This window comes from Argopecten irradians, chromosome 5 (assembly GCF_041381155.1).
Source record: "Argopecten irradians isolate NY chromosome 5, Ai_NY, whole genome shotgun sequence".
Lineage (NCBI taxonomy): Eukaryota > Metazoa > Mollusca > Bivalvia > Pectinida > Pectinidae > Argopecten > Argopecten irradians.
The window spans coordinates 38,212,432-38,338,020 of record NC_091138.1 but is presented as its reverse complement, the minus strand read 5'-3'; the positions used below and the strand labels follow the sequence as shown (position 1 = coordinate 38,338,020).

Genomic DNA, 125,589 nt, shown 5'->3' with positions numbered 1-125,589 from the left:
TCGTTAAAACTGACGCCGTTGCTAGTAACATCGCCCCTGAATGGCTGATGATTTCATAGAAAGTATATACTCTCAAGAAATTAGGAATTTACTTCGGAGATTTTGCCCTCATTATTGATATCTTGATTAGATCTCTGTTCTTACGATACATATGTAGATATACTATACAAGTAAGAGTGTTTTAATTGGTTGAAGGCCCACAACCTTTCCGGAGTAAAACATCAAGGTTTCTTTAAAACATTAATAATTAATTTTATCTTTCTTTCTGGCTTTCTGACTGGCCTATTCATTTTTTTCATTCCACGATGAAAAAAGAATCCGAGAATGGCGCGGAAACCCGACGTTATCGTGACGTCACAATAGAAAAATTGACGTTGCGTATTGATTTGGAAAAAAATTATCCCTTGGAAAAAATCAATGGAATCGTTGAAGTCACTATTTTTTTCAATTTCATCGGGTTATGAAATAAATTTTGTTTGCAAACAAAATTTCTTTCATACTCCGATGAACTTAAAAAAATGGTGACTTCAATGCTTAAATAACATCAGAAAATATGGTAAGGACATGGTAAATATAACTTATATTATAGAGTTCATTTTATGAATACACAATATATACGATATATATTTGTGACTTTGTCATACTGACTGAGAAAAGGGAAGTAACTCTTATATTAGAATACAATAATGTCATAGACATCAATCAATGTTCATATATATATACTAAACTAGCAGTTTAGGTCCCAATGAAAAGACAATAAAGAAAGTCAATGTATCTGCAGTGATATTGCTAAAATGTCCGTTTTAAATTCAAAAATTGACGAATGTGTTTACTTTTCCTCTTTAACCACTGTTTATCCGGCTGATTAGCGTGTATTCTGTTGTTTCAATTAAACAAAAATTCGAGTAGTGATAACGTAAATTTCGGAAATAAATTTCAGAAATACTTGTAACGTTTTGCACATTTTACCAAGTAAGCCAAACAACATGTATACCTATTTGAAAATATTGAATAAGATAAATACAGGTAGTTTGAGGCTTTATCCCTGGGGAACGCCAAGAGGACACAGAAGAAAACCAGACACTTACTTGATATCTTATGTTTTTAAACTTTTAAAATATATATATATATATACATTTACGTGTATATACATGAATCTCCATTTTATTCCACAATCCTACCTAATAACAAAACCTTCCATAGTTTTGCTCATATATTTTACCATACCGATTCCTAGTTTTGATTATTTCTAGAATACTACTGAAGACACCAATTAACTTTTTTTTATATATAACGGATGATGAATGTCTTTATATAGATGAAATAAAGCCTGACCGGTCATGTAGCATCTCAGCGTTTACAATATAAATCGCGGACGAGTCATGAATCTTATCAGCATATGGTCTTCAAGCCCCAAATTTATGAAACAGTCTGATTTTGAAGACAATCTTAAGTTTAGACTAAGTTAACCAATCACAGATGATGTTACTAAAAGTATTTTAATGCGAGATAGGATAAGATTTTTTCATAATTCTGGAGCTGGATCTCTTTACCAGATTTAAGCTGTTTCAAAAGAAAACAACGTTTATAAATGCACAGCTAAATAAAATACAACGAAAGGATATGTTTTACAGTTTAATATCGATAACGTTTGTTGCATGAACAGGTAACAATCCATAACAGTAAATATAATACATGTTTAACAATAAGAAAAAGCACTAGTTAATGTCATTTACATAATAAACAAGTCATCCAATCAAACAACCTCCGCGTAACTGCCAGTTTATAATTACAGGAGAAGTTCATGAAAACAGTTCCATAATCCAAACACATATAAAATATAGACCACACTTTTTAGTCCCGAACACACACACTCAGTCCATATATCATCTCGTCGTCAAAAGAATCCAGGTCACTAGTGGAGGTGAAGGTCGAATACACATCACTGTTGTCACCATAGTAACGTGGTCTCTTGGCTGAAAGTCGCTGGTCAGTCTCTCCGGACATCTTTCTCTTTCTGTAGACACTCGATGACCCCTGATGTGCACTAAGGAAGAGAGAGTCTGTGGTCGATGATTGTGTCGATGAGGAGTCCGGGCTCGGTATAGTCTGGTCGATGATGTAAGAATCGCACAACACATCCTCCCACGTCTCCTCGTCAGAGGTGAAGGTCGACGTTACCAGGTCCAAATACTGGCCGTAACCGCTGTCTGCTGGGCTGACCGTGTCCGACATCGTCAACAAGTCATCCGTGAAACCGAGTACATCATCTGTAGCAGAGAAAGAAATGTTTTAGAAATAATATAAAAAATCAAATCATTTCCGAGATGTGTGAACGTAAAGCGATGATATTTTGTAGGAGAAAATTATTTTTATCAAAACTATTTTATTGTTAATACAGACAGAATTATGTTTAAGTAAATAACCGTTAAATACAACGCTTGTCATGTTATGTTAGTGAGGTCAATTCAGCAATAGAAGGTATTATATCAGAGACATTTACACAGATTTCCTCAACATGATATATATATCTAGCAAAACGTCTAAAATTGGTGTAAGGATCAGAGGAAACTCGGTCTTATCAACATATTCAGGAGCTTTATCACATATTCTTATTCGTCAACATATATATTCTTATTCGTCATAAACAAATGTTTTCCCTAAGTCTATTAAACTTACCGACAAATGATGAAAGTCCGTCCTCAGAAGCCTCAATGTCGGAGCAGAGTTCCTGAATCATGTCCTGAAGCTCGTCCTCACTGGTGCTGTATTCCTGTAGGATAGTCTTGAGCTCGTCCTCGGGAGACGGGTATTCATGGTAACAAGGACAGGATTCATGGTCGGGGAGGTGAAGCATCAGGGCAGGCTGAGATCTGGTCCAGGGGTCGTCCCACCCAGGGAACCGGGTCATGTCCAACTCATACTCAATGCTACAGTCAATGTACAGTGGCTGACAGGGGTCCATCGTCAAGTTCTAAAAATATTGTATCTGTTGTGGTAATTGGTAGTGGAAATATCAGATAGTAGTGGTAATGTTTATCCTTGCTGGTAATGTATTACGATGCTTCCTAATTCAATGATGACGATTGTCAAAAGTCACCATCAATTTATGCACGCATATGAAGTTGAAGAGTACCATGCTCTCTTCCCATTGGTCAACATCAGCTGGGAGGGCGGTCCGGAGTTTGGCTTCTTCTCGTTAGTTGTAGCGTGTACTCAAATGTGGTCATGTTTGGACAGTAGTGACAAGTGATTACGGAAGCTATTCGACATAAAAGACCGGTGACGTCACAATGGTCACTGTGATCGGGGTCTTATGGCAATTAACACCCTAATTACCAAGTAAGCCGCGCGCGCTTCACGTGGTCTCAAGATACACAGGTAGGTGATGAAGTGGTAATTGGATCGCGATCAACACGTATTAACAAAACACAAAATAAACTGTGACATATGGTTTATTACAATTTCAGTTGAAGTGTCACTTGACAAATAAAACCCGATATCGTTATGCTAATGATTTGGTTTTAGACCTGATTAAAAGTTGTATGTAAAATCTTTCGTTCAAATATGATTTTAACGTGTGAAATAAGATAACATCGTATAAACAATAAAATAAACATAATTTATAAGAGTCAAAATGTGAATTTGCATAAAGCATCAATGTACATATATGTAACTGTACGAAATATTAAAATGTTAATTCTTACGAGACACATATACAATTGTCATGTAGTTACAAGTATAATATGCATATTCAGTAAATGTATCTAATAAGTTTAAGAATTGAAAATTCATTTTTTTACTAGGAATTAAAATGATAAGTCCTAGTGCTTCTTCAATGCATTAAAAAAGAACATGTGGAGAAAAGTTTCTCTTAAACTCTAGAAAAATTTAAACATAAGCAGAAACTTAATTAAGTAGATTAAAAAAAAATAATAAAAAAAAATAAAAAAACCGCTGTCACACATTGTCACGTGTATAAACATTATGATACGAAGTTCCACTTCTAGTTCATTATTTTTTCATTTGCTTGGATTAACTGATGGAATTTGGTTTAACCAACGGTCTAACTATTCTACGTACCGTAACATCTGCACGCTCTAATATTGGTTTATCATAGGAAAATGTTATTGCAATGTTGCCTTTTAATATACATGCTTTTGTGTTCATCAACTAGAAATGTTTAATCTTTCAAAAGCGTTTCCCCTGGATTTCTAGGATGTCATTGCTCCATGAACCACAGGCATGAAGCAGCTACATCTTCACATAAATAAAAAAAAAATTAAAAATATTCTAGATTGTATGTCAACAATTAAATAAGACATTATAGACAACATGCTATGTCTATACCAGTCCTCCCTATGAATCCAGTTAATAGTTATACATTATTATACATTGTAAATAAAACTATTATTGTTCGATTTTTAATTTCATTTTAACAGATTTATTACATGAAATTACATATAAAAGGATTAGATAAAAGGTTTAGCATTTATAAATTTTCATTAAAACTTAATTTCTAATATAGATAATTAATATAATTATTTAATATTCAAATGAGCAGTGAAAGAAATGACAAAAAAATCTATGAAGAGAAGCAAAGAGGATTTTATATAGTTTATCATAGAAAAGAGAACTAAACAAAAAAGGATATTTTTAAAGGGAGAAAAAAGAGAGAGAAATAATAATAAGATAATTACGTATGTATAATTATATATAGCTGTGTTATTTAAAGATGCTCCACCGCCGACAGAGCATACATGATATTCATAATTTGAACAATAATTAGTGTTCAATCTTGTATACATAACTCTAATTAACACAAAACATGATATAGACTAATTTATTTTGCCTTTGGGTCATGCACAATCAGTACTTCATTCCATATAGGATATAGTGCCACGGATTTTTTTCGGGATGCATTTAATTGTTTTTTATATTTTTAACTTGAAGTAAAATTAGAAGCTCAAACTTTTCAACGGTGGTAATGGTGTAAAGTAATTAACTTTTGTAACTGAAGAAAAATACTAAATCGTCTGCTGCTGTTTTTTATAGTGAAACAATACCATTTGTCAGTGGTGAAGCATCTTTAAATAATTTAGCATTTATCTGAAATGCATTAGTTTATCTTTTATAAAAGCTAGAAAAACAAATGGGCCAAGAATGCATCCTTGTGGTACAACCTCAGTAATAGTTTAATAATTAGATGTGTGTTCTTCAATGAAAAAAATTAACTTTGATTCCGTATTTTAAAAGTTTACTTTATGATTCTTTATATGTCATACCATATTTAAACTTTGTTTATGTCACAAAATACCAATCTAATGTCATTACCTTCATCAATAAAAAACTTTATTATAAAGGGGTAGTCTCTCTGTTAGATCCATTTTCTTTATAAAACAAGATGATAACCCATTTGATGATAATTAGTATGATTTTATATCTCTGTTTATAGGCAATAAAATCTGATCTCAAACATTTAATTCTTGAAAATTTTGAATAAAAACGCGGAATGCATTCTCGACGTTATGAGCATTGTATACCTAAAATAAGTTATACATGACTTCGGACAGGACGAGGTTGTTCCAAAGAACAAAAAAAAAACAACAGACAAGTATGATTGAATTAAAATTGGCCATTTATTGATTAAACGACAAATGATTTAAACTTGCTGTTCGCAAGTTGATATTTCAAACAGTAAACAATCATCATCTGATATTCATATCTGGTATAGTAATTAGACCATCAAAGCTTATATTTAACTAATTAATTTTAATTAGTATACAAGTATATTTTAATTAATTAGGTTTAACTAGAGTATAAGTATATAAGTGTTTAGAAAGTAATACTACTAAACGTATGGTTATAAACACCTGTTATATAAGTATGGCCTAGAGAGTTTTGTCCGGAGGGGCTTTTTAAATTGGGAATGTGTTGAAATGTTGACATTAATTTTCAAAATATTTCTATCATAGAATGTGATTAATTAGTGAATCCTTAAAATTTTATATATATATTTAAATTAATCATTAACTCAATATATGATTTTTCCTCAATAAATTGAACCATATTTGAGGATGCAATATTATATATATATAAAAAAAATCATTTAATTTTTTTTCATTATCTTTTTTTGTATGAAGGGGCTTTGTCCTCTTTACCATTAGTATGAAGGGACTTTTGTCCTATGGGGCTTATGTCCTAAAGGGCTTTTGTCCGGGGGGGGGGGGAACTTTTGTCTGTACCCCGCCCCATAAACAAGTTCACATTGGCCATGAATGGTGTGTCCTACACTCTGTCTGGTGTCTGGTTGTGAACATATTGAGAAATTGTTTAAAGACATAACACTTACTTTTAAAAAGTTGGGTTTTTTTATTACCACACTCGGTGTAGACTAGAGCCATGTCTTGGTTCTGTAAATTAGGAGCTAGTCATATGTTTTCTAAAATTAATATCTATATTTGATTTGGTTCTTGGAAATAATAAAAAAACTTTTTAAAAGTTACTGTTAAATATGTCTCTTAACAATATTTCAACATGTTCACAACCGGGTACCAGATAGGTGTGTAGTACAAAAGCCCCCCCCCCCCCTCTCCCCACCCCCGATAAAGCCTCAAGACAAAAGCCCCTCCGGACAAAAGCCCTGTCTTTATAAAATAATGTATTTTTCCTTAATTTTTTTTTAATTTCTCTTTTTAAAATATTTATCCTCTTTATGCCTGGTACATTTTGATGTTATTAGAGAAGAGTGTTAAACATAATTATGGTGTGATCCATTTGTCATTTTTGAGTTATTGATATCAAAGAAAGATAAACAAAACATTAACTCACATGTATAAATAGACATTGGAATGTTATATATACAAGATATTATTTATGTTTTGATATTGTATGGATTATGTAGATAATAAGGAAAGTATGTTTTATTAAAAAATATTTCTTTATCATAAATCATAAAGTATCATTATAAATGTAACAACAAAATAATATTTTTTTTTTCACAATAAATCTTTCAGTTGATTTAAAATCCAGTAAATATCTATATTGTGTCTTATGTTAAACTATATTTGAAAAATAAAATTATTTAAGAGTCAAAAAAATACTATTTTTTAATTAAATATATTTTTTTGAAAAATGAAGGGGCTTTTGTCCTCTATTCCATTAGTATGGAGGGGCTTTGTCCGGGGGGGGAGGGGACTTTTGTCTGTACCCCTACCAGATAATATCTAGTCATTCGAGTACCTTAATAGTATCTAAATGACATACATAATCACCCAGTTCCAAGTTTCAAATCATTTAAATCAGTCATCATCATTATCATCAGTTTCCCATTTCATTGATAAACGTTAAAGTGAATAGTCGGGCAAAGAAAACCAGTCTAAATGCGTTCATTTGACTTCCAAAAGTTCTCACATATTAATATGACGGTCAAGTTCTGCTTAGTTTCCCAGTTCTGACCTTAAAGTAAAGAAAAGTTGAAAGCATTGAAAGCGAAAATTGATTCTCTTAACTTAAAAGAAATTATTCTGTTGTTTTAAAAGTTGTGCATAAATAGATGAATTAACTTAAGCATGCTAGCAGTTATACATTTTACTCTTTAATTTGCAAACATATTACCAAGTATTTATAAGTGAATCTCACTTATAAATCCTTGATATTAAAATAAATGAGTTTCATAAATCCTTTTTATTACATTTATAAGTGAGCCTCGTAAAATCTTTGACACTAAATTTATAAGAAAATGAAGTTCGATTTCAATATCGTCATACTTATTGTAAAATGAACAGATACTCTGATTGGTAAGCATTTTGCTTTTATCTTTCCTTTTCTACATGTTCCCCCATCATTTCATCTAAAATCCCAAGAAATAATATCACATTACATCTAGAGGAATTTCCTGTCTTATTAAAACATGTTTGTGTAAATAAGGAATTCCGGAAATCTTATTCCTTAGTTCTTTCATCAAATGATTCAAAAATTGTAAATTGTAGACCTGATTAAGAGCCGTAAAGAAAAATACCATTAGAAAAAATTCATATCTGACATAAAACCCAAATTAAATAGAATATACATGTAATAAGAACCCGTGTGATATTTGCATTTAGATTTAGAAGAAGGAACACAGATTAATCAAGCCTTTTGGTTGTAATACGTACATGTATACTAAATGGATAAAGTCCGGCGTGACGTAATAATACACTTTTTAACCTAAATTTTATTCTTCTATAATTATTTGACATATGCCCGACTTTATAAAAGAAGGAATAAAATCGACAGTTGTTTATCCGACTTCAATGCAATAAAAACAAACCTAGTCGTGTAGTTTTCAATCCCCTAATGTCATATTATTTATTAATTGTAAGCTATATCCGATAATCCTACCAGATGTCAAAATATGTTACGTGTTTGTTAAGCACAAGTTGATGGCGATACAATTACCAAACTTCAACACCTACCTGTGTATACTGTCACTGTGTGGGGCGCGCGGCTTACTGGTCGGTAATTAGGGTGTTAATTGCCATAAGACCCCGATCACTGTGGCCATTGTGACGTCACAGGCCTTTTATGTTGTCGATTAGTTTCCGTAACCACTTGTCACTACTGTCCAAACATGACCACATTTGAGTACACGCTACAACTAACGAGAAGAAGCCAAACTCCGGACCGCCCTCCCAGCTGATGTTGACCAATGGGAAGAGAGCATTTAGTACTCTACAACTTGAGGTGTGGGCATAAATTGATGGTGACTAGCATCGTGATACATTACCAGCAAGGATTTACATTACCCCTACCATTTGATATTACCACTACCGAAAAACCTTACCACAACAGATATAGAACCACCACCCAATAATTGACGATGGATCCCTGCCAGCCACTGTACGTAGACTGTAGCATTGAGTACGATTTGGACATGACCCGGTTCCCTGGGTGGGACGACCCCTTTGCCAGATCTCAGCCTTCCCTTATGCTTCACCTCCCCGACCAGGAATCCTGTCCTTGTTACCATGGATACCCGTCTCCGGAGGACGAGCTTCAGACTATCCTACAGGAATACAGCACCAGTGAAGACGAGCTCCAGGACATGATTCAGGAACTCTGCTCCGACATTGAGGCTTCTGAGGACGGACTTTCATCATTTGTCGGTAGGTTTAATAAATTAAATGGGAAATCATTTGTTAATGATTAAAATTGTGTAAAATTATATAAATGTTTTCAGGGTTTGACATCTTAAATAGCCCATTTTTACATTCAATTTTATTTTGACAGATTACTTTACCACGACAATTGTTTTGAACATGAACATATATTTCATTTATATTATATATATCCGATCGCATATGAATACATTTCCAAAAATTATTAATGCATTTATATTATATAGGACATGAAATTATAATGGTTTTATTATTTATTATTTCTAAAACATTTCTTTCTCTGCTACAGATGATATACTCGGTTTCACTGATGACTTGTTGACGATGTCGGACACGGTCAGCCCAGCAGACAGCGGTTACGGCCAGTCTCTGGACCTGGTAACGTCGACCTTCACCTCTGACGAGGAGACGTGGGAGGATTTTTTGTGCGATTCCTACAACGTCGACCAGATGACACCGAGCCCGGAGTCCTCATCGACACAATCATCGAACACCGGTTCTCTCTTTCTCAGTACACACCAAGGGTCATCGCGTTTCTACAGGAAGAGGAAGATGTCTGGAGAGACTGACCTGCGACCTTCAGCCAAGAGACCTCGTTACTATAGTGAAGACCTCATCAGTAATGCGTATTCGACCTTCACCTCCAATAGTGACATTGATTCTTTAGAGGACGAGATGAGATACGAACTCAGTGTGTGTGTTCGCGACTGACAATCCTTTGTGTTGTTTATATAATATATATACGTACTATGGAATTTTGCAACTCAACGTCTTTCCGAAATTATGGAACGGTTACCTCGAATTTCTGTTACCGGAAAGTGTTATCGTGGTGGAATTATCATTTAAATTACATTACCTAGTGCTTTATTTATTGTTACACATGTCTTATTTCGTCTGTTATGAGTTATTATTTGTTATTGCAACAAACGTTATTAAATTGTTAAGAACTAATTTTACTTTGTCGTTTTGAGTTCACGTTTGCTGTGGGATTTCATTCTGGGCTCAGGTGTTCAAAAGTTGATTAGCATTAAGTCATAAGTGAAATCTTTATTTGTCGTTTTTTGCAAAACATCTGCTGAGGTCGACCGCATGTTTTGTTTATGAAAAAAATTGTTGACATTTGGTTTCACAACTCTCGTGTTACTTCGAGATTGTCGCGACGATGTTCGGAAGAGTTCGGAATGATTCGGCATCTTTCGAGCTTATTTTTGACGTGTACACGTTAAAAAGATTTTTTACTTCTATAATTAAAAATACTTCCAGTGCTGCAACTTTATAAAAAGTGGTAAAAGTAGAAAGTTTAAACCTCGGACAACGGGGAAAAATGTGTATAACACTTAAACAGTTTTTACTATGACAAAAAGAGCGAAAGTGATAGACCACACAACTTTAATAGTCAATATCATAGATACCCCAAGTCCAGATATACCGGTTTATATATAAATAACAAATATGTATGTGATGCTGCCAAAATCTGGTGAACATCCGACATTATATGTCACTTGGTGCAAACGTAGGTCTCTGAAACAAGATATAAAGGACTTGAACGAATACTATCAACGTGTAATCTCTCCGTTACCCGGCAGACGACCTCGTCCGTCGTCTAAATAGTTACCAGGATTATATGTATCTGTAAGGGTTACTTCCCTTTGTACGATAGCAGGTAAACTTACTTCATTGTAGAAGTTCCTGAAATAGATAAATTCATTTGTTGAAAACTTGGTATCCCTTCATCCGTATAAGCACTACCAGCCATATATATGAAATTTTCAAAGTGCATTAGAACAGCATCGTCTGAACTACATTGTTTTCAAATCCTAGATATTCTAGAAATTTAGATGTACATGCACTATCTAAATTCCTGCTATCACTGTTGTGGCATCCGTGTGCGACAACAGATGGTACAGATATTTTAATTCTTTGATGCACATAGGAAGAATAGAATAGAATTTGGTTTTGAGGTTTGGCGTCTCAATTAAATCTTCAAAAGAAGTCTGAAATTGGTATTTTTTACTCTCGTGAAATAGTTTTACGTTGACTAGTCCAGTGGTAGATATAACGACATTAAAGGTAGGTTTCGCCCAATGAAATATAAAGACTACGGAATTGAAATTTATCCTGTACATAGATATAATCTTCAGATCATTTTCAATGCATACAGCGAACAATATGGGTGGTCAGTTGCCTAGTTTGACCAGGAAAATACTCCTCTAAAAATAGAACGAAGTCAATCTTTACATAGAACATGACGTATTTTTTCCAAAACGAGGAGGCCGCAGCAACAAACAGGAGCGTGCAACAAAAGTCAGATGGCAGTGACAGTTTGCCTGGCATGTTTACATAATGTAGTTAAAAAAAAAAAAAAAAAAAAAATCGAAGTGCGGTGGACTGTTTATACATATCATATGATCTAAAACACTTCATGTTACTTACATACACTCGCTAGCTTAGTACACCAAACATACATGTAGTTAGTCTGCGGCTGTATGTGCGCTGGCGTATGTGCTGAAATTTAACTCACCACGTGCAACGCCGTTACACGAGTCCCAACAGATCCGGGCAAGTTCTACTTGGGATATGGCTTCTGTTTCTTCTATATTCCTACATGTTATCTCTGAATTCAATTTCCTATAGATATCCTATAGGGTGCTACCGATTCCATTATGATTTCCTCCACTTTGTTGCCGATTCAGATATATATTTTTTTTATCTCACACACTTTCGTTCAGCCATTTTGTTTACTTTTAGTGAGTAACAATACGCATGCGCGAAACTTCGACAACACAATCCATCGCAGCTTCATTTGCATACTATTTTGTCTGATGGACACCATAAAAAAATGAAGGATTTCCTTCAATTTTGTATTCAAGACAAATTTGTTCAATCTCAAACGCATACAGAAATTAAATTGAGGTATTTTTAATATATTTTTTCATCTTTTCTTCCGTTTATCGGATTTTACAAAAAAATATTTATTTGGTTGGGCGAAACCTACCTTTAAAAGAAACTTTCAAGTGAAAATGCGAATTAATATAAAATTAAAACAAACAACTATGGACATTTGTATACCGATCTTTAGTTTTATATTGTACAACAATTTATATCCACTGTCTGCAATTTCATAAAACAATGTTGGCGTAAAATGTTTGGCCCTCAACATTGGTATATATATTTACACGTAACGCCGACAGTACACTTTCAGTGTATCTCCCACAACAGTACACTTTCAGTGTATCTCCCAATTCCTAGACTACCACAATATAAATCATTAAGAGTCAAATTACAATAGGTCAACAGGATGAATAATTAAAATGAAATCTATAACATTACACGATCCAGACACACAGACACATGGCTAGTATATAATGTGTACTTTGTAGTGAAGTCACAATACACCTATTCATGCGACAGCTTTTTAAATGGCATTTAGTTCAGTATACCATCAGAAGTCATGAACGGTTATAAATAAAACATGTGTACATATCTTAATTAAAGTCCATTTGGAGAAATCGGATGCTGATCCCAAAAGCGACCTTCTATTAAATTAGCGACACTGTATTCAAAACCAAATTAGTTACATATAACAAGGATTTATAAGTCCTTGCATATAATAAAGAGGAATCAAAATAACCGCTGAGAAAATTTCTAATGCTTTTGAATCTCTTGAGTATGGCAGCAAATGAGTAAATAGAAAAACGACAAACTTACAGAATATGTCAACGAACAATGTTATTAAAACTCCAACGCATTTTGGCATTAATTCAAGAAATATACAAATTCACTTAAACCCCACCTTTGTCACTGTGTGTCTGGTGGCGTATACCGTTATTGCGTCTGAGCAGAATATGGCGAAATATGGCATTAATCAAACACAAATATCGTTCACACATCACGTTCAATTGTAGTTTAGACAAAAGGAACAAATCATACAATGTTCAAGGTTGTTCCACAGAATTCTCACTATCTCGCTCTTGAAAAAATCCGGAATTGGATGACGATTCACGCACTGTAATGGTTCCCCCTCCTGTTGTAGTGACGTCAGTTACCATCACGTGGTCCAACATGGTTTTGACGTCAGAAGGAGGACGCCAATAGTCTCTTTGTTCTACAGGCTGAGAGAAATGGATCGATTTGCCGGCCTCGTGTCGCGATTCCTTCTCAAGAATACTAACACCTTGAAGGTTATCCTTTCTGTCCTTCAGAAACATTCCCGTCTCAATCTTTTTAGCTTTAGGGAATTCCATATCTTTAATTTTCATTTGTCCTTCATGGATTTTCTTGACTTTTGGTTTATTAGTTAATGCTAACAGACTTGAATTCGGCTTTCTAATCACGGTGTTTCGTCCCACACCACGCAACCCCCTACCTAGCCCTCTCCCGCGAGGCATTCTCCCTCTACCAGATAAACCCCGACCCCTCGTGGGAGGGCGGCCAGGCCCCCGTCCCCTACCAGGAGAACGTCCTCGCCCCCTTCCCCGTCCACGAATAACACCAACATTTAGCCTCAGTGTGGGAGGCCCGCCCCTTCCGGCGAGTGGCGGCCGACGACGGGGACGCCCACGAGGCCGTTTAATGGGGATTAGTTGGGGCGGCGGGGGCGAATGAGATCCATCAGGGGGAGAGAACCCATGAGCAGACGACATAGAAGCGAAAGAATCGTTATTTTGCGGCAATTCAGTTCCATCTTTTGATAGAGAAAGATCGCCTTCTTGCATCACAGAGTTGGAAGCACCATCGCTATGGTGGGAGGACATTGGACTCTTTCGGTCCGATATCTTGAACGAGATTTCCTCCGAACTGGAGTCGTCTGTTTCGTCGTCGGTGGCCGGATCCTTATCACTGTCTCCGGCGGAGAATTCGGAACTGTCCTGACGTCTCTGGTCGGAATCGTCCGACTCCTGGAAAAGTAAATAGTCATACATACACAAATTCATCAATATGGTTTACTGCTACATCTACGACTAGCACATTGCGCCGGTGGGGTTTGTTTGTTTGATTCATTAATTAACGTCCTATTACCAGTCAGGGTCATGTAAGGACGGCCTCCCATGTATGCGGTGTGTTGTATGTATGAAGTGTGGGTGTCTGTTTTGGGAGACTGAGGTATATTCGTGTTGTGTCTTCTTATATAGTGAAACTCTTGCCCTTTTTATAGTGCAATATCACTGAAACAAGCCGCCGAAGACACCAAGCAGCACACCCCATGCGGTCAAATTATACAGACAACGGGCGAACCAGTTGTCCCGATCCCGGTATACTGAGCGCTAAGCAGGAGCAGAAACTACCACTTTTATAGACTTTGGTCTCAGCCAGGGGACTGAACCCAGAGCTTACCTTACAGGGGAGAGCGCTCAACAGAAGGCCAAAAGTGAGGCGGTGTCATGGGAGACGCTAGGGATAACAAGGTTAGTTAGCAAGAAGAAATCAAAGTACTGAAAGTACTGAGACTTAAGCCTCAAAAAAGTTACAAATCAAGAATTCTGATTTGCATTGATTATATAAATGATAAATGTCAATGCACAATAGCATATCCATCAATTATTGTCAAATTGCAATGGTAAAGAAATTGTTTATACACCTTTTTTAAAGTTAATTTTCTATTTCCTTCTACTCAATACAAAATGTAATTGAAAGACATTGCAATTTCTAAGATAAAATAATTTGATATCGGTGAACAGCATATCATACACTTCATGTAAATTCCAAGTTGGAAAACTATGAATTCCAGCTAAAAGTGTTGCTTTATAAATGCAAGCACTCTTTTATAAAATATATATTAGTAGCAACTCAAAAAAAGGGATCATTACAGAAGATCACTGGACTGTGAGTCAATGATACATAAATATCACCTTCTCTCTTTCTTTTGAGAAAATGACAACAAAATGTCGTTTGTCGCTCTAAAATTTTGTTATTATGTGTACCTTTTATTAATCATGTCCTTTAAATCCCTTTATGGCAATCTTCAATTTACTCTGACAACATCAATTGGATAGTATCCTATATCTTACTTCTTTGAGCATATACATATTATTTCTTTCATTCCGACATATTTAATCGAAATTGATTGAAAAGCTTTTTTGTATCATTAGCAATCGATCTCCATGAAGCTAGAGCTCATCATGAAATTTGCCTCCCTCCAGTTGGTATTCATATTGACTATGAATGCCAACTGAATGCCAATGCTTAATATCTACAACCGGAACTCACTCGAGGATATCTGTATTTTACACAATATCATAAGCCACCTATATATATTTCAAGTTATTTTATAAATGTTGAAAATATCAAAATACATTTTAATTTTCATGTATACTTTTCAAACCATCATTAGGGAATAAAAGTTTTTTTAGGTATTTTATTTCAATATAAGTATAGAAATGATCATGCCACACATGTATATGGTATATGGATTTCATGATTTTAGTGAGACCCCCAAAGTTGCATCTTTGTTAGGCTAGTGAGATGCAAACAACATATTTCACTTTGAACATTAGTTTACATAAATGTGATTAATTTGTATATTTATTGGAACTAAGAGATGAAAAATAATTATTATACCCAAAAGTATATTTATAGCATTTATTCATATCAGTTTATAGCACATGATGTGTTGTATTATAACTGCAAGAACAGTGTATCCATATAGCTCAGATACAGTACAGGTCAACTGCATTGAAATTAGCATGTCGTAGGTCAACATCAGTTAAATTACATAGTTGAAATGTTACTGGATGTAATCCCTTAGATTCAAACCATACAAAGTACAGCTTAATTAAATCAAACATAAGAAATGAAATTGTAGACCACAATTTGAATTCATGGTCTGACTGTATGTACTTGTTTCACTTCACCATAGATGTAAATATAATAATTTTGGCAGTACTGCCACAAATGATAATATAATTCAAAATAATTTTAGTTTCAAGTTATGCTGATTATATGACACTAAGATACACCATTCTGTTTTTACAATTATTGTTATTATAGTGGAAAAAAAACCTTATAATTTCCTAATGATATGAGTACAGTGGAACTCAGATAATAAGAACTCGTAGGGACCGAGATAAATTTCGAGTGTTCAAATTAAGCGAGTTCTCATGTCTACTGACGATCTCTTTACTTGGTGTACGTATATATTTACTAGTTCCATGTCGTAAAACGATGTGAAACAAGAGATGTCAAAATCGCCAATGGTAGTTGCAAAATTATAGCAATTAAACTGAAATATATATTTTGAAGTGCCGTTCTATGGCAGATTTTGGAAAAAGAAATCAACATCTTCGGCGATCTCGTTGTCCAAAAAACCCCATTTCGAATTATAAGAACATTTTATGTATGATTTTTGTCATTCGGACCAAAAATTCAGTTCTTATTATCTGAGTTCTTCGAGTTTTCTGAATTCGAATTATTCGAGTTCTTAAAACAAAGATAAAGAGGGAATTCGGCCGGGACCGGCAAAGTACTTCGTATTAAGTCGGGTTTTCGAATTATCCGAGTTCGTATCATCCAAGTTCCACTGTAATTCATTATAAAAACATTAAGCTGTTAGGCAGATTTCCATTCCCCAGAAACAGATACTGTGTGTTATAGAAACTTAATTCAAAGCTTTGTGTATCTATCAGCAGTCAAATGTCTTAAATTGTGACCGACTTTGATATAGATTATTTCAAGAATATTCAACTGATCACAGAAAAACCATACTGGGTGTATGTTTTGTTTGACATTCTTTTTAATCAAAATTCTTATAAATAAAAGAAAAGATTTTAAAACAAAGAAAGCAAAAGTCTTATATTCATTAAAAAAACTTTTGACCTACACTCTTGTATTGCTCACTTATATATGTAAGCAAAACCATGCACACAATAGGGCAGCCTTATATTGTCTTTTATCTCAGATCTGTTTGTAAAAACATTATTTAATGACATTAAAAATTCATAAATTTTGCAATCGTAATGGCCGCCATTTTGGAATGGGGTGATTCTAATAAAGGAGTCGGATTTTGGTATATTTTTTCAGAATATCGCTAAAAAAAAAATTTTTCAGGGTGATTATTTCTCTTAAATATTGGTGTAAATTTTAGAAACAAACATTTGTAATTTTTCTTGCATAAATCAAAAGAAAATGAGTCCAGTATGCATTATAAAAAAAAAGTGGAAAAAAAACCCCAAAAGAAATAGACAAAATGTATAATAAAAAGGTGATAAAAAGCATTGAAATAAAAGTATACAATCTATTTATTGGCATTTTTCATCTTCTATATTTAATGTAAGCCTTAATTAACATTTAAAAAATACAAAATGAGCCACCAATGCAAGGCCTATGGTAATAATTAAAGTTAAATAATAATTTGTTAACAAAATATGTTTTATTTATTTTAATTGCATATTATTTTTGCATATTATTGACACAGTGGGGGGGGGGGGGGGGGGGGGGAGGGGGGGGGGGGGGGGGGGGGGGGTAGACTACCTAGACAACGTTTAGCCGCTCTCTATAATGTTAGCTTATATTTATATTGTTGATTTCAGAACACTGAGCAATAAATATTAGAGGATAATCTATTACAAGTAATGATAAAGCTACAATCTGTAGGACTCTCGTTTCATTGATATTTTCGATAACACCCAAACGATAGACATTGTGTAGGTATAATTAAGGAGGGGCCTATAACTATCGCCAATTCAGCAGTAGATAACGTAACAGGACTTTGTACTGTCACCAGCGTGGGGAACACAACACATGGCAGTTGTCACGTAGTAGGAACTTCATTTTTGGTTACTAGACATTATCACAACTAAAGAGCGTAGATGTTGTCCTTGATATATGATATTTATATATCTCTGACGCGTCGCGAAAAATGCCGCGTGCAATGCTACCGCTTTTGAGTCAAAAATCTACCTCTTTTTGCTCACCAAAGGTTAACATGTCTGTTAAATGTACACAGAAAAAAACCCTTAGATATGTAAGTTAGATGGGGGAGTCACCAGTGTGTATAGCACAGAGGGAGTATGGAGGGGGGAGGGGGAGATGTAGTACACAGTTTAGGTCAACAGCATTTAAATTAGAGGAGAGGGGTGAGATGAAGTACACAGTATAGGTCAACGGCATTTAAATTAGCGTGTCGTAGGTCAACATCAGTTAAATTACATAGTTGAAATGTTACTGGAAGTAGTGCCTTAGACTCAAACCGTACAAAGTACGGCTTAAGTCAAAAAGACCGGTGGGGTCACCTGGGATAGCAACGTGGGTCATTTCCCTTCCTTTTGCTGCTAATGGAGTACATATTTTTATAAATCCGACAAATATGTATGTATTGTGCCGGACTTTATACTAACGTTCTTTAAATAGCAAGGGTCATGTAAGTACGGTCTCCAATATATGTGATGTGTTGTGTTTATGAAATGGTTCGTGTTTTGGGAGACTGCGGTATACATGTATTTATGTTGTGTCTTCTTGTATAGTGGAACTGTTGCCTGCCCTTTTTAAAGTGCTACACTAAGCAACATACCTATCACATTATTCGGATAACTGGCAAATCAGTCGTCCCACTCAAGACTCCAGAGTATGAATTTACCATAATTTAATCTTAGATCTCTGTGATATGGTTAGTACGGTGGCTGGGAGCGGACAAGAAATAAATAAAATCATTGCGTTCGAACGAAATAATTATTGCGTGCGAACGAAATATTATTGCGTGGGAACGAAATATTAATGTGTTCGAACCAAATAATTATTGAGTTCAAACGAAATAACTATCAAGCTCATTATTATACATGGATGATATGACAGTAATCATGCCACCGTAGTAATATGATATGGCCTACAACTTATCAAGGATTCATATACGTCCTTGAACTTATGAAACGGCACCTTATCTAAAAAAAAGATGTTTTCCTTATTTTCAACGATTTAAGGTTTTGTTTATTGTATAATACTTTATATATTCAATTAAATAAATATAATTGTATTTATTTATCTTGTACGTACAACATAGTATCTAAACATGTAAATGTGCAAGATACTAATTCCTACGTACAAGATACTAGCTGTACGTACATGATACAACGATGTACGTACAAACGTACAAGATAATAGTTTGTGCATACGTACGTACAAACGTACACGATACAGTAACAATAGATACTAATAAAATACTAAGTTATACGTACAAGATTTGTACGAACATGATAAATAAAATTATTTTTTGGTCCTTATACGCTGCCGGAAATAAAAGCAGTCTATGTGCTTTTATATACTGTATATATATGATGTAATACATCGGGTTATTAAGTTTCAATATTTCCATTTGAATATGTGTTAATTGTGTTACAACGGACATTATTTTGTATCAATACTAAGTCAACTAATTTTAAAAAGTAAAACAATGAACTTCCATGACTTTTCTGCTATTTTAATGCAAATCATTGAAGGCAAATACTGAAATAGAATACAAATCCAAACAATATATGCAATAAACTTTACATTAATGGTTTTAAAGAAAAATATACTATATAAGATATACTTAATTAAGAAGGTTTACACAAAACTACTTTAAATGACCAATAACAAAGAATATTGATATGAAATTGCAGACTGCCACATTTGAAATAGTAAATATTTCGTTTCGTTCGCACGCAATAATATTTCGTCCACATGCAATAATATTTCGTTCCCACGCAAAAATATTTCGTTCCCAGGCAATAATGTTTCGTTCCCACGCAATAATATTTCGTTCCCACACAATAATATTTCGTTCCCACGCAATATTTCGTTCGAACGCAATAGTTTTTCGTTCCCATGCAATAATATTTCGTTCCCACGCAATAGTATTTCGTCCGAACGCAATAGTATTTCGTTCCCACGCAATAATATTTCGTTCCCACGCAATGATATTTCGTTCCCACGCAATAATTTTATTCATTTCATGTCCGCTCCCAGCCACCGTAGGTTAGGCTTGGGTATACCAGTACCTTTTGAGCATACGTTTAGTTGAAACAGGGATCTTTATGGAAAAAGCTTGCAAAGTATTCGCCAGTCAAACATTTGTAATGAAAGCAATCTATCGAAATCTACATCAATACAAAAAGGTGCTAGAATCAATCGTACAGATGTCAAAGTCGGACAATGTGCAGGTCAACCTAATGCAATGTTGGTGATAAAGGGGTTTCGAGACACCAAAACGAGTAGTAAGTACAATTTACCGTCGACTAATCCCACCTTTTGTGACGTCACAAAAACCACATAAAAATATGATGTCTCCATTACCCAAAGGTGGAACTAATCGACGGTAAATCGTATAAGTACTTTACTCAGATCCCTGTGGTATCTATAGAAACACACATATTTGTCGTATTATGAAGACCAAAGCACCATTATACCTGCAATCGCATCTTCTTGGGTTTTGGTCCCCTTCGTCGCACATGGTTTTCTTTCTCATATCTGTCGAGAAGAAAACATAGCCATACATTTCTGACAAACTAATTTTAAATGCTAAATAATATTAATTCTTTAGTATTTCAACACGATCTGGTCTTAACATTCGAATAATCCTCTAACAACACGTTTGAACTTCTCTGTGAACATACATGAAAGTAACAGAAATAATGAAATCAATTATATTTTAAAGATTCGCTCTATCAAAAACAGGAGCAGACGAATTATTTGAAAAGTTTGAGCTTCTAATTTTACTTTACTTCAAGATAAATATATCGAACATAATTGCGTCCTGAAAAAAATCCGTGGTACTATGTTCTTTATGGAATAAAGTATTGATTGCACATACACCAAAAGCAAAATAAATTATTTTATATTATTTTTTGTGTTAATTAGACATACATGTATATATATGCACGAATAAACACCAATTATTGTTCAAATGATGAGTATCGTTAATGCTCTGTCGACAGTGTAGAGATCGATTTCGATAAAAATATATCTACGTACAGGTAAAACTGTCTACATGACCGTATTAATTAATTTCATTAAGTCGTTTTTCTATATTCACACGATTTTAACCATTTTAGGTTTTTTTTCTGTAAGTTATTTCTGCTCTCGCTCGGGTCAAATTTTCACTGAAACATAGAAACCAGAAAACGAATTCCATTCAGTTTTGCCCGGGAGACCAACGAGTAAAGGAATATCGCCATACCAACATATATATTTCTCGCGCCAAACACACGGAAATACAAGTATAAAGTGTAAGCGTCAATATCTACCAACAAAATTAAAGATAGAACTTTGATCACTGGATTGAAAATGTCAACAATACTATGAGGAGGTATAATGACGGGTCATAATTGATTCCGGAGATTAAATATCGATCTCTATAACGGAATGATATTGTTGGACGGCACCATGTTCGCTTCCCGGAATTGCCCAGGAAACACGACGCAATATGCCTCGTTATCTTATCGCTACCGAGAACAAACTAAAAGAAATGTCAAATTATTGTACAGCATCTTAATTTGGTTTCAAACGAAAAGCGAATTCTGGAAGCTACATCGTTCCGCAGGGATCTGAAATTTAGGTACAGATATATATATACAAGCACATTTACATAAAAAGAAAACACAACTTTCCGCCGCTAGGGCGGAAAAAACTGTTTTAAAGTTGTGTTTTCTTTTTATGTATATGGAAACCATCACACGGAAATGGTTCATTTTTACTCATGTACATTTATATATATTTGATGTGTAAATATATTTACTTGTTCTAAATTTATATCTATTTATATTTTTTATTAATTATATATACATTTGATGTGTAAATATATTTCGCGAGATGTGTATATTATATATTTGATATATATACATGTACATATATATATATTTGATGTGTAAATTTAGAACAAGTAATTGAAGTCACAAATTCATTGTGGAAACTGGTTGATGGCATAAAAATAAATGATCAAAATAACAATTGTCCTTATTGTGATAACAATGACTTCGGTGATGAATTTCATTATTTATCAATTCAAAATGCTCACTTTTGACTTTTGAAAGTTAAATTATTTATTAATAAATACTAGTATATGATACCAAATTTATTTAAATTCACAGCTAATGAACAAAACCTTCAGTTTATTTTATCAAAGTTCTGAGTTGAAATGTTATATAACATATCCTCCTTATATATCAATATTATTTGCTGAATATAGTAAATATGTTTCTCTTGGCAATACACGTTACTTTTATAAAGAGATTGATAAAGAAAGTTGAAAGTTGGATCCACCAGATTGTTAATTTACCATTTCTTGATAGTTTTTATTGCGGAAATAAAAATTTGGTAATTAATCATACTTTACATGTTTATAATAGGCAATACCTGTACAGAAACGTAACTAATTCTCTTATCCCTGTGCAGCGTTCTATAGGCAACACTCTCACCTTTCGCGAGACAATTCGGATTCGATTTCCCGATCGAACATAAACCAATCACTTGGGGTTTCCCCGGGAACTCCGGATTCTCCCACATTAGGACAACTCATGTTCCACAATACATGGTATATGCATAAGATTTTACTTCCATTTTGGATAGCTATTTCATTATTTAATGTATTCTTTTACTTCCTTTTGGAAATTATGCAGCCAGAAATAAAAAATAAATTACACTGTTACTGTGTTTTAATCAAGCAGAATTTTAAACATTACGTTCATTTTCATATATAGACAAAAATATATCTCTTTAAAAGTTAGGGTGTCACTATATTTAGTAATGTATAGTGTAACATTTATAATTGTATACCTACTCAACTGAATTAATAAAAAAACACCTCTAAATGAGATTGTTAAAATGAAACATTAATATGTCAGGAATGATTTTCCACCATATCAATGGATAAAATCGTTGACTGAAATCCGTTTATCTCTAATTTATACACGTTAAATAAAATGTGCACACCTTGCCTGGTTTATTACTGGGCGGGTAGTCCAGAAATAGTGAGATTTAGAAACCTGTCTAAATTATCAAAAAAAAAAATTCAATCCACTTTAAGGATTAAAAATGCATATAGATAATACATGGAAAAAAACACAAATGTATGAGGTAAAGAGAAGAATTTAAATGTTAAATTAATAGGTATATATGTAGGGATGTAAAATCAGAAAGATATGTTTCTGGTCGAATTAACTTTACAGCCGTGTGCAATACCGGGTAAAAAACTAAAACTCGTTTATTTTAAAATATAAAATTAAAAATATTACGTATGATTGTTGATTTAATTAAAATTTAAATTATAAAAGGAATTTAACAATTTACCTGTTTACACAAGTTTAATTAGTATTTCTTATATGTATACATGTATGATTCTTAGCTTAGAATCTGCACGTCATAGAGAGATGGGAGACAAATCACTTCACAAGATTATCGGTCTGAAATGCCAGCGGTATTTTCTTTTAACTTTTCAAGAACGTTTCATAAAAAAAATAAATGCCACGTTGTCGAGGGGACTGTCAATTGGATATTTGACAAGATGTCACATTATAAAAGACAAAGCGTCCGTGTGGAATTTCATTGTAATGCTAATTAAATTGTATTCTTCTGTTACTAAATTGAAGCGGCGAGACATTTTGTCGTCATTTAAAGAAAAAAAATATAATTGATAACAAGAAAACAAATTGAGTTTTCTATATAAAACTTCACAAAATATATTGACGTCGAATTTGATATATTTCTAATGCATTTTTGTACTATACCTCGAACGCATAGTTAAGTCAAAAATACACTGTGCGTCTGAAAACAGTATTTAACGACAATTCGGATTACATAATCGTTGTAATAGTAGTGCGTGCAATTTAACACATTAAAATAACCATGCACAAAATACAAGAGTAAGCATATATTTCCTGTATATAACTCTAGAACGACAAACATCCATGAATATATGTTATTATAAAACTTACTGTGAATTGAAAGCTTGGATCAGCCGGGCATCAAGAATGTTTTCCTCTGGCTCCCACGTGTTATACCTAGGAAAGAAAACAAAGAGGTGTATTCAAATCTAGGGCACCTGCCCGGGGGACGGGCGACACGTGACATGCACACAGTGACCGGGTATCGTATATAGAGGTACTTACTTAGGTGACCATCCCTTCCACTTGACGAAGAACTCGACTTTTCCCTGTAAAGTAGAGCATATCATTAAAGCGAGGATAATGTACGGAGGCACGTACAGAAATCACGGAAATCGGGGGCCCCCGGAGATCGAAAATTCCCCTCCCCCACCCACACAGGAGCGCACAAAGACTTACCCTGCGGATACGTTTCTTCTGTATACATTCGGCGGCAAAAACGCGTTCCCCCATTGTCCTTATTTCCATAATATGCCTCCAAACAAGATAAATATTACGATCGAGACATCAGTTCGATCGCCACAACGCTACGGATATAAATACCACATCCCATAATACTCCCGAGTGACGTCAGAAATTAGCATATCTTAGGTCGCAGTGCTCTGCACACAGTTCTGTGTGCTGCGTCGCTCGCTACATGTGTGCTTTAGTTCTAGCCCCGTTATCGCACATTTATCTCAATAAATCTATGGATCACAAAATAATGATGTTCTAATAGAAGAGTTTAAAGATGAACAACATTGGAATACATTGTATAATTATTTCCATTATCGAAGTTCAATTTTCAATAGTACATATTGTATCGAATTGTAACATTATTGTAGATGTTTAAATGTTTTCGACGTTTTGTTCATACGTAATATATATATCTATTATATACATGTATGTATATAAATATATACATACTCGTGATGTAATGAAATATATATATATGTATACTGTAATAAAAAGATATATATTTGAAATGAAATGCATGCATATGACGGGAAAATAAATTGTAAAAGTGCAGTAATTGTACAACATTGAAACTGTAACATAACCCTATGTATTGCAACATTGTTACACATTTTATATTTAGTTTAAACAATATTTTATTGAATAATGATACTGTATAACATACATACCATGAGACAGGGAGGTTGGATTTGGAAAAAAATACAATGTATGCGTACTTATATTGAATCGTCTCCATACTTAGAATATAAGGCATATACTTTACTACAAATTATTTGTGCTAATGTGCAGAGGTAGAGAAAGAAATGGCGCAGTATTCTTCTTAACACATACAAAGCTGAGATTTGTTGAGAAGATAAAAAAAAAGATCATTTAAGTAACACTAATTTATATTTAGATATTTGCGGGTCGTAATAATGAAATACAAGTCACGGAACATGTTTGTGTACAGAACATAACATGATGTGTTTTATATTTTTCAATGCAGTCGAACATTTATTTCGGATATAGGAAGTAAAAAACTGACAAGAAATGAAAAGCTGCAATAAAACCTGAAATGATGTGAAATTAAAAAAAAAAAAAAAAAACTGTGATTAGCTTCCATCTCTACGCCAGTTATATTTACTAACTCCATTCATAAGACCATAGTAGTCCAGAAAAAAATACAAAAAGATAGGTTTAACACTCAAATAATTGCAACCGAATTTCTTTTTTTTGCTTTTTGGGTTAAAAAAGTAGCCAAAAATCGATTGTACGGAAAATCGTTTTTATCAACACCCGAAAATATCAAGAACATAAAGAAAGTCACACTTTTGACTATTTTTGAATTAATTACGATATTGTTATTTTTGCAATACTTGAAATATGAGATCGGGTGTATACTAAGACAAACTTTAGCTTAGTATACATATAAATGATACAATAAATTCTGTCAGCAAATGAAGGTTGAAAACGGCTGAAAACCTTTTTAATTTAACCAGATTTACCATATTTGCTCTTTTTAGATGCAAAATATAAAATAACATAATAATTGATTATAAAATAATGCATTCGTCCAAAAAACCTAGATATAAACCTGTCAAGTTGACTGATCGTACCATTTTGGTTTTTTTTATGTTGAACAAAACATCTATTTTAGTAGCAATATATCATAAAATTGAAAAGCAAATGCTTCCAAATAGTTTATATTCTTTATTGTATAGTTTGTGCGTGTTATTGTGATCATTTGTGGTAAAGAGCAGTATAATTATGCACACATTGTTTAGCAGTAAAAACTACATAACACGTATCTTTGACTGAAGTCCATCTGCAACACATAAAAAGGAATGTTTCGAACATACTTTATTCGGCTGTCATAAGATTTTGCATGCAAATCAATCAGAACAGTGATTATTTGCAGCAATAAAATTGAAAAAATAACTTTTTATTTATTCCATTATCTTATTGAAATTTATGTTATCACCATCTGATTATTTAAGGATTAACCTCTTACTTTGCTTAGTTTATGAAATGATCAACCCAATGGAGCACGAGGTTAATTGCGTGAACGCGAAAAACTGATAATGAAACATTAATCACTTTTTATAAAGAAAGCTTCATTATGGCGGTTATCTGCCAAAGGATTTTGCAATCTGAGGAGTCACAAAACAGATATTCACATTTTTGATATTTCATCTTAGAGACTTAACCAATTTGAGAAGTTTAGCCAAATTGACACTATATGAAGATTTGATCGACCTCACTTTTTATAATTGGGGATATATTGATATAGTTGTCTCTTTTAGGTGAGAATAGCCTACAAAGAAAAGGATGAATTAATAACAATCTTAACACACAAAACGGTATTAACTGAAAAATTCTTACATTAAAATACATATTATTCAATTATGACTAAAAATAGTTTTGAAAAAAGGCAAACTGACCTACTTTGAGCATCTATTTTATCTCAGCGAGTGAAACTAAAATGACTTACTTGTTAATTCTTTAATCAAAAGATTTCACCAAAATAATTATCAATGGTATTGTTGATTACTACAAATCCTTATCTTACAATTCAATAAAAGCTTATTTGGCTGTTACAAGGACATAATTATGCAATTTTTATGTTGTCATAATTTTTCCATGTGTTCATTTCAACTTATGATTTTGGCAATATGGGCTGTCCTTATAACGTTCTTGCCATTCAGTAATTTTCTAGTATCTCATGATGACCATTTAAGTTTATATTTGGCTTCAAAGTTGGCCAATACAGCAAATATCCCTATTTTTGTAGGTAAAAAAACCCCACGTTTTACCAAAGTATAATCTATGGCGACTTTTTTTCTTGTATGAAACAAAGTCAGATTTGGATGAAAATCGAGGAAAAAAATTGTTGCAATTATTTTTGGGTAAAGCCATTTCTTTACTGACTATAATACAAGTCACCGTAGTGATATCAACAACAAAGTTGTGAGATTCTAAAGTAACTATCTTTTACCAGATTACAGACGTACTTTCAATCAAAAACAAATCAAAATGCAAAGCATTATTGCAAGACGATTGTTGTTAAACCTTTCAATCAAGAAATCTTAAACTATTCCGTATGACAAAACAGCACATGCACTTAGCTGATAATAGTTCAAACTTAATAATAACTAAAAGAAATCTAGTAAGTTAATGATTAACTTGAATGGATTTTTTATTTTATGGAGATATAACACAAAATTTGAGTGTTTTCTAAATAAACCACTCAGATTTTTGTGTTATATCTCTATAACATAAAAAAAATCTTCTCAAGTTAATCCTTATGATTTAATTTACTGAAAATAATCTCTTTAAAATTTTTAGCATATTTTATTTATTCATTCGAATAAAATTGGATAAGTTATAAAACTTAATAATTCTCTCTTCCATACATTATTATATTATATAGTAGAAAATGGCAACGTGCAATGAAATATTTAATATAAATATAGACATAACAAACTAACAGTATTGCACTCTGATAAATAATGTAGTATGTATACACTATCACTATATCATAATGTTAAGATCAGTACCAACATAGTGAAGTCATCACTTAAACTAATTATATCTAGTACAGGTACATAAGGTAAAGAAGAAGAAACATTGACAGAAGTTAAAGATGCTCCACCGCTGACAAATGGTATTTTTTCACTATCAAAAACTCGAGCAGACGATTTAGTATTTTTCTTCAGTTACAAAAGTTACTTACTTTACACCATTACCACCATTGAAAAGTTTGAGCTTCTAATTTTACTTCAAGTTAAAAATATGAAAAATAATTAATTGCATCCCGAAAAAAATCCGTACCACTATGTCCTATATGAAATGAACTACTGAATGCGCATGTACCAAAGGCAAAATAAATTATTTTATATTATTTTTTGTGTTAATTAGACTATTATATACACGATTAAACACCAATTATTGTTCAAATGATGAATATCATTTTTGGTCTGTCGGCGATGGAGCATCTTTAACTACCCGATATAAATTTCAAATTTAGTACATTTAATTCGTTGCATTTATGGAAAACAATTGGTATTCTTTTTATTCTTGGATAAGAAATCGTATGTTTTTATTGTCATCCTAAACCAGGTTAATGGAACCATTCAATAGAACATTTCACTCAATGATGATATGATATCTACACAATTCTATAAAAAGACTGTTACGACACTAGGCAATGAAATTGATTTCTACAAAGAAATCTATACAGAAAATGTAACGTGTGTGGGTTACAACATTTTAACTCTATTATAATTTGCCGTTCGGAGTTCCTCAGTTGACTCAAAATGCTATTGCCGTCTATATTATTTCTGATTGCTTTTTCAAGCTACTTAAATTTCATTATAAGACGGTGTGTAATTAATTTAAACGCTGGACCGCCTGTTTCTACAACTATATAACCAGATTCTTCAAAAATTGGCATGTTTTTCACAGTTGGCAATATGCTGACAAGCTGATGTCATAATGATATGCAGTTACACATCAGATTTGTATGCGAAGTAAGACAGTAATTTCAATAAAACATACACATGTATTATGTGAAATGATTTCACATAATAATTATAAATGTATTAATGAAAACGTTCTTCCATAGAATTTAGCATTTAAAATGTACGAAATGATACGAGAGGAATGATACACATACCTATGTATAATGTATAAAAGCACATGATCATTAACCTATGGTTGATGATTCCAAGCTTATAAACTCGGAAAAGTCATAAAGAAAATGGAAACAGGATATAAGTACAGCTGAATACAATAACACTTAACATTGATAATCCAATAAAACATCGTCGAGTTATCTTCAATCAATCTGGTCAGTCGACGTCACAGGAAGTGATATCGATAATTATTTTTCACGGATTTTGAATGGCTGTACTGAAATGTCTATATTCAGTACAACTCTTGTCATTTTTCTGCCTACCTGAAATCCTAGAATAAATCGTTAAGTACAATCTTCTGTGACTTTGGTTGACCGCATACTCGGGCCCCTTTCTCCCTGGCACCTGTGTATACTCACTCCTACCACTTCCTCTCAATCAGATCACAGAGTTGATGGTCCCGGATAGATACTTGAGTTACTCTATATTGAAGACCGTTTGTTTCCTTGTGTCAGATGAGATATACATTTCAAAGAGAAACATGAAACAAATTCTTTTAATGAAAATGCACTAGTGTAAAATTCGATAAAGTCGGAATGAAAAGATAAGTGATTGGAGTTACCAGTTAATTGATCTACAGTCACCAAAAACGAAAAACACGAGCATGTATCTTTGATTTATGGACGTTTGATCAAGGAATTCGTAATATCGCATTTTATTAAAGATTTCACGTATACATAATATAACTTTCATTAATCTATTTGAGACAATAGTTAAACTAATATTATATTCAATGAAGATATGTAAAATGCAAGAAAACATAAACATGTTTGAATAAGATGATTCGGAAACTTCTACTGATACATAATCCTTCTCGTCATGTAATGAAACTAGCTGACAGTACATGTGTAATCTTTTCTTTGTGACATTGAACTTATTTGTCAATCGTATGTGAATAAATTAGAAAAAAATATTGATTCCTTTTTAATTATAATAAATCCTGATTAAGAATAGCACGAAATTCTTTATGGAAAAGGATGGAACATTGGAATTTTAGTTCTAATTTCTGATTATATGAAATTGTTTATATTAATTAATCTTCTGTTACTAATCTAATATATCGAGACAAAACTAGTAATTCATTTTGTTTTTCACAATCACATTACTGTTTACCAGAGTCTGAATTGTCGGCCCTGCAGGTAGGGCGTTAGAATTGTACCTGCTGCCACCATTGCATAATCGTAAAGGCGACTAAATTTAGGATATTATGTTTTCTCTTCTTCCTAACTGACTTTGTTCTCCTAATATCTCTTGAAACCGCCTCAATTTTGGCCTTTTGTTGGGCGTTCGCCTATGCGAGGTAGGTTCTGGGTTATGTCCCCTGGCCGAAACACGCGAAGACACACTAATGTCTATAAAAGTGGTAGTTTTCACTCCTGCTTAGCTTCAGCATGCATGGAGTGGGACGACTGGTTCGCCCGTTGTCAGTATAATGGGTGTGTTACTTGGCGTCTTCGGCTGCATGCTTCAGTGATATAGTACTATAAAAAGGGCAACAGTTCCACTATACAAGAAGACACAACACGAACATACCACAGTCTCCCAAAACACGCTCCCCACACTTCACATACGTTACACACTGCCTACATGGGAGGCTGTCCTTACATGATCATAGGTGTTAATAGGACGTTAATAATCCAAACAAACAAACAAAGTCTGAATTGTTTGGTATTATTCAGCGTGTGCTTATTTCTAATATATTCCATAATTTTTTGGTCATACCTTTTTCTGAATATATACACAATGTTTAATTATAGTGTACATTTAATTGTTGAGAGCCGTTAATTATAGTGTGTGTTAATCACAATCACATGTGATCTGTACATATAATTAATAGAACGTGTCATGAACACATTCTCAGAAAAAGGATGCGTTTTCATACTTAACAGAGATTGCTAACTTTTTTCTGGCATTTTTGCTCCATACATGGAGTAAGGGTACGGATTGACGCAATAATACCGGAAATATTATTTCGGTCTTTTTTGGAGTCAGTGTTATTCTTTAGGTTTTCACAATTTAGTCAAATTTTGGCATTTGGAACGTTTTTATAACAAATGTTTCTTTAATGTTTGTGGTTAAGACAATGCTCGGATAGGAATGAAAAAGGAAGGGATTTAATAACAATAGTCAAGTCATTACTAGGGATGCTAATTTATAAAAAAAAATAAGAAGTAATTTTACTACTTTCGTTCAAAATTGCAGTACATTCAGCGTTGATGTCACTAATTTCAAATGAATCGGATATGAAAAAAATGTTTGCAAACTGGAAATATTTTTCTATTACGTACGTTACAAAGTTAAATAGTTTGTACAATGAAAAACGTCCCCCTCAAATTAACACATAATTACATCAATGTCTCTGTGGTGATGTCAAAATTGAATAGTTTAATATACTATGAAAGAAGTCCCCTCATCTTACATCAATGTTTAATTGTGACGTCACGTTAACGTTGATTTTTTTGCGTCATCCTACGATTTTCTTCTTTTTATTAAGATATGATAGAAAACAAATTATCCAGTAACAATGCTACAATTAGCATAACAAACAGCGAAAATAAATAAATAATAATAATAAATAATGAAGGTTCATATCAAATAACAATTGATTAAGAAATTGACCATGATATTGGATGGTCAAAGAGAAAATGCGTTATGATTAAACTTTAGTAGGATTATATTCAAGTCAATCGATCATCTAAGTTGGATTAAACTGATCTAACAAAACATTGTCATTGGCTAAGGTATTTTATAGTTTTATTCAGAATCAGTATTAAGCTGTATTCGATTGTAGACTATTCACTTAACCCATCAAAAGATATTGACTAATTTTTTCATAAGAATTTGAATTTATTTATATTAACACAATTAATGTGGTATATCCTTATTAATAATGGTTCAAATAATACTTTTGCCTGCTTACTGATAGAAGAGATTCTTCTTAACTTTTTAGTCTCCTATTATTCAGTAATAGATAATTTTGCACGAAATGATACAGTTTGGTTCGATACGTTTAACGTCTTATAAACAGCCAGGTCCAATTAAGGACATATTGTATTTTGATGGTGGAGGGAAGCCAGAGTTCCCGGAGAAAAACCACCGACAACTGTCATTATCTGGCAACTGCCTCACATGTGATTCGAACAAATACAGTATATCATTCAAGCTATATAATTATATTATATACTTGACTGTATCGTTTTTTGAAATCATAAATTATATGCTAACAGATCAGCTTATCTGTATTGACCAGTTCCTATCCAGGATTGACAATGCTTTCTCAAAGATAACAACCAATTTATTTAGCACCTATCTGTTGTTCTGTGTTCGTCATGAAATGAATTTAGACTGATAAGAGAAAGGGTCCCGTCAGTACACATGCATAATTTATTCAACCGGGAAGTGAATGGACAGGTGAGTCAGTACATTGAATAAAAGGCTTTTCGATTGGATAAGCGCATCTAGCACCATTGTTTCATATATGTCATACCAGGTATATGTAATAAAATTGGTTCCCTCGTTTTCCGTAGACATACACTTGTAAGTTGTGAGTTCTCATTTGTATTCAAACTTTGTACAGCAACTTGTAGTATAAGTAATAAACTACTAACATTAACATTTTCACTGCAAACACACTATGTAACCCCTCATCCGGGTTATCGAAAGTGATTATCAAGCTATAAGCTATAAGATAAACTAAGATAAGATATGTTTTATTAAAGTGTCACACATTTTAAATTCCTACATACATCATCATAAACATACATATAAGACAAATTAAAATGTCCAGCCTAAAAATACCTACGAGACACTATGTTTTGCAATAACTAAAAGCACCAGTATTACTATATAAATGGTTTCGAAATCGATGTAAAATAAATAAAGATTAATTTCATAAAACCTTATATAACACAGTTGGTGTTGTTTAGTGTATGAACTGCCATCCGCTTCTTCTGACATCGTTTGCAAGCTGACGACACAATGAATTATTGTCCCAGCGATCACGGAATATGGCTGTTGAAATGGCCGTTTCATCGTTTGGCGATAATACATTTTATTGTTTATTCATAATCGATGCAAATTCTCTCCAGATTTCATTATAACATTCCTATCAAATGTAACTGCAAGCATTGGACTGCAGTAAGTTGACAATTATGGGAGGATGGATGCCAAATGGACAACGACAAATTCAACATGTAGCGATAGCCTGCTGACAGACATTATCTCGTTCACTAGAACATGATTTGTTGTGTCCATACAGTAACCACGAGGATGGATTAACATTTGTCATTGTCAAGTTGGAATTTATCATTCAATAACTGCCATCTAAATGCAGTTCAATACTTAATTAACCAATGAGATTATTTGTAGTTTTGAAATAATTCATAGAAAGATAGATAACAACTTAAACAATGAACTACGATTTACGTGATAGATGTCATAACTTATAAAAAGGAATACATTGTCGAAACGAAATAACATAACGAAACTGAAAACTTCTACATATTAATCTGAAACATGACTTAAAAGTGCATTTTCTAATGAAATTGAAAAAAAAGATGGAGGAAAAGTTTGACAACCCATCTGATTTTTGTATACAATTTATTTGTTGTTTTTTTTACCAAATTATACAATTTGTTTTAAGATACAAAAATTCATACTAGTATATATCCAATGGTTATGAAAGTACACTAAATTTGTTCAAAACGAGAGAAAATCAAGTATTTCAGTTCAAATATAAAAAAGGAGATGATAAGTATAAGAATATATTTTAATACTAGAAATTTTGATTCTATTCTGAATATCGGTCATAGTTAATTAGCTGCAATGTTGCAGCAACACAAACTTTAAAACACATACCTATATCGTCGTAGTATAGTGCATATTCGATATAATTCGTTATAAAAGTGTATATGAATAAAGTAATAAGAAGCGACAAACGCAATATGTCCAACAATAAAATAGAGATCATGGAAATCAATAATTTTATCATAGCAAAAGATTAATTTTGATTTTTAAGTCTCAGTGTTTCTATTATTCGAAGTTTCATCGCTATTAAAAGATAAATAATAGATTAATTCCAAAAATAGGAAATCTGTTACAAAATAGTTGTGAAATTTACTTACATAATTCCTACAATAACGTACCTTCATTCGTGGTATTGAATGAATATCTATTTATATAAATTAAATGTTTTAAAGACACCAATCAAACTTCTTCACGATTTCACGAGAGTGATATGCAGTTAATAATACATAAATCTCAGAAGTATACAAAAACCAAGACAATATCTATCAATTAGTTGTGTTTTGCAATGTAATTATTAACACATTGGTGGATTTTTTTTTGAACATTTATCATACGAAGGGCGCCTGTATTCATAGACAAAGCAATTGCAAATTATTATACTAGTAATTTTCGTGTTGTGAAACACTTTCGAATATCAATAGGAAATTAGGAAGTTCTAGGTGTGGACAGCTGTCCGACATTCTTATAACACCAGATAAAAGGTAAATAAATACAGCTAAAGGTTTGACCTATTAACCATATGTTATCGCCTGCTGACAGACATTATCTCGTTCACTAGAACATGATTTGTTGTGTCCATACAGTAACCACGAGGATGGAATAATTCCCCAACCTGAAGTAACTTACACCTAAGGGATAAAGGTAAGAATATAGTTATTCCTCAAATAAAATGCATTTGAACTTTCTATGCTTGTCAGTCGCTTGTGAAATCGATAAAAACATTAAGCAATAGCATGACAAGGGAAATGTTACAACATGTATGTGAAGTAACAAGAGAGATAAACCTTTAACAAGCCCAAGGGGTAACCAGGGTGCATTCCCATTCCATTGATGTGTTGTTCTTTATGTCGCGGGAGGGAGTTTGATAACATTCATCGAGACACCCACGTGGTTTTTATTGTAAATAAAAATCAACATGGGTTTTCCAGAAAATAAATATATAATATCATGCAGTTTTAATCTTTTACGCCAACAGTAAAAACATTGGGAACACCAGCTGCTGCCTGAAGATGCTGAAGTTTGTTCGCCAAGGCTTTTTTCTTTTTGTCGTAATCAGTGCTGTACTTGCATTTCCTATCAGTGAGAAAGAGGTAGGTGTCTTATATGTCTTATCAATTGGATTGAAATTAGAGGATTACACTGTTTAATAAAACCGTTTTGACTGTTACGAAATAACTGAAATGCGTTCTTATACTCTAATAGCGGGTATATCTTTCCGGTTGCATTGTACTTATCGTTGTACCAGTGACATTGCTTTTATATTATCTTTGAAGCGTAATGACGTTTTATTCAAAATAGAAGTCAATAACATCCTTTAATGATTTAACGATTCCGAAAATAGGTTGAATTGCGAGCATATTAGCGAAATAACTGAAATGCGTTATTATGCTTTTGAATAATATATCATTATTTGAACCATTCAAATTGATATGAAACAGGGAACTTTCAAGCATAAAAAGGCAATCTCCGGCCATAACGTTTCGTAAGTCAATGATTGCCAAATGGTGAATGTTATACTGCAATTATAAAAGGCATACCCTGTAATTGTCACTTATTTGATTTAAATGGTTATCTTGTAAATTATAAAGTTTTCTTAAAACGTCATAAACAATACATAACTCTTATTGATGCTATAGATGCGTTTCTCATCATTGTTTTATATAAAATAACAGTCCGAGAGATAATGATTCTAGTTTGAAGAAGTTATTTATATTAACATTTTCTCACAAAATCATTGTAAGATGTCTTTGTAGATGTTAATGTAGGTTATTTTTCAATTCTATAAATTATGCAATTGTAAAATTGTTGCTGTTTAATGATATAATAGTATAAAAGTGTAGACTGCGTCTTCATTGCATACTGCATGGTGGCTGTTTTTGCTATTTTTTATCTAAGGTTAACTTTTTGCTATTTTCTATGATGATAAGATTTTATTGATATTTTATTAACAAAAATAAATACAATTTTATAAAGTTACCTACACCTTTAAATATGGCGCTGAATGATAGGTATCCCATAGCATATTACGCATTAATGTATTCATAGTGACCAATCCTATAAAGTTTTCTCTTACTGCATGACAAAAAATACAAAGTTTAAGACCCAATATTGTTTTACGATAGTGACGTCTGTTCTATATTGCAACCCTTTATTTGAATGTTATTTTGTATAACGGTACTTGTCGGGGTTAAGTCGACATAGAGTGTATTATAGCTATTGATCTGACCTTTGACCTACATTCCTAGTTCCCAGACAACGACATCCGTGCAGAGCATGATGGAGAAATGACTAGACAAAATAGAGAACAAGGGTCGCTTCCGTTAAGGAACGAAATCATTTGATATGAAATGTACAATGTGTGTTTTATCAACATTCTTTGTTACTTATTGAAACTAAAAAATAAAAAATAGAAATGTTTGAATAAATCTCGAAAAATATAAACTTACTAAGAAACTCGGATAATACGAAATAAATTTTGGGTCCGAATGACAAAAACCATACATAAAACATTTGTATAACTCGAAATGAGATTTTTTTTGGACAACGAGATCGCCGAAAATGCCGATTTCTTTTTCATACATCTGCCGTAGAACGGCTTTTCAAAATATATATCTAGATTTTCTTGTTATAATTTTGCAACTACCATCGGTGATTTTGACATCTCTCTTTTTCGCATCGTTTTACGACATGAAACTAGTCTATATATCCCAAGTAAAGAGATAGTCAGTAGACATGAGAACTCGCTTAATTCGAACACTCGGATAACTCGAAGTTTTATCTCGGTCCCTTCGAGTTCGTATTAACCGAGTATTTAATATACCTTGTATTTACATTCATTAATAATTAATATACTCATTCTTTAATTCTATGGAAGAGTTTGTACGAAGATCCAGCAGTGAATATTCAAAGCCAAAGCTTACTGGAACTAAACATCGGTGGGTATAAAAAGCGGTTACGAAATGCATACCATACAAAACCTATCATTAGAAACGTACATATACCGGGAATATCATAACAGTCTGCAAATACTACTAAAATAATAAAAAGCACATTCATATACAGTGTTCATATATTGGATATTCCTGGCATCTGTAAATATCAAATGCAGTTTGTGGTTATAATTGTAACTTAATAGCTATGGAATATTATAAAAACTTAAATACTTTACAGATGATTTATTGAGCGAGGTCTTCCTGTATTTTAGGTGTTGAAGTTACTGGAGGGATTCTTAGGGAAGGTGACATTTTTATTGAGCAAAAGGTAGGTGCCTAGGTTAGAATATAAGATTATTTCACATACATGTGGACAAGTAGTATTGGAAATTCTACCCAAGGACCACAAAATGCTTCCTATCCATATATGTATGTGAATTTTCCGCTCATACGTCCACGTTGTTATTACTGATATCCTGCTTCACTGATTTTACACGTTACGTATTCTAAGAAAACCGCAACGTTAAATTAGTTTATTGCGGTATTTGTTTATGAATTTGGCGTTCAAGTATTACCGAAAAAAAACAAACATTTTTAGTGAAACCGTGACGCCATGTTGGATGGCAAAGCTTCCTACTTTAATGATATTAATTACATATATTTAAACATATTTATCCGCAGAAATTTTATGTTATAACATTATATTATGGTTTGATATAACCAGTTGTTCCGATTAAGACGTTTTAATGTTTTTCGTTACCACGAAAAAAAACCCCAAAAAACTCAACAATTTTACCTGTTATTTTTTCGAATTGCATTTTCTTTGTGCATATTAAAACATTATTTTTCTTTTAAATGTTTGTTTGGCCTGCACCATCTAAAAATATTATTAATACTCAAATACTGTACGTCATGAAATCTGTTACATGGGTACTTTCCTTGTTGATTTGGGGATTTGAAATAATTTCGTGGGTAGAAATATTTGTGGTTAGTCTTAGTATCAAGATTCGTTTTTCTTTTCCTGGTGCAGTTTTTAGCCATTAAAATATAAAAATTATTACATCTGATGTATTATGTACAATAAAAGTAATTTGAGTTTGTTATATTCTATAGAATCGCCATGCTGTCGCTAACCAGCGCTTAACATGGAGGGGTCGACACGTGCCGTACGAAATAGAGACGGTGTTTGGTAATTATAGAGATTCGGTTTCTCGTTCTTATATACAATAAAGAATGCACAAAAAATGAAACAGGTCTCGTCATCAGAACAGAACAATGTTATTTTAGTTAGTAAATAACATATGCGCCATATGATTCATCTGTCCAAGTTTTATTGAATCGAATTATAACGATGGAAATTATTGATAATCTACTCTGCCGATGTATAGAACTAACCGCTTCACAAGACACATTAATCTTTATCTCAAGAGAAAAATATTGGTTATTTAGAGATGTTTTTCTTACTCAAAGTAATGACAGTCAATGCCTCTTCTTAAAGGTAGACACTCTAAAGGAAAATAAAACAGGTGCGGGTAAAACATTGAATAATAATTGATAATGTTCTTTCTTAACCAGATCAGGACCAAAACAACATTATCACATCTACTATGAAGGACCTACATGATCTTGTCGGGGACGACTGCATTAATTTCATACCGAAGGTAGACAGTGACCATGACTATCTCTATATAAGAACAGGCAATGGGTATGTCGTATGAATGATATGTACATAACATATTTCAATACTTATGACTGTCATTAAGCATAACTAAATGAAAGTCGTAGAAATTGTATTTAAAAGAAACAAATACAGAACCGAAATTGAGACATTATGCATCGAGTTTTTGAAAAAGAAATGATTGATCAAAATTATTATTATTATTTTTTTGGTCTGGACTTGAAAATCCATTTGTCTGTTTAATACTTTTGTCATCACGTTATCAAGGTAACAATGCTGTTACATAATTGACGGTTCGTCAACTGTCACTCAAACGACACGTGGCTATGCTGTGACTGGATAGGTAAACGTGAGCGTGCGACCACGAGGCACGATTCGCGACTACACACCGCCTGGTGATCGATAAAACATTGTTAGGTTCGTTTTGTCAAGCCAGGAGAGATGTTTAATGTTTTTGTTTTGTTTGTACACATACCAGGTGTTACAGCGATGTAGGAAGGAATGGAGGGCGTCAGAATATGACACTAGCCCCTGGTTGTCTATACAGGGGCACAATCATTCATGAACTCATGCATACTTTGGGATTCTGGCACGAGCACACCAGACCTGACAGAGACCAACACATTAATGTACTATGGGACAATATAGCAAATCGTAAGTTAACTAACATGATATATCATATTGACAAAAGTATGGGTTATTCAACAAGCGAAGTTTATAAAAAGAGCATAGATTTTTCACCTAAATGCTATTTACAATGACTATATTTAACTACCCATGAAACCGATACATGCAGTGAAAATGGTAGGAATTGGGAATAGGCAAAGGTTTTGGACTAGAAAAGTCGAAAAACGTAACATACCGTATTTTCAATGCCAAACATAATCATCAAAAGCATTAAATGGTCAAAACAAAACCACAAGTATGGGGCGGATCTACACATTATTCTATTGAATAATTTGAAATTGATTGAAACTACAGTGGACCCCCGATAATCCAGAAAACTCCAAACGAAGATGTCAGTAAACGGATTTCCATAACGTTATTTATACTCACTAGTCCGGAAATTCGGATTCCGAATCAAGAATTCTATGCTGGGGACAGATTGTTGCATATTTTCATTAATAAAATACCAACAAAAGAGTTTAGGCTTTGAACGACGTTGTCCGGAAACAGTCGTATTCTGCTTTCTGGCTAAACATTTAAGACTACAATCCTGTAGAAGCAAGACAATATATTACACCAAGTCTAGACACAATATATATAGAACAGTGATAGCTTTATGCTAATGTGTTTTCACAGAAATGGATCCCAATTTTGTGCGGATGGATGAACGAGACGTTGTACTATTAGATCGTTATGACTACTATTCCATCATGCACTACTCGCCGTACGCCTTCAGTGGTAACAATCTGCCCACGATACAGATTACAGACAGCTCAGTGAACGTCTCCATGGTAGGTCAGCGTCTCAATCCCTCAGATCTCGACATCACCAAAATCAGGAAACTGTATAAGTGTGGTGAGTTGTATAAATACATTAATTCATCTGAAGCCTTATTTTGCCAAAACTTACAAGTACAAGCTACACTATAATAGCAATACCTAAGGTTAGCCATAATCCAAATGCGTTTTTTATCAACTTAAGTTTTGTTTAACTGTTCCATAAAAGCCATTTAACTTTTTGAAGTTTTGCAAGATATCGCCTGTTTAAACAGGTTATGATACCTTAACATTCTGATTTTAGTCCCTTGTCAGTACTCTATCTCTTCTTATGCCATTTATTTTTATCTGTTTATATAACAAATACTGTCTGTTGTAGATCAACAGGAGTGCGAAAACCCGGGTGTTTTAAAAGATGGCGGAATGTCAAAAATAGATCCTTATGTCGGATCCAAAGTAACCTACAAATGCAACGATGGTTTCGTTTTGATTGGTCCCTCTGAGCGGATTTGTACCGACAATGGAACGTGGACGGGCGACACACCCGTCTGTCTGGATCCTACCAAAGGTAATATTCATATCTTCCATACTGACACTTGTACTTGCTTTATCACTTATATGAATATTGCAATTCATATAGGATATTAAATGAGTGTTCATTTCATATACTATTTTATGGAAGAAAGCTTAGAAGTTTTTTTTATATATACTTGCTAGACTTTGCGAGTAAAATTAAACTTTGAGACGAGTTTCATAAAATGAACACAACTACAAAAACGTACAATTCAAGGAACCTCCAGTCGAAATGTATTGCGAAAATTCAGTGGAGACAGCCATTTTGTCCCGCCTTCCAGAAATCCTGACGTCAAGTCATTTTACGATCACTCCCAGGGTTCACTGCGGTCCCCACATTCACCTCTGTCAACGGCTCACGAACTGGACGTCTGTTGACCTTGGGTCACAGAATGTTACGTCATGACGATTGTTTAATAAATTGAGCCCCTATATATATGACGTCATAGTGATTTTTTTGAAACGGCGGACGTCGAATGCAAATCGTGACTATTTACTAACTAATGTATTCGCAAAAGAATCCTTTATTGTTTGGTATGCGTCCGAAATACGTTTTTTAAGAATCTTGAAATTTCGCTGGGCCGTTTACAGAGGTGAAATTGTGGGGACTGCAATGTACCCTGGGAGAGATTTGTCATTTAATTGTTTCGGTCTTGACGTTACAATGAATTTTCAGCCAATGAAAATTGCTCAAGGTCATGTTACACTAGTGACATGTGCAAAAATATGACATGGGCGACATCACTGTATATCAGGCGCATTGTGTGATAAACATATGTATTCTTCCACTTTAGTCGTGTGCAGAACCCTAAACCACCTGTCAACTGTAATTTGAATCGGATACTCGATTAAATGAATGTTGTTTCACTGGCACACTTATAATCCAAGATTTTTGTTATTTTGTTTTTCCGTTTAGGAAATTACCATTATTGTAACTTTGACAACTCGTCAATATGTGGCTGGCAAGGCAATTGGACATGGACCACTTTACCAACACCACTAAAATACACTGGGCCAACGTGGGACCATACCTGGGATAGTAGCATAGGTAACCTTAGCTAGACAACCACACCTAGAATACTGTAAACCTGAATGTTTTCGCGAGTGTCTGATTTCGCGATTTGCAAGAATAAACATTTCTTGTCGTTGTTATTTTCGCATTATACATATTATGTATATATAACTTTTTAATTTTGGTAATAATCAAGTTCAAATATTGACAAAACTGTAACCGTGGTGTAAATTTTCGCGGTTACGTGACCTTCACGTAATTACCGATATTTACCCGCGCGCGTATATTCCAGCGTTTGCAGTGGGGTAGGTCGGTCAAATTAGCAGTGTTTCTCTGTTGTGTTCACAAGGCATTGGATATCTTAACAAAGAGGAGGTCTGAAGGTTATATACTGTCAACCAACTTCATTTTGTGCATTTCAGTAATCGCAAAAATAATCACAGGTAAAATTGGAATCATATGACTTTCAATCCCGAAATTAAAATTGTCACGCGGCATGAAAGCGCAAAACTTATTAACCGCGAAAATAAGTTGGTTTACAGTATTTCAGACCATCATGGAGATGTGTCACGTTAATTAAATTGCATTATTCAAAGGGAAGGGGTACACTTACACATCTGAAAAACCACTGTACGCAACATCAATTAACAGTTTATTTTATCACTGTTCCTGTCATACTCTGAATTGTTTAAAGTGATCCTATATTATCGAGTAGGATTTGATTAAGCAGAAGTAATAAACTTCTGTCTTTATCCAAAACAAACATTAAAGATGCTCCACCGCCGAATGAGTGTAAATGATATTCATCATTTGAACAATAATTGGTGTTTAATCATGTGTATGTATATGTCTAATTAGCACAAGAAATGTAATAAAATAATTTATTTTGCCTTTGGTGTATGCGCAATCAGTAGTTCATTCCACACAGGATATAGTAACATGGAATTTTTTCGGGATGCAATTAATTATTTTTTATATTTTTAATTTAAAGTAAAATTAGAAGCTCAAACTTTTCAATGGTGGTAATGGTGTAAAGTACGTAACTTTTTAAACTGAAGAAAAATACTTAATCGTCTGCTCATGTATTTGATGGTGAAAAAATACCGTTAGTCAGCGGTGGAGCATCTTTAAGTATTTAATTTTGATTTGCTTTTCCAGGTGGTTACGTGTATGCCAGTGGTGTAAAATTGTATAACTCGTCCAAGTCTTTGTCTATAATATCTCCTGCTATACCTATTGATGAAAACGTCGACTATTGTATCACGTAAGACAACTACATACTATTTCTTTGTTAAAGGCCCACTACCTTTCCGAAACGGCTTTTAATTTTCAAAATGGGAATGTAAAACGAGATCGATAATTTTGTAGAGTCGCAAAAGTTAATTACATACCGTAAATACTATACTCATCATTATCTTTTGAAATATTAATTAAAATAAATAAAATGTGAAGTTTCATAACGCGGGTCGTCTCATGTTTCCCGCCGTCGTCCTAAATACCGCGCGGTAGTTGAACATCACTGCGCCAGACGGCAAAACAGAGAAATGAATCTCGGCAGTTATTATACATTACGCAGGAAATCCTGCATTTGTTTGGGTGTTGATACATCATCTTAGGCCATCGATATGTATTTTTCTCATGTTATCAATGTTTTAAATAAACCTTTAAATTTTACTGCGCAAAGGTAGTGGGCTTTAAACTAGATATTCTTTTTTTCTCTTTAAAATTAATTATATGGAACAAGTTTTTGCAATAGATACAAGACATATTATTTGTTTTATGAAAAAACAATCAACAAATTGGCTCTTACGGGCTAGAAAACATGAAGATGAAACAAGAATACATTACCATATATAAAATGAATTGTATTAACTGTTAAACGCAACCGTATGTTTCTTCATAGATAAGAACTATTTCAGATGATCATTGAAACCACACTAAATTTAGGAATATGTTACTTTCCTTATCTCATATTGCCTTGTAGTAAAATTAATTTTTCATAAATCATTGGAATTATATATTGTTCCATATGACAACCATGTGCTCAGATATTTTCCCAAACGAACCAACCTACGAAAGAAAAAATCCTCTAACATTACACGTTTTACAGTATTTGTTATTGGATCATTGATATTTGTTAAAGGTTTACTTCATTAATGTATGGCGAGATGATGGGGAGCCTCAACATCAGTAGTACAGCCTGTGGGGATACTGTTACTCTTCACTCGTGGCATGGCAACCAGGGGGATACATGGAATAGAGTGACGCTACGGGTGAAGCTACCCTGTGCATCTCAAGTTTTCCAGGTAACAAGCACGACATTAAGATGACAGCAGATTGTTCGTCATCAACATAACAGCACGCGTAGGCATATATAAACGAACACTTTGTGTCACAATTTCGAGGTTAGAGCGAAACTGTTACAGGTATAGATTTTTTGAGGTAAAATCAAGTAGCATACATTTATTAACAATGCAACCACAAACATGTTTAATTCCATACCTATAAAATTTGATGATAAAAATGTATTTTGATATATGTATCTGGTTGCAATTATGATAACCATAATGATGCATAATTTAAATTAATAAAGTTATTTTTGTTTAATTACACCAGGCGAAAAGTGACACATAGGCATACAACATATCATTTTCTTTCACGAATAACTATTTTCTTGGTGCAATTTTAACATTTTTTCCCAGAAAATAGCCTGGATTTACTTTTAAAAAGATACAAACGGGATTTGCGTTGAAGAATCATGCATATTTTCCAGAAGTGACAGAAAAATTTTTTTAATGTACGACAAAAAAGATATATTTTGTGTAGGGTGAAAATATTTCTTTTATGTAGGACGGAAATGTTTTTTAATGTAAGACAAAATTTTCTTTTCTTTTACGTGCTCACGTAATATATTACGTGAGCACGTAGGAAGTTTTACGTGAGCACGTTAAAAAAAAATTATTTCACCTACATAAAAAATTTTTTTGTCTTACATTAAAAAAAACATTTTGTCCTACATAAAAAATATTTTCACCAACATAAAAAATATTTCTTGTCTTACGCAAACTGTTTTACGTGAGCACGTAAACGTTTTAACGTAATAATTTCGTGAGCAGTGTCTTACATTAAAAAAAATTTTTGTGTCACCTATTTTTGAAGATCATGCATATTTCCATGTACGGCAGCTGACTTGCAGTCGCGTTTTACCGAATTTATTTCAAAATGGCTCAAATTAAAGCAGTAAAATTGCAATAAAACACCGAGGTATGAGAGAAAAATAATTTTTCATACGTTGACATAAAGGATAGGGATATTCTACTCTCGGGATCACAAAATGTTATAAAACCGCCGGCAAGCCAAGGGTTTTACATTTTAATTGTGACTCTCGGGTAGAATATCCCTATCCTTCATATCTACATACGAGTCTTATGCTATTTACCTTTCATCAAAACGTTTTCTTAATGACAGAATTGTTTACAATTAGATTCGAATATTTACCGATTTTAGCAGGAAACTTAACTATTCAAATATTTTTTTTAACAAAAACGATACATGTTTTCACTAAGTATTGGTATCCTGCCATCATTTCAGATATCATTCGAGGCAGGGAAGAGTATGTCGACGGAGAGCGACATTGCAATCGATGACGTATTGATAGCCGACTGTACCACAATCCAAAGTTTCCTCAACGACCAGGAGTTCAACATGAAGGGAACACGTGAATATCTCTACAATCCATGGCCACCGTCATAACTCCCCGGCCGCGGTTGCTCATCGGAGGAAGGAAACGTCTCAAAAATACTATTTGTAATTCTTGTCTGTGATAAAATAAATCTTGTTCATATTTTACTTTTGTACAGTGTCTTGTATAATAGTAATCATTGAGATCGACAAGATATTTTGATTCATCTGCAATTCATATTAGAGTTGGTAAAAAACTATACTATTTCGAACGAAACCTCCGATGAACAATTAGTCCGGGGACGTAATGTACAATGTACATCTAAAGGCAATGACCTCCTGTCCAGCAATTCTTTTAGTTATCTGAATGTAAATCTTAAGAGGTGTGGCTTACATCAGTCCATTTTGGTCATGACACATGTCTAATTGTCCATATATCATGCAATGCTGACGCTCTGCCGTTTATGCTACCAATGATATACAAAATTATAGACTACTGCATTTTTTAAAAATTATTATGGCTCTATTGTGTATTTGCATATTACAGAGTTATCTGTCCTTGCGGGTAGGTATTAATTGTGACGTCACGTGTTTGCGAGCGTAACGTCATATCTTTCGGAGAAAACGACGTGAATTGCACTCACAAAATAATGACGTAACAATCGATACCTACCCGCAAGGGAGCTAACTTTGTAATATGCAAAGACGGAATAGGCATAGGAGCTGCATGTGACTTAGGTTGTGACAACCGGAAAGTGATTGTAAAAATAAAATTCCAGTCATTGAAATGACGGAATGTAAATAATCTCAGTAAAAGACTCATTTTAATGATTATAAATGCAAAATAAATTTCGAAAAGTGCCAAATTTAGTGTATTCTATTAACCATCGAAATGATATCTAACATTTCTGTAACAATTAAAGTCAATTGAACGAGTATGGTAAAGTGTTCCTCGATATACGTAATGATATTGTTACTTAAGAAGTTTAATATATGGAAATAATTAAACTGACCCCTTTGGTCCCCGAAGAACAGCCCAACAGTTTGAACAATTTGAGATACCCGCTCCATAGGCATGACATACGGGTAGTATGCCACGCTTAGTTTCAGAGAAAAAAATATATGAAATTAGTCAAACGGACCCACTTTTGGCCCTGCCCTTCAGGCCAGTACTTTGCAATGAATAGCCAAATTAGAATAAGGATGTTACTAGTCAAATTTTGGTTAAATTCCTACCAGAGGTTACGAAGACATCGATTGTTGACGCCGGGGTCCTTGGGCAAAAGTTCCACAATTACAAGAAATCACAACACTTCAATACCGCAGCCTCCAAAAACATAGACATTAAACACATAATAGGACGTGTAATCTATTAATTTAGAATATGGTCCAAAAATAAGACTAGGTAAGCTAAATATTTGTATGAAAGATTGTAAATCGTGTCTTTTTTCATGTTATTCGTTTCGGTGTAAAACGGGATATATTACAATTGCACTTATGTAAAAGGCTCAAACCTTTCCGAAGAGAAAATAAGTTTCCTAAAACAATATCATACCAATATACCACATGTATATCGATGACCTAAGATTAGGTTAGAACACTAAACATTTGTTAATCGAAACGCCTCGTTGTTTTCAGATTTCCGTTTTAAAAATTAAAAGCCGTGTCACCAAAATTATAAATGTAGCCGTCATTTTGAAAATGTACGTATCTTATACTTTTTAGAGCCAATCTTATCCCCTTTTCTCCAGTGCGATGACATTTAAAGCAGTGTAATATTTGTTTTGTTAAGGTTAACTAAAATGGAAATCGTACATTTCAGCGTTTAATGGCGTATCTTTTCTTAGTCTTTTCGCATATCAAAGGTGTAAAATGTTAACACCTCCTCCTTCATAATTACTTACTTATATCCATACAGCAAAATACATTCCCCATTTAATTCCACAAAATACCTGTATATGGAAAAAAAGTCAACGCCTACATTTCCATATTTCAAATTATTCGCCTTGACTACTGTAAAAAGATTTTTCGACTAGTATTCACTTGATATGCAATAAACTTTCTAATTTCCGATTCCCCACCAACATTAAATGTTCCAGTTGCCTTGATAGTAGTACTTTGGCCACAGGTTCGCCATACTAATCTTCATATCTTCTTTGTGTTTTGTTCAAAATAACGTCACGCAATGATAGTTTGTACACTCTAGGTTCCACCTATCTTACTGGTAATCATTATTTCTGAAGTTGCATTGCAGTGTACTATTGTTTTATTCCAAGCAGTATTTTGTCTCAAGATTAAATATATTTAGATTACAAAACTGACAATACCATTGTTTTTTTCCGCAGATATTTTTAAAGGTCGGTGGTTTTTCGTGAAAATTACATTCAACGGGGGTCAAGCATTTGATTATATACATACATGTACCAAAGCATCTCCGAGACAAAATATTACTCTAATAAAACGACATGACACTTCATCAAATAATAATCGTTTAAATATACAATGATAGAATACCTATCCAAATGCAAGATTGTAAAACGGAGTTAATCTCCTTGACCATTTATCTTGAAATACTAAAATCATTTTATTTTCACGTATATGTTTCGTGTCATCTTTTTTTCCCTGATGCATAAATACGCGATTTAGGGCACTTACCAACAATCACGCATTCAGATATGTAAACGTTTTTAGTTACATGCTCAACATTTAAGTTCGCGCTCGACATCTCCCGTGAAAACTTGTATCCCGCGAAAATATAGCGGTTTACAGTAAGTAGAACATCTTTATAATTCACATCGATATCTTAAAGTCAGTGATGAAGTGAGCTTGGAACTAATTATAAAAATTGACGTACCATACACCTAGTAATTTGACAGGCTTTAATAGTCAGTCAGACAGACAGACATTCTTTATTTCCTCTTATCATTATGCAAATATGCTACAAATTGTGTGTCGCAATATATATTTTCATCGATCATTATCAAGTTATCGCCATAAGGGAATTATGCTTCATTGAAATTAAGAGTGTATGTTGAATTCCGAACCTGCACCAAACATTATGGAGAAATGTGCCACATTTTACACACAATTTTTAATCAAACTTTGTTGTTTTACAAGGTAGAAATGAGCAATATCAGACGTAGGGTAATTCACAAATGTGTTAATAGGTTAATGAAAAGACTACTAACAATTTCTTTCCAAGCAACAGTACTTTGGTTTTCATTATAACAGGTCGCGAGGTATTCTGGTCTCTTTAATTAAATTCCTAGAAAAACTTAGAATACAATTTATCTGTTTAGCTTAGTTATAAATACTGGTGATGGAGACATTTTTAAAATTAAAGTACACAAAAAGGGCATATGATTAGTTTACTTTAAAACTCTAGCCTTAGATAGTAATTTATAAGTCCAATTTGAATTATCATAACAGAGATTATGTAAGTTGGAAAAGTCACAGCAGAACAGTTACTAATGGCTGTGTTTAAAACATTGTGTAGTGTATTTAATGAAGGCATTTAATGAACCGTATAAAATCAAGTCTGGGTAGGCAAGCAGAACATTAATAGAAGTAGATAATAAACGCGCGCGTTGTAACGTATAATTAACAATTAAAGATGTTGATTGCAATGAAGCTATAATGCAATCTGGTGAGATTGCAATATATTGCAATCTAACAATTCTTTAATTGTTATATTTACATTTTACTTTCTAGTTCAAGGAAAAACATATTTTAAATGCGAGTGAACATTTGAATTTCCCGCTTCAGCCATTTAACCTCAACAGCCATGTTCATTGTGATAAAAAATAGTCCCTATAAAATTGAAAAAATAACAAAATTTCAATGTTTTCCAATAGTTATTGAATTTTTTTTCAATTATCCAGACATTTTAAAGATTTTTTTAATAAGTTTCATAACCAAACTGGTTCATTCAACTACAAAGTCAAATTTCCCGAGCGGACTAACATCGTATCAGTAAACAAGACTCGCGTCCATATATGTAGATATTACTACACCAAGTCTACGCTGCATTTATTGGCTCATAATGCAGATCACGATTATCATTAGAGTAATGGGAGTCGCTGTGGCAAAAATGTAAATATTATGTATTTAAGTAGCAATATGACCCCCTCCGTGTGATTTTTTATATAATTACCTGTTTGATCCCATATAAAATCTAACAAAAGCTCACATGAAATGCAATGACTTTCCAGGTCGGACCTCACGAGAAAAATTATAATCTTGCATGAGGAATAAGTATCCCATCTTCATTTATGATATTGACAAAGATACACTGAAACATATTTCATTTTCAATTTTATTTAAGAGTCCAAAAGCTGTAATTTCTCAGTTTCACTTTGTGATTGGCTGCAGAACAGCGATGATGATTTTGATTGGACATTAAAAAGAGGACCTACCCGCACATTTGGAACAGGACCGGACTGCGACAGAACAAACTGCTCCAATGGTAATCGTCTTTTTCTTTGGGTATCATGATCTGCTGCCGTAAGTCAAACTTAGGAGATCTTGCAAAGCCTTCTTGAATGAATACAACCGATCATGTATGTGTTTGCAAATAGAATCATTGGTGAATATAACTTAGGCTCTATACGATGGCTTTTGCACGAGTCAAGTTAGTCATGATAGTTTGTCAGAGTTAAACGTTAACATCAGGCAACATTCTACTTAATACGCGATGTTCAAAAAATCAAAACATTACCTTATTGGGTTATGTTGTAAAATGTAGAAATAGTTTCTATTTTCTCGGATTTATAGTAAAGTTATTCAGTCATGGATAGCTGCGTTATTTTTTCGAACACAGAAACATTTAAAAATGATAATAAAATTATTTGCGTACGCACAACTTTTATCATAACCTAGAAACAATATATATATTTTTTTATATATCTTAAAATAGTTTTAATGTCTATTTAACTTCTTTAAGGAAAACAATTATTCTGAATTGTATACAATAACATGGTCAGATTGCATTCATTCAAAATGTAACGTAACATCAGAACAGCATTATGTAACATTATTTCTTGTATTGAATATATGTAAAATACATGTCGTACTTACATACTGTTGCCTGGTAAGGATTAAATATAAAGTAGTGGTAGGTAGAAAATATGAACACACATGTTTGATTTGTTGTAGGTCAGTATCTTTATATTGAGACATCTGGGCAACGTTCTGAAGGTGAAGTGGCCAAACTATCTTCGTTTCCACTTAAGGTTAGATGGCTATATGTATTCACAAATATCTAGTATACGATTCAGGATCACTAGCAGCATATTCTATCTTCTTCTACATAGTATTCTGGCCTTAATTTTTAAGTGATTATGGATTTGAACATATACTAATAAAGCATCGTAAGAAAGCGATACAAAACATATGTAAGACTTCGTTGGGCAAGCGAAACTGTTTTTGGGAGACGTTAATAGTTTACATAATAGCATGACACATAAAACAAATGGAGTCAAAAGAAAACATAGCATGCATCTATGAATCTTTCGATGATGAAATTTAATGAATCGAATCTCTCGCTAAATATATAGTGATTTTTTGTAATAAATATATAAGCAATAATAATATATAAGCATTTAGATATTTAGTTTGAGTACTAAGAATAGTTATATATCATAACTAAATGTCTAAAAAGAAAATAATATGCAATATTCAAATTACATGTTAGTTAGCTTATTTGTATTCATATTCATTTGCAGGATAATTGGTTTTACTGTTTTTCCTTCTACTACAATATGTTTGGCGAAAGCACAGGGAATCTATCACTATTGAAAACAACTCCTGCAAATAAAACATTGTTGTGGAGTAAGGCGGGAAACCAGGGTAAAATGTGGCAAAGGGCATCTGTAGAATTTAACACATCAAGCAACGAGAAGGTTAGTATTTTAAGGTTGTATCGCTAAAACAAGGGGATTTTTTGGGACAAGATGTAAACTATACACAACATTAAATCAAAATACGAATTTTTAAGATTAATTGAAAATAAGTACAGTCGTGTGCGACACTGCATTTGTTACATGACTTATATAAAGACATATTTGGTCTACCCAAGCTGGTGATACAAGCGACACGAGGACGTGGTTACAGAGGAGATATTGCTGTCGACGACTTCGAATTAAGATCTGGTGGATGCAGGAAAGGTAAGAGACAATGACGATAGTTAACTTGATATCGCTTCGAAAAGCGGTAGACTGAATAAGATAATGAAAAGATATTTCGAAATACATCTGAAGACCTAACTTGAAGAAAAACTAAGTCATTCATTTCATGCATTATATCTATTGCAAAATCAAAATGTTTACAATGTAAATAACACTTCAGGGGACTTCTTACGCCATTGTTTTGGTCATTGACTGATCACATACATCCTTGACATATTTAAGATAGTTTTGCTTTAATTACCAAGAATATTAACATGCGTATTTCCAGTATTAGACTGCAGCTTTGAAGACGATTTCTGTACATGGACAAACGAAAATACATCCGATGTGTTTGACTGGCTTAGATATAGAGGGCCTACAAGTACTCCAGGGACGGGTCCAACCAAGGACCATACGTCAGGGAAGGGTTAGTTATCAGTTATATCACGTATTTCTGATGTTACAAAGCAACTGCATTCTTATACTGCGATTGTATTCAAAGAAATAATTAAAAAGAAGAGAAGATTTACGTAATACATTGATTAGTTAGTATTTCAATTATTTCATGTTACCCATGGAAAACTATATCTACCGTTATTAGGCAATGTCAAGGGACGTAAAATAATACGAACGAAATCCGTAGGTAAACACACTAGATTTCAGTTGATATACTGTTAGCGTTCTCATATAATATAGTGCAAAGCAAATTCAATTGATATGTCCATGACTCTGTCTTATCGACAATTTTTTAAAGCAATCTATTACAGAACATTATCACATAGTGATATATGCATTAGTTGTCATTGTTTATAAAATAATTACATATGAATTATATATATTAGGTATATTTAGGTATAGCACTTTTAATTGGATTCAATCGTATTCAGATAGAATGGTGAATACATGTATTTTTAACATATTGCACTGCTAGTTACAATGCCTAATCATTAATAAGTTATTTTAACTGAAACAAAGTTGTTTGCAATGAAAATAGGATTTTGCACTATCAATTATTTAATATATATTGAAATCACTTAAAATAAGTAACGAATTTCGACATGCTAACCATAAATACTCGCTCTGTTGGTAAAAAATGAAATGGTGATGAATATAGATTTAAACATAATGGAACTTCGTTCACTTATTATCCAGGTTTTTACATTTATATGGAAGCATCATCCCCGCGAATTATTACAGACACAGCCCGATTGTCATCCCCATTTCTTCCACCTACTCCGTGGGGCTATTGTGTAAGGTTCTGGCTATTAATGTACGGGAGAGACATGGGCAGTTTGAGAATGATAATAAGTGATCAAAATGGAAATGAGACGGTGAAGTGGAATTTACATGGTGAACAAAGCAATCAGTGGCAGTCTTATTCTGTGTTTATAGAGTCACCTTTTCTAACAAATAGAGTAAGTATATCAAGGTAGTCTTAAATTTGTACTGTCGTAATACAAAATGTATAGCCTGGTTTCATATTGGCTATAGAATGGCTGAAAAGAAATAATAATAGAACACTTATTCTATTAAATACCGTTAAGAAAAGTGTACAAGTACTAAAGATTAAAACAGTGCCTTGTTGTTATGTTTCGACGATACTTCGATGATATCAAATGCACTGCAAGTTATTATCTATCAATGAAAAGCCTATGTGAACTAGCATAATGTATAGCCAATAGTTCTTCATATTTGATGCATTTTTCTATATATGTAAAAGTAGTTTTATGCCTCGTTAGTGTTCAGATGTGTGACAATATCGCAAGATGAAATCAACATGTTTCCACGTTATCTGCAAAATAAAATCCCCAATCCAATTTTATATACCTCTTAATGGCACATGCAAGCTTTTCAGTAGCCTGTATTTCTAACCGCTCCCATGCACATTTAAATAATTTATCATTTTTTTTTAAATTATGTCAATTTTAATATAGTGAAAGAGTACTGTCACGTGATACTTTGATCAAGTTGATCATTGATTTCGCCATACATCGTTATCAAAGATAGTTTGGATTATAATTTGATTTCCATAGATTAAAATGAACCTGAAATAAAACGTACCTATGACATTCAATAACTCTTCAAAATTTATGTACGTATAGATTGTTCATCTGAGAATCCTTAATTCGCTTATCAATAGTCATATATCTAATCATACTCATTTTAGCCTTTACAAACACTTCACAATTTGATTGAAGTATAAATATTTAGATTCAGACAATCACTCACTTATTAAATATTGGGGTCGGCATTACGTTTACAATTAGAAAGTCAATATCGACTAATTAACACAAATACACTAATTGCTTAATGTGAGTAACACAATACGTTTTTGTTTTTCCACAGATAGTGTTTGAAGGAGAGGTGGGGCCATCATATAGAAGCGATATTGCAATAGATGATATCTCTATACGTGAAGATAATTGTTATGCCTGAAAAAGATGTTTCGGGCGTCGTGGGACTCTATAGAGACCACAGAACTTCAGTCAATCAGTTACATCTTCACATCATAAAGCTTCGTTGCTCTTTATCGAGTTTTAACTTTGAGGGTGATATATATATTTTCTACAATGGTTTATAGATTTATTACGAGGCGTTCTTAATTTAAGCTGTTTTTATATGACACCAACTGTAAAACAGGCTGAAATAGAAATTGTCTTTCTTCGTTTTAAATTGGAAATCGAACCGATATTAGTTCTAGCCAAGACGTCGAAACGATGATTCTGAAAATAATAATCGCGTATACATCATCTGTATTTGAGATAGCATCAAACTCAAGTATACTTATTGGACCAGTGTTGACATACACTATTATAAGACTTGGCTTTAGTTAAAAATTTTCAAACTACCATTGATATTGACAATCTAGTAATTTATTCACTCAAGTGTTCACAAGATCCATTCTTTACAATTGGGAGTTTCCTGAAATAAAAATGTGCCTACACGTGTTGCTTTTATTTCATACTTGTTACTGTAACCAATATATCTATTTGAACAAATATTGTGATATTTGCATTTACGTTTAAACAAATTAAATAAGATTGTTCGTCACATCTTGATTTATAAGTAAATATTATTTCGAATGGCTGGTATTTCAAGTAAAGAGAAAGAATGTAAGAGCTTCTACATTTAATCCACAAAACACAATACATGACCATACACAATGTAATTACATAATAGTACATGATGTGAGCATTGCTGTTTCTTAATTAAGAGGGAAAAAACACTTCTGTAGCATTGTTTCAGTAAATGCTGAAAATAACAAGTCTACATATGTCTCGTATTGATACCCATGCAGATACAACATAAGTACTATGACGCTAGTAATTAGCTGTACACATCAAACAACGAGGAGAATTACTTTGTACGGTACATAGATGTCTGAAAACGCATAGTATAGAAAGCATTACATGAAATATCACATTAATACAGAAGGACTTGTCTGTAGCAAAACTGTTAAAAGTGAACCAAAGCGAAATTCAAACGTGCATCATATCAAATTTGTTTCAATTTTACTACGTGTAGTTAATTAGTATCTTCAAGATATTCACTAAATAAATGGCCATTCCAATTTCGTAGTGAGAAGACGCTGAAAAGAAGATAGCTGAAAAAAAGTCCTTTCCCGAAACGTCTTACATTTTGTAAATGAGTAAATGTAAATGTGTATACAATACATCCGGTAAAGCAATCTTTTCGCTGAAAATGAAAAATATGACAATAGTATTGACTGTTATTATAGCCTGTTTCTGCAACCATCATGCATGCATTTGGTAATAATATATAACAATGATTTTAAATTCTATATATAAGATATTTCAAGTTGTTTTGCTAATACAAATATCAAAATGTTGGTACCATTTATCCTTAATTTATCACTCTTAGCCTCAATTAGAAATTCTATGCTTGGATAGAAGACATTTTGAATGAAGGAAACAAGACATTTCACGGGTCGGAATGAAGAGAATCATGTTGAATAAAAAATTTAAAAAAAAAATATACATAACGTCGGCATTTGAAAAGAAACGAATTTAGTCTAACAAGGGATATGTTATAATGAGATTTTATCAGGAGCCAAGAAAGTCCTCTTCGAATGAAGAAACAAATCTTTCAAAGAATCGGCGAATCTCAATATCAAATTTGTCCATTATTTATTTACCATGAGGTTATATCAAAACACATTAAAACACTTTAAAACATCTTGAATAATGCGCTTATTTACAAACAGATCATGTCAAAGTCTAACTGCATTCGTAAGATTTACAATGTATTATCAAACATTGGCATACAGATTTAAACAATACTATAATAATAATTTATAAATGTCTTTTAAAAATGTGGCCTGGGTCCCCCTGGCCTAGGGCCACGCATCATTCCACCCCGATTAAATCCTCCCCTCTGTCCAAAAGGCGGTCGTCCTCCACCTCTCATTCCACCATCGAATCTAGGTCTGAATGGTCGCGGTCCACCCGGGCCGCCTGGACCTCCAGGACCTCCAGGACCACCAGGTCCACCTGGGCCACCCATACCGCCTGGTCCTTTGCCTCGTCCGGGACCTTGAAATCTTTGTCCCGGACCTGGTTGTCCCCTGAAGGGAGGCCTCTGGCCTGGATGGCCTCTAGGCCCAGGACCTCCCATTAAAGGCTGCGGACGACCTCCATGACCTCCTCTTCCGTCAAATCCACCCCTACCTCCGTCAAAACCTCGTCTACCACCATCAAACCCGCCACGGCCTCCGTCAAACCCTCCTCTTCCACCATCAAAACCTCCTCTTCCACCATCAAAACCACCTCTTCCTCCAAATCCACCCCTTCCTCCACCGGGAGGACCGTCTTGCATTCCAAACCTACCACTAGGTCTATCCTGGTTCGGTGGGCCCCGTTGATTTCCCATATTTGGTCTATGTTCATTAAAATTTTGCCTATTGGATTCCTGCTGTCCATCAATATCATTTGAAGAAAACGTGTCTCGTTTATTGTCATTATTTTGCCACCTTGGACTATTCATGCCAGGGCGACTACTTTCCTCTTGTTGCGTTGTATCAACGTTGCCAGCAGAAGACTCGCCTTCTTGTGAAGGTGATGGGGGTGCGTCATCCGATGGTGTATCCCATTTACTTGGTCTCCTTCGTTCACGTTTAGGTTTATCAGAATCCTCTGCTGTGTAGCTTGGCTTAGAAGACTCTTGACTGCCTCCCCCCTCACTTCCAGATTCACGTCTTGTATCTGAAGATTCACCACCAAAATTTCCGAACTGGCCTCTATCCGTATCAAAATTTTCTTGTTGTGGTCTGCCTCTGGAGTTATCAACATTCTGATTTTGTCTTTGTCCTGAATACTGTTTCTGTCCTCCATACTGATTTTCAGATCTGTACGTGTTCTGGTCGTCTTGTCGTCCATAAGAATCTCTTTGATGCTTTTCCTGTGGAAACTTTTTCTGTGAATCAAACGATTGTCTTGAACCAGAAGAGAACTGGGAATCATACGATTCGTTATGTCTTTGTTGAGGTTGTTTTTGAGAGAACTGAAAGTCCGAAGACTGATTGCGCGATCCAGGTCTGTTATAAGACATCTGATTTCCAAAGCCTTCTTGATGTCGAGTTTGCTGTTGTTGTTGCTGTTGTTTTTGTTGCTGTTGTGGTTGTTGCTGCTGTTGCTGCTGCCAGGAATTTTTCCATCCATCTGTCGAGTTATTTGACTGACGATCCCCTCTGTTTACAGCCGATTCTGGTGTCGTTTCCTGGCTTTGCGGCTTCGCATCTTTTTCTTGCCATGCCTGACCTCTTAAAGCATCTACTGCTCCAGTTTGCTCAGGAGGAGGTGGCGGCGGTTGCACGGCAGCCTTCCTCACTAAACCTTGATCCCCAGCGGCAATTAACCCAGCACCAGTCATTTGACTTAAACCTCCACGATCCATGAATGCGAATTGCTGCATATTAGCATAGGCTGCAGCAGGATGTCCTAATAAAGATTGTTCGCCAGGTACTTGTGGTAGTAACCCGAGACCTTGTGGAAGACCTTGAGGTAAACCCTGATGTATGCCCTGGGGTATGCCCTGAGCTAACCCTTGTGGTAACCCTTGATGTAAACCTTGAGGCAAACCTTGAGGCAAACCTTGTGGCAATCCCTGTTGAAGACTTTGTTGCTCCATAAGGGCTTTAGCTTGAGCAGCCAAACCGGCATAGAGTCCAACACCTCCATACTCTGCTCTCGCCCACTGATGTTCCTGCTTTGGAACAGCTTGTTGGGTTCTCTGTTGAGCTGCAAGCAGAGCTGCATATTGACTAATAGCTGCTGCCTGAGGCTGTTCTTCCTCAGCATACTCTTGCTTTAATAAGTCCAAACCACTAGCACTGGTAGATGTATCATACCGAGCACGCTTCTCGGAAGGCTCAGTGCTTTTAGACCCATGATCACCCCTACCTCTAAAGTTTGTTCCATCTGCCGGATAGGTTCCCCTGAACTGAGCAGCGTCCTGTGAACGACTTTGACCCGGCATTGGTGGTCGATCCTGACCTCTGTATCGATCAGGAAACTGACCACCTTGACTAGAAGCCTGGTAACCTTGGCCCTGTAAGGAATAGCGAAAATTTGTTACCCTTAATGTAACCTTCCATAACAAAAATGTTTTAAGATAAATGTTTTCAGGCCATATGGCCTTTATTAAAACTTAAAATATATATATAATTTCATCAAAATCATAAATGAAGCTAAGGCTTGAACTTGAAATATATACTGATCTTATCAAAATCTTATTTCAAAAATTAAATTTGAAATTTGGAAATATCAACATTTTATCTTAAAACATCTTTCTTAAGTGTTTAAAGTTATAAGTATCACGCTACAAACATTGATGTTTTGTTTAAAATTTCTAATATTTCCGTGAAATTATCTAATTCCAATAAATTATGTTCACTGTGTTACGTTTATGTAATTGTTAGCGCTGACGAGATTTTGTTTAAGGTCTTTTTTTATATGTCAACGAGATGTTTCCATTTTTGTATGTACATGTATGAGTAACGACACATTGTGTACATTACAAACATGTGAAAAATTCATTAAGCAATAAATCATATTCATACTTAATTTATGTTTTTGATGATTAATGTGGTAAGATATTTTGTTATATTAAAATCAAGTTGAAAAATTAAGAGCATCATAGATGTGGACTATGAAATGAAATGTTTTAAAGAAAACATTATGCTAAATATTATTAACCGGGGCATAATACATACTGAGAAAAACAATCGGATGTCGTGCAAAAATATAATGCAGTTGGGAATCTGAGGCAATGGCTTTATTCTCTCACCAAACAATAATAAGGTAACCTCTTAAAATATCATCAAATGCCCATAGCGTTTGCAAAGCGTCATGCAATGGAAGAATTCTATAACTACTTTTGCAGTAAAAATAACTCCCCATGACACTTGCTGGATTTTTTTAGCTGAAACTCAATACAATTCAAAGTCACATAAATCCACTATTAACCCTTTTAACGAACTTTTATGGTGCTACCAAAGTATCCGTCACCAAGATGAATATGTGAATCAAAATATGCAATATATCTGTTCTACCATGCTAGCTTCCAATGTTCGGAACAACAAAACAAACATCCATAATCGTAAAATTGTGTAACAAACCATATCTACATCTACTAAAATGATAAAGGTTTTCAACATTGACGGCACTAAAGAATATGCTTGGGAAAAATCGAAGAAAGCCTTATCGTGCCGATAAACACACTGATATATAAGTAAATAGCATTCTACCCTCATTTGAAATGGAATTCAGCTGAAAATTCAACCTTGTGACTGAAATTAATCCCACTTTTTTGACATGTGTTAGTTACTTTACTGCACAAAATGCACGGAGGTAATACCCCGCATTAGTGTGGTTCAAACGTTTTCACTTCAAAAGGTTATATCAAAGTATAAGATATAACTAACAGATGTGACCTTTCACATACACAAAAAGTGCTGCCTTTCGTTCAGTGTTACTTACAATTTTCTGAATGATGATCTAAACCATGATCTAAATATTTATATTTCACTTATCAATCTCTTCCAATAGCGTTCAAGGAAAATCTATTACTCATTTTTTTTTGCAATTTTAAAACCAAATCAAACATTCAATTCCAGATGCAACGAGGACCCTTTTTCTTTACTGATGCATGCCATATCAATAAAATGTCTATATCAAGCTGACTAGTTTATACAAAATAATTTGGAATTTGATATTATAAACAGAAAATGTATGGTGCAAGACTCTCAACATAAATAACTGCGGAATGGAGCATTTTATGCTCTGAATTAATTGGCATTTGGTTTAAAGTAGAAATGTTACATTTATAATTGCTGTTTTACATAATTGTATTTTACACGCTACAACGTTAAAGACTTTTAAAGTCTAAAGGGGTCAGAAACGACAAAGTGAGAACAACACTAAACATATATAAATGTATTTAAGAAAATAAACACAATATAATTTGTGTACTTTAACGTTACAGTCATTATAGAAATTATTGAGGTGACCAACTTCTTTTGCTATCTCTAACTAGAAAATGATCAACATGCTTTATAATCAAGTACAATGACGTTTTGAAGGAGAAAGGAAAATTGAGGCAAGCTGATCAGTAGATTGTAGTGCTAACATTTCAGAAAGCCAATGCTTGGCATAAAATCAGTCACGTGCACAACTGAACTGATGAAGAAATAAAGTTTGTACTAGCCTAGAACAATCTTTTCTGAGAAATGAGTTATGTTTTGATGTCAATGGAATGTGTTCAAGCCATCATACAAATGAAAATAAAATGTATTTCAATTATAAATCAAGGATATTGTATGGAGGAGAAACAGCATATATATTAGTACGATTATATGTGTATGTCACCCGATATGGACTGAGAAGTTGAACAAATACAGTTTCTACAATATTTAGTTACAAATGAATTACTGAAAGTGGTTTTTAGTAATTTTTCTGAAAGCAATATATTTATAAATTACACAACTACAACTACCCACCAACAAATAAGACATTCAAAAAGGAAATTGTGATTTGAGAATGAAAATTGCAGTAAGTGAAAACACATTTCAGGTTTAGTTGTAAATATAAATTGCTTATTTTATGAAAACAAGGATTGACTAAGAAAAAAGATGCTGTTTTTTTCTGCAAATGTAAATTGAAACACCTATGACTTAAGTATACGGCTATTATGTGTAAGTTGCAACACAAATAAATAAAGACTGAACTGGAGTAAGGAACACTTATAAATACAAACACAAAATGGATATAAAACATAATAGTACAATATACCTAATACTACTGATAAACTCATCAAAGTAAAGTACTAAATATACATGTGCGCACAACTTATTAATGAGTAAGTTTATAGGGAGTAGTATTTTTGAAATAATGTTTACATGCATGACGTCGACCTAAGTTTAAGCCTATATTATGTACATATATTTTCAGGACAAAAAAAAGACTCTGTAAAAGCAACTTTCATACATGCATTTCACTTTAATGAAGAATTAATTAATAAGAATTTTGTTGATTATTTATTAATGCTACAAATGTATAGTATTTGGTAAATATAAATATAAAAGACCTTGTGACAGAACATATATGTTTCCAACCAATTAATTTTAATACATGTGGTTATCACTAGCAACAGTTTATAATATATAGACCATTTAGTTTTAAATAATAACTAGCTTTGTTCTACTTTTAATTAATGGATATCTGAATTCAATGATCATAAAACATGTATGGCGTAACATTAAAATGCAATCATATACTCTGCTATGGTCTGAAAAGGAATCAGATATTGCATTGCGGAACGTTATAGATGAGCTGAGTGATCAGAAAATGTTACATATGTGATAAGATGTTCAGAAAAACAAAGTACAAAAATAGCAAATCAGTGATATCTCCTTAGAGTTGAATTTAGGTTATTCTTCTTTAGGGATTAAGCATCTTAGTGACAGTTTCATTTCAGTTTTAACCTGAAATAAAAAGATATCTGAACCAACACTGATTTCTTACAAGCCCCATTTTCATTTCCCACCATGTATATTAAGTTTAGTCTTAAAGACATTCACATATTAATTTATCACCTTTTACATTGATTTTAATGCTTCGCTACAGATAAACTACTAATTTATTGTATTATATTCATCATATTTATATGATATACAGTTGACAGTTGCTTGCTGAGATCACTTCCATAGCTAAACATAAATGACCCATGGAATATTAGACTATAATAGTTTGAAAAAAAATATGTAAGTTATATAGATATAAATTCATATTCTACAATAAATTTTCAAAATTCAGTTTAAATCAGAGAGTTGAATAGGAGCTATAGTCAGTTGCAGCATATTAGGGAAAGTTTATTTTCGCCCGATATAAACATCAGCGGTGGCACATATATGGGACATTCAACATGGAATTCTTATAATTACAGCTGGAGAATAGTAAGGTATACTATTTGATACTATTTATGTGTGCATATAATAACTTGGTGTAGAACATTTGTGTTCATTCAACCAAATTGTTAATTCAATTTGTCATTTTGGAGTTACAAGACTCATTTAAAAAGTTTGCTTTAATAAAAGCATTAGTGACTATGAGTACATGTTTATGTACATGTGTATATGAAAATGTGTGCTGATGATTAAAATTATTTAAAATATATACTCTGTAGTTTTAAGAAAATATACAATTAAGTAAATACAATGATAAAATAAGACCCTAGGCAATGTTCATGGCGAGAAAGCAACTAATGGAAATGAAGAGAATACATGTATGTAGTTCAAAGTAAAAACTAAACTGCACACAAAATGCATGCAACATTCACTCAGTCTTTTGTACTATTTGTTTATAAAGAAACTACAACAAACTGAAATAAAAAAAATAGGTGCTGTTCAGGAAGCGTTTTTGCATATCAGACCAAGAATGAATATATTTATAACCATCTGTATTTATTTATTGGTTTATTGGTTATACTTCAATTTAGTGTAGGTTAAATCAAAGATATCTTTTAATGTACAATTTATGCACCGGTAATGGGTTATAAAAGTCTAACTGCTCATTTGCCGACATGAAAACAAGCAAATACTGAAATACTGAATTATTTTTGGTGTACAAAAAAGCTGTCAGTATAACCTAAAAGATTTAAAACATTTGTTTAGAAAATTTCAGTATTAGTGCTGGTTTACACAGTTTATGTTTAATGATGTTTTTCACATAAGTGTTAGTAGCTGAGTTCAGCTAAATGACCAATCATTTTTTAATCAACATATCCATACTTCACATAAATGAAGTAACATCATGTATACGGTTAGCAAACTGGACAAACAGTTACCCCATCAACCCATGTCTACAGAGGCAAGATGTGCAGCAAGTAGGAAACAATATGTAAGAAAAGGCCATGTACAAATGTTTGTACACTATTTAAAAACTACGCATGTGACACATAAATGTAGATTTTTTTTCAAAAGAAAATTAAAGTCAAACATGCAACTGTGAGTAATACAAAGCCCATTAGAATACCCATAAATGTGAAAGTTAAGAAAGAGACCACCAGTCTAGTACCAAGAATTTATCAATCTCTCTACAATTTAATTGTATGGAGTATATGTGTAGTGTAAAAATAACATAATTAGTATGCAAAACACCATGTATACCCATGGAAAGAAGCGGATAACAAAATAAGTGCATATCAACATATACAGCCAAACTCCAAATCAATGTAAAAAAGAGGTAAATGATATAACATATCTATCTGTGAGTAACTCCAAGAAATGCAATAAAAAAAACTTTGCAGGTTTGGATTGAGCCCAGGAGTAGAACTGAAACCAAGGCGTGGTTGCTCCCCTTAGTGCTGATCCTAAACTTACCTGTCTCAGATCTGCTGGCGGCTGAAATGGTCGATTGTCTCTACCAAACCCTCCTGCACCTCCTTTCCTTGGTGGCCTGTTAGCAATGCCTTCCTGGTTGTAGCTGTAAGAAAATACTAATGATTTTCCCGCAACACTTTGTTCTAATACTTAACAGATAAAACTGGTTGTACTTTTAGTAACACCACAACCAATGTCAGTGACATGCATCAGTATACTACATAGAAACACCCACAGCTGTAAAGAAAATGGCTGAAATACAAGTGTCTTCTCCGGGAATGCTTCTGCTGTGTCTAAATAATAATAGATAAGTGTTTAAAGAATTGAAGGGTAAAATACAAATGTGCAAATAAAGGATTGATGTATTGATTGTCTGGACTCGAAAGATAGATTATAATTAGAACACTATTGAGGATGTCACTAGGTCTTGCGAAAGGAACACTGGTAATAACACATACTATGCAAATATATTTCTGTTATACATAAATAAGAAAGAAAGATTTTGATGAAAAGTTTAATTATCTGAAAATAATTGGTTCCTAGCCTTGATGACAGTTCTAAGAATAAGGTATCTATTAGGGTGGGATTTCAATATCTATCTTTTTGTATAAATTTTATAAGTCAGTCGATATATCAGTAGATATTTATAAAAGAAGAAAATCATAATTCTATTCCAAAGGGAATGCAGAATACAAGTTGAATATTAATCAAAATGTTTGTTGCTCAATCATGCAATTACCAATATTCACTGGTAATTATACACTTCAACTTTAATTGAAAATAACTTTCCGTGTCAGTTTAAGAACAGTCGTACTAATAGAATTGAATTATAACTTTATAAGTATATAGTAAATTGTTTTAATGATTTGAATTAATAACTTACAGATTTTAAAGCCAAACTCCATAACTTAAAATGTGTAGATATGTTGAGATATAAATTTTGTACCCATATTATGGATTATTTCTCTTGCACTTACAAGTATTACTTGTACTGTGAACATGTGCCTATTGATTCTTTTACATTTAATAAAGTTTTGAATTTTGTTGATATTACTTATAATTATCAAATAATGATACTTTATTTGCATTCATGAATTTGCATTCTGAAATACAGAATGTAATTTACTCTCATGGTATTTCTGAATAAGACCTCAGCATTTGACTCCCCAAAAGGAATATGTTGCACACATATTTGTCTAAACCTAAATTTGATCTATCTAGCTGAAAAATAAAACTTGTGATCACTAGACCTTTATACTAGATATAAATCTCAAAATCAAATTTGATACTCATATTAAAAGAATTGTTTCAAAAACATTAAAATCAATAGTAAGATTGTCAAAAACCCTTTAGCTACATCTACAAAAAGAAAACTTTGCATTGTTGCATAGCAAACATTACTAACACAAATGTATACCATATTCAGAATCAAGTTCACCAGAGTATGCAAAGGTCATAGATATAGTTGGTAGATATATAGCATTACTACTAATAGATTAGTTAGCTTCCAAAAATTAGAAACTCAAATGCAACTAAAAATGTCTGTAAATGAAAAATTCAATCATTCAAAAGAATTCAATAGCCAAACGGTGGACAATACTAAACTCCAGCAAGATTACTTGGATATGTGCAAATTCACAGAAGGGTTATTTCATAATAAGGACAGATTTAGAAGTGAAAAATTAAAACATTTAAGCAAAACGATTTTAATTAATATATTAACAGAAGCATTTGCTCTGGTGCTGTTTCTCATTTGCTCATTACGTACATTCAGTTTATAATATACAATATTGACATACTTTTTAAATCTAAATTAAATCAAATTTGAATTGTTAATTTTCATTCACTGTTAACTTCAATTATATCATAAATTCAACCATATTATTTACTTAATATCAACTTTCAAATCTGAATCTGACAGAATTATCACAATAATTAATTTAAGTTGAAAAGTGGGTTTTCTATATATAGATGTCTCCACTTTCAAGATTTGAAATAAACTGAATAGCATTGAAATTATTATCTTAATGTGTCTGAAATTGTCCATTTTGTCTGAACCATATAATATGATATAAATAATCTATAATAAGTTATTTCAGTCTGTCACTACATTCAGACAAGCATGCATAACACATATTGAATGAAGTATGTATTGGTAGGAAAAATAACTGCATGTAACATGGAAAGAATATAACCTCATAATGATATATATATATATAGCTTAGTGATACACCAATAGTGACAAAAAAACTTCCAATAAAAAATATGTGAAGTGTTAATAGAACAAAAAAGAATTTTAAGTAATCTCTCACTGAAGATTATCATTCACTTCTCATATTAACCGTTTCGATTTACATGAGTGTGTGATTCAACAAAAATATGTATTGATGCTATTTCATATGAAGACATTCATTTGATATTTAATGACATTCAAAGAAATACTTTTGATACAAACTTATCAACCAATAAAAATATCTTTATTTATCTCTATTCAAAACTATGGTTTCAATTAATGTTTACATAGATTATCATTCAAATGCATTATTCAATATTGCCAGTGTTATGATCCCTTGCTCAATTAATTCTATATCGTGACGTTTTAATGATCATTGTCAATTTCAGGATTTAACATTGATAAACATGCTATCTATTGGACTGAAACAAACAAATACACTAAAACATAAACTTAATGGGGTAGTGATTATGACTAGTTGTAAATTGGTCTCTATGTAATATCACACAAGTCCATCACAATGAAATAGGACATTTGTATTCATTACCAATAGGGACTATCAATAATTGAAAATAAAATTTAATCAAGGAATTCGTAGACTCAAGACCATACAATATAAAGCTGTGGTTTATGCACAACAAATACACATCACACATTCAGGTGTTCAAGAACATGATTCATATATCATTTGATATGCAAGGGCTGTAATTATAACAATTTTAACTATATCGAAGAAATTTCTAAGATATCATTAAAAGTATAAAGGTAATATGTTATACTTGTTATGATGAAGCTGCTGTAATATAAGCAAGCAGCACCTGTTGTACTAATATCACAAATAAGCTGGCAGGGTATTAAATTCACATAAAAGTGGTTATAACCACAACGACAAGGGCAATATACCACCAACAGGAAGTTTGAATCAGAGAAGGGGCCATATATTCATCGATAAGTTTTTTTAAAGATAATAAAATTCAATAGTAATAACTGATGACAGTTCATTACAAAGAAACAGAATGAAAGCTTTGCATGTGCGTATTTTTTTTTTCTAAAATCTCTTCCTGACTTGATAGAGGCTGACTAAAACTATAAGATTTAAACACACTATTCTATGTTATGAACTATCAAATGCTTGATGGCGGACTTAAAATTTGACTATCGGATCAAATCGAATAAAGTATTAGTTTTCCCCTGGTCACTTTACTGTTTATATGAAGCACTGAGAATGAAACTGGTACTTTTTTTCTCATCTTATCGGAATCTAATGTATAGAATATTTTTTCAAATTTTTTATAAATATTACCACTACTATTAGAGGATCATTTTCTTTATATCTTCAAATAGATGTTTGGTAAAACCAAGTATATGTCAAATAATCTATTTTCAACAAACCATTCAAATTGGGATTTACCCAGCAAGCATGGCTGACTCTCATCGTGGTAAGTGCCATATATACCAAAGCACTGCCGTGAATATAAACAATACTTACCCTTCCACTAGCACTTGGCACTTCTCTCGTGGTAATTCTATAAAATCTATTCTATCAAACAAGTCATCATTCTCAGCGGGAAGCTTGAAGTTCCCCTTCATCTCCAGAACAGCCGACTCTGGTACAAATTTACCTGTGAATGGAAACGAGCAGACAAATATTTAGCAATAATGAACTGGTAGAAATACATGTAGTGGAAAAAGACATAATCACAATTAAAAGCATTTGGACAATCTCCAGCTATAAACTTAATATATAATTAAACTTCAGTAAAATAAATTATATCTCCCATCCATGTAATAAGAAAGGTTCACAAACATTTCATGCAATGAGAGCTTGAAGTTATTTCACGCCAAATAACAATAACCATTCACCCTGTACTTAATTTTTCAGTTGCTTATAACAATTAAATATCAACTTCTACAATTTCTATTATTTCTATTATACCATCTTCAACAGTCCTCTTTTCAGATCTTCGCTGTAACTCCTGATCATCAGGTTGTATAACTGCTGCTATCCTATAGAATCCATTAAAGTTCTTCATCTTCCTTCGCCTTGCTGAAGGGTACACATTGGTCTGGTCAAGAATGTAGTTTCTGTTCTTTTTGCACCCTGTGTTCAATAAACCAGAAAATATATCAAATGTCAAATATGCATAAATCCCCTTATGATTCAATGATCAACATTTTATGCTGAAAATGCAAAAAAACATTATCACAAAGTTTCTAGCGTGAAATGCACCAAATTATATTTTACTGCAAATGAGCTGGGAAGTATGATTTATGAAAAGATATTGTTACACAGTGAAAAACTGTCACTTGGTGTGTAACATCACAGTAATGCATGTTTACAGTATTTGGTAAAATATTAACAAATTATTGAGATCACGGTCATTTATACCTGTTTCAAATAGTTTGTTAAGAGCTTTTGTTGCTTTATCGATGAGAACGTCCCATCGACCATGGTAGTTGTTCTTCCTTGGAAGACCCATCACTTTCATCTTGTCAATCAGTGTGTCTGTACCGATAATGTTGTAGCGCTTTTCAATGTGGGTCTTTGCCATTTGAACTCCCCAGGTTGTTTTACCAGCACCGGGAAGACCAATAATCATTATCATCTGTAAGAAAATATTAAATCATTGGATTTTTTTTTTACTCTGTTGATTATATTAATTCCATTATATTTTCAAAGCAAATAGACAGAAACTATTTGTAGGAGATCATACACATGGCTGTAATACTTCAGTAATTGGAGATGGAAATAACTGCAATATTACCATCACCATGACAATGCTTTTAAAAACTATAAAGAACAGTTTTGAAAACAATGAAAATCACAATTTGACTATAAGAATATATATAATTCATCCATTTCTCAATTTTTTTTTTGCGGATCACATTTGTCATGGAAAACCATTAAAATATCTACACTGAAAAATTTAAAATTTACCATCTATATATATATATTGTATTCTATCGCTAAATGATCTAATGTTTCATATTGGGTTGCACGCTAAAGATTTACATTGGGCAGTTGTAATGTATTAAGTGTATCTCAAATATTCTATCATGGAACTATAGATTACCTTTGCCTTAAAACCTGGCTTGTCGCTTTGTGTCCTTGGTATGAAAAGAAGCAACGTCAACAAGTGATATTCTTACAAGAATTTCAACTTACCTCACAATCTGATTTCTTTGCTGGTGCTTCAAGGCCTTTCACTCTATCTATGGCCAGGAAGTGACTGATGTAGTTATACCCTGGAGGAGGGGGGTACCAGGGTCCTTCCTGACCAAAATTTAGTCGGAACCTAAAACAAAATTTTCAACGTTGTACTAAAAAAATATCATCCCCGACGTTGTTTAATTGATAACAGAGAGAATTCCCAAGGCATGTAATAATGAAATAACAAAATTTTAATTAATAAATTTCTTTGCAACAACATCCCAAACAATGAAGATAAATTTTATCTCGACTAGACCTTTACATTAAAGGGACAATTCACTCAGGCTAATTCTTTTAAATAACCAAGAAGCAAAATATGGCATTAATGGACTGATCTACATTTCTTATGAAACATATAACATAAAATAATGACAAATTCCACGTTATTATTAAGTATTTTAATTGAAACCGCTGTAATTACAAATCGTTGATCAACACGATTAAGCAGGTACAATATGTACGCTGTACCTATACTCGAGCCAAAGTCACGCACGTTACACAAATGAACTACATAACCACTGAGGAGGTGATAAAATGATTTTTTAGTCGAGACAATTCACCATATAAGGTAAACACACTACTGTCAGAGAGATTTGAGCAGTTCTAGACAAAAGTTGCATTACTCTACGAGCAAGAGACAGGGTTCGGCATACATTTTGTTCGACCACAATGTGTGATGGCAGACAGCGAGCGAGTTTGAACATTTCACACGCATTTCACCACCATGGGCTTTTCTGGCATATCACAGTAAAACCGACTGATCTAATTTCCATTAGAACTGGGGGTTTTCCCGATATATGTACAAACTTTAATGTTCTCTTAGACTGAATTGTCCCTTTAAGTTTGTACAAAGTGCAAAGTACAAATCAGTTAATTTGTACAAAGTGCAAAGTTGCAAAGTACAAATCAGTTAATTTGAGAAAAATTCTGTCTGATGGGACAAAATCAATGCCTTCACTAAAAGAACTTTTCTATTCTCTATGCTATTTGTTTGAATCCTGAATCCTTAAGAAGGTAAGTATGATATACAATTTGTATGTCTAACAACTTTAAATCTAGTTTTAAGAAACTACATGTATATAGTTATATCTTACCTCAAATTTTTAGAAAGAAGATGTGGGAATAAGGCGAATTCTTTTTCTCCAGCTTTGAAATTGTGAAGAGTTGCTGCAATACCAAGCCACTGTCCATTTTTGGTGTAGGATATCGTGGGAGGTCGTGAGTCCAAATCTAACAGTGTTCCTATGATATCTCCTTGGCCAAACTGCTCCCCATAATTTTGGAATTTACAATTTACAGAGAATTTTCCAGTACCTCCATAACCATAGGAAAATGGCTCCTCTCCTGAAAAGTAAAACATTTCTTTTTCCAACACTTGATCATCAATCATTTATCAAATTGCATTTTTTTTAATATATCACAGGAACTTATGAAATTCTTTCCACCGACTTTTCTCTCACTTTTTCATGTATCCATACTTTTACATTTTTTTTTAAATATATGAAACTGTATACATTGAATTTGCAAAACAGGCATATCTGATCATATCTTTGAATTTTAGCATTTGAGAAATGCATTTCAAACTTGACCTGGTTAAGTTTTCTCTATATCTATCATTATGGGGCTTATTCTGTATTGAATGGCTTTTGAAATGACTTTAGTACCTAATTGAAATGAGGATTTGTCAATAGACCATCCTATACGTAGAACATGAGGATTTGTTTCTTGATGATCATCACCAAAGTCTGTTGCCAGGTTTTCTGTCAGCTGTACTTCGTAGTATACCTTCAAAATCAAATTTTTCAAAAAAGATTTTTTAATTAGCAAAAAATAACCCAAAAAATTAAAATTTGTACACTGCAAACAAATTTGCACTTTTCTTTATTACTTTACTTTTCCCCAAAATATAATAAAATACACTGATAACAATTATAATATATTATTACATCAGATTGAATTAAATGTCATGAAAGTTTTCAATGCCTACCTTCCCTCTTGTAACACCATAGGTAGCCCTAGCTCCAGCCCAGCAGAAATTAAAACCAGAGGGATTCACCATAGGCTGACCACCAAACCTGTGAAAAAGTTTCCTCTCAACATCAAAACATTCATTAGGATCATGACAATAGTATATATTTGTACATATGCTATAAATTTTCTTATGACACCAAATGATTATAACCTTGTCTGTGTGCCCCCATGGTGACCACCTGTTGGGCAAGCCCTCTGAAAATATTGCATCTTCGGCTAAATTAACCTTCATATCTCACTGCCACCAGAGCCATAAAAAGTGATTGAGATAGCCTATAAAAATTGAAAATATGTTTGCAGAAAACATAAATCTGACCCAGTTATGCAGGAGCCTACTTTGAAATATTTAAGATCTATTTAATTTTGACTCATTTTTTCGTTTGTGTGTTGTAAGATCTAAGTACTCTTTCTTATACATAAATCGCTATACAATATATGCCAGATCTATGTACATGTATGATGTACGCATGTTATATAACTTACCCATCTTCATCTATAACAAGATTAAGGTCAGAGTTGTAATCGTCCAGTTCCATTTTAACATTAACATCATAAGAGCCAGCCTCCTTTACATCTTGTTGACCCATTAATTGCTGCTGCTGCTGTTGTTGTTGAGCTAAGAGAAGTTGTTCACTACAATACAAACAGTCCAATCCATTTTAGATTTACAAACATACTGCTTGTTGATTTTTCTTTATGTTCATTGATATCCTTTTGAAAGAATCACTATGTAGTTGCCAATCATGAATTGTTAATTTTTTCTTTATGTTCATTGATATCCTTTTGAAAAAAAAACTAAATGAGCAAACAATGGTTTAAAAAGTTCAAAATTCTTACAAATCATTTATGTATGCAAAATTCCATTTTTGATCTAATTCCCCAACAAGATAAAGACATTACTTTTCCGTACCTTAGTCCAATAGGTGCACCATACATTGCCTTCTGCCCAAGTGTTTGCATGTCTAATGCCGTCGAGCTGACTGGCAGCATCGGAGGTGTAGGTGCCCCCTGTACACCAGCTACACCCTGTACCCCTGATAACGCCTGTATACCTGGTACACCCTGCAGGCCAGCGGCCACACCCTGCATTCCTGGAATAGCACCTTGTAATGAGGTAACAGCTGGGGAAGCCAAGATACCACCTTGTGTGCCAAACCTGGCAGCAGTTGTGGCACCTGTAGCAGTCAGTGGCATCTGAACTCCGGGAAGGAAGGCTGCACTATGCTGGGCAGTTCCTCCTCGAGCCACTGCCGGATGTGGCATCCCATGAGGCAGACGTACCACCATGTAGGGCTGTTGCACAGATTGTACTGATGGCATCATCATGGGCACAAAGCCACTTGCTGGATATTGATTCATTGTTATTGCTATGTCTGAAATTATAAATAAACAAATAAAACTAGAAATATGTCTGTTAGACATTATGTGCTCGCTAAATACTTCCTAAACTTAATTTCCGCTATGAAATCATCCTCTGCAACAGGTGTACCAAGCACTTTCGCTCATTATCCCTGAGACTAGGTCTATTGCAAGGAGATGATTTACGCCCTTGGTGCGTTGTAATAAATACTTTCCTTTACTTCATCAGAACTTTAAATGTGAAATTACTTTGAAGTTCTTTGTTACATAATTATATAAAAGTGTGTTTATTATCATCTTGATATAAAAAAGTCGTCCGCTGGAACACCACCCAGTCTATGTGCACGTGGTGACTTTAAATTACTGTGTCATGCTTGAACGCCTTTCTGGGTACATTAGATCTAGAGCTCAGACACTCAGACAGATATTTTATAATGTGTTTTTTTCCCTTCTGTTTCTCTCAGGCAAAGCTGTGTAATTTTATAATTTTTAATTAGAACTGCAGCAAATGCGGTCTATATATATCTATGGTCACAGGGTTTAGTAAGCAATAGTGCAACGTACACCTAGGACCTAGGATGATGTGAAATACATTAAATATGTGGCTGGTACTAAAAGTTGTCCGTTTCGTCACTTTCTTTTATAGACTATATAAATCTGCATTGCATTGTTCCGGAAGTTTCCAAAGTCGATCAGATGCTTGTGTAATATGGTGACAGATGCAAGAGTTTGTATGATACGCCGCTTGAAGTTTACACAAAACAAATGCGTTTAGCACTGTGAAATGTCACTGTTGCTAATATATAGTAGATTATTGCTGACAAGTATATCTTAATATATGTTTTTGAAAATTTGGTGTCACTAAATCATGGCGAAATCTATTAAACACTATAAGACAGTGACTTTCGGTATAGCATGCGCAGTTGTAATCTGTGCATAGCAGATTTACACAGACTCTACACCCGTCATGGAAAATAATGGTATTAGTACACCCGCACTAAAAAATATATATCTATTTTTTATAAAACCAAGTATGTATCATCAATTATATGCATTGCCAAATATCATTATCAATGGAAAAATGAGGGAGTGTAAGAGACTTTCTGTATTGGAATTTCTTCCTCTTTATATTTAAACAATTGATAGACTCTCTTTGTTAATCTTCTGCTTGAAAGTCATAAGAAAGGAATTTCAATAGACGGGTCACCCGTATAGATCTATTGTTATTGACCAGACAGCAATAACTAAATCAGTAGATCCCCTGGCTAGTGTTTGTAGGCCCCAGTCTGACCACTAAGCCTACCTTAATTTTCCCATATCCTGATACGGCTGATGCCAATTATTGCTACGACGTCATAAAGAAAGTTACAAACAACAAAATCCAATGCAGAAATTAGAACAAAAAGGGACAGAGGGTGTCATATTAAATGGAACATAATTTGAAATAAATAAATCATCCAAAACGCGTTACTCATCGCGACACCGATTAACAATGATAATCAATCCTCTTAGTTCAATTTATGATCATTACAATGGAAAGGACTTGCCTATTATGTGCGAATAGAATGGGGAGGTGTTAACGAAATTGAGAATAATCATAATTTAGTAAGAATAAAACAACAAATCATGGAATACAAAACACAATTATTCCCTTAAGAAAAGAAGAAGTAGCTATCATGTAAGTGAAGTCGCATGTGCTGTGTGCATATTTTCGCTCATGAATAATAAGATTGACGAGCTCAAATTACATCACTTTTGGCATCATATTTACCTTGGATGCTGAGTGAAATTGAAAATATGAATGTGAATAAATATTCTTGATAATCATAAAAACAATCTTGCACTATAAATATGCATATTTACGCATGCATTAATACCTAAATTAACCAAAAACTTTGCTTTAGCCCATCCTCAGCTTTTCTTGGTCAAGATGGCGTCTGTGGAGATTTACTTATCTCCAAGCCAGAAGAGTTCTTTACTCGAGCGCGTCGGGGCGTCGTGCACTTGCGTGATTATCTCCCATATGCATTAGGCCTAATAGATTTATAGACCAAGATACTCAGACAGAAAACAAACTGATTTTTAGATAGACAATCATTTATAAATTGTTACACGAAACGTTACTTAATAGATCTACATGTAGAAATCTATATCATAAAGGCTGGCCTCTCATGATCACAAGCATTTGCTCAGTTTAATCTAGGCCTAACAGTTAACGTTAAATCAAAATATCAGAAAATGAACGAAATCATTGAGAGGAAACCAGAAGGGACGGTCTACCTTAATTGATGTAACGCTACTCACAAATTGATACTGCAATTTTTGAAGATAATTTTTAAAATTTTCTAACGTGTGCTTGGATCCCTATTTTTCTCTTGTCTTTCAACAAATAGATTCTATAGTTTTAATTTCATGATGTTTTCTTGTCAGCAGTACACAGATTTTCGAATAGGCCCAAAGAGCTTTGAGTCAGCAGTTTCGAGCACAGGGGCCTGGCACAAAAAAATTTTAACCAACACTAACATATATATATTATAGTATAATATATACATATGTATGTATACTGTTAGTTGAAAAAAAATCGTGCCAGGTCCCTGTGGTTTCGAGAACCCAAAAAGGTACTAAACAGCCTCTTCTAAATTTAATTTGATTAATAAATGTCAAGATATGATAAAAAATGTTTGAATTAGTTAAAGGAAAGTTCAAACATTTCTTTAGCTTATTTAAAGGGCCACTACCTTTCCGAAACGGCTTTAAATTTTTAAAATAAGAATGTAAAACGAGATCAATAATTTTGTAGAGTCGCAGAAGTTATTAACTATACGTTTACTAGCACACTTATCATCACCTTCAGAACTGTTTAATTAGAATAAATAAAATGTTAATTTTCATAACGCGGGTCGTTTTATGTTTCCCGCCGTCGTTCTAAATGCCGTGCGGTAGTTGACTACCACTGCGCCAGACGGCAAAACAGCGAAATGAATCTCCACTTTTATCGTACATTAGACAGGAAATCTTGCATATGTTTGGTGTTGTAACCTCATCTTAAGCCATCTATATATATTTTCTTTTGTTATTAATGTTTTTAAGAAACCTTTAAATTTTGCTCCGGAAAGGTAGTGGGCCTTTAAGTCACATATCTGTCAAAAATACCCCTTTCAGCAATTGATACTGTATGGTACCCGGTGTTTAGGCTTGTCGCACGACGTCGTTTCCCAGATTTTTTTTAATTTCATTATTTTCATGTTTCAATAGACATGACAGAATATGACATATGAAAAATGTCGCAGTTACTATTACTCACCCTATTTTTTGTTCTGGACACTATTGCAGCTTATAGATTGTAAACTGAAAATTCTGCTTCATAGATATGGGGTAGCGTACCGTTATGATTAGACCACAGTCACCATGATAGCAGATGGTCAAATTGTCTTTGTGATTCATTAGGATTGATTTAAAAAAAATGAAGTTTTTTTCTGGAGTCACATATATTCACAGATTAAAACTACAGGGACCTGGCACGATTTTTTTAACCAACAGTATAACATTATACATATATATTATAGGATCTATGATATATATATATGTACATGTATACTATTGGTTAAAAAAAACGTGCCATGTCCCTGTGATTAAAACCAATATATTTTTTTCTCACAAATCTACATTTTTTATAATAAAAAATATCCCCATCAGATGCTTGGTAATTAATTAAAATACGTATATTAATCTATGTCGCCGATGTATTTGCCCTTACTGATAGTTATTGTTGATTCGCATAACTTTTCTTTCCCACTTAAAAAAGTTTCCGTTTTACGAACTGTTACACAAAATGGAGACAGATAAATGATAAACCATTTTGTACAATAGAGTGTACCAATTTGTGGATGAATATTTTATTTATTGGCTTATTTTAAAGATGATCCACTGCCGACAGAGCATAAATGATATTCATCATTTGAACAATAATTTGTGTTTAATCATGTATATATGTCTAATTAACACAATAAATAATATGAAAAAAATGCCTTTGGTGCATGGGCAATCATTACTTCATTCCATATAGGATATAGTGCCACGGAATTTTTTCTGGATGCAATTAATTATTTTTTATATTTCATGTTTTTTTTAGAATTAGAAGCTCAAACATTTCAATGGTGGTAATGGTGTAAAGTTAGTAACTTTTGTAACTGAAGAAAAATACTAAATCGTCTACTCCTGTTTTTGATAGTGAAAATCTTTAAGTGAAAAGTTATGGTAATGTTCATGATTATTTGGCTCCTCATTTTTCGGAAATCATTGATAAAACATCCGTAAAGCAGAGAACTGCAATATACGTACAGAGTCATTGTAAGCTTGTAGGCTCAGAAATCCAGAGACAAAGAACATAGATTTATGTCATACATCAAGGATTTATAAGTGAGAAGGATTCGTGACTATCTCTTTACACTACTAATAAAACACGCGAGACGCCCATGAACTCATATACGTCCTTGCATACATGTACGATGTAAATAGCGGATATGTACACATCAGTTAGAACTTCTCAGTATACAAACGAATTATGTTTATTGTATAGTTTTATTCACATTCAGACTTTCAGTTAATCACTATAGTTTATGAGAAACGAATGGATAATGTATATCTGAATGGATTACACTTCGGTTTTATTGTGTTATCCCCACCTTTCGGTAAGATATTTTAATGATTGTTTGATCAAAAGTATGACTAATATAATTCATTGTTAGCATTCATAAAATATACTTGTTGTTAATCATTTTATATTAACTTGAATATTTAAAATTCTGCACTTTTTGTTCAAAACTTCTAAACAGCAATTGAACTGTATCACATTTACCTATTGTTACATTATGCCTAACTTCTTGATTCCTATTGTGAGTTTTATTTTGCAATCTTTACAAACGAGGAATCAAAGATAACAAATATTTCTGTTTTATTTGTACATATTAAAACAATACAATGGAAGTTTTACGTCAGGTTCATATCTAGCTCCATCAGATGTGAATAGATATGAAATGTTCGTAAGATCTCTTGGGCGGCACTGTTCGTACTCACTTCAGACTTAACATTTCCACACTCAATCTTAACATTTTCACATGTTTGCTTGTTTGTTTTTTTTTCTTTCGTCTTGGTTTCCTTTTTCCTTCATGATACCATGTTGATATATAACATAATTGTATTTAGTAGTTAAAGACCTAAATAAATCTTTGATTTATGCGTTTCTGTAAAATCTGGAATTAGTTTTGCCGATGGTATTCAGAATCAAAAAAGTCCTATTGCTGTATGTTGCAAACATATGCATGTGTGTATTGATGTTACATGAAAACAAAGCCCCTTACTAGATCTTCTATTTCATTCAGTAATTAACACAGAAACACTGCATGACAATGTTGTAAAGTACTTTGAAACTGAAATAACAAGAACACATATGTTAACACTGGTAATAGATCAGACCAAATACTTCATGCTCAGCTGCGTCTAGAATGTAGTTCACTAAACCAACATCTTTTCAGTAAAAATCTTATAGAGTCGCATCATTGTGCATGTGGATTTATGATAGAAGATTCTTTTCATTTTTTTGTTCAATTGTATCAACTATGCTGACATCAGACAACAATTTCTTTCTGGTATTCCTAAAACACAATATCGTTGACAATTTAGATATCCTTTTATGGGGTGATCACACACTTGAAAATAACATGAACGAGCAAATTTTTGTTTCGTACAGTTGTTCATCTTTTACAGTAAAGGATTTTAGTAATTCATACCTTGTATAGTTTCTTGATTTATCACTGGGGTTTAAATCAATATCATGTGTCAAGCTACATATTAAATTAATAATTATAATATTACATTTATTATCACAACAAATGTTATCATAAATATCTGCAGTAGATGTATACGAAAATCATATAGATTTATCAATTAATTGAAAAGAAATTATGAAAAAAAATTGTCAATCGACAGTATATTTCTATATCAAACATATAATATATTACGAAAAATTTATATAGATAACGCACATTTGTATATATATAGAGAGAACTATTTCTATTTAAGTATAAATGTCTTGTCTCACTGGTTGTCCTGTTATTGTGTATATGTCCATGTCAAAACGCCGTGCTTCAGGACGTTTCAGGAGAGGCATTGATATAAGCTTTAAGCGTGTTCTGTATGTTTGGTGATTATGTATGTATATCTTTGAATAAAAATATTGTTTAAACTAGAGTTAGAGATGGAATAATCACTCAAACACTTAAACCCTTTTTATAGTAACTGTAAGCATTTTGCAAAAGGAAAGATGTTTCACAACTTGGTAAGTTTCACCCTCGGAAACCCAGTGTCTAAACTTCGTTTTTATCAGACCACAAGCTGAAATTAACGTGGGTAACCGACGATGAGTAAGCTTTAACTTGAGTGTTCTCAAAGTTCCATTTATTATAGTCTCTCAAAAACGCTGACCTCAATTTGAAAAATGCCTGTTCAAAGAAATATAATATCGCTATATATATAATGTGTCGCAGTTCAATGAAGGGGGCCGATATATACTTACGAGTCATTTCTATAATGTATTAATTAGATACTAAATATAGTTAATGTGCACTCCATAGTCTTATGTCAATCGGTGTGATTTTCTATATACAATGTACATACAAAGTAATCTGAAAGAGACGCAGAACAATAGGTATCTTTGAATCAGAACAGCTAGAATTAGTCCTTTTCGTTAAAAATACCAAATAGGAATACTTTGCCACATAAGTTACATGTCTACTATATTATTCAATGCTTGTATTTGTTATCCACCAATAATCACAGTTCAGTAATTCTTATCGATTTCTTTCCTACATTATCGATCGCCTATTTTAACATATTCTATCCCAACCTTTTCCGTGATGGCAAGATCAATACACACATATACACATACTATTGATATTACTGCATTCAATAATTCAGTTTCCCATCTGGCTTCGGTTGACTGGTGCTCTTCATTCATGTGAGACGCCATAGAAAATCGACTAACTATTATCAAGTGAAGACTTGCCGTCGTCCTTGACCCGGAAATACTGTTTTTGTATGAAATTCAATCGATCAAAGTGTTATTTTTTCACCATAGCTACAGCTGTACACTGTTTATATAGAATTCATATTTAATGTAACTGCAGACATTGCACTCCACCGTAACCCATTTGGAAGCATACAAGGTAAGTTTACATAAGATAAGCCACGTTATAGCATTATCATACATGTATTAGTCATTTATTCTCTTGGTTATATAGAGACATTATTTTATCTTATAATAATTAAGTGTGGTGACATCCTGTACGGTATATAACTATTCAAGGTAGGTAAACCGACATGGCCTGATCGTGCTTGTGAACACGTATGTACTTCTTAATATTGCTATTACTCACAATGCTCCACTAGATTGGGGAGGCGCGGTCTAAGTAAAACACAGGTAGATCTCATAAGCGTGAAGCAAAAGCTACTGTATTTATCAAACCTAGATATAGATTTCCCAGACAGGTTTTCAAGCATGAACCATTACAAATTTGACTGTTATTATATTGAATATTATAATTAGAAGGTCGGTGATGCAATCATATCTAAATATATGTATTGTTATCACGATACCCATTGTTTAATAACGTATATGGTAAATAGCATCATCGATTAACACAAATAAATTGTTTACTAACATTCGATACATATGTATGCTATGAAAATACATGTTTTGCTCATTTCTTGATTTGTCTATGATGTTCTTTCAATCATATCTCCACATCCCAGTATTTATCATTTCACCTATGACCTGAAATTAATGACCCGGGCGGTTAACGTGTAGCATTACATTTTATAGTGGTGTGTATTTTTAGGTATAAACTACCATTCAACTTGTGAAAATCGTGACAATGCAGGAAGATAAATACAGGTAGATCACCTTGGTGTCTATCTGCAGGTACACACAGAACCAGTTATAATTGATTTATACAAATTGAAAGTAATTTATATCTCCTGTGGTTGTGGATCTTCTAAGGTTTTTCCAGTGTACGTTTGTTACTAAAGTGTATCAATACGCCCACAATGCCAATAAGAGTTATGGCGCCTTCTTCTCCAAAACTGTTCAGGCAAATTCAATGAAAAGCTAAAACCTTTTAAGGCATAAGGCGAATCAAAATTGGGAATTATATGGACCCCACCTTTCAGGGGGCTATGGGAGGGACAAAGCGGGTTGAAATTTCAAAATTCTTCTTATGAAGTTACAGATTAGATGGAACCAAATACTCTTCATAGATTGAGAGGTCTTAAGACCCTAAAAATTGTGAATTTCATGGCCTTGACAAAGTAACATACGTCAGCTTTTTCTGTCATATTCCTGATTCAAAAAGTATTGTTGTTTAAAAATCATACATACATTTACCCCACTCCAAGTCATTATACGATTCATTATGCTTTCATCTATTTTACAAAATCAAATTACCGAGCAGATGCTGATGAGACGAATCCTGAATCTTTAAATATTTAGATGTACCAGTCATACCATTGTCGGAAACTCCCGTTTGATTGTACTTCACTACACTTATCACGTAGCTTAGAGTGTAACCAACCATGGGTCTCCAACAAAAAGCGATAGCGAGAATGACTCACCCAATTACCCAACCAGCTAATTATTACTTTATATCAAAACTGGGAACTTTGGGATACACAGAACATGCATTCGTATGGAAGCTTGTGGTACAATTATGTTGGGGTGCTATAACTTGTTATCTAGTATTTATATTGATACCTCGCTGCAGCACAATGCTAAAGATATCGATCAGTTTATCCTGGTCACGACTAAGTTTCATCAATATTCCTTAAGGAAACGCCCACACTTAGAATTCTTCGTCTTAAGAGGAAAGCATCACAAGTTGTGAAAATGAAAAGTCGTTAATTCACGATATTTCCCCTAAATTCTTTAATAATTTCTTTCCTGTAGGAAGTTTAGACTTAAATAAGAAACGTTGATGAAACTAGGGACAAAATATACTGACATCCCTTTGTTGTGTGTTGGCCAGAATCCAATTTCATCCTATCATGTACACGGGAACATCAAATACGTTCGGCGATTATCATGGCAAGGATAAACACTCAATCTACTTCAGAATCATTCGATTTTGTTTGGAACACTTGAAAACATTCAATCTATTTTTTCAAAATATGGATGTCAAATAAAGGATTATGTATGATTAGGGACCTTTTTTGGCCCCCTAATCCATTGATTTTATATTTTGATAGTTTTTGGTTCAGAAACAATAGAGCACAATCTTCAACAAACTCAATACTTGTTCAGAATATGTAGGTACCTCAAATACATCTTCAGGAAATAATGTTTGTTCAAGGATGCGCTCTATGGTTTTTAGATGAAAAAACTAGCCTAATTGACGGAATTTACGCATTTTCATACTTTTTGCATATTTATGACGGTTACCATTACAACTACAGGTGCAATGTTACATAACCATCATACCTATTGTATCAAGGATAAAAAATTGATATTCAGCAATTTAATCACTTAATATTAGGTTTGAAAATTTGACGGATTTGGGGGCTAAAAAGGGCCAAAACCATACAAAGTCCTTTGATAATTTTGTATAGTTCCAAAATTATTATCTTACCGTTAATGTTATACTTATCATTACTTCCGTAACAATTTTAAAAATAACAAATTAAAATGTTAAGTTCGGCAAAATGATTGCGCAATAGTCGACTATCGCTGTGTCTCGCGGCAAAAAAAAAAAAAGAAAAAACGAAATGAATCTTCATTGTTAACATATATATGCACATAAAAAATGCATTTGTAACTTCCTCTAAGGCCTTCGATATATACATGTATTCCGACGTTGTTTTTAGTTTTTTTGTTTCGACAATGAAATGGGCCTTAAGGTGTAAACCATTACGATAAACGTTTCATTCATACATTCATAATTCAGATTAGTGGGTCTAGCTCTGTTTAACTTAGAGTACGTATGCTACTGGGACCACGATATGTAAAACGTAACCTGCCTGTATTGCTATGATTTATTCAAATTGTAACCAAGTTCCAGAATGTCAGAATATATCAAAAGTTCTTTCAATATACAATTAACGCCAATTTACCAGCCAATTCATTCATTCATTCATTAGATATATGTTGGTTTGATAGGGAAAAAACCATGGCAAAAGGAGAGACTTTTGATCTGCTCTGGCTGAAAAAGACCTTGGAAGATAAAACCCTGCTAACAAAAGAAGGAGAGAAGGACGCGTCAGTGGTATTAAAAGATAAACATACCGTGTGTAAGTAATTAGTTGTTTTGTTATCCACGTCTGTTTTCATCCATAAAATCTCTACTTTCATTTTACAATATAAAGATCTCCCTACGCCATGGACTACGCCAAGTGAACATAAACAGTCCAAACTTTTCAATGGTAATAATAGTGTAAGCAAGTAATTTTTGTTATTGAAGATTTTTTTAGTCCATCTGCTCATGCTAAACTGAGGAAAATTACAACGAGTATTCGTCAGTGTTGTAGCACCATTTAATTTCAAATGAACTTTTTGTCAATATGAATAGTTAAAATTACGCAGAATTGTCCACGACGTCTGATTTGTTTTGGTAATCTCTTTAATTAGATCTTAGATCTGCGAAACCTAATCTCCGCGAAAATGCTTTGAAACGGAATTCGCGAAATTTTGTAGCCGCGAAAGAAAGTTGGTTAAGAGTAACAGACATTGTACAGTTAATGTTCATATTTTAGCACTTTTTTTGCGGCAGTATTGATGCGCTAATTTCTTTACTATGTATGGTTTAGCAATTCATCTTATGGCTAACCTGTTCAAGATTATTTTCATTTTCAATTTTAAAATTGTACTCAAATTAGTTCATGTATGTCTACAGCACGTAGGAGTTTTTAAATCCCTCCTGTACACTTTATCAAAGATGCTCCACCGCTGACAAATGGTATTTTTTCACTATCAAAAACAAGAGCAGTTTTAGTATTTTGCTTCAGTTTAAAAAAATACTTACTTTACACCATTGCCACCATTGATAAGTTTGAGCTTTTAATTTTACTTCAAGTTAAAGATATGAAAAATAATTATTTGCACCCCGAAAAAATTCCGTGTCACTATATCCTATATGGAATGAAGTTCTGATTGCGCATGCACCAAAGGCGAAATAAATTATTTCCTGTCGTTTTTTGTTTTAATTAAGCATATATATATACGATTAAACACCAATTATTGTTCAAATGATGAATATTGATCTTCATTCAAGGTCACAGGAGTCAAATAGGCTAAAATATTAAAACGACTACTTCTGAATAACTAAGAGCCCTAGAGACATGATATTTGGCCTGTGGTAGGCTGGGATTAAGGGCTACCAAGTTTGTTCACATAAATGATCTTGACCTTTATTCAAGGTCACAGGGGTCAACTAGGCTAAACTCTTTAAACGACTTCTTGTGAATAACTAAGAGACATAGAGACTGGATATTGGATTTGTAGCCTGGTGGGAATCAAAGGACTTTTATTCATGGTCTAATTCATCAAATATATCAGAACCTGAATTTCTTCTATTAAAAGAGTTCTTTTGTATTGCTACAATTGTTTGCCACTACTATATTCTTTGAGGTGTTGTATTGTGCCAGTAATCAGATGACCGTGAAGACTCACGGGCCTCTTGTTTGCATATCAGATTTGTTTTAGGTTGGTTTTACTTCATTTTCTTCTTACCCAATTTAGTAACTGAACAGCAAAAACAGTTCAATATATAATATACCTAAAGGCATATCGTTATGCAATAATTCCTTATTTTCTCGATGCGTGTAGTAATAATAAGATTATTATTGTATTCGATATTACTTCTTCATGTTATTGATAAGAGTATTGCTTAATCTCTTATTCATATCATTTAAACACCATCGCGTTTAATTTGAATAAATGTGAATTCATTAAAAAAATAAACAGGAGATACATAATCTATTTTGAATTGATCTATGTATTAGACCTATAATTCATCATCCATCATCGAGCTCTTTGGCTTTAGATATTATTAAAAAGGTTTAACTACATTCACAGATATATATTTTTCTGCACACTGGTGTCCGCCTTGTCGAGGGTTTACCCCAGTTCTGACTGATAAATACAATGACAAAAAAGCCACGGATCCTGGTATCGAAATCATATTCGTCAGCAGCGATAGAAACCAAGACGGGTTTGATGGTTACTATAACGAGATGCCCTGGTGTGCCCTACCATTTGCAGACAAGGACACGGTTTGTTTCTTTTCCTATACATTATGTATCTATAAGTTTCATTTTAAGTGACTGCTGGGTGTCCTATTTTAACAGCTAATGGTATTTAAGGACTCCCCAGTATGCAACTCTTAAGGATGTACACGTCTGAGAAGTGAAAATTTTCTTGCATTAAACTTTTTTTTCTCGTTAGATTTTTGGAAATAGGAGTCCATACCATAAAATAAAATGAAAGAAAAAACACATGCCGTGTGCTCGTTTTTGAGCTATTGTCACTCAAAGATACCTAGTTGACAAAATATTGGATTTTATGGGAATTTTGCCGTTTTGACCATATACACAAGAGATTAAAGCCATAATTTCCTAACGAGGTGTTTGATATGTATGAATGTTTGTAGAATTTATTTTCCAGTAGTCTTCTTTAAAAATATACCAGTTTTGATTAATAAGACTAATATTTTTCTCAGAAACATATGCTACCCCTACCCTTTAATTTTGAGCTACAATGCACCATTTTCAGCCATTTTTGCCAAATTTAACCCTTTATAGAAAAAGTCGTGGTATTAAACTTTTGTTAATATTTTGCATATCAACAGGGAAAGGATTGTTCCTTCAAAATCAGGTAGAAAAATGGGGGGTCCGTGTGCTTACGTTTTTGCCCCATTTGAATATTTGGTATTTTCAGTATTTTAGAGTAAAAAATAAAAGTGCTCATATTACCATAAAATGTAAAATAAAGTGACAAAAGTGTATCATTTCACAATTTAATGATCAACATATTTACCACGAACCCAGTAAAGATTTACTGCAAAAAATAGTTCGTTACAGCTAAAAATACTGGCGCATTGATGATTTAAGTAAAAACAATTTCAGTAAAAAATGATTAAACTGTGGCTCTACTCAAAGCGAAAAAATACACAATTTCAAAATGGGGGCCAAATTAATTAAAATCCGCGTATAAAAATTTTACTTGAATAGAAATGTAAATTTTTGACAAAATTTGCAAATGACAACTTGTTGGAGATATTGATAGATTTTATTTGAAAATCTCATAACTTCTATGATCTATGTCGAAACGAGACTTCAACGGGACTGAAACCTCAGAAGAATACATCCTTAAATGGAACTCTTAATTTTATAGAGCTTCTGACTCAATTGATTTTTATCATAATACTCGACGTACAAATCTTTTAGTCTATGTCCAAACCCCCCCTCCCCCCCAAAAAAAAAAAAAAAAAAAAAAAAAAAAACCCAAAACAATCTTCTAACCAATAGATATGGGTGTAACATAAGCATTTCAAATGATATTATTCAATTATGTCAAACTTTGTTGTATATGTAAAGCCTTTGTATTAATTTATTATGTATTAACGGGATAACGTGATAAGAACTGGTGGTCAACAAATGTGTTCCAATCAATCAGTCAGAGGTTACATCTTGTATAAATGTCAAATGACAGCCGTTTCAGTATATTATTACAACGGTAACATTAGTTTTTGGTTGCTTTACCGATCTTGATACTGCGTCCATAAGAGTAAAATGATGCAAAATTCATTGATCAAGTTATCTTACCATAATAATCCACGAATTAATGTTAGAGTTACTGCGCAAAATGTGAAATGACTATAGAAAATATACAATATCAAGACTAATTCAATTCAAACTGTTACTTTATTGCTTACTCATGTATTTTGAACTATCTATTTGTCTCGCTTTTTAGTTAATCTATTTTGTTAATGATACTTATTACCTATATCTACATAATGTTTTACTTTCCAGGGCAAGTTAAAAGATGCATACCAAGTGTCAGGCATTCCGAAACTAGTGATCCTTAAAGACAACTTTGTTGATACTGACGGACGACGCGCTGTTACGGAGAAGGGATTAAATTGATTCCTGGTGAAATAATGAGGAATATAAATGAATAATTGGATCAGTTACTTTTAACATTTCCAGATTATTAGTTTAAGTCCATGATTTGACATTCGTGAACGTTCTGCAAACTACTATTAAACATAACATCTCCACTAATGTATTGGTATATTTTTACTGTGAGAAATGCAGGGCCTATTTTTTTGTTCGGGCCTTTTGTCAAGAGTTTAGGGTTTATAGGAATGGCACGCAAATGTGCTTGTCTAAAAATGATCACCAGGGAAATCTGACCGACAGCAAAGGGAAATTTATAACATGTTCTCATTTAAGAATGTTTATCCTCAAAAATTAAAAATAGAGTAAAACTTAAGTATAACTATGCATTTTATTATGACCTTTTTAAACAAGAATTTGTATTTATAAAAATGAGTGAGGTATCATTAAATATATAAGCATATGTCGCTGAAACGTCTCGTGAGTACATCGTGGTTATTTGTTGTATACTGTTGCGTGCGTGAAAGAAATTGTCTTACTTGTTTCATATACATATGCACACAGCGAATCTAAGTTGAAACCTTGTAAAATTAACATAGTTATATATTATTATATTATATCATTATATCTAGACTTTGTTATATATTACAAAAAACATAATGGAGATTTATAGGCCCACTATCTTTCCGAAACAGCTTTTGATTTTTAAAATGTAATGTAAAACGAGATTATTGTTTTAGAGTAGCAAACGTTATTCGCTTAATGCTAATCTCTGCAAAATTAAAATCAATTAAATGTTAAAGGGCAATTCAGTGAGCTAATTCGACATAACACGAAGCAAAATATGACATAATGTAAATTCCTTATGAAACAATTACATGAAATAGTGACAAATTCCACAACATGATAATTAATTGATTCATAAATTCGCAATTCGTTGTTCAATAATTACCAGGTTGCGTTAGTTACCCTACCACTGCGCAAATAGACACGTTAAACAAATAACGACATAAACATGATACATTTTCTTATGCTGTTATTGATTTTAGAAAAAACATCTTTAGAAACTTTTTTTTACAAGGCTTTGTGTAATGGCAAAATGTACAGTGGGCTTTTCTGTCATATCACAGTTAAACCAACTAATTAATGTTTCATGACTTGTAACGGTCTTCCACAGCTTCGGCACAAGCATGTTTCAACAGCAAAACCGAAAATTTATCTGCTTTGTATTTGTTATTGATTTAAGAAACTTTTTTCATAAAATAAACCTTTTTTTTCGCTCTCTCCGTGCTTCGGACAAGCATCACCCCATTTTCTGCTGTGTATATTGATCCAATGTGTAATTTTTGTTTTCTCTCGTCGGATAATCGTAAACTCTATCTTTTTACTATCACACTATACCTTTTAGTAGGTGAAGGGATAGCTACATCCCATTTTAAACTGTTGTTTGTAACTGATATCTAAATTATTAAAACTTAAAACGATTATAAACATTTTGTTTTATATTTTGCCACGGCATTGATTCCAATAGCATCACTAGTGGCCGATTTATAAGTCAGCATCAGTGCCATTAGTACACGCAATGATTATTTGGGCCTGTTACTCTTTTCTCTTATTCAACTTTATAGTGTATTACTAAGCAATAACACAATTTCCTTTTTATTTAAGTATTAACTTCTAGGTTTATGGTGAGAACACACTCAGATTTTTTGTGTTATATCTACATAATATAAAACATCTATTCAAATTAATCCTATATATTCAATTCACTAAAAGACAATTCCGAATTCATTTTTGGACTCTCCATACAGTGCTGGTGGATGTGCAATTATCGTGTACCTCAAAATTCATTGACAGAGTCGTAGTCACTCCGAATGAACGAAATATTAAGCGAACATTCTATACAATAGAAGACCTACAAGTGATTCCCTCCACTCTTACCTCAATTGATAGATGGGATATTTCCAAGATACACATGTACATATTTATGAATAACAAACGACTACCATCTTAATCCATAAAGACAATGATTTATCTTTAATCTACAATGTATTAGAGTTGCAAACTTAAAAAAACTTTATCACATAACTAGCCTGTTCAGTCATGTCATAACTATCGAAGACACACCTGAAAAAAAACTTTTGTGACGCTCCAGGTGATAATGACGCCACATGACCTTGCACGATAGTCTCTGTAGACAGAAACATCTTATACAGAAACAACAAGAATACCACGGAAGTGGACGTGTCGCCTGCACAGCAGTTTCAAACATCACAAAAAATAGTAATTTACAGTTGAAAATATTGTTAATAATAAGGTGAAGTTATCAAGTCTCGTAACTCTTGGAAATATTGACGGATTTTGACTAGTATCAAACCCGTCCGAGATCTCATTAATATAAAGCAATACACGAAATTTGGTTGAAATCGGACAATAAATACTAAAGTTATCGCACGGAAACCTTTTCCCGGACATATGGTGATACCTATGCGTCGCTCTTGCGTTGCAGGCGACACAAAAATGAAAGTTTTGTCAATTTTCATAAATACTAGTTATATGATAAATAAAACCTTACACTGATCGTGGCTACGTAAATTTACAATTTTCTCTGAAAATTCTGTGAACTGTCAATGTTCAAAACGGTTGCCTCTTTGAAAAATTAAGGATATACAGAGGATTCCGCTTATTTGAATAAGTCATTTTCAAGAAGAAAATATGTAAATAACCGGATTATTCGAATAGGGTGAGATGGGGTTTTTACGCTCCGTGACCGATGAGCATATCGTCAGGTAAGTGTCATGTTTTTGTCTCAGTGTGTTGAAAAGACATCGTTCAAAAACGAAACTGTTTCAATAGCAATTTAACAAAAATTAAACAAGAGATCCCAGAGGGATCTTGGCGCCCACCAAAGATTAATCTATGTCTGACAAATGAAAGAGGGATCTTTTCTCTGCTTTTCAAACTTACACTTCTTTTTTCTGCTTTTCAAACTTTAAACTATCAAAATCCAAGATAGTGGTCGCAAAATGCAATAGGCAGAACTAGGGTCCTAAGAGGAACCTACATATGATATTTGAGAACAATCCCTTCAATACTTTCTGAGAAATAGCGGTAACAAACTTTAACTAATCAAAATCCAAGATGGCTACCTGGCGGCCATCTTGTTGACTGATCAGTCCCAAAATGCAATATGCACAACTGGGGTCCTAGGGAAACCTACATATGAAATTTGAGAAAGATCCCTTCAGTTGCTTTCTGAGAAATAGCGGTAACAAACTTTAACTATCAAAATCCAAGATGGCTACCTGGCGGCCGTCTTGTTGACTGATCAGTCCCAAAATGCAATATGCACTACTAGGGTCCTAGGGGAACCTACATATGAAATTTGAGAACAATCCCTTCAATACTTTCTGAGAAATAGCGGTAACAAACTTTAACTATCAAAATCCAAGATGGCCACCGGTCGGCCATCTTGTTGACCGATCAGTCCCAAAATGCAATATGCACAACTGGGGTCCTAGGGGGAACCTACATATGAAATTTGAGAAAGATCCCTTCAGTACTTTCTGAGTGTCTATCAAAATCCAAGATGGCGGCTGGTCGGCCATCTTGTTGAATGTTTTGTCAAATACTTTATGAGAAATAGCGGTAACAAACTAACTATCAAAATCCAAGATGGCTGCCTGGCGGCCATCTTGTTGATCAGTCCCAAAATACAATATGTTACATATAAATTTGAGAAAGATCCCTTCAGTACTTTCTGAGAATTAGCCGTAACAAACTTTAACTATCAAAATCCAAGATGGCGGCTGGTTGACCGATCAGTCCCAAAATTCAATATGCACAACTAGGGTCCTAGTGAACTGTCAATGTAAAAATTTGAGAAAGCCCTCTTTTCTGAAAAATTAAGGATATACAGAGGATTCTGCTTATTTGAATAAGTCATTTTCAAGAAGAAAATATGTAAATAACCGGAGTATTCGAATAGGGTGAGATGGGTTTTTACGCTCCGTGACCGATGAGCATATCGTCAGGTAAGTGTCATGTTTTTGTCTCAGTGTGTTGAAAAGACACCGTTCAAAAACGAAACTGTTTCAATAGCATTTTAACAAAAATTAAAAAAATGTTTAGAACTAATAAAAGTATTATTTATTATAATTGTTAATTATATGTACCATTATATATGCTCATCTACATGTAGTAAGCTGACGTTACAGTACCGATGATCATGCTACACGTGGTCACGTGGTCTGTGAACGATTGCCTCTTTGAAAAAATTAAGGATATACAAGTACTATGTATGTTTTGACACATCGAACAGCAAAACATTATATTGATGATAGTGGGTTGAAAAATACCAGTAAATGTTAAAAACTTGGAATAACACCATTTATTTGTTTCAAAACAATATAACATAACAGCACAAATAAAATTAAACATAGGTTTATTTCTGTATCTGTTATTAAGAATATTAATAAATATATGGAGTTTACTCTATGGAATTTTGGGGAGCCAATTGTACAGTAAACAGAACCCATTTAGATTTGAAATTAACACATTGTATAATATAAATAATTAAGATTATTACTTTGCTGATTCATGCCAAAAATCACAAACCTAACGATCACAATAAAGTGTAGTTAGTCAGGCTGATTAAATGGTAAAGAAGATTAAACATTTTCTCGGCGAATTTCGTTGAAAACATCCTTCAAGTACTGTTCAAAATTCGTAGTTCTTGGTATTTAATCACAGAAAATTACTATCTTGTGAATTAATTAAAATTTATCTGATTAAATAAGAAAGATAACAAACCAACAAACAGAGGTTTATTGCCTGATAATTAATTTGTCTTTGTCGGCATAACAAAGTATATACAGTACTGGCACACAAGCATTTCTTGTAACATTTATAAGTACTCCATTCACCAAATCCAGCCTTGTAACATTAGGTGGAAGGGGAGGTCTTATTTACGGAGGTGTGTGTGTGGGGGGGGGGGGGGGTCGGTTTAGGGGTCTTATTTGTGGTGAAATATGTAATACTTCTAATACTTTACCCATCCGACAGGAATAGTTACTGTCATGCAGAAGTATTCACTTTGGTTTTCTGTCTTATAACAATGATCTAACATTTAGATTTTCTAAAATCATGATATAAATTTCAAGATAAACATAAGAATCCATTCAGGCAATTTTAAGCTAAACCTCTCCGTTGGAACAAAAGTAATTTGAAATTTGGAATTTGGATATTACGGTTGGTAGAAGGTATATGATTACTAATAAAACACTATGACTGTATTATAAAGGTCATCCAGCCTCTTCTAATCTGATGATCTTTAAAGAACAATCACTAAAAAGAAAAGGCTTTGTAACCTCCATCAGATACATGCATTTTCTAACAAAACTACTGGCAGGTGAACAGTTCTCCCCAAGTACCCATTCTCGCCATCACATGTGTACAGTACTTGTAGCCTATGATCACAAACGAATTTTCAGACAATGTTTTGTGGAAATCAGCATGATATCAGAAGATAACTTTATTGACAGATATAAAGATGTGATGGCAAGAATTGGTACTTGGCGAGAACTAGGCGCTGACAAGTACCATTACAAGAACTTCTATGTCATATAAGGCTTATATAATTACGATGACACAGCAAAGCATACAAGGAGATCCCAAATTACATGTTTTTACATTTCATTATAGCATGCACTGTTTTTGTAATTCAGAATTGGCTGTAAATCATCAGTACATTTGAGTGTGACTGGAAACAATGTCTTTATGAATCATTTTCATGGTTGACCTCCATCTTGTTTTATTGAACATATTATTTGAATGGTATAATAATATCTACAAGTTATATGAATCCCAGGGTCCACATCACAGAAGATACATGGCCAACCCAAGTTGTAAAAAGTTCAATGTCTCACGTAATTAGAAGCATTTCATAATTTTTCTCCCAGTTTTTCTTCAAGTTTATCAAACTCTGTATTGTTTGTGTCGTCAACTTCATCCTCTACCTGTAAGTAGTAAATTAAAATATATAAACAAGATATTATGTCAATATGAAACAAATTTAAAAACGTGAGAACCCTTACACTACATTAACTATGGAATTCTAAACTTGGTCCCTTTTACATCATATATTAATGAAAATCAAATATGATATATCAAATTATCATTTTATATCATATATTAATTACGTGTTTACATTACTATTAATGTGTCAAATTATCATTTTACATCATACATGTTATATTAATTACGCGTGTCAAATTATCATTTTACACATATATAATTACGTGTCAAATTATCATATTTACATCATCATATATTAATTACGTGTCAAATACCATCATATTTTACAATATTATTAATTACGTGTCAAATCATCATTTTCAATATATAATTACGTGTCAAATTATTTTATTTTACATCATCATATATTAATTACGTGTCAAATTATCATTTTACATCATATATTAATTACGTGTCAAATTATCATTTTACATCATATATTAATTACGTGTCAAATTATCATTTTACATCATATATTAATTACGTGTCAAATTATCATTTTACATCATATATTAATTACGTGTCAAATTATCATTTTACATCATATATTAATTACGTGTCAAATTATCATTTTACATCATATATTAATTACGTGTCAAATATATCTTTTACATCATATATTAATTACGTGTCAAATTATCATTTTACACATATATTAATTACGTGTCAAATTATCATTTTACATCATATATTAATTACGTGTCAAATTATCATTTTACATCATATATTAATTACGTGTCAAATTATCATTTTTACACAACGTATATTAATTATGTATCAAATCATCATTTTACATCATATATTAATTACGTGTCAAATTATCATTTTACATCATATATTAATTACGTGTCAAATTATCATTTTACATCATATATTAATTACGTGTCAAATTATCATTTTACATCATATATTAATTACGTGTCAAATTATCATTTTACATCATATATTAATTACGTGTCAAATTATCATTTTACATCATATATTAATTACGTGTCAAATTATCATTTTACATCATATATTAATTACGTGTCAAATTATCATTTTACATCATATATTAATTACGTGTCAAATTATCATTTTACATCATATATTAATTACGTGTCAAATTATCATTTTACATCATATATTAATTACGAGTCAAATTATCATTTTACATCATATATTAATTACAAAATACTGCTAACCAACTTTCTTTCCCATACGTTTCAAATTCACAAATTTCACAATTCAAGTATGTATATCAAGTTAATTTTCTCGAACTTGTAAGCTGCAAATACAAGATTGTTGACAGTTTTTAAATCCAATTTCATAAATGAAAATAAAAGAGAAACACATTTGCTAGTAATGGTTATCTGAACATAATTGTGATGACAGAAGCTTCAAATATTCAGAGGTAGTATTATTGCAAAATCTGTTGTTAATTGCAGACTGAAAATATGAATATTAAAATCTTAATCACAATTTTTTTTTGTGAAAGATCTTAATTTGGACCCATTAAGCAACCCCTACATGTCCTCAAGTTTTGCTCTTACTGTGTCCAATACAGTAAATGATGCATACTGTAAATCAACTAATATTCACGCGTGATTAATTTTCACATATTTTGAGGGAAATGGAAAACGGCGAAAATAAACTCCTGCGACATTATTTAGAACACAAATAAAGTCATCCTCAGTATTCCAGGGGTTACTATAACTATCATTATATTCACCCCTGGACTGTGTCATAGCAATACTAAAAGCATACCACAGGTCTATAATGACCTCCCTTGAAGCTTACAGAGAGTGATGCTTCAATGCTATACAATGCATTCTTTTGATGTAAATCAAAGGACCAAACTACCTGTCCAATCTATTGCTGCACACAAAGCCTTCAGTTTCACTATGACAAAGTCCAGTGGTGAATATAACGACAGTCATAAAAACCTCTGGAATATCTCGTGGATGATATTAATGTAGAATTTAAGGAGTCAATGTTAAATCTTCATGATTAAGTCACTTAGCAAAATAAAATGTGAAATTAAGTCGCCATGAAAATAGGTTGGTTTACAGAATGGCAAATGAACATATGAAGGTTATATCTCACCTGATCTACTCCTAGGACCTCCGGTATATAGAACTGTAGCATGTTCTGGACACCACTTTTTAACGTCACCACTGAACTTGGACAACTTGTGCAGGATCCCTGAAGCTTCAACTTCACTATGCCATCCTCAAAACCCTGCAATGACAAGGGGTAATCATTAGGATGGTTGCTATGTCTCCCAAATTTCATTGATTAATAAATTATCAATTTTAAAAGCTTGCCATTTGAACAGGAAATATGCACTAAATAGTTACATGGTTTTTAATGTGATGAACACATGCTGTGTTAGTATCGAGCACAAAGTTGTTGACAGCGTTCGAAGTTAACACCTGTCCATCTGCCCATGACCGGCAACTCTATAGTAGGGCAGACAATTTTTGCCATGCAACAGGTCCTTTGACCAGTAACGTTTTGGTCTAGTTCTGATAGACTACTAAAGATATACAAAGCAAAAATAGCAGTAGCATTATAGAAAGGTTGAAGATCAAAATGTACAAAACAGATTTTCATAATATTCTAGTTTTCAGACAACTTTGTTGAGAGCGCACGATACTAAAACAGATATGTGGATATTTTTGTTTTGTAAAGACCAGTAACTTTTAGGGTCAGTCGGTCCTTAGGACCAGCTGGAAAATGTCCTTAAGGGAGAACACTGGTTGTTGATCGTAATTCTACAAGCCTGTAATGATTGGCTTGGTGAAAATGCTCCTATGAAACTGCTAATATCTTGGTATTTTCCAGTAATAGATTAATAGAATCTTTTCCTACCTAGAGGGTGTGACAATGAAATCACAACCCCAGGAGTAATTCATAAACATCCAACCCAAGGCTTGCTGAGGGTTAGACATTCAGGAATTCCCACGAGGGTTGTGGTTTTGTTGTCACATCCTCATAGGTAGGGAATGGTTCCTTTTCTCCCATATACACAAGAAAAAGATGAAATAGTCACAGAAAAAGAAGCATTTTAGTCTTGATATGAACATGGTTCCTTAAACTGTACGACAAAAATGATGACATCATCAACAATACACACCACGGTTACACTGCATGAAGTCATGATGTCATGTAATTTTTTTCAGGTTAGCATGTGCAATCTGTCATATCCTAGGTGTTGACATAAAAATCTCTCATGGCTAAAACTGTTGACAAATCAGTGAATGGTGGGAGAAAAAAATAATCAAACATGGGGCTGTCAAGTAGATGGAAAATTTTTTATCCTCATGATAAAATTGGGTTGGTCAGCACTCAGCAAGCCTCTTGTTGACCAGCAAAACTATGTCATCTAAGATTGAGTTATCCTTATGTATTTGACAGGCCCCTACATAATTAGACAAGGGTTTGCATCACTTGTGATTTTCACTGTGCTCTCAATTACATTGACCACTGCTAAAATAATGTACAGCTCAGATTTTCATAACTCGTGAGTGTAACATATCAACTTAAATGTTTACCATGTAGACTATGTCGCCGCCATCTTCCTGTACTGTGGGGCGTATCCTGGTGTCCAGTAGCTCCTTAATCATCAGCACAGTCTCATCATCATCGTCATCAATGGCTAATAAAGAAAAACATAATCTACATCATCCATGGCTCTGTACTCGATAATTTTATCTGACTTTTACATATAATCCAAATTGTTTTTTGTATTTATGACTTTTCAACATCAATTTAATTTTAAGATTATACAGTCACAACTCTTTCACTCTAACAGAATCTATAATTTCATGGCAAATGATTTGATACATAAATTCTGATTTCATATGAATTACACGAAAACTAATTGCAAGCGAAAATAAAATAGTTTTAGTATTTAAATCATAGATCCTTTTGCTTTTCTTGATTATGATTTGAAATGTCTTTCTTTATCAACTACATGTACTGTCTAATATTTGTTAAAAGCAAAAAACCAAATATCACCAAATACACTGTACAAGTGTTACTAATTTCTTGGACATTCACTGCAAATGTGTCATTTCACACCCATATAAATGTTTGAGATGATCATATAAACACCAGCAGACAAGAAATGGATACCTGTATCGGAGGATGGTTGTTCATCAGTAAGGACAGGAAGTCCGCTGGCAAAGAAATCCATGATGGTGGCAAAAATCTGGGGATTTAGGACCTTCCACTCCACATCATCATCCGCCTACACAGAATGGTATACGCCAATAATTCATCATATCTAAATTCAGAATAATAAATCGGGAATCTGATTGTAATCAGTGTTCCAACAGAGTAAAATGTGTTTACAGATGACAGTAAACAATGAAAAACACAGTATGCATTATGCTATGTTGCTACTTGTATGTGATGTAATCAAAGAAGCAGTTCAATGCTATGTGTGAGTACATGTATTTAATCAAAGATATTAGTTAAAGTCACATTTTGTTCCATTATCATTAAGTTCAAACATATCTATGATAAGTTACCTTTGTGACTGTAATGAAGTCTGTGCCAAAGAAAACTCCTTTTACTCCCTCAATTCTGAACAGTTGTCTGAAATATAACCAATCAGCAATCCTAAATCTACGGATAGATGTAGATTTCACAATAATCTTAAAGTGTAGATTCTATGAACTTTATCAACAGTAACAAGTTATGATTTTATTTTTTTAACAAAAGACATGTACAAACATTTCTTTTTGTAATTATAACCTAGTGTAAAATGGAATTATGAAAACATTTGCTACAGTCTGCAATTGCTCCTCTGATAAAGGACACTTGACGAAAACATTCTCAATCGCAAAATATTTTTGAACATTATAAAATGTCTTCTGTTGTCAAAGTTCCTCAACAGTAATTGTGGTGTACCTGGCCAGCGGTGAACAGTGAGCTGTCTGGTAATTAGGGAAGTCTATGGTGCCCTGCTCCAACACAGCGGTTCCAGGAAGGTACTTGATACTGTTAGGATTAGGTGTGTCCTGGGTCTGTATGAACATGGTTCGCACTGGGAAAAGAAAGATTCACAAAATGCAGATACAGGGTTCTCACTAAGTTTTTTAATAGATGGTTGAAAATTAATAATAGGTGGTTGGAGACTACAGGTCCCCGTGGTGGCCAATATTTATTTCTGACAAAAATAGCCTGTTGTAAAGAAGGAAATAGACAGCTGTTTTTGCCGGCAACTGACTTTTAACAAGAAGCCTGAGATATCAAATGTAGTATTTCACCATTGACAGACAATAACAAAAACATGTCTAATGATTCAATATTACAACAAGAGATCCCAGAGGGATCATGGCGCCCACCAAAGAATGATCTATGTCTGACAATGGAAAGAGGGATCTTTTCTCTGCTTTTCAAACTTTTACTACATATTATACATATGAAATTTGAGATGATCCTTTCAGTATTTTCTGAGGTATATAACAGTAACAAACTTCTATTACCGAAATCCAAGATATCTCCCTATTGGCCTTTCTGAGAAATTGCAGTAACAAACTTTAATTATCAAAATCCAAGATGGTGATGATGGTGGGCTAAAAATCCTGTTAAAGGTTTTACATGGTTATTCATACAACTATTCCATCTTTGCATATTACAGAGTTATCTCCCTTTTTTAGTGGTATCCATTGTGACATCATTACGACGTTACAATCACAAACACATTATGATCCTTCCCATTCAATCAATACCTACCCACAAGGGCAGATAACTTGTAATGTACAGAATACCAGGCTCTAAAATAGTGAATTGCACTAAAAATACCTTCTTTCAGATTTTTTTTTTTTTTAATTTCATATGCCATACCAATTATTAACATGCAATACCTTGTTGACATCCAAGCTTTGGTAATTTGTGCAATCCCATTGACCCGCCATACTTTTTCAGTGCACAGTGTGTGGAATATGATTGTCTCAAAACAGGATTACTAACACCAGTTGTGCTGCAGGGAAAAAATTAAAAACAAATTGAAACAGTACAATGTATATATAATTTAATCACATGTATGATTGCTTTTACAAGTCTTGATGATAAAAATAACAAGGATCAGTATTTGACGAAATGATAATAAGATAATCTTGTATGAAAATTAAAGTAGCTAAGAATAGCTTTTAATATGTTAAATACATGATAGCTTCAAATACACATAGCCTGGTCCTAACAGCAAGGTTGATTCAGTAAGTGGTTTCCTGAAGGCAAACATGTACGTTTACCTATAGTGTATTCTTCTTTATATATGAAAATGCACTTAAACTTCTTACCAATACTAATAGCAACTTTTGTAGCGGAATGAAACATTGACAAATCTGATAACATTCTATATTTCATATGCTTTTACCGTAAATTTATGCTATAACAGTATTGTTTTTAACAGAAACACATATACATCGAGAACATATGTTTCTGCTTATAACAATTTTTGAAAAAGTACTTTTAAACACAATTGATACAATCAGCAAAAAACAAGTTATGATAAATCTGCTGCCTGTCAGACTAGTCTTTTCATTTTTCATTATACTAGGTAGTGTCTACTTCAGCAATGTGTAAAAGGAGCAGTCAGTGTTGTTTGTACATCGTGTTAAATTGCCATTACGAGCTCAACTCGATTTGTGCTCTTCTCAAAAGATCTTCCAGCCTATAGGCGGAAGAGCTTCCAGAAGTAGAAGAGCTACAAACGAGTGAAAGGAAATTTATTGTGGAAGTTCAAGAGGGCAAATCTTCTAAGTCACTAAGCATGCTTTTGGGCTCAGTTGGTATCTATAGCCATAGATTTCCACGTAAGAGACCTGGGTTTGATTCCTGGTCAGGGCACTCGACGGGAATTATGTGTATATTCCCCTGTTCTTCTACATAGGTATAACACTACCAATTCAGTTTAAATTAGTTCCAAAATTAGACTTGAAATTCCGCTCGACTATAAGATACAAGACCAGCCTTTGTTGACCAGGTTGGGGACACTCCCGTATATGCAGGATAGTCCTGCATTTGAGTAATAGTACTGTATTTGAGGGATAATTTTGTTACGCTAATGCAGGATTCTGTGAAACGAAAATGGATAAAGTTGTTTTAAAAATTTGTATAAAAAAAGGCCGTCATAATTTTCAGATTGCCATATAACTGATTGAAGACTTTATGTTTTTGCGTATGAACTATATTGGATTTTATTATCTGACTTTGTTTTAAAGTGACAATTTTGGTGCTCTCCATTGACTACAGTGTATTCATTTCACAGAATCCTGCATTATCCCTCAAATACAGGACTGTTACTCAAATGCAGGACTATATATCCTGCATATACGGAAGTGTCCATATACGGGAGTGTCCACAACCTGTTATCAGTTTGACCTTACTCCCATAATATGAGAGTCGACTGGTCAGCCGTTATTTTTACCGGACGTTATTTTGTTAGACACGGCGTAATGTTCCAAAAGTGTCTCGTCGTGCTCATTCCTCTAACATTGTTGAAGTAACGGAGTAAGTTTGACCTATGCGGCTATGACATTATTTGCTATGAATATGTGCATATCACTGCTAATGACATGTGTATCTGGATGATTCTAACATACTATATCAATCAAATTATTAATTCAAAATGAAAAATACCCATTCAAAACTCTGAAATTAGAAGATCTTGCAGAAATGCTACGCAAATATCGAAAAACAATTTGCTTGGAAGCCATGTTGTAATCCCGAATAAAAAGATGAAACGGCTAAAACGAAAATAAAAAAAAGTAATAATATCTAGACCATTATCAACATATATGGAAATATTGAAAGCATTTAAATGCAAAACTTCACTTGAAATATTTTTGTAAAGATATATCAAAATATATTCTTTGAAGACAGTTCCGCAGAAAGTAATAAACACGACTTCCTGGATACATGACGCTCGGAGGAGTACAGTCTTCGTATAATTGATAAGTAAGCACACGTTCTCTCATAGATCTAAATGCATTTCAAGCATTGACATCAGAATTAATGCATGTATATATCAGTGGTTCATAAATCTAGTTTTATGTACGTGTTTTACATCATTTCCTAAATGATAACGTTACAAGTGAAGTTGACATCACTGACGCTAACGTAACCTAACTGTTGCAGTACTGTAACGTCAATCTACTCAGTTGTAATGTCCGTTGTACACGTAAGTTAGGCTACAATACCGAATATTGTGTAAAGATCAGGCGATTCCTACAGGTTATTGTTTATATATTTCGAATTATAATGTCAGAAGCAAACATGAAAATGTAATACTTTGATACGCAAACCACTATCCACTTTCACTGTCCTTAATTGATATAGAACGAATAATCATACCCTGCCTCCACTCCGTTCACCATCTGTCAGAAATCTTCCATCCGTCATTCAGAGCTACGTCATCGCAGCTAGCCTTGATACATACAAATGTATAAATACAGCTAACAGTATAATGGTAACATATAGGAACTTTTATAGCATACAATATATACAGTTATTTCATTGACAATGTCAAACGCTTTTGGTTGAAACTATTGACTGTACACTTTTTTTTTCTAATACATATATGTATATCATCATTTTAGATTTAAATTGATTTGAGTAATGTTATTGCTTCAGATTAAGAGCAACAATGCCACAGAATGCCAAAGTTACCGTGTTTTTTGGACCATATGAAGCCTGTGGTTGTGTAAAACATTACACATCACGACTAGAAGGACTGGAAAGTAAGTAAAAGTTTATTTTTATTTTCACAATCAATCTACAACATTAAAAGCCCACTACCTTTCCGAACGGCTTTAAATTTTTAAAATGGGAATGTAAAACAAGATCGATAATTTTGTAGAGTCGCAAAAAATGATAAACTTTCCGTAAATACTACATTTATCATCATCTTCTGAACGATTTGATTAAAATAAATAAAATGTTTATTTTCATAAAGCGGGTCGTATTATGTTTCCCGCCGTCGTCCTAAATACCTGGGCGGTAGTTGACTATCACTGCGCCAGACGGCAAAACAGCAAATTGACTCTCCACTGTTTTCATATATTACGCAGGAAATCTTGCATATGTTTGTGTCGTAACCTTATTTTAGGTCTACGCATCGGTACGCATTTTTCTGATGTTATTAATGTTTTTTTAAGAAACCATTTGACAAATGTATTTTTAACCATGAATACACAGGAGAAGACGATTAGTATTATTCTTACGGTTACAAAAAGTTATTCTTACTTTAACACCATGAGATACCATATATGTTTATGTAAAGTTTAGAGCATCTACAATTTTACTTTAAGTTCACAATTATGAAAAAATAATTAATTGGCTTATCCTATATGAAATTTACTGATTGCGCATCACCAAAGGCGAAATAAAACGATTATACATTATAATTTTTTAGCTAATTAGGCATATAAAACATCAACATGATTATATCAATTATGCTCAGTACCGATTGGAGCATCTGTTTTTTTAATATTTTGCTAAATCAGGCTAAAATTTAAATATCATTGAGTCTGTTTTCTAAATCAGGCCAAAAATTATAAATAGCTTTTCATCTAGAAATTTAGACTTCCCAATAAAATGTAATAATACTTTCAAGTGCAGTCAAAATTTGACATAAATATCAATTTGGCAAATATGAAAATTTTCAACATCTCAAATAACTTTAATATATGCAAAACAAAACTGTTGTTATTTTAAAAAATCAATTTCATTTTGTGGACTAATATTGGAAGCTTAATATATTTTATTCATAATACAATTTTAGCTTCTCTAATGAAAGAAGGACATGAAGTGGAGTTTGAAGAAATGAGTGATTGGGACTGTGTTGAACTCTGGGTGAACGGTGAAAAAGTTTATACATGTAAAATACAGGATTTAGATTATGGTGAGTTAAGTATTTTTTTTAAACCATTACCACCATTGAGTTAAGTATTTTTTTTAAAATATTGATTATTAAGTTACCCATTACTATACAGATACAGATTTGACAACAATTTTTATACAACAAATCCATTTCATGGCCAACCTTTTTATCCCATAAATTGTCTTCAAGATTTTATTTATATAAATAATTGATGAGTGAGGTATATGGCTACACTACATACTTGTTCAATGGTTAATTTTCTTGTCTTTATCTTGTTGACAGGAAGTGATGGTATTCTGGATGAGAATGTTCAGAATGCAGTGAAAGCAGTGGAAAATGCCTACTGAATATGATTGTAATTTTCTTTAACGGACCATAAACAATTGCAATATGTTCAGCATAGTTCCCTTTAATCTATTTATTTCTATTCAAAAGTCTATTTTAGTACAGTATATTTATTTGTTATCCATCATGTGATTCATCGCTATATCTATTAGTATTTTCTTTTGTATATTGCTTTGGGTATAGTACACACGTTGTAGAGTCACTCATTGAGATATTCTTTGATTGTTTTTGATATAAAATTTACTGTTGTTTTGTTGCCTCTGTATAGTTCAATTCATTTGTGTCAAGATTTATATGTTATTATGTGACCACATATGAAGTGTGTTATTTTGCAAATGTTATGTGTACATTTTTCTTGTCTAATTTAAACCTGGACTCATATGTATTTTCAAATGAAAGGTTCTGATTTTGGTGTCATTTATAATAATATTGTAAGTTATTAACTGTTAACAAACGGTCAACATTCCGAAAGGTTTAATTTCCTCCCATTGTGTTAGAGAAAATGATTGATAATGTTAGAGAAATATTTCTACAAAAAAGTAACCTAGTCCTAGAAAGAATCACCGATGAAATTAAGATAACTTGCTGTAAATCACAAAAGATTGCTTTCTTATGCAAATAGCAAACACATAGAGCAGGTAAAATATTTAAACCTATATTGTCTTTGTAATGACAAAATGTAATTTTGTATGAATGTAAAGTTGTATGGGAATAAAGTGAGTATCGTTATAAAATAATCGTTATTTTTATTCACACATGTACATATCATTTACTATTATAAAGAATACTCAGAAAACTAATTGTATACAAGTCCACCTAATCGTGAACCGGATGGAGATGGAGAAATTGTTCCAGAATACATGACTCTATTCAATATTGTCTTCTTATTACATACACGCAAAAAAATACTATTTCTTTTTAAACAGTAAAGGACAAAGATAATCATTACTTGCGGTGTTAAGTATTGCACAAGAAACTGCATAAGGGCCTCCTTTTTCACGAGTTACTATACAGAAATATATATAACTATCTCGAATATGACAGTGATAGTAAACCCTGTAATAACAGTACACATTGTAAAGTACCGCATGACATGTACAGTGTGTGTATATATATATATATCTAACCATCAATCGTCATTGTTTGTTCTTATGTCACATCGTTAATGGTGACTTATTGCAATTAAAAAGCAAAAACGCTTGTGAGAACTCATTCTTATTTCGTTCTATGGTATAAAACATGTAATAAAAAAAATCTAGCGGCGACATTTAAGCAGCCTTTGGGTATTTAAGCACATGTAACTGGTTTTGGTAGGGGATCATTTCTGACCGACTATTGAACATATATATCCATAAGGGGTTCATCCTAGTAAGTGATCGTAACCCCCGGAAATCGAGAATGTAAGGGATAAATCCACTCATCACGTTCATAGGAAATACCGACCATCACCTTCAATTTTCAAAATTCATTGGCCATGCAACATAGTGAAGGGGTTAGGGGGTTCCTTTTGTTCTTAAACATATATTCTATATTTGATATAAAAACACACTCATTAAAATCAATAAAGTAAAACAAAACTAAATGTATTGGATACAAATATGGTAACAACTAAAATATCAATATTGGTGGACTTTGATTATGTTGAGAGTACTGCCGATTCTTACAGAAATAAACCTATCCTAGCTAGGGGCATCCTCGATACTCCATGGATTACTATCACTGACATTATAACCCCCTTTAATTTAATTCGTGCCTAGCATTACCATTTAAAAAAATCATAATATAAGTATTGTACAATATCCAACAACAGTAATGATAAGATACGGTGATATTTTCAAAATACATTTTATTACAGATCATACGACTGCATTTTCTACTCATTTACACATCCTTCTCTCTCCTTTTTTACTCCCACCATCAGATGCCCTCTCTCTGGCTCATATTCCATACCATTACTCCCATCTCCCCATGCCAGATCACTTAATGATTCAGCATCACCTATCATATTTCAAGCTCACCGCCGATTCGTCACTCATATCACAACAAAAACGGGACTCCCAAGAAAACAATCACCGGCCAGTAGGAGTATCCTAGCCACACCACATTAGGGACCTCCAATTCACCTACCAGCGAATTCGAAGGAAACAGACAAACGCAAACACTGTAATTTACTAAGCATTTGCATCGGAGTAAACATACGGGAAGGCCAATCAGGGTTTAGGGGAGCTTTGATTACACCTTGGTACATTATGTACCCGTGTGCTACATTTGTAAAGAAGAAAGAACCACACCAGTTGAATTAAACTTCATTATATATAGCAACTAAAATCGATCTTTCTAAAGATTAATAATTTTAATTCATATATCTTTGCATCTCTGTCCAAAATTAACGTGAAACTATATTAACAGAACACATTCAAATAAATTTAGAACATTCATGAATTAACTTGGATTTATATCATCACTTACAAAGTAGAGTTGGGATTTTTTTCCGTTTTATATTATTTCTTTGTGAAGACAATCCCAGTAACTCTGATTTCTTTCTAATATACCTACATAACCACAGGGACCTGGCACGATTTTTTAAACTAACAGTATACATATATATATATATATTATTAGTATCAAGGGTATGAACTCGGCGGTCGAGAAAAACGGACCTATTTTTTAAAACCGTGATTATTTTAATAAATGGATTCTATACAACATTGGCGGATATCTTACCTTAAAGAGAAATAATTTATCTTTACATTGAGTGCTTGATGAACAAAATTGACCAAGTATTGACGAAGTTATGACTTGATGAATCGGGAAATTTCCGAAAAATATGCTAGGTAGACATTTCCCTGTCCGGTCGAAATGTCGTCACGGCTCTAATGGGCACCTCAAAAATCATGCCAAAATCACAAAATCTACGCTTGTGGTGGTAAACAGTACCCATAACTGTGTTCATCCACAATCTCCTTTGGAATCTACATGTACAATTTATCTCCCCACATATAATATTAATGTATATGTTACGTACAACGTACAGTCAGTGGCCATAATAGTCTAATAAAGTACGCAAGTGGATTTTTTCTATATATCATTAGTAATTTTACATATTTTAATTGTTATTACTAAAGTAATTTTACATTCAATCGTAACAAGATTTTATGTACCGACTAAGGACATTTTTTGCATCCTATATATATTTTCTAAAATATATTCCGTGCCATATTTATCGATCAATCGATCTTAGGTGTAGACATGTAATTTTTATGACGCCATTTTACTTTAGACAAAGAAGGACATGGCGGCGTCACCAAACAACGTCGCACACACATTGCAACGGAAGAACATGTACATTATTTCAAAATAAGCGTTAGATAAGTAGTTTTTATGTTGTAAAATTTGAAGTTTTTATGGTTGCAATAGATTTCTGGAGAGGGGTCTCAAAAAATGTAAAAGTAATAATAAAATATAGTATTTAGAAGCGCTTCCGTACTGTATTATGGTCACTGACAAAGACAGTGATACAACAATTAAATGTACAAACATGAAAACAGTTAACTGTATACTATACAAACCTATTCTCATCTGTACATGTGTTAGATACATGTACAGTACACGTAAATGTTTCTTTAATAGACACATTAAACAAATGCAGGTATATTGTACTATGACTCTCTAATGAATTTACATTTTTTTTTTAATCAACATAATCAATGAATAACAACAGTTTCGAAACCATATATACACTTGACAAACAGGAATATACAATGCATTTCATACCTAAACATTTGCAACAACATAATGCTATAAATAAATTAAACTCTTTGTTGTTTCATAATTATACGTGTATAACCTGAATAGAAATTTATAGACTTTTCATTTAATTATATAAAGTTAGTACATTAAATTACTAAGTGGTAAATTTTAAGAAGTACAATATGCTTTGTGGTTTGTTTTGTATTTTTGTCAGGATGTAGATGATACTATAAACAAACGTGTACAGGAACACCCAATTTGGGAACACGGTTACACCGATCTTGGATGAAGGTTACACCAATGTGGGAAGAAGGTTACACCGATCACGGATGAAGATTACATCAATTTGGGAAGAAGGTTACACCGATTTGGGATGAACGTTACGCCGATCTTGAATGAATGTTACACCAAGTTTGGATGAAGGTTACACCGATCCTGGAGGAAGGTTACACCAATTTGGGATGAAGGTTACACCGATTTTGGATGAAGGTTACACCAATTTGGGATGAAGGTTACACCAATTTGGGATGAAGGTTACACCGATATTGGATGAAGGTTACACCAATTTGGGATGAAGGTTACACCGATCCTGGATGAAGGTTACACCAATTTGGGATGAAGGTTACACCTATTTTGGATGAAGGTTACACCAATTTTGGATGAAGGTTACACCAATTTGGGATGAAGGTTACACCTATTTTGGATGAAGGTTACACCTATTTTTGATGAAGGTTACACCAATTTGGGATGAGGTTACACCAATTTGGGATGAAGGTTACACCGATCCTGGATGAGGTTACACCTTTTTTGGATGAAGGTTACACCAATTTAGGAAAAAGGTTACACCTATTTTGGATGAAGGTTACACCTATCCTGGATTAAGTTTACACCAAAAAAGGTGGCACCACAGCTGCCTCCTTTTTTGGTGTAACTTAACACCAGTGGTGTAACTTTACACCAGTGGTGTAACCTAAAAATTTGGTGTAACGTTGCACTAAAAAAAGGAGGCAGCTGTGGTGCCACCTTTTTTGGTGTAACTTAACACTCAAAAGTTTACAGTGTACTAACCGGCATCAGTGAAATCTCGCTCTACCACTGTAGGTCTACTCATCCAACCGCTCCCTCCTTCCTCCCCTCTCGCTTTCTCTCTCAGTTATTTAGCTACCCTCGATTATCCCTCTTATGGATTTGCATATTACAGAGTTATCTGCACTTGCGGGAATGTACTGATTGTGACGTCATGTTTTTGCGAGCGTAACGTCATACATTTTGGAGAAAATAATGTGAATTGCGCTCACAAAATTATGACGTAACAATCAATACCTATCCGCAAGGGAGCTAACTCTGTAATATGCAAAGACGGAATATCCATACTACTAAAGAATGACTTGGGTACACGTATCAAAAGGGACTTTACAAACGTGGGTATGAGGGTTATAATGTAATGCAACAATCTACATTTGTGTAGGGACAAGCCTACACGGGAAGGCCAATTAGAGCATTGGGGATCTATGATTGTAGTACGAGTAACCAGAGACATAGATTATGTAATAATACTATCTAAATCTCTGGAGTAACGTTGGTACATTTCGCAAGGTCTGTGTTTAAATAAAATCCATTGAGTATATTTTTTTTTTAAATCTGCATGTATTTTTGATAAAGATATGTTTCCAATATCATTCATACAAAAGTATGATATTTAATCTTTTTAATGGAATACATTTGAGGAACAATTTGATTAAAACAAGATCTTCAATATGAAGCGTACGGTTTTAATTAATTTTTTTTTTTTTTTTTTATTTTTCAGAAGTTTTCAAAATGTAAAAGTTACATTAGATATCAGCACACAAATCATTCATTGTTTTCATTCACTCATTCATCATCATCATCATCATCATCATATAGTACATATATTCACTCAATATACAGCGTCATTCATTAATCACCATATTCCACAATAGCGAATTATATTTGATTACCATTATCACACTCAGTAAACATCATCATAATAGTTACAGCTTTGCACACTAACATCATCACTCAGTTCGCATCATCATTACCATGATCATCATCATTGTCAAAATATCCTTACTACATGTATTTTAATATCATGATCAATAAATTTAAATCCTCAATTTTGATATCATAATCAAAGTTATACATGTCCTCTTATCCTCAAACATAAATTATATATATATGACATCATTAATAGAAAACGATAATTGTATGAGGTAATCACTGTACATTTTACATGTAAGCATCCAAATTGATATGAATTATTATTATTATTTGTTTTTTTTTTTTAAATATTTTTAATTGATTTGTGTACAAACAAACAGAACAAACATACCAAACCTAATTTAGGGGAGAGAGAGACACAGATAGACAGAAACAAGCAGACAGAGACAGACACACAGACAGACAGACACACAGACATACTGACAGACACACAGACACACAGACAGACAGACTAAACAGACAAACAGACATGTAGACAGACAGACATAGATAGAAAGGTGGGTTGTAACTATGAGACATCAAATATTCAACATTGCAAGAAAAGCAAAATTTTATTAATTGTGGCAATAACATTCAAGGTCAGGAAGATAAATAAACAAGAAAAGTAAAATAGTAAAAAAAAAAAAAAAGAAACCTGGGCAAATAATGTATACCTTTTACAATGCTACCAGTTTTTTACCCCATTTCTTCCAATTCTTATCAAACCTTTCTTTAGCAGAATCACCTTTACTAGTAGCTATATATTTTTGTACCCTATAGTGTTCCTTGATAGTGTTGATTAAAGCATTTACACTTAAGGAGTTATGCAGACATCTCATCCTGTAAATATAATGTTTGATTATAATGAGAATTTCATTATCTATCCCATTATTTTTCAGATTCTGTGAAAGAAGACCAAATAGATATGATTCTTTATTAAAACTGAAGGGAATGACGAGTGCATCTAAAAGATTTTCAAAATTATAAAGAAGGTTCTGGACCTTTTGACATTCCCACAGCACATGTATAATAGTCTGAGTTTCAGAATTACAGAGAACACATAGTGGAGAAATGACAACATGAGATTTAAAAAGTAGAGAGTTTGTAGTAAGAATATGATGATTCACTCTATACTGAAACCATTGAAGCTTTGTGTTTTTTAGTGATAGTGAAAGGAAGTTTGAAAATTTTATTCCAAGTAGAATTGTCAAAGTCAAAAGTCTTATTCCATTTTTTCTGTCCAGTTGGAATTACATTATTTTTAATAAGAAAGTTGTAAAAGTGTTTAGATCCTTTGGACTTCATTAGAAATAATTCCAGGTTGATTGGAATGTAAGGATATACAACATTAGCGTATGGGAGAGCTGCATTGGCGCAATATTTCTTGACTGCGGATAACACACTTAGATAATGTAGAAAATTACTGTGAATTTGATATTTTAGAGTAAATTCATCAAAGGTAAAAAAGTACCTGCTATTTTATCCTTCACTAGATCTTGTATCACTATAACTCCTTTCTGATACCAGTCCTTCATAAAAATATATTTTTTTTCCTATAATAATTTCATCATTGTACCAGATAGGGGTTTTCATATAAAGTTGATGTTTGTTAACATTCTTCTTGTAACTAGAATGCAGATGCTGATAAGCTTTAAATACATCAAACCAAAAACTATTATTACATTTATTTTGACACATTCTTACATATTCAAGCCCACAGTTAGCTAACAAATCTGTGTTTATATATGTTTTAAGAATCACTTGCCATTTAGATGTACTAAGAAGAGCTCTTCTTATCCAACTGACTTTGAGAGAGTCAATGAAGGCCTTAATATTTACCATTTTAAGTCCACCTTCAGTATAGTTGGTTTTAATTAAATTGCTTTTAGGAAGTTTTAAGAATTTTTTACTGTCACACGTGTACATGTATAATTCATATTCTTATGCTAGACGACTCTCACTTTCCTTTTCGCGGGTACAATGTATACATATTTAGCACATGTGTGTAAATTGACAGGAAAATTGCAGTTCAAATAATTGACATTTATTTCATTAAGCTACAATGTAAATTTTCTCAGCCAACGCGGCAAATTTTATCAAAATTTCGTTTCTTTCACTTTCCCCTTGTAATCACAGTGTTGTATTTTAAAACTAACAGCAAGTTAGTATAGCGATATATTATATTTTTTTATAACCTTTAATTCATATATTCAGTCACATCGTAGGAGACCCACGGGTGACTACACTACGCTACACTTATTTTTCAGTCACTAGGATCTGAGATGATTTACATGTAATGTATAATTCATTGTGTTTATATGGCACACCTAAGAAATATGTATTTTTTTCTGATTTGTCATAAATGTACATAACATATCAGATATATCCTGATCGTCGATGATTTTTTGCACTTTTTGCTTTATGTTTTAATTTATCAATTTAATTTGTGACTTTACTGTAGTGTAGTGTGCAATGCGTATATGCAAATCTGTGCTGCACAATATAAGTTCAATATTACAGCATATATTTCTCAGTATTACAATACCTAAAATATGAAGCGTTATGTTTACGTTCTGTACAATTTCATTTTATTTGTTAGTGTATATTATTATTTTATATATTTATCTATTATTTTATAATCAAGTATACAGATTGTATATACGTGGTTATCAGTTGAATGTGCGCCACTGAACTTGGCAAGAGTTATCTTCCATGTTGTAGCTCTTTTTCTTTACATTCGATGCTCCTCGGATAAGTATATTATTGCATATGATAAGTCCCGATTCTCCTTTTTGCACGAATTCAAAATGGCGTCAGAATCTGGTGAGAGAAAAGTTTCTAGAAAAATAACTGTCTTTTTTCATAATCAGGTTTATGACAAAATTGCAAATGAATGATAAATGTTTCTGAATATGTTTTGTGCTCCAGTGAACATGTTACTTGTGTATTTAAACATAAAAAAATCTGTTGACTAGCCCCTAATAATTTTCTTTTCAATATTTTCTAATTTCGTTTGTCATACACGATATTCAAATCACCATCGACATACAGAGTGCATGCTCATATTTGTTGAATTTTACCATTCAGCAGATCAAAATTGAAATAAATCAGTGCCATTTCAATAATATTTTACTGTTCAAATTTCATGTCTTGGAAAAAACTGGAGAAACTGCTGACTCCTCTTTCTAAACAGCAAAGGCACATGCGCATATACATTTTCACTTTAAACAGTTTTGTAGAATTAAAAAAAAAAAACCAAGTATATTATTTAGTTTCAAATTCATATGTATATTGATCGTGATTGTCACAATTTGATGGTTTTCAAATTGATTTTAAAAATGAAACTAAAAATTGATTAGTCATTCCTATTTTTAGAAAAAAAAGTAAAATAATTTAACCACCTTTTCGTGTTCCAAGATCACATATAAAAAAAGGGAAATTGGAAATTGCATATTTCAATTGATTCATTGAATTTTGAATTTTTGAGTTAATCAGAGTCATACTCATCATCACAATATTTCGTAGCTACAGTTGTCCCGTGCAGTTATTGTTTAACATCTATATATTGCCACTTCCATTAATATAATACCGAGACATTCAATGGATTCCGACTATCATTGAATCAAGAGCAATTGGACATGACATGAAAAAGTTGACTGGTCAGCCATTTTCTTATCATGATCAGATGCTATTTTGTTGACTCTAGACACAAAGCCATGTTTCAAAAGTGTCTTATTTTGCTATATACCTCTAACATTGATGGAACATAAAGCATGATGCTATAATTATTGTAAAAGGAGTGGGTCTATGTAGTTTTTACATATAGTGTATATTATGTATTTGATCTCTGTCACTTAGCTGATGGAGCATACTTCTTTGGCTAATAATTTGTCGGTAGAACTTTGGTTTTTTACACCAGCTTCGATTCCTGGCCGGGTCACTCAACAAGAATGTATATTTTTCCCTGTTATCATGCCAAAATAATTATAACTCCATTTAATTAACAGACAAACTATTTTTAAAGGTTTCGTTTAAATATATGATTATTTTATTTGAAAAAAAAAACAACAAAAAAACAATAACATTAAATGTCTTTCTGTATTATGATCATTGTTAGAAACACCACCTACCAATGTCTGTGATCAAGAGAAAATGGAATCTGTATCTGATGAAGCCTCTAAAATAGAACCTGACCAGGAACAATCAGACAAACCAGACAAAGCCACAGACCCAGGAGGGCAGGGCCAAGGGGATGTCAATCAAAACCAAACAGAAGCATCAACGCCAGGTATCACTTTACTAGTTTACTTAATGCATATATAGTGAAAACAGGGTCAGTATCTAAAAATATAAGCTTTATTTTGGCAAGGATTAAGCGATTTTTTCTTTCTGGCCCAAACCAAAAATACAGCTTATATTTAAAGACACATACTGACCATGTAATCCTGCAACATTCTTTAAAAACAGCATACTTATACGTACAGAATATTTTTGCTGAAAGATGCCAACAATATTGCAAATATCCCTTATCTTTCATAGAATGTTTTGCCTCTGAAGATCAGTCAAATCAGCACATATGCTGAAATTCTTTGAGAAGAAATATATGTGGCAGATGACAACACCTATGCTGATTCCAGGATAAATTATAAAACTGTTTAACCAATAAGAATGAACTAGGTAAAAGTTACAATAAATTGTAATGTGTAAAATGAGTACCAGTTTTCTGTTTTCAATTCTTCTTAAATATATCATTTTATTTTACAGAAGTAACGGAGAACACCAGTGCTGCATCAAATACAAAATCAGAGGAAGTGGATTTTAAATTAATATACAAGAAACAGAAATATGATGTGTCATATCCCATGGACAACACCATTAAAAATCTCAAGGAACATGTTGAAACATTAACAGGTATAATGTCTGCCACAATTGAAAATGGAAAATATTTTGATATACTTTCTTCCAATTCAAATCCTTGATTAATGGACAGAAAATTAGTAAATAAAAAATATAAAAGAAATACCGAATAATCATGTTCCTTGATTAATGGACAGAAAATTAGTAAATAAAAAATATAAAAGAAATAAATACCGAATAATCATGTTCTAGATATTTTCTTAGACAAAATGTGTGATTGAATTTTCATAATTTTCAAAAAGGACATGACATTGTTTGCAATACGATGGTTTCGAGATCCCAAAATGATGTGAGTAAAGTACAATTTACCGTCCAGTAGTCCCACCATCTGATTATGACGTCACAAAACTTTTATATGTCAAATGATGACATCATAATCACCGGATGGTGTGACTAATCGACGGTAAATTGTACTTTACTCACATTGTTTTGGGACCTAGAAATCCCCGTATTGATTTTGCCAATATTTTATTGGTAACATATTTGTTTACACAATATATTATCTATTTCTAACAAATTATTGATAAACAATCCCATTATATACTCTGTACTGAGATACTTTCTTAAAATTAAGTATTAAAATCTTGAGATGACTTGTTGGTAATTGAATCTACGCGTACGGTATATTAATTTTATACTGGTTCTCCAATAAATTTTTCTGTTGGTCTTTTTTGTAGGTGTTCCAGCAGCTATGCAGAAAATAATGTTTAAAGGTATGTAATCAATTGAATCCAGATTTCTATAAGTACGCAACTCTCTTTTACATTATTCTGGTAATTTTGTTACAGTTTATGGCGCAAACTTATAATCATAATACATTGTATTATCATATCAGTGACTGGACTTTATTGATAGATGATTTAAATGTCTGCTTCAATTGTTTATTTAGGTTTAGCTAAAGATGAATGTACATTACGAGAACTGAAAGTGACAAAGGGTGCGAAGATTATGGTGGTAGGGTCGACTTTAAATGATGTGCTGTCTATGGGCAAACCAAGTGCGAAGGAGTTGGAGGCAGATGCCAAGTCAGCTTCAGTCACGAAAGAATCTTTATCCAAACAGAAGGTAAAACCAAACACATGGATTATTTTATAAAAGGTGTTCCTATATTGAGTGATTTCAAAATTTAAGAAAAATTCAACCCCTACCTATGAAATGGATTGGCCTGTAGTGTTACCAATGTCTGCTGGCTCATCCCATCATATGGATGTAAAGGCATTGATGTTATACCAATGCTTCTGCTTTCCCTAAATTTTGTTACTAAAAAATTGATTAATGGAAGCTTTATTTGTAATTTCAAAGGTTGGTAGCATTCTTATTTTCAGTAAGTAGATTGTATTATTGTCAATGTTTCATTCAATAAAGAAATGTTTTTTAGTTTATCCAATACTTAACACATCTGAAAATAATGCTTATTCAAATTTGTTGGCATAGCTTTATCATATTCCCATTTTAACTCAAATAGTACAAAGGTATGTTGTTACTGCCATCAAATATTGGATGTTAAAAAATTTGCCATTTGAAATTAATCTTTAAACTTTATGAAAAATGACATTTTTTAACAGGACCATAAAAAGGTGCTAGAAAAACATGGAAAACCAGACGATTGCATTCCAGGACACAAAACAAGAGAGCCTCTACCACATCAACCGATCGCCGGCATGTACAACAAGTCAGGTGGCAAAGTCAGACTCACATTTAAACTAGAGTTGGATCAGGTGTGGATAGGTACAAAAGGTACAAACTATTTTTACATGATCTCTAAGTGAAATGAAAAAAAGTCATGAAGTCCTAATTATATCAAAGGATGGTACACTGTATTAGATTGATCTGTCTACACTCTTTGTATTGTCAATAAGTGCTCGAATTATTTTGCCAAATACCTAGAAATATTTTGCAAATCATGAAAATTGAAACATCTCTAATAGGATGCATGAGTGTTTAAGGTCAGAACTTGGTCATTCAAACTGTGAGTAACATCCTCCCAAACAAATCTCTAGTCAATATTGATGATAGCTCTGATTACATCACTGACTGTGTACCGTGTCATGGGTTTGATAATCTGTAGTTGTGCAAAACCTTTGTTAGATGCTTTTCATATCAATTCAAGTAACCTCTCTTTTGTAGTGAGTGTTCTTATACTCATAGCAAACATCACTTATGTTTTCAGAGAGAACAGACAAAATTCCAATGAGTTCTATAAAGGCGATTGTAAGTGAAGCCATTGAGGGTCATGAAGAATATCACATGTTGGTAAGTCACGGTAGATTGTTTATTGCTGGTTATGAAAGTGAATCATCATTGATAATTATAACCAGGCAACGAAATTACATATGGAAATAATAATCAATTTAAAAGTCATATATTTCTGGTTTTGATGGCATTGAAAATAGGTAAATTTATGTTCATTTATGAATGGATACCACTTGTGATTATTTTTGGCAAAACTTTTTTTTCTGTTCATATGTTATTCTGAATAAGTAATTTACAGTTATTGTAAATTGCGTTTTCAGAATTGTTCATTCTTGATCTGCAGTAGCAATATCGGATAGAAAATGTCATTGAGAGCTGTTTTATGTAATTCATTCATGATTTATCAGTTATCTCTTAACATACAAGGTACCCGTAATCAAGTTTCTCTTTTTTTACAGGGAATACAGCTAGGGCCAACAGAGGCCTCTCGCTACTGGATATACTGGGTGCCCGCACAATATGTGGAAGCTATCAAAGAAACAGTGTTAGGAAAGTGGCAATATTTCTGATAGAATGTGTTTGTACTTCGTGATGGAAATTGGTGATTTGTGTAAGGGCAAATGGATAAGTGCTACTACAGTGAGGAGTTGACAGTGAACATGTGATTGAATGGGTGTAAGGATCTCGCATCATTCTTTAGCGGGTTCATAAAGTTGTAATGCTAACATGGCAGACCATTTTAAGTTTTGAATTATCAGTTTATTTCAGCTTTTGAAACAAAAGTTCTTGTTACAAAATTTCTCTCGATTTCCCCCAACACTGAAGCCTGGATTACATGGCTCGAATGTTATACTGTAAACCAACTTAGTTTAGCAACATCTTAAATTCGGGTTTTCATACATTTTCATCTATTCTGGATGATTTCATTTCGTGATGGAGAACTTTTTGGTTCTACCTTAATTAGATGTAATTGAAACATTTTTCCGATGATTTATATTTGAGATTTCATATCACCCTGTGAAGAAAGTGAAATTCAATGCATGCAAAATGCGCTAGATTGAGTTGCACATGAAAATAAGTTGGGGTACAGTATATGGTGTAATTTTGCTATTGATTGAAATCAGATGAACGCTAATGTTACTGGTGTCTCCTTATTATACAGAATGTTTCATGTTAAGTCAATGTCAGGTACTTTAGTCCTGCCTAAATAATCTGCTTCTTAACAGGCTTCATATCCAAACATTTCCTAAATATCCTAGATATGCCAAGCTTGTCCGAGCCATTGGTAATGCTGAGAACCAACACTGCTTTGTTGTCATCAAACTGGCTATATTAATTATAGTTGACAAGTTGTTAATATTTTACCTTCCAATTAACCGGTAAATGTCTCTTCAAAATGTTTTTTTTTATTAAGTGTCAGATCTGTTGACTTTCATTTTCACATTTTAAATTATTCAAAATGATTAAACATCAAATTTGAAAGCTTTGTTTATGTTCTTTTTTTTTGTCTCCAAAAGTATAAGACTAGATAAGAGAAGTGTATGGACTTTCTTCACATAACATATATTGAATTATTTTGTAATGTGTGATTTAAAATTTGACTAGAAGGAAAACGACACTCATTCATCTTTAAATTTAACGTTACTGCAAAGTATTAATGAATATCTCGAAGTATTAATGAATATCTCGTCAAAATTTGAAATTTAGGTGTTTTTTTTTATCTATATTTAAAACATCCATTCAGAATGCTTAAGTGAAAAGTTGGGCAAAGAAAACCAGTCTAATTGCGTTCAGTGGACTTACAAAAATCCTTCCATATCAAAACGATGATCAACTTCTGTTTACAGTTTTGACCATTGAAAGTTAAGTATGTCTGTCTGTCTGTTTGTCTGAGCAGTCGAGAGGAAATTTTATATATAAATAATATAAATTAAATTTTCGCATGCAGAGCGATTTGATGGGAAATTTTATTTGTCTATTTCATAAGAAATCATACTGGATATATTATTACTATACACTATTTTTGACGAATTTAGCCTTCCTTTGCTCGACTATTCATCATTGAAAATTGATATTATTTTCACCCAGGAATTTCTGAGAAGATTACAAATAAAAAATAATTTGAAGATTGTAGTTCACACTCCGACACTTGCCTTAATTGGCTATCAATATACCGGGTAAATTGTACATATATATATATAGCATACACTTGTACAAAGTCTATACGGATTCCACTTAGGTAGCTGGAATGCTCATTATATTCAATTCAATTCAACTTTATTGCTTCCTTACATCCATACAAAAGGGATCGATAGCAAAACATACATGAACATAACACACAGTAGATCAAAACAACAACTTAAACATTTATCAAGCCAGCTTTCCTCAGTTCAAATGACATTTTAACAAAGAGGCCTAAATCCTGCAGAAGTTTTAGATCATTAGAAGACAAGAGTCGTATCAAAATTTCAAAATCTGTTAAATGGTGGTTAATTACATCTTTGTGACTATTAAAGAAAAATTATATATATATTGTTTCTATTAAAACTATTCAAGTAATCTTCATTATGTAACTATCTTATAATTATTATATAGGTAGATTAACTCTTTATATGAAGAAAAACTTCAGTTGTTAAATGTAATCTCATAATCTTAGACAAAGCAATGATACAAATTTTCTTATGTAATATATTGTTTTTAAGAAACTTTTAATTTTTGAAAGGTAATGGACAAAAATTAAAAAATTAAAGGTTCAAAAAAAGGTTACAGCACCAAACATGTTAACAGTAAAGATATATTTCCCTGGAGGAGTGATATATATATATTCAACTAACACACTGTAATTAGGGGAGGGGGCATAAGACGGCTCACTTTATAAAAATTAACAGATAATTCATCTTAACTAAATTGTTCAGAAGATGATAGTAAATGTAGTGTACGACTCTACAAAAGCGTTTTACATTCTCATTTTAAAAATTAAAGTTGTTTTGGAAAGGAAGGGTCACCCTTAGGGTGTTAAATAATAGCTTTTACATCTAGTTGACCATCACTCCGCCAGAAGGCAAAACAGCAAAATGAATATTCACTGTTACATCGATTACGCAGGAAATCTTGCATTTGTTTGGTGTCATTAGATGCACATTTATATCCCTAATCTACTCGAATACACGGTATCACGAGATTGACTATATATCGATGCTGGACTTGTGTTCATTACTCTAATACGAGTTGTCTCCCCTTTGATGTGGATACAATTAGTCGTATAAGTAATTAGGCTTTAAACCAGAGCTGACAAATGTCTGTGATAGATGTCGTTTTTAATTATAATTACAATTTATATTAGCTTGATTTCCCCAAATAATTCCAGGATAGTACAAGGCGTCCTGAAGAGATACATGAGTTTATATTGTGCGCATTTAATATGCAACGTTGTCTGGTCTAGACAAGTCAAGCTTGAGGCAGCGATAAAAACAACAAATGTCAGTTAGTTGTAAATCATTCTAATGAAGTAAAATAATTGTCAAATTATGCTATCGAACGTCGGACTCTTTTTATGAAAAAAACCTCTTTACAATTCAGTGCGCTTATTTTGGCATTATGAAAAATTTCCATGTGGAGACACCGAGTACTCACCGGGAACAAATCGTATCCAGAACTCAACGGATATCGAAGAGATAAATACAACCAAAAACATTCTGTATGAAGATTCATTTACCCTCGGAGTCGATGGGACCATGCTATAATTTAAAATACGAGCACTCGATATTAGTATACTTCAATTAATAGCGATCACATCGATCGGGATCGACTGAAACCTTTAAAATAGGGATATTCGAGATATAAGAGTTTTAGTTAACGAAGTTTCGCTGTAATTAATTTTTGTTGTTGTTAAATTAATGTCCTTTACTAACCGACATGTAGGGCCGGCGTTCAGTGTACGCTATATGTGGTGCGTGAATGCGTCTGTTTTAGAAGACTTGCGGTACATTTATGTTCGTATTGTGACGTTTTATGATAGCGGACCTCCTACCTTTTTATAGTACTATATCAATAAATCATACCGTCGAAGACAGCCAAAAAGGACACCCCACTCGATCACATTATACTGAAAATTCGCAAACCAGTCGTCCCACTCCCTTAATGCTGAGCGCTAAACAGGAGCATTAACTATGCAAGACATGTCTCAGCCAGAGTACAGAACCCAGCGCCTTTCTCAAAGGGGCGAACGCTCAAATCTAGGCCAAAAAGTAAAATGTGTCGAAGGAGACGTTAGGAAGAAGAGAGTATGTTACATGTAGGAATAAGTGAAAGGATAAACTACTAATTTAGTCGCCTTTACGATTATGCAATAGGAGCAGCAGGTATAGTACTTACCTGTAGGGTTGACATTTTGTGAAAATCTGACACATCGACGACAACTGCCATATTTATTTAGAACAAAACTGAGTTAAACTGATAATTGGATGGCGACAACGAAATTACATGGATATTGCGGATGTGTTAATGGAACTATCGCCTTATTGTCAATACGTGCGTAGTAGATTTCAAAGCGGAAATATCCCTGTTTCTACAGACACGGCAGCAGTGGTACACGCATGATTTCTAATTACAAATGGAAACAAACTACTATTTCTAACGTGAAACTTGGCCACAGTATTCACCAATCATTATCTTATCGAGTCTTGTGTTGTCGATTTGTCAGTAGCAGTCCTCTGATCAGTAGCCATCTTCTGGTTGCATATATCGATTGATATCGAACCATCTGGAAGATGAGCACTGCTGGGATTGCCCTGACATTATGTTTGATCTGGCACCAAAACTCTGATATCATAATTGTTTTTAAAGAAAAAGAAGAGAAGAGACATTGTTATTCGAATACAATATCTTGGAACTAAACCTCTGTAGAATAGGGAAATTGTAAAAAAGAGGTTCATTTGTGTCCAATCAAGAAGAGAAGCATTATGATGATTAAATACCGTTGAATTTTTCTTCTTAGTTGTATAGCACGCATTTAATATAAACACACAACACCTGCTGTTGCTGGCTATTTGTACGTGAGCTATGTTGGCTTATCTAGGCTTGATCTACCCTTTAAATGTCTCGCAAAACGAAGCAGTAATACATAATTTCAATCAAAACGAAATTAAACGCCTTATTGGTTTATCGCAATTCAGTTATCTTCTCAAATGGTTTTAATATAAAAGAAAGATTTGCTACCAGAAATAGGAAAGAGCCTGTTAAGAGCCTTTTCTCTTAACCATTAAAGCTTCTGAGGTTGACCGAAATAATTCCATCAAGAAATAATTGTCTTCTTTTTCGAAGATACGTTTATCAGTTGACACCTTCTGTCAATTTAAGACCTAGCGGTGAGGTAAAATGACCTACCGGTTCTGCTGACACAGACAGTTTCATGTTGATAGGATCTGTTTATTAGGATGGTGAAACAATTAAATCGTTCCACCTTTCAAACAATTTCTATATCACAAACATATCGATTTGTCGGTGCTTCGTAAAACATTCTTATCGTGAAGATTTTTGTCTATAATGACATTCTCCAAATAAATCTGATTGACTTGTAGAGAGTTGTGAAGATGTGCATTCTGTATATGGCCTTGCATTGATTCATCCGAGAAAACGGAGCCCTAATCGAGACTAGGGAACGATTAACATGGAACAATTATAGAAAGACATGCACTAAAATGTGCCGATAATGCATCTTTAACAACCTTAACACGCTGTCTCACGTGCAGCATAAAGGTTAAAGAGAAGTTCAATGTTTTGGTTTTTATCTCCTCTTGTGATATTTCGTAACTCCGTGGATTAAGAACTTTATACATATTCAGAATTTGCAATTAACTGGTTATTGTTTGAGAAAATTCCAAAATCGTAGAAAGGAAAAAGAGTTCATTGACAAGTAAATAAGAATACGGTAATAACTATTAAAACCGTGAATTTGTTTTAAAAATACGAGTGTAGAAATGCCACAAATACTTATTCGTATGGAAATGAACGGTTGGAAACATCTGGTATCTGTTATAGCCACGGTAGTCGAAATAATCCAAATAGACATACACGATTATTTTTATATTTATTAGTATTTTTATGTATAAAACACACACCACGCCATTCTATTCACAATAAAAAACACCCGATGCTTCAAACGACCGGGTTTATAGGAATTAGAACGATGACGTCATCCTAATAAAGTAGGCCCTCATTAGCTGTAATACACGCTGTTTGTAATATCTATTGTATATGTTCAAATTAATTGACAGTTCCATCACGGTAATTTAAATGTCCATTGTCATACAATACAAATTAAATCTGATGTATTTAGACTGGAATTTATTGCCAGTTCTATGCCAGTAATTCATTGGTGTTTATTGTTCCCATTATTATTGTAAAAGACTTGATTTACACGAGTAAAAATATGTCTATTAGTTAATGCATCCCAAGGGCTTATTAATACAAGTTATCATTTATGACGTGCGTATGATACTGTTTATGTTGTTGTAGTCAAAACTGTACCGAATCACCAATACGGGGAAAATATATATGAAGTAAAAACAAAACAGAAAATAAAGGGAAAGAATGTACTATAAGCATTACGTGTTCCATACTAGAATAACCAATTTCACGTAGTTTCAAATCCAATATCCTGATATCATGCAAAACGTTTTTTCGAATGTGTCATTCCACAATGCGAAGCTAACGTGATAGATAATTCTTTATTGACGTAAAGCGTACGGAAAATGTAGAGAAATTACGTACAATAGCAAAACATGTTTCATTCTAGAATAACCAAATGTGTTCTACCTAGTTCAGCTGAAATATTTACACATCATATAAAAACGTCTAAAGTAGGAAAAACCCAAAACGCCTGAATCATGCAAAAGTAATTTAGGCGTTAAGCATTCTATCATAAAAAGCTAGCTAGACGGGACTGATGCTTGCTGATACAGTATACATGCGATAGACCGCTCTTTACTATCCAACTATTTCTTTCGATATTCTGACTTACTTTGGCTTTGACTTAGATTTCTGCGTGAAAGTTGTAGCAGGCAAAACATACATAGTGTATGACGATAATTCGTCATTGCAACTTTGTCTTGATTTATTGAAATTTTCCGTAAGCGATATTTCACCTATTTCTTATTATTTTACCATAAAATAATCAAAATTAATAATTCAATGTCAACATCTGCACATTTGTGAAGTTTTCATCCTATCTATATATTGTGCCGATAATAAAATGTGTTTACTGTACTTTTCATATGGAAGCAATTTCTTCCTTTGATAATGATAATGAACAGGTGATTGACAGTGTTGAAATGATATCTATGAAAGCACATTTAAATATTGCTGATCTTATATGCATTGTCATTCCGAATGGGTCATTACGTCATTTGTCTGATAATGTACATTTTGTGATGCTGTGATACTAATCTGCTAATGTCGCTCACACAATCTGTCTTTAATCAGTTGTTGCGTTTCATGGGTTATGGTCCACTATACCGCATGATAACACTTGTGGATAACTGGTATTTCCCAATGCCATAAATTGTGTTACATAGAGGTTCCCCAACAAGTAACTGTGACTGTTGTTTATCACGTTTATCAAACTCGAGTTAGTTAATTTTCAAATTTTGAAAAGACACGAGCTTTAGCGAGTGTGTTTTGAAAATTTGAAAATTAACTAACGAGAGTTTAGATAAACATGATAAACAACAGTCACGCGTTGGGGAACTTATTTATCCCATAACTTTAACTCTAAGATATATTTATACCGTGGTGACCATTTTCTCGTCTTCATTCAGGGAAACTTACCACCAAACAATGTGTAATGATATCTTTCCGCCATAAAATATAGTGCCTTAATAGTGAACTAATATTCTATTGTTTAATACTTTGAATAAGCATCTACCTGTTATACAGTAAATGAAATGCTATTTTAAAGAAAATCTGCTATGGAAAGAAGCCTGAAGTTGAAAGCAAATTGGAATCAAGAGATCTTGAAATTGACCAATCAGAGGCACCATAGGTGTTTACACACTGATAACCAACTGCTATGGAATTTGTCACATGGTTTTTCCTTTGTGAAACATGCATAGTTGTGGGATAAATCTACATTTGTCAATATTTTAAATGAATAAAAACCAAAAAATCTTTTTATCATTTAATGTTTTCCCCAGCTAGGTAACACTTACAATTTTCAAATTGTATCTGGTTGTCGTATGAACACGATGAAGGATATATAAAAAGAAACAGCGGATAACTTAATTGCCTGTTGCAATTAGTCTATGTTACGTAACATATTTTAAACAGAGAAGAGAGGATCCTGTGGACATCATTGATGCTCTAATGAGGAGACATGAATAAGGAGATAATGCTTTGATAGCCTCCCCGGCTATATAAACAAGTCTGTATACGGTTCCTCGAGGGTGTGGCAGTAAAGGGCTTCATCTCGTCAAGAGGACGTTTACATTTTAGGCTTTCTCATACCACAAATTGCTGCCTTCATTTCCAGACATCGGTTTGTTAAATCATAGACTTCCCATAAAAAACCATCGGTTGGAAACAGAAAATCCAATAAGGACTGGTCACCATTGTGTCAAAGGATTCCTTTCTGACTGTGAAATAAATGTTTATATTACAATACAAAGATATTTGCTTCATCATCGATACACTCATAATGCAAATAGCTTATATCTGATCTGATCATATCGGCAAGTCTAAAAATAATCAGGTGTGATTATATATCCTTGTCATTGGGTGATACATTGAGTTATGTTGAACATAAAAACAACGATGTTTTTCATCATAACTGCCCATGGTACGTATTGTATCACTCTTGACATTTCTGTGATGACGTCCGCATATGCACTTTACTATCAGCCAAACGTGTGACTCTGTTACGGTCATGATCCACTCGTGCCAATGGGTAGGTTGTTTATTGTGACATAACTTCCATACCAGACTACTGAATGGACAATGGCGTTTTGTCTTGATTTAATAATGCCATAAAAACATTTCTGTTTCAAGAAAAGAAGATTAAAATATGTAATAAACCATTAATACGTCCGAAATGGTTTTAGTACAGACAGAGCGGGTAGGAAACTATTTATCTTCCGTTATAAGCATTAACTTTGAACCATGTAATGGGACCCATACATGAAGCCTTATGATTCCAAAACGCAAACAAAGAAGTCGATTAAGCAGGACTGATTTCAAACACAAACATTCATTACTGTATTTGATAAAACACTGTTAATAACCATTAAACGATTTTCAATGATTTCTTTCGAAACGTATATTCTTCCATAGAGGATGGTTTTAACCAATCCCAGGATTAATTTCGTGCTTGTGGACATTTGTAACTTTGTTACATCATTTGTTGTGGGAGTAAAGTTATAAATCTTCGAGACAATAGCGTGATTTTTATGGCTAGATTAATTAAGTTATAATGGAATCCACGCACCCAAGAACAAATACTTCTCCTTTTCGAGAGGCAGCTATATTGAATTAACAAAATGTTTCTGAAATAAAAACTTTTCATTGAAATGAGACGAAATAGCGATAGAGATAAAACGTTACACGTATTTACATGTTTACGTAGCGATATCTTCAGATAACAGTTTTGGTATCTTCGCAAACTGATGAATGTTGACAGGAACTACAAATTGAAGCCCCTGAATAACAACGTATCAGATTCTTTCTCAAAATAAACACTCCAGATCTAGGTCGCTGAGTATCTGTACAACCCGAGAAAGATTGCTAGTAGTCTTTTATCTTCCTCTCTACATACCAATAAGATAGGAGACTTAGATCGTCAGTTTACATGTATACATGCTAAATGTTCGTGTTAATTGAGAAGACATGGACGTTGGTGTACCATATCAGACT

General features: G+C 33.1%; 9 protein-coding genes across 13 annotated transcripts; 5 read left to right on the top strand and 4 right to left on the bottom strand.

Annotated features, from left to right (window-relative positions):
- Positions 1 to 1,622: 1,622 nt before the first annotated feature.
- LOC138324565 (uncharacterized) lies at positions 1,623 to 2,986 on the bottom strand. Its single transcript, XM_069269616.1, has 2 exons — positions 2,680 to 2,986; positions 1,623 to 2,270 (listed from the first exon to the last, which is right to left on the bottom strand). The coding sequence occupies exons 1-2, from the start codon at positions 2,963 to 2,965 to the stop codon at positions 1,855 to 1,857; spliced, it is 702 nt and encodes a 233-aa protein (XP_069125717.1). The 5' UTR covers positions 2,966 to 2,986; the 3' UTR covers positions 1,623 to 1,854.
- Positions 2,987 to 8,854: 5,868 nt separating this feature from the next.
- On the top strand, positions 8,855 to 10,072 carry LOC138324564 (uncharacterized; the record flags this gene model as incomplete). Its single annotated transcript, XM_069269614.1, has 2 exons — positions 8,855 to 9,146; positions 9,448 to 10,072. Coding segments are annotated over 2 exons (714 nt in total), but the record flags the coding sequence as incomplete, so codon positions are not given.
- A 2,142-nt stretch (positions 10,073 to 12,214) lies between these two features.
- Positions 12,215 to 24,553, bottom strand: LOC138323774 (chromobox protein homolog 8-like). Its single transcript, XM_069268607.1, has 5 exons — positions 24,404 to 24,553; positions 24,230 to 24,273; positions 24,056 to 24,121; positions 20,534 to 20,594; positions 12,215 to 14,056 (listed from the first exon to the last, which is right to left on the bottom strand). The coding sequence occupies exons 1-5, from the start codon at positions 24,470 to 24,472 to the stop codon at positions 13,094 to 13,096; spliced, it is 1,203 nt and encodes a 400-aa protein (XP_069124708.1). The 5' UTR covers positions 24,473 to 24,553; the 3' UTR covers positions 12,215 to 13,093.
- A 10,109-nt stretch (positions 24,554 to 34,662) lies between these two features.
- Positions 34,663 to 54,585, top strand: LOC138323773 (MAM and LDL-receptor class A domain-containing protein 1-like). Of its 2 annotated transcripts, none has more exons than XM_069268606.1 (20): positions 34,663 to 34,800; positions 35,135 to 35,249; positions 37,034 to 37,094; positions 37,364 to 37,419; positions 38,205 to 38,280; positions 38,667 to 38,796; positions 39,248 to 39,423; positions 40,072 to 40,290; positions 40,591 to 40,779; positions 41,701 to 41,832; positions 42,955 to 43,060; positions 43,940 to 44,102; positions 45,388 to 45,514; positions 49,802 to 49,942; positions 50,632 to 50,708; positions 51,201 to 51,377; positions 51,554 to 51,641; positions 51,931 to 52,068; positions 52,794 to 53,056; positions 53,988 to 54,585. In XM_069268606.1, the coding sequence occupies exons 2-20, from the start codon at positions 35,169 to 35,171 to the stop codon at positions 54,075 to 54,077; spliced, it is 2,490 nt and encodes an 829-aa protein (XP_069124707.1). In that variant the 5' UTR covers positions 34,663 to 34,800; positions 35,135 to 35,168; the 3' UTR covers positions 54,078 to 54,585. The 2 variants fall into 2 exon arrangements, with proteins under 2 accessions (XP_069124707.1, XP_069124706.1); XM_069268605.1 differs by having other exon boundaries at positions 37,031 to 37,094.
- Positions 54,586 to 54,757: 172 nt separating this feature from the next.
- LOC138323772 (uncharacterized) lies at positions 54,758 to 74,328 on the bottom strand. Of its 2 annotated transcripts, none has more exons than XM_069268603.1 (12): positions 74,249 to 74,328; positions 71,923 to 72,385; positions 71,496 to 71,645; positions 70,969 to 71,056; positions 70,646 to 70,766; positions 70,076 to 70,325; positions 68,937 to 69,066; positions 68,160 to 68,376; positions 67,707 to 67,871; positions 67,260 to 67,392; positions 63,538 to 63,640; positions 54,758 to 58,208 (listed from the first exon to the last, which is right to left on the bottom strand). In XM_069268603.1, exons 2-12 carry the CDS (start codon positions 72,369 to 72,371, stop codon positions 55,968 to 55,970), a joined length of 4,047 nt encoding a protein of 1,348 aa, XP_069124704.1. In that variant the 5' UTR covers positions 72,372 to 72,385; positions 74,249 to 74,328; the 3' UTR covers positions 54,758 to 55,967. The 2 variants fall into 2 exon arrangements, with proteins under 2 accessions (XP_069124704.1, XP_069124705.1); XM_069268604.1 differs by having other exon boundaries at positions 74,143 to 74,294.
- A 5,084-nt stretch (positions 74,329 to 79,412) lies between these two features.
- LOC138323771 (uncharacterized) lies at positions 79,413 to 86,998 on the top strand. Of its 3 annotated transcripts, none has more exons than XM_069268599.1 (4): positions 79,413 to 79,594; positions 82,576 to 82,706; positions 84,490 to 84,686; positions 86,445 to 86,998. In XM_069268599.1, exons 2-4 carry the CDS (start codon positions 82,586 to 82,588, stop codon positions 86,556 to 86,558), a joined length of 432 nt encoding a protein of 143 aa, XP_069124700.1. In that variant the 5' UTR covers positions 79,413 to 79,594; positions 82,576 to 82,585; the 3' UTR covers positions 86,559 to 86,998. The 3 variants fall into 3 exon arrangements, with proteins under 3 accessions (XP_069124700.1, XP_069124703.1, XP_069124702.1); XM_069268602.1 differs by lacking the exon at positions 79,413 to 79,594 and adding an exon at positions 79,626 to 79,734; XM_069268601.1 differs by lacking the exon at positions 79,413 to 79,594 and adding an exon at positions 79,705 to 79,773.
- A 3,905-nt stretch (positions 86,999 to 90,903) lies between these two features.
- Positions 90,904 to 100,349, bottom strand: LOC138323770 (NFU1 iron-sulfur cluster scaffold homolog, mitochondrial-like). Its single transcript, XM_069268598.1, has 8 exons — positions 100,242 to 100,349; positions 98,465 to 98,580; positions 97,506 to 97,641; positions 97,124 to 97,190; positions 96,726 to 96,840; positions 96,143 to 96,246; positions 94,692 to 94,826; positions 90,904 to 92,548 (listed from the first exon to the last, which is right to left on the bottom strand). The coding sequence occupies exons 1-8, from the start codon at positions 100,316 to 100,318 to the stop codon at positions 92,474 to 92,476; spliced, it is 825 nt and encodes a 274-aa protein (XP_069124699.1). The 5' UTR covers positions 100,319 to 100,349; the 3' UTR covers positions 90,904 to 92,473.
- Positions 100,350 to 100,480: 131 nt separating this feature from the next.
- Positions 100,481 to 103,565, top strand: LOC138323769 (UPF0728 protein-like). Its single transcript, XM_069268597.1, has 4 exons — positions 100,481 to 100,559; positions 101,235 to 101,341; positions 102,385 to 102,504; positions 102,766 to 103,565. The coding sequence occupies exons 2-4, from the start codon at positions 101,248 to 101,250 to the stop codon at positions 102,828 to 102,830; spliced, it is 279 nt and encodes a 92-aa protein (XP_069124698.1). The 5' UTR covers positions 100,481 to 100,559; positions 101,235 to 101,247; the 3' UTR covers positions 102,831 to 103,565.
- Positions 103,566 to 111,323: 7,758 nt separating this feature from the next.
- Positions 111,324 to 117,172, top strand: LOC138323767 (ubiquitin domain-containing protein UBFD1-like). The gene is made up of 8 exons (XM_069268596.1): positions 111,324 to 111,399; positions 112,694 to 112,864; positions 113,341 to 113,487; positions 114,171 to 114,206; positions 114,383 to 114,558; positions 115,059 to 115,230; positions 115,664 to 115,746; positions 116,145 to 117,172. The coding sequence occupies exons 1-8, from the start codon at positions 111,384 to 111,386 to the stop codon at positions 116,253 to 116,255; spliced, it is 912 nt and encodes a 303-aa protein (XP_069124697.1). The 5' UTR covers positions 111,324 to 111,383; the 3' UTR covers positions 116,256 to 117,172.
- The last annotated feature ends 8,417 nt before the right edge of the window (positions 117,173 to 125,589 follow it).

Bases quoted from the DNA above. Each gene is read 5' to 3' on its own strand.
- LOC138323774 (XM_069268607.1), bottom strand. From the start codon at position 24,472: ATGGAAATAAGGACAATGGGGGAACGCGTTTTTGCCGCCGAATGTATA. The intron at 24,274-24,403 runs GTAAGTCTTTGT...TCTACTTTACAG, and splicing joins AGAAGAAACGTATCCGCAGG to GGAAAAGTCGAGTTCTTCGT. The intron at 24,122-24,229 runs GTAAGTACCTCT...TTTCTTTCCTAG, and splicing joins TGGAAGGGATGGTCACCTAA to GTATAACACGTGGGAGCCAG.
- LOC138323769 (XM_069268597.1), top strand. From the start codon at position 101,248: ATGCCACAGAATGCCAAAGTTACCGTGTTTTTTGGACCATATGAAGCC. The intron at 101,342-102,384 runs GTAAGTAAAAGT...ATACAATTTTAG, and splicing joins ACGACTAGAAGGACTGGAAA to CTTCTCTAATGAAAGAAGGA. The intron at 102,505-102,765 runs GTGAGTTAAGTA...TCTTGTTGACAG, and splicing joins AATACAGGATTTAGATTATG to GAAGTGATGGTATTCTGGAT.
- LOC138323773 (XM_069268605.1), top strand. From the start codon at position 35,169: ATGCTGAAGTTTGTTCGCCAAGGCTTTTTTCTTTTTGTCGTAATCAGT. The intron at 43,061-43,939 runs GTAAGACAACTA...TATTTGTTAAAG, and splicing joins AACGTCGACTATTGTATCAC to GTTTACTTCATTAATGTATG. The intron at 49,943-50,631 runs GTAATCGTCTTT...GATTTGTTGTAG, and splicing joins CAGAACAAACTGCTCCAATG to GTCAGTATCTTTATATTGAG.
- LOC138323770 (XM_069268598.1), bottom strand. From the start codon at position 100,318: ATGGCTTCCAAGCAAATTGTTTTTCGATATTTGCGTAGCATTTCTGCA. The intron at 98,581-100,241 runs GTATTTTTCATT...TTTTCCCTGCAG, and splicing joins AATTTCAGAGTTTTGAATGG to CACAACTGGTGTTAGTAATC. The intron at 94,827-96,142 runs GTAAACATTTAA...TTGTCATTGCAG, and splicing joins GCGGCGACATAGTCTACATG to GGTTTTGAGGATGGCATAGT.
- LOC138323772 (XM_069268603.1), bottom strand. From the start codon at position 72,371: ATGAATCAATATCCAGCAAGTGGCTTTGTGCCCATGATGATGCCATCA. The intron at 71,646-71,922 runs GTACGGAAAAGT...TTTGTATTGTAG, and splicing joins GGTGCACCTATTGGACTAAG to TGAACAACTTCTCTTAGCTC. The intron at 70,326-70,645 runs GTACTAAAGTCA...TTTACTTTTCAG, and splicing joins CAAATCCTCATTTCAATTAG to GAGAGGAGCCATTTTCCTAT.
- LOC138323771 (XM_069268599.1), top strand. From the start codon at position 82,586: ATGGCAAAAGGAGAGACTTTTGATCTGCTCTGGCTGAAAAAGACCTTG. The intron at 82,707-84,489 runs GTAAGTAATTAG...CTACATTCACAG, and splicing joins AAAAGATAAACATACCGTGT to ATATATATTTTTCTGCACAC. The intron at 84,687-86,444 runs GTTTGTTTCTTT...TTTACTTTCCAG, and splicing joins CATTTGCAGACAAGGACACG to GGCAAGTTAAAAGATGCATA.
- LOC138323767 (XM_069268596.1), top strand. The intron at 113,488-114,170 runs GTATAATGTCTG...TCTTTTTTGTAG, and splicing joins ACATGTTGAAACATTAACAG to GTGTTCCAGCAGCTATGCAG. The intron at 114,207-114,382 runs GTATGTAATCAA...TTGTTTATTTAG, and splicing joins GCAGAAAATAATGTTTAAAG to GTTTAGCTAAAGATGAATGT.
- LOC138324565 (XM_069269616.1), bottom strand. From the start codon at position 2,965: ATGGACCCCTGTCAGCCACTGTACATTGACTGTAGCATTGAGTATGAG. The intron at 2,271-2,679 runs GTAAGTTTAATA...TCTCTGCTACAG, and splicing joins CGGACTTTCATCATTTGTCG to ATGATGTACTCGGTTTCACG.